Here is a 143,764-nt window from a genome sequence, read left to right as displayed (position 1 = left end):
CACTGTGCTCTCACCATTCTGAGAGTTAATCTTTTTCGTATTGTTCCATTCTTGTATTTCAGCCAAAGAATGTGTGTTAGGTTTCCTTCTATGAAAAACAAAACAAAAGGGCATATGCAAATGTAATGCCAGAACGGGACTTTTAAACCTAAAGTACAAATTTTTTAAAAAATATTTTTTGCATGTCCAGAATATGTAAATGTTTAAAGACAGTAAGGGAAGTTTGGCTCTTGGTTTCAGTTTAAGGAAATGTTTGATTAGCTCACTAATTCTTGGTGATGCTCAAGTTACTGGGTGTCCCTCATTAGTTGCATCTTGGACACTTGATGTAAACACTAGCTAAAGTTGTTGCCACCATACTTTCTCTGGGTTCTTGAAACACTGCAATAAATCAAAACTGCTGGAGCCCAGTTTTCTGTGCTTAGGAAATCGCATTGATATTTAGTGTCCTGTTTTATACACCACACTCTTCCTGTTCAGCTATAAAGGGCACTTTGACTTCCACTAGAAGCAGTATAAAACCCATTACTCTAAACTAGTTGTGTACTAGTGAATGCACCGAATTGTTCTTTATGCAGCAGAGCTTCATGTGCAGATAGTTAAAATAAAAGCATTGGAAATTTCGAATTAAAAAGGCCAACAAGGAAAAGCAATATTTAAAATGTTATTAGCTATTTATTCACTAGTTAATTTTACACCTAATAGTACATAGCACATTTTAACCTTTGGTCCATTAGTTTTCCATTAAGAGTGACATTAATTTCATAATGCTTATGATAGTCCATAGACTTTCTTAGCTATTCATAAAGTAATAAGTACTAATATATACTTTGATGATCCATGTGTTCAGTTTATATTTAGATCAAGTGTAACCGTGTACTTGATCTTCCTTAGCGTTGGTGACTTTACATTGCCTTCCCAACTTAAAGGGGGATTGAAATACCCTTTATTTAGATGGGACTGTGTTGGAAGGCAGAAGCAGTGGATCTCTGATTCCCAGGCTGGCCAGGCTCACATAGAGAGCCTGTCTCACATAAAAATTGTATAAACTTAGGGTCAGCAGAGTGTCCTTAGAGTGTTGTCAGAAAGGCTGCTGTCCTCGTTTTGGTTTTGAATCTGTACACTTGACTGTAAAATGAAGTGTTTAATCTTTATGGTCTGGCTTTAGAAGATTTCGCCAGATACAGCAGAGCATCCTGGCAGGAGGTCTGGAAGTAGGAAGACTTTGTCATTCTTTTTTGAATCTCTATCTCAGAATTCTGAGTAGTTTCTGCCAGTAAGAAAGTTTGAGTCCTAAGTAGCAGACTCTTCGTTCTTTGACCCAAATTGAAATGCTAAAATTAAAGTTAAGCCTTCAGGATAAGTTAAAGTTGGAAAATGGGTCATAATGACACGCTTACCCATAGAAGGACTTTTTATTTTAATTTAATGTCAGTGTTGATCATTCTAACTTTGAACACACATAAAAATCTATTCATAGATTCATAAGTTTGAATGTTCCATAAAGCCATCTTGTCATCTGTTATTTTGTTTTCTGAATTCTGCTTTTCCTGGAGACTATGCCCTTTTGTGTGTGTGCATACAGTCAGATGCAGGAACAACAAAGGAGACAGTTCCTTTTTCAAGGCCTCCTGGACTGACGATGTAGGGTTGTGCTCTCTGCCATCCTGTTTGTTTTCTCCAGCCCTCAGCCCTTCTCTGCCAGCCTCTGGATGAGAAAGTCTGTACAGACGCATATCCTTCATACCACGGAGGAACCCGATTCTTGCGACATGATTTGTCACAAGTTGGTTGGAGTCAAGCCATCCTTTTGAGTCTTGTTTGGACCAGCGCCTTACTAGAATTGCTCTCTAAAAATCATGGTAGATCCTAGACTAAATACTAGTACCAAGGAATGGTCCAGGTTAGACTAGAGTGCAGTGTAAATAAAGTAACAAATGAAGATGTGTCCTTTGGAACTCTGATTACATGAAATAGCTGTATACAATGTAGAAAGAAAAAGAGCATATTGGGGAACATAGCTGGAGCTTGTGCCGCCCCACTGCGCATTTTCAGCTGTTACCCTAAGCTAGTGATGCTCTTGCCAGGGCATTTCTCTACACCACTGCTCCCTCCCCTTTTTTGAAAGAAAAATTAAATTGCTCTTCCCATTCTGGGGACAGTCACTTCTTTGTGATGGCTTCCATACTGGGCTGAGATGTCAAGAACCCTGTATCAAAAGATCACCATTTTGCAAACTGAAGCATCTGACAGTCTTGTACTGACAGTCTTGTAATTTCCCAAAGCCATGGAGCTATTTTGAAGTGTAGCTAGTATTCAAACCTCGAGAGAGCTTGGTCTTCGAGCTGATGGTACCGTTTGTCGTGAACATCTCATGGCATGAAGGGGGTAAGAATACATAGAAAAACCATGGCGGAAACATACAGAAAATGGACAGGAAAAACAGTGACAGTTATGTGTTGGGAGAAGAAACCATATCCTAGCTGAGACAAAGCTTAGCTTAGTCAGGCAGACTGCTGTAACTACTCATCTACTTCATGCAGCTGCAGGTCGAGCTTGGGCGGGAGTACTTAAGGCAGGGGCTTTACCATTGGGCTGTACTCTCAGTCCAGATTTACGTCCACCAAGCAGAGGTGGGGTATGTGTAGCAGGCTGTTCACAGGCTGTTCAGTGCAGCTCTGTTGACCACTTAAGAGTTTAGAGGTTCATGCGGACCTTGGTGTACCTTAAATTTGACAGAAAATTGGATTTTATCACTGTAGTTCTCCTTTAGAGTTGACTACAAGTTTTGAGTTATAAATTCATGGTTTACCTAAGTTATAAGTAGTTTTAAATGTAGCTGTTTAAAATCACTTCAGGAGTTTCATCTCCACCGGCAGGTTTCATTGCATTTTTATATTCTCCTTGAATTGTTGGGCCAGGTTTTCATGCGTATTTCTGTCCAAATCCAAACACATTTCAGTAACAGAAGATGAATTTGATCAAAAGTTAAGTAGGATGGGAAATGATGGATTGTCTTGAATAGGATGAAACGAGGAGGAAGAGATAGTGACCAGGACTCTGCTGAGGAAGGCACTGCCGAGAAGCCCAAGAGACCGAGGACGACACAGGAGCGCTCGCAGCCTTGTGACTGGGGTAACCTCCTGCAGGACATCGTCCTCCATGTTTTTAAGTATTTGCCTCTTCTTGACCGGGCTCATGCTTCCCAAGTGTGCCGGAATTGGAATCAGGTATTTCACATGCCTGACTTGTGGCGATGTTTTGAATTTGAACTGAATCAGCCAGCGACATCTTACTTGAAAGCCACACACCCAGAGCTGATCAAACAGATTATCAAAAGGCACTCAAACCACCTACAGTATGTCAGCTTCAAGGTAACCCCTTCCATCCTTCTGTTAACGAGTAAAGCGCCTCACTGCCGTTACTGTCACAGCCAGTTGAGCTTCTGATGTCCTTAGAATAGTGAACTTTTCAGGGAAAGTGCTTAAAGTTTTAAAATTATTGCATGCCTTTAAGAGTTCTTTACAAATATTTTTTTATATTTGCTAAAGCTAAAATAGTCCTTTAATTTCTTAAAAGAGCAAAAGCAGCCACTAAGTGAGTCTAAATAAGTGACTGAAGTTTTAAATTAATGGTGAATGGTTGGCAGCAAATTTGAGGGAAGAGAAATATATCACAAACGTTAGGGCAGTGAGTTTCCACCTGCTGCGCGGGACTCCTTGGAGGGGTGGTGGTGATGGTGTCAATTACTTTATGAAGTAACAATGGAATAATTTTATGGTTGGGGGTCACCACAACATGAGGAATTATACCTTAGGAAGGTTGAGAACTACTGCATTAGGACGGTTTGGTTTTGTTTGGGGGTGTTGTTTTATTTGTTTGTTTTGGTGGTGGTGGTTTGAGATAGGGTTTTTCTGCATAGTTTTGGCTGCCCTGGAACTCCACTCTGTAGACCAGGCTGGCCTCAAACTTAATTTCCTGCCTCTGCCTCCCAAGTGCTGGGATTAAGGGAGTGAGCTGCCACCACGACCAGTGAGTGTTGCTGGCTTTGATGCATTTTTAAAAAACCAACAAAAACACTAAAGATGATGTAGAGACTAAATAGTTCGAGTGTATTTTAGAAGGAAACAAAAGAGGATTCATGGAAAAATGCAAGAGAGCTGTTTGCTTCATTTCAGTGTTACAAGGGACACGTAAGACTCACAGAGTGATGAGGTGGGTGAAGGAAGGTAGCCTCTTGAGGTTTGAATAGTGTTAATCACAGTACCTATGTGAGAACAAAGGTTCAGCACATTGTATTTTGGAGATGAAGAAAGAAAAATGGGATGCTTGCTGAATCCTTAACGTTAATTTTTTTCTAATATGATTTCTAAATGATAGTTATTGTTAAATGATTAAACTGGGCTAGGCCTGGTGAGTCACTCATGTAGCTCTATGACTTGGGAGTCTGAGGTGAGAGAGAATCAACAATTTAAGGCCTTCTCTTAAAAATGTTGAGCATAAAAACCAAAAAGCTGTTGTAAAAGGACAGGAATTGCCTCGTTTGCCTCTATTTCCTGTTTGCTGAAGGGGCCAGCATAAAACCTGTCTAAGCAGTGCTCCTCACCTAAAGCTTCGTGCCCTCCCTATGCTGTCTTCCTCTAAGATAGGAGAGCTTGGTAATAGATATGGCTGAGTGGATTGTGGTCATAAAGGTACTGGGTTATCAGGCATAGGATTGCTAATCATAGCCAAAGAGAAAAGAGTTATCAGGACACTGCCTGTTAAGAGCAGCCTGGGCTACAGAGTGAGTATTTAACAGGAAGGACGCTGTTTCAAGAGGCAAACAAAGATGCCTAGTTAATTTTGACTTCACTGATGCCGATCAGTGTAGATGTGTCCCAGACAGACTTACTGATACAAGTTATTGTTTACCTGAAACTCCAGTAGGGTGCATTATTGTTTGATAAGGGGTAGGATTCAAGCAGACAAGTGTGGAGGGACTGCTTCCCCTCCTCCAGGGAGGAAACCTGAATTGCTTTCCCTTTGCTTTCGGTCATCTTTGAGTTGCCTTAGAAAACTGTAATGGCAAATGCTATAGAAAGGAGATTGTAAAGAGCATTCCTGCATATGAATGCAGGTCATCTCGGTCCTGGGTGTTCCTTTATAAGTCTATGACACAAGTCAGGTGTATCCAACAGATGGAGCTCATAAAACCAGTTGTGCTTAAGTTTAACATTTCTTGTTACAGATTTATTTGTGTGAGGAAGTAATTTCTAGTTTAGAAAGCAGACATGTCGCAGGGATTATCCTTAATATTTAAGTGGTCACTATAGGCTGGAAAAACTTAGAATCAGATTAATTAGTCTAAAACGGTGCTTTTCACGCTGTTCAGTAGACTCACCAAGGGGAGTCTAAAGGCAAACCGTGCTCAGTCCCACTCACAAAGTTTCTTAGCCATGTGGGCTAAGCATAAGAATTCCAATGGCTTCAGTACTTGGATGGTTTTCGTGCGGTCTAGGAACTTCATTTTGAGAACGACAGTTGGTACGACAGTTTCATACACAACAGCACTTAAGAGCTCCTTCGAGAGCTCTGCTGTAAAGCACAACTTTAGAAATAAGAGTAATGGTATTAGAGGTTAACATTTTAGTCTAGAGAAATGTGGAGAAGATCCGCTGCCTCTCTCTGCTTTAGTTCAGACTTACTCTGTGCTTGTGTAGTTGGACACCCTTGCTTCACTCTGTATTTCTTTCTATTAAAGACATTAGAGAATTTCAGGTTGTGTAGCTCATCTGAAAATTCTGAACAAATAGACACTAGTTTCTTCTGGTACCCTGAAACAGTTCGTCATGAGACACTGTGTGTGCATGTATTGCTTGATTTAACCAAGTACAAAATACGATTTAAAGACAATTGATTTCATACAGTTACTTTGAAATAAGTCAAATTAGTCTTTCAGCACCAAACACATATATATATTATTATTATTATTATGAACACAATCTTGAAGATTAGACTGTTATGAGAGATGATTGAAAATCATTGTCCTTTAAGTGATAATGCATTAAATTAGTAACTACGTCTCTTGCTTTTATAAAGTTAAGATACTCAAAGAGAAATGTGGGTATATACGTGAATGAGTCGTGTTTTCTTTTAAGGTGGACAGCAGCAAAGAATCAGCTGAAGCTGCTTGTGACATACTGTCGCAGCTTGTGAATTGCTCTTTAAAAACTCTCGGACTTATCTCGACTGCCCGGCCAAGCTTTATGGATCTACCAAAGGTATCTGCTGGGTTTGTTTACTCCCTTTGCAGAGGAATCCAGTGAAGCCCTAGCATTCATTGTTAGTGCCCACAGTGAGACAGAGGGGACAGCAAAGCAGTATTGCGGTGGAGATCTGGGGCTTGTTTTACAGTCTTGAAAAATAGTATTTAGAAAAGATTTTAAGGAGTTTTTAATTTGTTTGTGTGTGTTTCTTTATAAATATGTGCACCTCATGTGTGTCTGATGCCTGCAGAGTCCAGAAAAGGGTGTCATATCCCCAGGAACTGGAGTTACCCTGTGAGAGCTGGTCAGCAAAGCTTAGGTTCTCCACAAGAGCCTCTGCAAGTCCTTTAGCTGCTGAGCCTCTCCAGCAGCAGTAAATATGCTGCCAAGCAGTTCCTTGTCCTTCCGTGGAATGCTAAGACTTGACAGAAGATTGTCTAGGGGTGCAGTGCTAAAAGAAGCAAGTGACACTGAGACTGACAGTGTCTGAAAAAGAGGCCCATGGGCGCTGCTGTCTTCTGAGCTTTCTGATCCGGTCGGGGCAGTGCCAGTGCTGAGCAAGTATAGTCTGCATGTTATGTAAACACTTTGTCCATGCACCAAGCAGGATTTTTAAGCAAAGTTAATGTCTCTGTAGTTTGGATTATCCATCATTTAATTATTCTTAGGATTTATCTACTGTTTGTGTTAGTCCTATACATAAAGAACAGGCTACCATACAGCTGCGCTTTTTAAAAACTTGGGTTTTGTTGTTGTTACATTTAGTTGGGTGTGTGTGTGTGTACATGTGTGTACGTGTGTGTGTACATGTGTGTACATGTGTGGCAGTAGGGGCAGCTTATAGGAGTCAGTTCTTTCTGCCATGTGGGTTCCAGGGTTTGAGCTTGGTTTGTAAAACTTGGTGGTAATTGCTGTTACCCCACAACTGTTCTCTTTGAAACCGAAAAATTGCCAGAATCCCTTCTGAGAAAGGTCAGAAAGCTGCTCTCTGGTTTGCTGATGCTCAGGAGGTTAGCATCCAATAGTGATGTGTGTTTATGTTACTGCGAATCACAACTGGCTTTACAAGGGTCCTAACCACTGAGCTGCATCTCCAAATTAGCCAATTGCAATTGAAAAAGGAATTTTAAAAGTATGCCACAAGGTAAAATATGTAGGTTAAAGGAAAAAGCTTTACTTTGCCTACATGTAGGTATGTGTACTGTATATGTGCCTGTTGCCCATGGAGGCCAGAAGAGCACAAACTGGAGTTGCAGACAGTTGTGAGCTGCTGTGTCTGCTGGGAACTGAACCCGAGTCCTCTGGTAGAGCAGCCAGTGGTCTTAACTGATGGGCCATTTCCCCGGCACCAATCTATTTAATGTACCTACGTCAGGCGATCTGGTTGGGCAGGTTTGGACTCTTACTCCTGTTCTAAATTTGACTGAGGCCAAGTCTTCTGTGGACAGTCCCGAGGATTCCAGAAGAGATAGTTGTTCGAGGCCTCACGCTAAGAAACTGAGTTTACACAGTGTAGGGCCATCTTCTTCAAGCCTAGTGGGAAATGAAACACTCTGATTGTTACCTTTTTTTACCTGCCATTATTTTTAAAATGTGACTGGGTGGTGGTGGCACACCTTTAATTCCAGCATTTGGAAGTCAGAGGCAGGCAGATCACTGAGTTCAAGACCAGCCTGGACTACAGAGAGAATTCTAGGGTAGCCAGAACTACATGTAGAAACCCTGTCTTAAAAAAAAAAAAAAAACCCTACAACAACAACAAATTATTTATATTCACTAGACTGTTATAAAGTATGTTGAACATAATTTGACTTTTTTATTATCTGGGCTCTCAGTTTATATATATGTAGTGCTAATTCTAATTTTAAGTCATGGTCTTACTAATAAAGAACTATGATCATGGAAAATTCAGTTGTTTGATTTGAAGATACATGATATTAATGCTTAAGCTATTTAAGCACAGTTTTAGAACTCAGTTGTTGAGACACTTAGTAAAGAAACAAGTTAAGGATTGTGACCTGGAGGTAGTATGTCCTTATACTTGGTTGTCTGTTACCATGGCTGCTTCCTCTGACACTGCTGTGGAGAATTTACAAAGGTAGCTGTAGGATGAGGATGGTGCTGTAGATGTGTGTTGAAGCTTGGTCTTTCTTTTCTTCCCTGAATTATTTGCCTATTGAGTATAGCTTATCTCAGCTCTGATTCAAAGTTGTGTGCTTTAAATATGCTGTAATTCTTGTTTCTGTAGAATTCCTTTTATTAGATCTGTGATCAGTACATTATAGGTAAAATACATTAAAATCCAGACTTAAAAATCTCTTTAAGAGATCCAATGTTTTAAATTTGGGTGTTTTTTTTTGTTTTGTTTTGTTTTGTTTTTTTTTTCAATGGATCTGGTTGTTTTAAAGACTTCGTATATGCTTCTATGGTCCAGTTAGTTACAGCCTTTCAGTTGACTGACTTCAATCTTCATGTTTGCCCAGTAGTTTCTAGGTTGGTGCTTTTTTTTTAATGTGATACAGCATACATGACATTAGCTTCCAGTTATGGTGAGGTGCGTGAGAGACTCGTAGGCCGGGCTCCCTCTGTGGCCTCTGAGGCTGCTGGGATTTAGGCATATTCTGAGGCTTGACGTGACCCTTTCTCTCTTCCACAGGTACCACAGGCTTTTTCTCAGAGATGGCGATTACTCTCCTCTTTAACTCTACTTCAGTAACGTCATGCAGGGTGCTGCCTTTTAACAGTTTTGCGATTCTTTAGGGTGCAGACAGACATGCACGGTAAGGAAACCTTGTAACATGTCATTTCTGAAGAACTGAAACTGTTTTAATCTTTTGTCTTTCAGTCTCACTTTATCTCTGCACTGACAGTTGTGTTTGTAAACTCCAAGTCCCTGTCCTCACTTAAGATAGACGACACCCCAGTCGATGACCCATCCCTTAAAGTCCTCGTGGCCAACAACAGCGACACACTCAAGCTGTTGAAAATGAGCAGCTGTCCTCACGTCTCTCCAGCAGGTAGGTCATGTTGTTACCAGACATTGTTTCTCAAATTGAGAAATTTGTTTATTTAATAGTTCTGCTAATGAACTTGTAAATGAATTCACAAAACCATTTCTTCTTCAAAGTAAACTTCAGTGTCCTAATAGCATAATATCTGCAGTATTCTAGAGCTTAGACTTCATCCTATTTTCTAGGCATTTTATGTGACAGATTGAGTGTAGCGTCTGTTGGAAAATGGATAAATCCCATGAGAAGAGAGGAATGTTTGTTTATTAGCTACAGGTGCAGGAGCAGAGTATCTGACACAAGCAGCTTGGGGTGGATAAAGCATCTCTTAGGCTCAGTGTGAGAGTACTAGTCAAGACTGTTGGGACGGTGCAGTAGAGGAGCGTGAGGTAGCGGCCTCATTGGATCTTCTGCAGTTTTGAAGGATAGGCAAAGTGGAGCCAAGCTGGAAAGCCTTGGGCCTTAGCCCAGTGACTCGTTTCTTCCAATCAGGCTTCATGAATAGTTCCACAACCTTCTAAACTAGCACTAACAGCTGTGACCAAATGGTCAAGCCTGAGTTTACGAGAGACATTTCACATTCAAACCACAAGGGGGTGCTGTAAGGTCTGCGTGAACTTGTTGAGATAAAACAGAATTCTGCTCACTTTGAGTTCTAGGTGTCTTGGGTCAGAACAGTGACATAGTTACTTCTTACATAAAGGTGTATTTAAATATGGTTGCCTTTTTGAGAGAGAATGCTCTTTAAAACTTAAATTGTAGAAATAACATTGTAAGAGGTCTTTCCAACTACTTTATATAGAATTTTCTAAGTATTAGTACGTTGTCCAGATTTGAGGTTTTTTAAATTACAAGTGACCTGTACTGAGAAGTATAACTGTTCTCATGCTCGTGCCGATGTCTCATGGCTGAGCTTCCACTGCTGAAATCCTCCATCTTCAGCCATGTTGTTCAGCAGTCTGTCAGGGCTTGTTTGTTTGATGTTCTAAGTATAGCAAAGGATTGGAATTCCCTGAAATGATGTCTTCATCATCATCATTGACTCTTAGAGCATCTTCATTATGACAGAAAGAAGCCTGCCTGTCAGGCTACCCCGTTCTAAGCGACTCCCTGGACTCCTTTGCTTGCTCTCCCAGACCACCCACACAGAGGGTCTGCTGATAGGAATAAGCAGGCGGACTGTTTGTACTGACCTCGCTGTCTCAGCCTCTTTAGATAGCCACTGAGAGGGTTACACACTAGAGGCTAAGAAGAGACTCATAAACCTTGGCAGTTATTTTCTGTTTGACCTTGATCACATTTTATTGTGTGCTGTGAGTAAGATGGCTTTCTTAGGTTCATAGTGTACAAGGCCCTTTGTCCCAACCTCCACCCACCTTGTTTGTACTTCACTCCCATGCCCTGGGAGCTGGGATTCGTAGAGAACTGGACTTGTTTTGATCTCCAGTCAGCACTGTGCCTTGTGAAATAGTCTGTAATTTTTTAAAACCTACTCATCAATACATTATCATCATAAAACTTTTATTGAAAAAGAATTTATGATCCAGGTGTGGTAGTGCATACCTTTAATCTCAGCACTTGAGAGGCAGAGGCAGGTGGATCTCTGTGAGTTTGAGGATAGCCTGGTCTACACAGGAAGTTCCAGGACAGCCAGGGTGATTATATAGATAAACCCTGTCTCCAAAAAGAAAGAAAAAAAGAAAGGCTGTGTGTACCATCTAATTCACAATTCATGTGATGATACTGACTTTTAGTGTCTACAGCATCACTATGAATCTTTCTTTTGTGACCAAAAGGAAGCTTGACTAGCATGCTACCCAGTTCTAAGCAACCACTGTTACATTTCTGTTTCTGTAATTTGTCTATACTGGATAGTTCCTACACATGGAATTGTATTATATGTGTGCGTGTATCTGTCTGGTTTCTGCTACGTAGCGTGTTTTCAAGGTTGTTGGTGTTGTATAAGCCATTAGGATTTCATTCCTTCTTGTTGCTGTGTAAAATCTTGTTGCTGTGTATGTTTATCTGGTGATCAGTTGCTGGATATTTGGGTTGTTTTCTACCTTTTGAGAATAACAGATCATGCTTATGTGGAAATGCATGTAGTTTGTGTGGACATACTAGTTCTCCTGGTGTATAGCTAGTGATAGGGTTGCCAAGTCATGCAGTGGCTGCTGACTCACACTGGCTCCAGTATAGTTAGGTTACCAGAGCAACAAGAAGTGGCAAGTCATTAAACAAAGATGTACTCTGGGAGTTCCAAAGGAAGATGTTAGGGAGGATTTTCCAGAGCAAAACTGATTAAACCCAAAATGTAGGATGAGGGTAAGAGAATTGCCCTTGCACATTCCTCCATCTTCACTAATGCTTCTTATCTTTCTCATTCTACCCATCCCAGCTGCTGTGCACTAGTATGTATCATTGTGGTTTTCATTTGTACGCACACACGGCCCAGCCCAGCCTTACTGACACCCTTGCAGGGCCTCTCTCACTCTTGGAACTCACTGTCTAACCCAGGTTAGCTGTCAACTTGTGGGGAGCCTCCCGCCTCAGCTGCCCAATTTTGTAATCTAGGATTACAGGCACGAACCATAATGTCTAGATGCATTTTCTTGATAATTTTGCTGATGTTTTGGACAGGTTTTAGTATATAGCCCTGGCTGGCCTTGAACTCTCAATGATGTACCTCCTCTGTTTCCTGAATGCTGGAATTAATGGCATGTGCTATCATGCTGTTTGACTTTTTTTTTTTTTTTTAATGTGCTTAATGGACATTTGTTATCTTTGGAGAAATACCAATTTGGATTTTTGCCTGTATTTTTCCTGCTGCTCATTTTTAAAATTGTCATTTTATTATTGGCTTATGTTTGTCACTATCCAGTTAATATATTTAATGCCTATAACTGGTGAGTTAGCTTATACTAACATCTGCTTATCAGATCTGTAGTTTTGTAAGGCAGAGTTGTAGGCAGGTCTCAGGTGGCTTCTGTGATTAGTGTCTGTCAGTCTAGACTGTCTGGAAGACCCAGGGAAACATCACTTCCACTGTCTGTCATACTGTGGGGTGAGTTTGTGTTGTGGAGGTTGTTGGCACCAACACCTCCTTTCTCACTCAGTTTTCTGTGGTGGAGGACGGCTATTAGAGTCTGCTTGCTTATTTCTTTATTTTGACTTTATGTTTGAAAAAGTAATTTATCTAAAACTTGCTTATCTTAAAGTAGCAGTTAGCATCTTAAGTCCCATTTGTGTTTTGACTCTAACTTCCTTTTCAACATGAGAAGAGTAAACTTGAGTCTAAAACAGCTTTTGTGTTTAGATTAGAACTATCCATGTAATTTATCTTCTAAGGAGAGTTGTGTCATACCATAATACAATGATAGGCATGGTGTCCCTTGCCAGATCACAGAATGTAAGATCTTTGAGGAAGAGGGCATTTTGAGAGTTATGATGGTGACAGCTTCTTTAGTAGTTTCTCTTGTTTGCAGTTGCCGAGATGTGGTTAGGTTGTTTTGTGTGGCTAGGGCATATTTCAAAGTATGTGTGTATCTAAAAGAACAGAAATGTGCAGTGGCTAAATGACACACGATCTCACTTTTGTCTGCGTCTTATTTTGTGGGTCACTTTGTCTCTTTGATTATATTGCCTGTTTTGGTCTACTCCTGTCAAGTTTTGCTTTATTGGTAGTCTTGCTTTAAATAATAGTTATATTGAACTTAGAGTCTCTTTTTATATTCTAGCTTTGCTATCTTTAGGTAGTTGTGTAACTTTAGTTTTTTCAAATTCTATTTTTAATGATGGTTCTTAAATGCTTTAACCTCCCTTGTAGCCTACCACCCACCAGGGGTAGTGGGAAAGAAATGATAATGGGGGAAGTGGAGTTGTTTAAAAAGGTTCTTTGGAGCAACTCCTGTCTGGAAATCTATATTTCAGTTTCATAGGTTAGGAGGCAGCGGCAGCTCGACCCACTTGCAAACACTTCACAGATAAACCAACAGTACCAGAGGTTCTGGGCTGTGCCTCTCTCAGGAGAGCAAAGATCAGCAAAGACATGAGACCCACAAGTGTTGCACAGCTTGCACAGCTAGCCGTACCAGCAAGCCAAGCTGTCCCCATCACTCTGTGGAGTCCCATTTACACCTCCAACATCGCTGTCCTCCACTTGCCTCAGCACGTGCATCCAGTCAGCCAGCGTCCTTGGAAGCAGCAAGAAACTGCTGCAGCACACCACCAGAAGTGTGTTGGTGCATTTCTCTATAGAGTCTGTCTTAGTCAGGGATTCTATTCCTGCACAAACATCAGGACCAAGAAGCAGTTGGGGAGGAAAGGGTTTATCCAGCTTACACTTCCACACTGCTGTTCATCACCAAGGAAGTCAGGACTGGAACTTAAGCAGGGCAGGAAGCAGGAGCTGATGCAGAGGCCATGGAGGGATGTTACTTACTGGCTTGCTTCCCCTGGCTTGCTCAGCCTGCTCTCTTATAGAACCCAGGACTACCAGGCCAGAGATGGCACCACCCACAAGGGGCCTTTCCTCCTTGATCACTAATTGAGAAAATGCCTTACAGCTGGATCTCATGGAGGCATTTCCCCAACTGTAGCTCCTTTCTCTGTAATAACTCCAGCTGTGTCAAGTTGACACAAAACCAGCCAGTACAGGGTCCCAACAAATGTAGCTCAACTATGCAGTGTAAGGGGGACCAATCCGTGCGTGTTGTTAGCAAAGAGTCCTCCGTCACGTGTCCTTTCCCGTGCTTGCTCCTCACTCCCGTGTCTGCTTCATTTCCTTTCACACCTGTGCCCATTTTAACGAAAATTTCCTTCACATGTTTGCCCCAGCAAAACACCAACCGACTTTCCAAAGAACCCTTAAGTTTCCATCCACTTCATAGTTGTCTCTACTTTGAACTAGAAATACTATTTAGTTCCTTAGATTTTGAGTATTGGTGGGTAAACATAGTCCCTAGCATAGCCTGACTGAGGGGTCTCCTGGCTAGTTTGAACACTTCTGGGGCACAGTTCTCCTAGGTTACTTTGGAGATCAAATACTGATGTTTGGTAAAGTCCTCTGTTACTAGGATAATAGAATGGGCAAGCATGTGTTGAGGATTAAGAAATTATTTTTCTTAGAGCTCAAGGCTCTTAACAGTTTTGCTAATCTAGTTCCTTTAACCCACTTAAGAGTGATAGTTTCATACATCCTACAGATTTGATAAGCTGATTGCATATCGTTACTAGGTAAACTATAACCATTTGATAGACCTTTTCTTACTTTGTAAATACTTTGTTTTATTTATATGGTTGTATCTTATCTCTTTTCTTCATATTATGATTGCATTTTGAATTTCAGACACTATCCTTTAGTCTGTGTTCTAGTTGAACACGAATTTTTTCTTCATCTGTGAGTTTAGTGTAATTTCTTTATGATATGGCGGCTGGTACTCAAAGCCTGAGCTTGTAGCCAACCCTGGGCTGCAGAGTGAGTTCCAGGGAGGAAGAAAACAGAGTGATGCTGTACATTCCTAGGATAAATCTTACTTTGTTATGGCATATTTTTAAAATGACGGTTATGATTTTCTTGAGTTATAAATGAGCAACAAGGATATAGAACTGATTTTATAAGACAAATAGACAAATAGTATGAATGAGTATAACTTCTAATTCATTATCACAACTGAATTTTTAAAATTGCATTATATAATGTGGCTATTTTCTAGGACATGCACTTGATTAAACAGTTGAACAGATAAATTTTAAAATAATTTATAAATAATTGGGCTTTGTTCCCCCCCCCCCCCCCCAGGCATTCTGTGTGTGGCTGACCAGTGTCATGGCTTACGAGAACTGGCCCTGAACTACCATTTGCTAAGTGATGAGTTGTTGCTCGCACTGTCTTCTGAAAAGCATGTTCGCTTAGAACATTTGCGCATTGATGTTGTCAGTGAGAACCCGGGACAGACACACTTCCACACTATCCAGAAGAGCAGCTGGGATGCCTTCATCAAACACTCACCGAAAGTCAACCTAGTGATGTATTTTTTTTTATACGAAGAGGAATTTGACCCATTCTTTCGTTATGAAATACCTGCTACGCATCTTTACTTTGGGAGATCAGTCAGCAAAGATGTGCTTGGCCGTGTGGGCATGACCTGCCCGAGACTAGTGGAACTGGTAGTGTGTGCCAATGGGTTGCGGCCTCTTGATGAAGAGTTAATTCGCATTGCGGAACGTTGCAAAAATTTGTCAGCTATTGGGCTGGGGGAATGTGAAGTCTCATGTAGTGCCTTTGTTGAGTTTGTGAAGATGTGTGGGGGCCGCCTGTCTCAGTTATCCATTATGGAAGAAGTGTTAATTCCTGACCAAAAGTATAGTTTGGAACAAATTCATTGGGAAGTGTCTAAGCATCTTGGCAGGGTATGGTTCCCAGACATGATGCCTACTTGGTAAGGGACTGCATGACACAGGACATAATGAGTGAGTAGTACCTTCATTCAAGAAACGTATTCTAACTAAAAGTTTATCTGCTCTAAAGCTGATACAATGCTACTGTTCTGTGGCACAGAAATTTGATATCTTTGAGCTATGAATGATGTTTGTCAGAAGACTTATAGTTTGGTTCAGATAACTCCTTTTTTGTAGCCTAATAGCAATCATATGTTTAAAAATTAAAAATGTGGTTTCATATTTGAAAGTAATATCCAATTATGAAATTGAGATAATTCAGTCTGAAGGAAGCAACCTGTATATTGTAATATCTCAGAAATGTACTAATAGGTTTTCTGAAATGTTCTCTATGCATTTTTTAAAAAAATGTAAACTTGACATTTTAGGGTCTTCAGTTATAAATACACCTGTTATAAGGTGTTTAACATAGCTCAGGAAAGTGAGCATTTTGTGAGAGAAATGTATGATAGTGCTCGTAAGACCTTGGTTGAATGTTTTCAAACGTTATGAAGCTGTTTTAAAAATAAAGATATAACTATCAAAGTACTTAGAACGTTGATGAATGTTGAAGTGGCTGTTAAGGAGGGCACACAGAGCCAGGATCCAATCTGGAGAGATCCGTGGAGTAGGAGAGGTAGCACTCAGCCTTGTGTAACTCTAGGTTTCTTGTGTGATATGCTAAACACATGCATTCTCTTTTGTTATATTACTAATGTCTGTGGTGCCTGAGGCATCGTGTGTAAAGGAATGCTTTGCTCTCTCTAAGTCTTTATTTAAACTATTAGTAATTATTTAAATTAAAATTTTACTTAAAAACCAAATTGAAATAATTAAAAGTAGAACTTTATAAATTGTTTATGAACAGTTTCATGAAAGGATATTAGTCTCCAGTGAACTTTAGTGATGGCTCATGCTTTAAGTTTGGAATTACATAGCTACAATAAATACAACTTTAAAAATCAAAGAGCATCTGTACAGTTTAGAAACACTAAATTTAAAAGAAGATATATTTCATAATGATTTGCATAAATATTACTCAGTGAACTGGAACATTTTAATAGGAAAATATCTATAGTTTTGTGATTGTCAGTTTGGTTGAAACTGGTATTTTATATTAAGTTATGTAGCTTTTCATATTACTTTAATATGAATAAAGGTAAATTCTAGTCTTTGTAGAATATAAAAATACTAAGTTTTGGTTATATTATAGTTTTGGGTTTTTGGTTTTCATTTTTTTAGATCCTGTATGAGCTTGGATTCTGGGCACTAGTGCTAACAGATGTCTCTCCTGAGAGAAGTTAGTAGTGACTTACCCCACAGGATGCTTCAGAGCCTGAAATGGCTCTTCAGTAGTAGTGGGACTTTTACAAAGTACCTTGATAATTATGGAAGCTAACAGTCTTAAAAATAGATAAACTTACTGAGACTAAAACAGAATGGCTGTCCACACAGTGCATGCTTTTCAAGAGTGGTGGTGTTCTTTCAGGCACGTAGGGATGAGAAGGAAAAGACCGACCCAGAGCTCCACACTAAAGGCAACTATTAGAATATTTCACTCTTAAACAGTAAGAAGCTTTGACTGTACAGGAAATACTTGTGCTGTTTTGTGTTTTGTTTTTCTTTTTAATTTTTTTGAACAACATTGAAAAATGGAGTTGATGGTATATAGTCAGTTTTACTAACCAAAGCTTTATTTGAAAACTTTTGTACAAATTGAATTATATGCTTGAATACTTTAAGTCACTTTATAAGCAAAATGCATAGCACTTAATTTGTTTATACTGTAAAATATATGTTAAATGGTTTTATGAATTTGAGAATAAAGATAGTTACTAATGTGGTTGTATTTTTATAACTTTAGAGAACTAATCAAACATACATTACAAAGCTATGACTTTAGTTTCAGAGCTATTATTTGGTAGTCTTTTAAACACCGGAGGATTTTTAGTCTTTTAAAAAGTAGCTATGGCCGGGCGGTGGTGGCGCACGCCTTTAATCCCAGCACTTGGGAGGCAGAGACAGGCGGATTTCTGAGTTTGAGGCCAGCCTGGTCTACAAAGTGAGTTCCAGGACAGCCAAGACTATACAGAGAAATCCTGTCTCGAAAAACCAAAAAAAAAAAAGTAGCTTGAAGATACAAAACTAGGCACATTAATTCTGTTCTGATGCTCTAATACCTGTGAAACTTACCATGAAATGTAAATTCTTTTATGATTAGAAATAAGGCATAGGTTCTTTATGTATTCAGAATGAACCCCAAGAGTTGAGGAGATGCTCAGGCTAAGCTGGTGAACACTCTTGGCAGTTTTCAGTTGCACGTCCTTCCGGGACTGCTTGTAACTGCAGTCCCAGCAGATCTGTTGCCTTTGACATCCATGGCACCTGCACTCATTTGCATACACATACCTAGACACCCACGCATAATTAAAACAGAAGGATACATATGTTTTAAAAACCATTCTTAGAGTTTCCTAAGCAAGCTTTTATTAGAAATCTTTAACCTAGCAAGCCATATTAGAAATCTGTATTAGAATAGTTTTAAAACAATAGAAATTAATTTATCTTAAATAGGTTTCAGGAAACATCCAATTTGTTGTAATAGGCCTTGCTAAACAATAAATAAGTTACTGCAAACTGTTTGCAAAACTTGTTTATATTTGATGCAATGTTAGCAAAAAGTAAGAAAAGTATGACCTTTTGCCGGCCTTAACCTCTGCTTTAAGGAAAAAAAGCATTTTCTCAGAGAGTAAAAGCTTATCCTTAGAATTAATGATCAGCTCGCCAAAATGCAAATACCTAAATAGTTCCAACAAGGAAGAAACTCTTGGAGGCACTTGGAAGACCATGAAAGGGTAAAAATGTGTTTCTTTTCAAAAGTCAGCCGGGTGTGATGGAACAGACTTTAAAGCTATTTTGAAGGCTAACTTTGCTTCACAGAGTTAAAAATGATCGTGGAATATAATGGTTCAATGGGAGAACTCTTCCCTTCCGTGTGTGTGTGAGCGAGAGAGGAGAGTGTGTGCACGCACACACACACACACACACACACACACACACACCCCTAGGCTCAGTACCACTAGACATAGCACACCTTAGGGAAACTGAAGATGTACTGTTTTTATTAAACACTTTCTATGTAATGTGTTTTGGGTTATTTTCACTCTCCCTTACTCTGCCATCCACTCTGCCAAACTCCCTTCTACTTTCATGCCCCCACCCCCTGGGATCCACTATGTTTAATTAGAGATGCTCTAATGAACTGCTGGTGGGAGGTTACTGAAAGATGGACAATCTAGGAGCGGCAGTATCAGCGGAGAAACTGACTTCTCTTCCCCCATTGTACAAGCTGCTGGTAGTTTGTGAAGGGTGTGGCCTCCTGAGCTCCATCCCCATCCAATGACTTAATATTTACAACCCCATCTAGGGCAGGTAAACGTGCTGCTGTGAGTTCCAGAGCACAGTTGGAGTGCCATGGCCTGCCCAGATGGCAGCATTTCACGGTGCCATGCCACCCCCCTAGCACTTGGGTTATTTCTGCTGTCTCTTCCATATGTTCACTGAGCCTTGGAGAGAGATGATAGATGTCGTGTTTAGGGCTGAGCACTAAACTGTTACTGTTTGCACTTGACCCAAATATTAGAGTCTTGTAATTTTTTTTCTTTTTGATTTGTCTAGGGAGCCACTATTGAATAGAGATTCTGAGTACTCGATAGTTATTTCACCTTTTAGCTGTTGGCTTCTATGTGTAACAGTAAATTACCTGTTAATGAGCCAGATTAATGGGTGAAGCCCTAATATTCAAGCTCTTAGAAGAAATATTACACATTCATAACTTGAACTGACATAGAGATAGAAACACACCGTAACTCACGGCAACAAAGCTGAGTCTGTAGGTGAAAAGCAGGAGGTAGAAACTGGCCAGGCAGCGTAGGGTAGGAGACCCGAAAAGTAAAGGTTTTCCTTGGCTTAAAACCTGAGAATGTCCTTCACCCTCTGCAGAAGGGAGAGCCACCTTCCTCCCTAATGACCATGCCTGCCTGGGATTTGTAGAGCAGCACTCACTCACTGATGGCCGAGCCAATGGGCTCCTCCATTCCCCACGCTCTGGTTTTTGCTTTAAATCCACAAAAGCCTCTAGACAAGCAGTTCGTGTTATCCCAGAATCTCCTCCGCTACACAAGAATGGCACCTCTTTTAAGCTCCCACCTATGAGTCTGTAGTGAAACCCCTGGCCCATGAATTGCATTCTTTTGATTTACCTACAAGAACCTGGCCGCGGACTTTGGAAACGGAAGCAGTACTAAAGCCTTCAGAGTCGGAGACACCCCATTCTGCCCACTCACTTTGATTTCCCAATTACTGATTGAAAGAGGTTCTGAATCACGATACAGCGTTGTCTCTTATCTTGTAAATCTATTTCACAGCTTGATGAACTCTTGGGAAATCATGTGACTCGTGGCTCTGCCAGCACTACCTGACTCTCCAGTACTTTCGTTTCATTTCCTAACATTCTCTACAAAGAAACAAAATGCTTTTTCTTTTAATTTTTTTTTTAACTCATTCACTTTACATCCTGCTCACTGTCCCCATCCCAGGCAATCCCTCTTCCAATCCTTCCTGTCCCCTTCTCTTCTGAGCGGGTGGGGGCCCCCTGAGTACCCCGCCCCCAATCTCTTCCAGGCTGGACGCTTTGTCTTCCACTGAGGCCGGACAAGGCAGCCCAGCTAGAAGACCATATTTCAGGTACAGACAACAGCTTTGGGGATAGCCCCCTGATGCTCTTTAACACAGTAGAATCTAGCATGCCCCACACCTCCCTTGCTGCAAACCAAAGTCTGTGCTTTAGAAATGACAAAAATCTCAGCTTGTCACCTCAAGGCAGCTGGGAAATTCTACTTTTTCCATAGTAATTGAATACGGTTTAGATGAGTGTTGCCTGAGTTTAGCCAGTAGATAGTAGTGGTGTGAAGGTTCTTCACACCACATCCTGAAGACATTGAGGTCAAAGAGGCAACACTGTTGGGTTGGTACGGGTACTGTTACAGATAAACCAGAGGCAGTGGAAGATGGTTCCTTCCTTCTGTGAGGACAAGCCTGCCTCTTCGGGGTTGGCGGAGCAGTGCAGTGTGCGAGCGATCGTCCAGTCATCTGGGCTTGCTTTTGCTTTGTGGGGTTTATACTTTCAAACAATAAAAAGTAAATTCCTGGACAAATAAGATCAAAGATACAAGATGCAAGCCCTGGTTTTTTTCTTGAGTTTATTTTTTTTGTTTTGTTTATGTTTTTTATTAGACTGAACAATAACACAGACTGGTAACATTTGGTGCACAGATACCGGTCTAAAGGCCACAATCTGAAGAGTGCTGGAAAGCCTCCAGTGTATCCTGAGTGAGAACCTAATTCCAGGTCACTTTATCTTGCTAAGCCCTGACATCTGGGCCAGCAGATACGTAGATGAGACTTCTTAAGACACAGTAGTGTACTGATGTCTCAAGAAGCAGCCAGCTATTAGTAAATTAGGAAATTAATAACTGGCATGTTTCTATATTAAAAGACTTTTCCATTATTATGCTAGTGTTAGATAGGAAAACAAAATGAGTTCAACTGATCAAAATACAGGAGCTTGATAGCCTGTCTAATGCCCCTAAAAGCAACATAGCAAGCTAACAAAGGCCCTTGACAAACTTCTGTCCTTTCCAGGAAAGTGTGCTCTCTCTGATGATGGTGGGAGAGAAACCAGAGGACATGCACAGGAAGTCAGAAGGACACTTCACCTAGCCATGTCTGGAGCCAGAAGCTTCCATGGCCTGTACTAAAGAAGCAATGTGTACTGTGCCAGCTCAAAGTCTCAGCAATTACCCAGGAATGGATGGCCTGTACGTACGTCAGGCAAATTCAAGGATGGCAGTTTGTGTTCTTTTAGTCCCAGTGGACACCGTATATGCACTCCGTGTGCCTTCCTGTGCCTACATAGGTGCCCCCAATCTACATACTCCTGGTAGATGAATCACTTTAGAGGTAAGGACATAAATCTAGAGATGTTAAATTGCTTCTGTCACAACAGCCAGCTAGCCAAAAATTTTTCTGTATTTGCCATGGCTAGAGGCACTATTCCAGTAACAGAGTCCAAACAAGGTTTTAAAACCTTGTGAATAGAAAATAGACCTGGAACCTAAGGCGGTAATAACTATAAAAACAGCAATTCTTTAGATGACCCCCCCCCCAAAAAAAAACCCTTAAACTACGAAACAGCACTACTGTAACAGAAAAAGTAGCCCGAGAAAAATGCTACCTTGGGATCAAAGGCTCTCCATAGCTGAGATGGAGTAATTCTCAAATAACGATTACAACCCATTCACTTTGGCCAGTACAATTACGGTTTCTGCTACTCTGCAAGAGTCTTGAAATGTCCAGATACTGCACTTCCAACAGTGAGCCCCAGGGAGGGAAGGTGAATAAAGACACCACTGTAGACACAGCCCTGGAAGAACATGGATGCTGCTGTCTGGAGAGCAGCAGAGTGGAAGTTGTCACAAGTCGGTAAATGTTGTATGTCGGGTAGGTAACGGGGTTTCTTCGTATGTTATTTTGACAAAGGGGGGTTTCATTGGTAGAAACCAATACTCAAAGTTATAAAACAAGTAGAACTGTCTGTGTATAATCACTGTATCAAAAATTTTCAAGAAATTCATCAGAAAATCTTTGGTTGACAAATACGGTCTGAAGGGGCCATAAAATTTTTTTATGGCCAAAGCAAGAGTCTTGTTTCCTTTGGGCCCAAAAATAGATGTTTCATTTCCCAGGTAAATAGGCTCTCCACTGTAAAGAAATATTTTCGTATAGTTTGTTTCTATCTTCTTGAATTCTGTTCCAAATTCAGCCAATTTCTTATATGTCCTTAAGACAAAATTCGAACAGTCGTAGGACTCGAACCACGTCTGGGCCCCTTGTCCTGGGCCGGCTCGGACCGTCCATGTCTCATAATAAATCCCAGTTTCATTGTCCTGCTTCACCCACTCGGCCACTTTGTTAAATGTGTTTCCTAGTTAAGAAGAAAAAAATACCAACAACAAAATAAACTGTTTATAAAAAGTTCCAATGCCATTAAGACCAGAATGGATGAATAAGAAATACTTTTAAAACTTCAAAGCCCACAACAGGATTGCAAGCCTGGCCACGTTTTCTTCCATTCTTAAGGCCTTTGAACTGCAAATACAAGACACAATGGGGGTAGACAGAGGACTCCTAAAATTCTATACGTATTTAAGCTAAGGTCAGCACTACACGGAGAGTGTCAGTATACGTATACCGAAGCCATTCTTCTCTGTTCACATCCTGGCTTCAGAAGCAAAGGAGAAAAGAGAAGCAAGACCCAGAAGTGGGGAAAGAGGAAAGGCAAAGACAGTGTAAGAACAAGGGAAAGGGCAGATGGATGCTTGGTGGGAACAAAGGGCTGCTGAGGGAGCTGCTGCCCTGTCACAGCTAAGCGACATGCATCCTCTCTCACACACGTGAATACCAGCTACCCGCTTCCTCCTGTATTCTGCTTGCTGGGCTGCTACTGATAACGCACTACACAAATCCCTCTAACCCGTCAACCAAACTGGCCACTGTTTGTGCTGGCTTCAGACTCCTTGGTGGCTAAGGCTTCTCCTACCACCTCGAACCAGATCAGAAGAATCTCTCCAAATACTCAAGAGAATGCTGTTTTTTCTGCCCAGTGATGCTCTTACCAGGGCTTTTAGAGATACAACAGATCGAGGCCCCTGAATCTTACTACCAGCAAACCATTCCTGGGCTCCACCAGACTGAGTTCATGAAGAACTCATGTGCTGAGTGATCCCACTGGATTCCTTTACTACAATTAGGGCCACAAAACTGCAGTGTTAGAAAATCTGCTTTAGCATTGGAGGCCTGGCTCTTTGGAAGTCACCTGGAAAAGCTGGACTCCCAAACACTGTGTCCTAACATCCAGACAAGGTCTGGGGAAAGGGTGAATCACAGGCAAGACGAAGAACGCACTTACAAGCTTCAAATTCTAGAAATTAAAGCAGTTTACAGTAAAAGAATGATCAGTGTTTGATAGAATTACCAGCTTAAAGGAGAAGAAGAAAAGAGGTTATGAACTGGGTTGGGATGTAAGATAGAAGCCACTGGCTTTACTGAGTGTTGCTGAAAGAGATGAGCTTTCATGGTTGGGATAAGTGGGTCATGTGAATTAGAAAGTAGAAGGAAGGTCAGAAAAGTGGTGGCCGTGTTAAAAGATGGCAGGCTATTGGGCTGGAGAGATGGCTCAGTGGTTAAGAGCACTGACTGCTCTTCCAAGGGTCCGGAGTTCAATTCCCAGCAACCACATGGTGGCTCACAACCATCTGTAATGGGATCTGATGCCCTCTTCTGGTTTGTCTGAAGACAGCTACAGTGTACTCATATGAATAAAATAAAATACATACTCATATATGTAAAATAAAATCTGAAAAAAAAAAAAGACTGCAGGTTCCATTGTGGCCTGTTCCATCCAGCTCTGTGACCTAAGGAAAGTCTTAGCCCCCACCCCCACCCCCACCCCTACACACACTGAATTTTGAGTTAACACGTCTTAAAGTGTTGTGTAAAAACTAAGAAATAGCCAGATCTTTTCCTCCAGCCCTGGGATCATTAGCATCACAAAGAGTGCTTCCGTTCCAGCACGGTAGACAACCAACTTGTATAAAGTGAGGTTCACACACACAGTATGAGCTGGCCCTGAATTACCCAGAAGAGGCAATGGGCCAGGAAGGTCAATGTGATCCATGGTCGCGTAATAAGCTACCGATAAGAGTTCTGATGGCAAAAGAATCTGCAACATATAATGCCAGGAAGGCAAAATTTGCTGCGTCATCAACTTCCCAATACAAAACAGCAGAAATGTCCTGAAGTTCTTAAAGAGAACTGCCCGCAAGGCTCTCCTACAAGACCAGAATCCCACTTATTGTCTGGATAGCTTTAACCTGTATCTTAGTTTCGCCATCTGCACAATGGGGAGAACTGTAATGATTCTCTCAGGAGATGCCAGTAAGTGATCGAAGTGGAGTGCTCAGAAAAAAGACAGGCCAAGAAACAGCAAATCCTTAGTATTTCTCCCCGTAAAAATAAGTTATAACCACAATTCTTTTCAGACACAGTTAAGAGGCCTCCCTAATAGGGCATTTTATGGATCCCCTAACTGCTATCTATTTGGATTCCAATTTAGCTATACACAGCATCTGTTTCACTCATGTTTATCATGGACAGAGCAGATGAGCCTCGCAATTCCTAGCAAGGCTCTACATCAGGATCCAGTCGGCTCCGTGTGGAATGGAACCGGAAGTACAGACTACAAATGATCACCAGGAGGCAGAACATGGATGGCTGCGATCTCAGTGAAGGAATGGAATCTTCCACTTGCTCACTGGTACCGTCATCAAACCCTACTTACCGGATATGGTTGCAACGACTGACAGTGTCCCGTTTTCCTTCCAGTGTTTATCATCTATTCCTTCAAAAAAGCAGGCTGCCCCTTGGTTACACCAGAAGGGAGCGCTCTTGTCAGGCCGGAGGTGGGGAAATGTACAGTTGCCCAGCTGGAAAAGTTCATACCACTCAATTGTGTAGTTCTTGCCTGTCAGTGTGCTCCTGAATCCCACGGCGTCATGCATAAGTTTCTGTGTAGGGATAACACGTGTGAAGTCGTCTGCGAGGTAACCGTAGGCCCAGGTCACCCACGGGAGAGAGTTTGCTGCCCCACAAATGCTCACCATGCACAACAACCGCTCAAAGGGGCTATACTTCTGTGTCACTATCCTGGTGGTGACACCATGGCCCCTCAAGCTGCAGGCACCCATCACTTTTGTCCTGGCAACTAGGGCTCATTTCAGCACACATGTGAGCTGTGTAAGGACACTTGAAATCCTCTCGAAGCTAAGGAATATGGCAAACATGAAAAGCCTTTGGGACTGTTCCAGAGTGTGCCTGCCTCCCAGAGTGATTCACTGAGCCGGGAAGGGGCCTACAGCAGAACTTGGAGATCAAGAAGTGATTCCTGTCTGTTGTGACCTTCTTCTCATTCCTAGAAGCTGAGTATGCAAGGAGGGTTGAGATTGTTGCAAGGTAACCCCTCCTGAGAACACATGGACTGTCCAAGCCAACAGAAAGTCTGTATTCACAGGCCAAAGGGCTAACCTGGGAAACTTGTCCAGGTGTGTAGCCATGAGCCTTACCAACCTTGGCTTTACACACACACACACACACACACACACACACACACACACACACACACGGTTCATACATTTAGACACTTTCCCAGAATTCTTTACCATGATAGACTGAGTCTTTGCTCTTGTCTCAGCCAGGGTTGGGGTCTACATGCTGAGCTTTTAGGTCAGAAGGCATCAGCTGTGCTAAGGTCTGGGCGCCCACTGCAAGACTCTTCACAGCAAAACAGATGAAGGGCAGGGCACATGCTCCTCATGGCAGCCTTTGCTCTGTGTTTGAGACAGTGGTATCCTGTACCCCAGCTTGACTCTGGAATGGTGATGCTCTTGCTAGGACCTTCCAAGTCCCAAGATTACAGTTGCACAGCTCCATGCCGATCCAGTGGTAACTAACTCTTCCTGACTCCCAACATAAAGGTGCTAGGAACTATATCACAGGCTGCAGAGATGGCTGAATGGGTAAGGGTGCTTGTTATGCAAGCATGAAGACCTGAGTTCAAATCCCCAGCACGCATGTCGTACCTAAAAGCCAGTCATTTCCACTTGTGTCTGTCATCCCAGTGTTGAGGGCAGGAGTTGTCTCACTGGCCAACCAGTTTAGACAAAAATGTATGCTTCAGGTTCAGTGAGGGACCCTGTCCTAAGGGAATGATATGATGAGTGACACCCAGCAGCCTCCAGCCACTTGATGCTTGTGAACAGGTGCACACACACACACATAACCCGCACATACAAAGTTATCAATTAATATGACCTAGTAACCATTTGACTACTCATTTAAGTCAAAGTAATAGCTGAATTACTTAAGTAAAGCTACAAGATCAAGATGCATTCTTACAAAGTGTCCCAGGAGGTCTCCATATTTAAATTCCCAAATCGGGGCTTGTAGTCGTAAGACCTCGATGACGTCATTGTCCTTCATAACTGGGATGGGCGAGCCGGTAGGACAGAAAGTATACTTAGCTTGACAGTAGGGATCTGTCTTCGGACGGAAAGAGAAGCGCCTGGTGAGAAAGAGAACCATCCTCAGAATTGCTCTTCTAACAATCTTAACACGGGGACAAAACCTGATCTAACTTACAGCTATATACCAGTTGTCAGGTGGGAATGTCAATCGGGGCTTCTTTAGAGTCAAAAGACCAGTCAGCCTCCGTCTCCTGGTATTAGATAAAATACTTTGAGATTTACAATCTCTTTCTTGTTTTATTGGGTATTTAAGGTTTTTTTTTTCTTGTGAATATTTTCATGAAAACCAACCTCAACCCTAAACTTTTTTTTCTCTCATATATATTTAGAAGAACCAATTCATGAACAGAACACATGAATATTTAAGTTTGGCAACTGCTGGTTTTCACCAGAAATGCGAGGGCTACTATCATTTCCTGTTTTCTGTCCAGGGTATGTGAGCATGAAGATTCTGAGTTAAATTCCCTAAGACCGCACAGAGGATGAGCAAATGGGACCAGATTTGGTCTGCAGCCTTCAGAACTAAGAACTCCTTAGAGGAACATGCATCATGCCATGAACCCCCCCGCCCCTCATTCTGTTATGCAAAACATATGCTTTCAAAAGCTGCATCTCTTTCCACTTCACTATGCCCACGCCAGCCACCACTCCACCCACCCCTGTCCCCCGCAACCCCGAAGACCGAGCGCTTCTTGTTTCGCAATTCCCCACAGGCTGTCAAAACTTAGCTAAGTCAAAGACTGCGATCACCTCCTCAGGTCCGGAGCCCTACCTACCCTCCAGGTTGAAGTGGACCAACAAGGTGATCCTGACTAGCCTAGGGAGGAAATTCCCCGGGTCAGTCAGCTAAATTCCCCATTTAGCTCAGTAAGGACACAGGGGAGCAAGCAGGCTCCCTGTAAATTCTCCCCAAATGTTATGCAATGGCAGCTAACGATAAGGCATGAAATAATTGCAGTGTTTAAAACATTTTAACCTGCTCTCCAAGTCAGTAGCACCTAAAAGTCACTCCGTGCAGTGATGTCACTCTCCATTCCTCCCAGGACTCTGAACTGCCCAGAACCGGTGAGGATCCCCGAGTTGCCAACTATTTAGGAACTATGCTCTTAGTGTCGCCCGCCCTGTGCCCTGCGTCCCCGGGCGCGCTAAGGTATCGGATCCGCCCTCTCCAAGTCCCCTCCCCGCCCCGCTCCGTCTCACTCACTTGTAGGGCACCGGCCAGCGTTGCCCAGACGTCGGGGACGCGCCCAGAATCGTCGCCAGCCCGAGCAGCGCCAGCGCGAGCGCCGGGCGCCAGTGCGCTCCACATGGCCCCCCGCGCAGCATCCGCGGCTCCCTGAGATCCCGGAGGCTCCGGGGCCCCGGCGTCGGCCTTGCGTGCGCGCCGCCGCGAGGAGCCAGCCAAGCACCAGCGCCGGCTTGGCCGTGTGACCTCCGGGCGCGTGACGCCTCCCCTGTCCCGGCCGGGGCGGGGCGCCTCTGTTCCAGCGCGCGTGCGCTGGACGCTAAAAAGCCCTGTCCTCCCGGAAGGGTGAGACTGGTACTGCAAAACTCACTCCAGCCTGGTGGATGTGTGCTATGCCTCTAGCGCAAAGGTGCTTTCTGCCCTCCCCGCAGCCATCACCAGCCAAACCGTAACAACAATAAAACACTTATGAACTTTCTTGACCCACATGGCCCAGGCCAGTCTCCAACACAAATCTTCTGCTTGGAGACACTGGGTGCTCAGCGGAATTAAAAAATGAGGACATTACAGGAAATGATTGCCCTCTCCTGGCCTCTCTGAGAATGTTGCAAAGATCAGCAATGACAATATGCTTTCCGTGCTGCCATCGGCATCACCAGACTTGGACTGCTCTGCTCCGGTTCTGTCCTCTGCCACACTTAGTATTATCCGTGACTCTTCAAAGCTTAAGACCGACCAATAGAGCTAGGTTTAATCCATTTATCCTCCGGTCCTCCTTTGTCCAGTAAGTGTAAGATTGCTAAGAGCATCACGCCATACGGAATCAGGCTGTTCAGGCCACTGCACTGAGTGATGGCAACCAAGATCACTCACGTACGCTGGAGATGAGACTGGAACAGGCAGTATTTTGGAGATCTCCTAGCAAACCCACTATGTGTATGCACATAGGAGCTGCATGAGGTCTGAACTACAAAGCGAACACGGGATCCTTTTTGCTTGCCAACTCTGAAGCTCAAGAAGAGATAGAAATGTCAGATCCAGAAACCCTTTATCAAAAGTTTTGGACCTATCTGGGTTGTAGTGTGAGGCTGATATTCTCAGAGATTCCTCTGCCAAAGGTTCTAGCTGTTTCGTCCTTGCTGATGTATTTTCCAAAAGGAAAAAAAAAAAAATTAAGTCTGTAAATTTTAGGAGACAAAGTTTCTCAGGGAATGAAAAAAACAGGGTGTCATCATGATACTTTAACGTGTCCTAGCAGGTGATGGCTGGCTTTCTCTTTTTGACTTCAGGATGATAACTAGCCAGGCAAACGTGTTAAGTTCAAGCTCATCTTTGCTTTCTTATTTATAACTCTGTGAACTAAATAAATCACTATTCTGAGAAGGGTTTCCAGGTTGCTAAAGGTTCTGTCAAACACGACATGCTTTTTTGCTTCGGACACACCAATTTTCTAACCACATTTTAATGAAAGAGTAATGATATTTTAACTAGGTTTGTAGGCCTTAGATATACTCACCTGCTTTATAGGTGCTTAACTGCCCTAAACAAATACATCAACTGTATTGTAGCCTCTAATTTCAGATTTTTCTTAACAGTTTTTCTTGCCTATCACAGCATAATGTCAAAGATGCTACAATAGGTCAAAGGTGAGTTTAAAGGTTCAATTTAGGGTTGAATTTAGTAAAGTTAGAAATTGTAATAGTCACTCATGAGGAGAATCGATGGGGGCATCTGTTTTATTTTTTAATTATGTATGTATGTATGTATGTATGTATGTATGTATGTATATATGTATTATTTATGTAGCTGTCTTCAGACACACGAGAAGAGGGCATCAGATCCTATTCCAGATGGTTGTGAGCCACCATGTGGTTGCTGGGAATCGAACTCAGGGCCTCTGGAAAAGCAGTCAATGCCTTTCACCACTGAGCCATCTCTCCAGCCCCCGGGGGCATCTGTTTAATGTATGACACACATGTATGATATGTAAACCCCTAATTCAAAATCAAGAAATTTATAATTTACAATCTTTGACCATTTGCATTGATTCTTTTAGAGTAGTCTTTAAGCTTGAACTGAGTTACTGAATATGAGTTTTTATTTTCATTTTGAACAGTTATGAGTCTTTCTCAAGAAAACCAGCTTCATAACAAACATTTCTCTCTTTCTTACATGATTTGATAAAACATGTTGTCTGGACATGGAGGGACATCTGAAATCCCAGCACTCAGGAGGCTGAGGCAGGAAGATCTACAGTTTGAGACAGTCTGGTCTATAGAGCAATACCTTGTCTCAGAACAAAACCTAAAAAACTGCAACAAAGAAACCAATAAAAGTCCTTTGCTCGGACTCTGACTGCGCTCCTGCACTGTGCTTCAGCAGGCCAAACTAAAATGGAATTCTTGTGCTATCTGTGTGTAAACAAAGTGATTTAAAAATTTTTATGTGTATGCGTGTTTTGCCTGCATGTATGTCTATACATCATGTGCATGTAGGTCCATGATGTACTCAGAAGCCAGAAGAAGTCATCAGATCCCCACAGGACCCCTCTGTGAGGTGAGGTCTGGGAATTGAACCTGAGTCCTCTGTAAGAGCATCCGGTGCTCTCAGCCGCTGAACCTAAACAGTCAAATTATAAAGAAACGAAGAAACCCCCTAAGTTGGAGATTTATAGCAACCAATCAAAAAGAGACTTAAAGTCTGTCGATGTACTACAACAGTCTTTGGTGGTGGTTAATCTTCAGGGCCAACTTAACTACACTAAAAATTTCCACAGAAAACACACTTCTGAGTGCATGTTTGAGAGTGTGTCCAGAAGGTTGGACTGAAGACAGAAGACCCACGCTGAGTGTGTGCAGAACCATGCTGTGGATTTCTTCCTGGACTGAATAAGGAGAAAGCAGGGTGACCACCAGCATTCATATCCCTCTGCTTGGTTACTGCAGTGGCCATATGCCTCATGCATGCATCACCACCATGCCCCCTGCCATGTTAACTATATTCTTAAACCTGACCCAAAATCAACCCTTCCTTCCTTGCGCTGATTCTGTGAGGCACGTTATCATAACAGAGCAATCGATGCATCCTCTCTATCTAAACTCTTCCAATAACCTGATGTTACTTTTTGGACTTCTGTTTTCATTCTCCTGCCTTAGTTACCTTACATAAACCTGTCTCTGTGCCACAGTAACAAATCTAATCTATTTTAGTTGGGGTGCTGGCCAGTTTATGGCTCCCCAATAAAAGCCAAATTTGTGGATATATGTACAAAGTTTGCTGGTATAATCTGATGAATTTAGCTTAAAATTGAATTCCAATACACATAATGGTTCTGAAAGTCTATCTCGGGCCTTAGAGAAGATAAGTTAGAGCCTTTACCACTGAGCCACACCTTATCTTAACTACCCATAACAAAGAAATAAAGGGCACAAACCATTGGTCAAACAAAAGTATGTTAGTGTCAAGGTTTTGACAGAGATGGGATTTGCTAAACATACCCTACAACAAAGCTATGCTGAAAGTGTTCCTTTCTGAATTCGGACCTAAGTGGTGTTGGCTTAGAGCCACTGAGCAGATTTTCAGAGTCCTATCAGGCAGTGACAGAAACAGATCTGACCTCCAGAGCTCAGGACCAGACTGGAGAATGTTGTTTCCCATACCCGCTAGTCTTTATTCTCCTTTTCCTAATGATATCCATCGACACAAATGTCGATGCTGCTGCTCTTCCTTCTACTTGCTATCGATGTCATATGTACGTCTAATCTGGGCTTCTGGCACTAACATTCAGCCATGTGAATCTCATGCCAGGTCAAAGGCTAGAGGCAGCCTTCCAGGTGAGCCACCCACCAGATGTGCAGCCTTCCAGGTGTGCATCCTACCACACATGGTTTTGAGCAGCTCAAGTTAGACTTCTGCTTGGGTGTAGGTTCAGGTTGTTACTAAACATTGTAAACATAGGGTCACAGTGAATTTCTGCTGGAAGACATGGAGCTAATAATTTAATGGTCTGATAAAAAGCATCATTCCCGGAGACTGCAGATTTTATTAATAATAAAAGAACAAATTTCTTCCATATATCTTATGTACAGAAGAAATATAGTTTGTTCTAGCCATATGAAACAAAACAAACAAAAACCAAATTAAATCCATTTGTTACCGTTTCCTGCGGTCATATGAAAAAAATGAGACTTATGTCTCTGGAATTATTTTTATTGTGAGACCCAAAATACAAATACAGAGTGCAACTGCATATTAGCCAATACTACTTTTTCAAGACATGGGACTGTTATAAGACTATAAGGCATTCTTTGCCTCCCAGTTTTGGTGAAGATGAAACAGAGGCCCTCCTGACTCTGTATTCTTAGTTAAAAATACTTCAAGTTCCAGATTTGGAAATTGAGCAATTCAAATTTGTATTGTGTAAAATTTAAAAAAAAAAAAAAAAAACAGAAACAAAAACAAAAACAAAAAAAACCCAAAGACAAAACTGAAAATTGATTGTGTATCAATACTGACATTATTCTTTGAAATAAGTTTCGTGGAAGTTACTATCTACTAGTCCTACAGAGAAGAGAATCCATTTATTACCTTTGCCATTTATTTTAAAGATTATGGTCCCTGACCCAAATCTTAAAAGCTAGTTTATGCTTCTCTGGCGCCCTCTAGCCACAGAAGAGAAAATGACAGGCCTCGTGGAGTCTGTAGTGGGGTTCACTTGGCGCTCAGGGAGCAAAGCTGGAGGCCTCACTCAAGCTAGAGTTTGCGGGCACTCTGTACTTTACCCCAGCCCCAGCTGCCGCGATGGGGCACTCGCGGGCCCAGATGCAGAGACCCCAGAAGCCTGCTGGGGTGCAGGATACTGCAGCCAGGCCTCTACCTGGCAAGCTTCACTGGCTTGCAAAAGTGACAGCCAAGAGCAAGTGCAGGTGCATCTAGGGAGGCTGGACTGTGACAAGGCCCTTGGTTTCTGAAGGTGAGGAGCAAAGCATACCTGCTGCTGCAGCCCCACCCACATCTTCTATTTTTCTCTACTTTGTTCTGTTGACTATAGCCAACACTTGGCCCACTGCCCAAACCCTTGAGAATTGAACTTCAGAGATTAAAGTGGGTAGAAAGGGGTGCAGGGTCATTAAGGGCACAACCAGAAACCATTCCCTGGCACATTTCACAGCCGACCACATACAGCCCTCTGTCTCCTCTCTGCCAACACCTTTCCTCTTTTCTTTCTCTTCCTTCTGTTTCTTTTTGGTGAACTACACATAGCATAAAGCTCACTGCTGTAACTGTTTTAGAGGTGTAAGATCCAGTAGACTACTATGCTGCCCCACCACCACCACCAGTGAGGTCCAGAGTTTTTCCATTGGCCCCAAATGAAATTGCATTCACTAAACGATGACTTTGTCTTGCTTCTTCTGGGTAATTCATAAACAGAGCCATGCTCATATTCATATGTGTGTGTGTATACACACACACCAAATATATATATATATATATATATATCAAATATATATATTTAAAAAATATACACACACACATATATATATAAATATATATATATACCAAATATATATATTAAAAAATATATATATATATTTGGTGTCTAGCTTCTTTTTTTTTATTAGGTATTTTCCTCGTTTACATTTTCAATGCTATCCCAAAGGTCCCCCATACCCACCCCCCCAATCCCCTACCCACCCACTCCCCCTTTTTGGCCCTGGCGTTCCCCTGTACTGGGGCATATAAAGTTTGCAAGTCCAATGGGCCTCTCTTTGCAGTGATGGCCGACTAGGCCATCTTTTGATACATATGCAGCTAAAGACAAGAGCTTCCGGGTACTGGTTAGTTCATATTGTTGTTCCACCTATAGGGTTGCAGTTCCCTTTAGCTCCTTGGGTACTTTCTCTAGCTCCTCCATTGGGGGCCGTGTGACCCATCCAATAGCTGACTGTGATCATCCACTTCTGTGTTTGCTAGGCCCCGGCATAGTCTCACAAGAGAGAGCTATATCTGGGTCCTTTCAGCAAAATCTTGCTAGTGTATGCAATGGTGTCAGCATTTGGAAGCTGATTATGGGATGGATCCCTGCATATGTCAATCACTAGATGGTCCATCCTTTCGTCACAGCTCCAATTTTTGTCTCTGTAACTCCTTCCATGGGTGTTTTGTTCCCATTTCTAAGAAAGGGTAAAGTGTCCACACTTTGGTCTTCGTTCTTCTTGAATTTCATGCGTTTGGCAAGTTGTATCTTATATCTTGGGTATCCTAAGTTTCTGGGCTAATATCCACTTATCAGTGAGTACATATTGTGCGAGTTCCTTTGTGATTGGGTTACTTCACTCAGGATGATACCCTCCAGGTCCATCCATTTGCCTAGGAATTTCATAAATTCATTTTTAATAGCTGAGTAGTACTCCATTGTGTAAATGTACCACATTTTCTGTATCCATTCCTCTGTTGAGGGGCATCTGGGTTCTTTCCAGCTTCTGGCTATTATAAACAAGGCTGTTATGAACATAGTGGAGCATGTATTCTTCTTACCGGTTGGGACATCTTCTGGATATATGAGAGGTATTGCGGGATCCTCCGGTAGTACTATGTCCAATTTTCTGAGGAACTGCCAGACTGATTTCCAGAGTGGTTGTACAAGCTTGTAATCCCACCAACAATGGAGGAGTGTTCCCCTTTCTCCACATCCTCGCCAGCATCTGCTGTCACCTGAGTTGTTGATCTTAGCCATTCTGACTGGAGTGAAGTGGAATCTCAGGGTTGTTTTGATTTGCATTTCCCTGATGATTAAGGATGTTGAACATTTTTTCAGGTGCTTCTCTGCCATTCGGTATTCCTCAGGTGAGAATTCTTTGTTCAGCTCTGAGCCCCATTTTTTAATGGGGTTATTTGATTTTCTGGAGTCCACCTTCTTGAGTTCTTTATATATATTGGATATTAGTCCCCTATCCGATTTGGGATAGGTAAAGATCCTTTCCCAATCTGTTGGTGGCCTTTTTGTCTTATTGACGATGTCTTTTGCTTTGCAGAAGCTTTGCAATTTTATGAGGTCCCATTTATTGATTCTTGATCTTCAGCACAAGCCATTGCTGTTCTATTCAGGAATTTTTCCCCTGTACCCATATCTTCAAGGCTTTTCCCTACTTTCTCCTCTATAAGTTTCAGGCGTCTAGCTTCTTTCTCCAAGACTATGTCTTCAAGGCACACATTTGTAAATTTCATTGTATTAATGTTTCCACAAACAAGTGTACAAACACGCAGACACGTGTGACCCTGTTTTTTATTGCTCTGTGTACATGCCTAACTCCTAATTCTATTGAAAACACTCATCCTCATATATGAGGTCCTCATCAGAGAAACATCTCCTTGCAACAGATGGCGATCATTAAGGAAAACCACAACTGATCAAAGTGACTGTGTGGAGCCCAGTCCCATCTGACACATCCACAATACAACTACTGCACCTCAGGGATCACCATGGAAGACGGGGTGGGACAATTCCTAGGAATGACATGGAAACCACACCCTGGATGTCTTCTTTCTTCCTTCCTTCCTTCCTTCCTTCCTTCCTTCCTTCCTTCCTTCCTTCCTTCCTTCCTCCCTCCCTCCCTCCCTCCCTCTTTCTTTCTTTCTTTCTTTCTTTCTTTCTTTCTTTCTTTCTTTCTTTCTTTCTTTCTTTCTTTCTTTCTTTCTTTCTCCCTCCCTGCCTCCCTCCCTCCCTCCCTCCCTCTCCCTTCCTTCCTTCCTTCCTTCCTTCCTTCCTTCCTTCCTTCCTTCCTTCCTGTCTCTCTCTCTCCTTCTTTCTTTCTTTCTTTCTTTCTTTCTTTCTTTCTTTCTTTCTTTCTTTCTTTCTTTCTTTCTTTCTTTCTTTCCTTCTTTCTCTTTCTCTCTCTCCTTTCTTTTTTCCTACTTCTCTTTCTTTCTTCCTTCCTTTCTTCCTTTCTTTCTTTCATCTTTTTCCTTCTTTCTTTTTTTCTACTTCTATCATGTTTAATGTTCCAAATAGATTTTTAAAACTGGTCGAGTGCACCCTGGATGTCTTAATGATGCCGTAACAGGACGTGAACGAGAGCAACACTGATAGTCACGTGACCGTGGGAGGAGGAGGATCTCAAAGAGCTACAGGTAACAGGAATGATAAGAGCAGGAGAGATCGGTGTTTGTTTGTTTGTTTGTTTGTTTTCCCCTCCAGGGCAGATATTGGTTTCTCCCGGGTAAAGGACACCTATTGATTATTCAATGTCAAGAAGTCAGCCCTGAATTTTGTATTCGTATTAATAACACTATAGAGCCCAGATGCCTTCATGTAAAACAACTAAGGAAAGAGAGGCTGAGTATTTGAAAGAGAGCAAATGAGGTATATGGGAAGGGTTGGATATCTTAATTTAAAAAATAAACAACTACATACAAAGCAGACCTATGTGTTTATCTATCGATCTCTCCATGTAAAATCCACCCTTTTGTGACCATCTAGTCTCCTTTCTTTCTGGAAGCTAATGCATAGCTCTAACTTTCAATTGCTCCAGAGGGCACTTCCACGTTCTACCTTGTGGCTGGATTGTGATACTTACAGCTGGTGTGGCTGTGAGACATTCAGAATTATTTAGTGTTTCTGCTCCATTTACTTGGGTGTTTTAATACATGCATATCTCTCATTTTGAGGGCGAAGGGACTTATTCTCAAAGCCAACCAGATACACCTCTTTCTTTACTCATTTGAAAGTGAGCCGTGTAGAAGAGGAGAGCCACATGTGGGAGAGCCCGTGGGGACACATGCGCAGGATTTGGCAGACTTTAACTTCCCTGCGCTTGCTGCTGCTGCTGTACACGGTGAGTTAGCCTAAAGCTGTGAAGTATTTGTTTAAATTGATGCTCATTGACTTGAAAACCATCTTCTGGAAAGTGCTACCTGCTCGCTTGCCATTTTTGGATCCTTCTCTGTCCAGCCCAGGTCTGTAGTACTCTGACTTTGCTGCACCTGAGAACCAACTGGGATGCTAAAAAATAAAAATAAAAAAATAAAAAATTTTTTTAAAAAGGTGGCTCACAACCATATGTAATGGGATCTAAAACCCTCTTCTGGTTTGTCTGAAGAGAGCAACAGTATACTCACATGAATAAAATTAAATAAAAATGTAAAAATCCTGTGATGCCTAGCCCTCCCCTGAGACCAGTTACATAAACTTTCTTGGACAGAAACCTATAATAATGCTTTCTGATGAACCCAAGGGGATGAATTTCCCAGTGCTACAGCTGACAGACTCCCGCTTTCTCTTGGCTTCCAAACCCAGCTGGAGAGGATGCATGCTATCTCCTGTAGATGCTGTCCCAAGTGCATAACAGTGGTGACGTGAAGGCCACACCGAAGCCTCCGGGCTTTGGAAATCACATGAAACACTTGTATTTTGGGGGCCCTTTCTGTGCAAGCATCACTTTTTGATCTACGATGTCACTTCCTCAAATAAAAGATAGATTTGTAAGTGTTTTAGGTACTTTTTTTTGGCTTATTTACTTATTTTCTTTATTTGATGCAGGATCTGACTAGGTAGTCCCGAATAGCCTGGAACTCACAATGTAGATGAAGCTGAAAGAAAACTTGAGACCTGTGATTCATGTAATTTATGTCAAATAGACCAAAGAGTTGTTTGTGAGCTTTGAAACCTGGGGCTGAGAACATAGCAGAACAGGCCAGGACATGCCCGGACAGGCCTGTCGTTAAGACATTCCTGAGGCTGCTTGGCCATAAAGATAAAGAGAATGACATGTCCAGACTGGCCCAGCGCCTCCCTATCTCCCGCCCTTCTGACCTAAATTAAATGTTATCTGCATGTACAGTCTACTGATGCTTAAATGGACCAATCATGTGAAACCATGCCAATTCCTCCCCCAGCCCCAGCCCCAGCCCCAGCCCCAGCCCCAGCCCCAGCCCCAGCCCCAGCCCCAGCCCCTTTTCTATAAAAAACCCCTAGCTTCCAAGCCTCGTGGTCAAATCCGCTGTCTCCTGCGTGAGATATGTTTCGACCCGGAGCTCTGCCATTAAACTACCTTGTGTTTTTACAGCAAGACAGTCTGTTTGTTTGTGATTCTTGGGTGCACGCCGAATTGGGAATTGAGTGGGGGTTTCCCCACTAGGTTCTTTCAAAGCTAGTCTTGAACTCATAGACATCTGTCTCTATAGTCTGCCTCTCCAAGTGAGAACTGGAACTCGTTATGATGTAGTCGGTCTTGTCAATTCTGAGAGATCTCTCTATGTGGGCATTTCCAGAGAGGATCAACTGAGGTCGGGAAGACATACAATGGAAAGCCTCAAGTCTGGGAAAAACTCGAGTGGACCTGCCTGCCTACCCTCTCTTTCCTGAGCGAAGGGGTCTGTTGCAGACACGGCCTTCCTTCGGTGGCGCCAGATGCCAGCTTCCAGGAACTTCAAAGGGGTGGTCTCAACACCAGTGACAATCCAAGAAGCCCAGACCTTCAGCGCCTGCTCGCCTGGGGCTGTGGATACAGGGAATTGAACCCAGATTCTTTGAAGAGTAGTGAGTGCTCTTAACTGCTGAGCCATCTCTCCAGCCCACTCCAGTTCTCATTATTTTCATTCTACATATTTATGGAGTGCAGTGTGGCAACTCAACACGTGTATCTGGTGTAGAAATCCTGTAGCCTCCCACAAGGCTGAAGCAGGCTGAGCCAGAATTTGACCTTGCTGCCACTAGGGGGATTATCTAGGGTGGAGCCTTCCTCCCTAGATCACTCTATTGTTCAAACAATGTTGCTATTCCTCTTCAATATACTGCTACCTGCTGAGAGGCCACGGATCTATTCCGGAGACCACGCCCTATCCTACACGTCATCACTTGCAACTGGTTCCAGGCTCCAAGAATGTATTGGCGGGTATGGGCTTACCCTCTCCTTTATAAAGCGTGTCCGCCGTTAAAAATTTGAACCTTGAGCAGACTAGCATGTCTTGGTTCCATTATTTCTCAACCCGCCTAGGTTCCCTCTTTTCTTTCAGCTCCAGGTTGCCTCCCAGGCTCGAACCCAGACATGTGAACCGCTGGCCGGCTTGCAACAGAATCCTATCACCTCCCCTCAGTTTTTGACTAAAAATCTGGCTAGACTCTTCTCATCAGCTGCCTTCATTAACCCTGGCTCCTCCTGTCTTCCCTGGTGGGGTTAGAGTGAATGACTTAGAAGGCCATTGGCTGGCAGAGCTGCACTATTCACAATCCTGTGGATGGTGTAACCCTTCCTGGGTGACAGAAAGCCCCTGAGCTGTGGCTGCAGCCTGACAGCTGTACACTTCCTGCTTTAGCCTTAGTAGTCTGGACTGTGATGTAGAAAAAGAGAAGCAGGGGGCTGAGTTTCCTGACAGGCAAGAAGTTTCGCCATACTTTAGCCCTCCCTTCCTTTCCACATGTAAACATAACTGCTATTCTGTCAGCATGACCCATTAACTTTTATCACAGAGCTAGAGAGCATTAGGATAGGTCTTGGGTGGGTGTGATGATGACGAAGAACTGTGTTTTAAGGTCATAAGAGCTGGTGCCCTCTTTCAAAATACGCTGGCTCTCTCTGTAAGAAAGAAAATTTTGACCTAGTAAATCTTTTGTATAAATTAAATCATGATTGCTTTAACTATTTCCCTATGATACTTGGGGATTCATTCGTCATTTACCTTCTTAGCTGGGTTTTTAAAGGAAAGCTTGCTTACAACTGGTTGTTATGTGTGCAGGGTCTGAGAGCTTCTGGTCCCAACACTGCAGTGCTGAGAGGCAGAGGAGACCTGAGACTTTAACCCTTCTCACCAGCAGGCTGTCAGATGCCCAACAACCCTTCTCTCTCCCTTAGACTGCTCTCTTCTGATAGGTCGAGGATCCTGGGCAGGATAAAATACATAAGTAAACCTCAGAGGGATATGACCGACGACATGGCGCTGAAATACGTATCCATGACAAGGGCCCATTGGCATACTGTTTTTAGTGAGAGAGGTAGGAACGGGGGTGTTTTACAAGTTTAGAAAATGATGTCTTCGAGGAAATAATTGGAAGAATCTCTTGAAGTCAAATTATCCTAGCTCTGACCAAATAAACTTCATACTCTATGGCTTCATAGGCACTTCAAGTATGATCTCTGTCACCTCTGTCACTGAAATTATTCAGTCCGTGCATTTTCTGCCTGAGCATGCCTCATTTTGAGCTGTAACTTGCCCCCCACCCCCCAAGACAGGGTTTCTCTGTGTAGCCCTCTGGCTGTCCTAGAACTCACTCTGTAGACCAGGCTGGCCTGGAACTCAGAAATCTGCCTGCCTCTGCCTCCCGAGTGCTGGGATTAAAGGCATGCGACACCAATGCCCAGCTGAGTTGTCACTTTTAAAAACATTGTCCTGCCACATTTGGGACAGATGGGCTCCTGGCTCCTTTGGACCTCCCCCTGGAGATCCAGAGGTAACTAATTGCTGCTTGCTTTGTGATATAAGCTCCACTAAAAAGCAGGGAGAATTTACGTGTGGCGGGGATGTAAACTTTTGAGTTTATGAATGGCTAGAAGGCTGAATTAATTTTTGCTATCTTATGTTCACATAAAGTCATGGCATTTTTAGAAGTTATGCATCTTACATTGCTTTTACAGGCTGAACAGTTAGAAAGAGTTGGTGCCCAGAATATCGTAGGCACTGGACTAGATGCTAGCAAAACACTCAACTGCTTGGGAAATATACCAAAGTCTTACTTTTTGTCCACTATCAGATGACATTTTCTTCCTTTCTTTAATCTGTCTGTCTGTCTGTCTGTCTGTCTGTCTGTCTGTGTGTCGGTTTGTGCATCTGTTGTGTGTGCATGTGCACCTGTGTGGACCAGAGCTTGATACTGCTGATGTCCACTGCTCTCCACTTTATTATGAGACAGGATGCTTCACTGAACCTGGAGCCCACTGGCTTGGCTACGCTGGTTGGCCTGTGAATTCCCAGGTTCTTCCTGTCTCTGCCTCCACAGCGCTGGGGTTACAGGTGCAGGCCAGCATGCCTGGCTTTTCCTGTAGATGCTGGAGATCTGAACGATGTTGATTGCCATGGGATGCGGCGAGCTCTTTACCCAACAAGCCACCCACTACCCTTTATTCTCTCATTTCACGTAGGGCTGAAGACAGAATCAACAACATCGTTTTCTAAATGATTAAAAAAAAAAAATAATCCCAAAACGTGCAGTTGTGGTGGCTTTCCATCGGTGCGGAAGGATGTGTGTGCACACGCTTGTCACATCCCCGGCAGGAATGCTGACTCCCCCTTAGTTTGACTCCCCTCTAGCCTTGCTCTGGGCTGGCCCCTGCTTGAACTCACCAGGAAGCTACATTTCCAAGGTGTCCCAGTTGTATCACAGCCCAGGAATTACGGCTTCTGATTGCATTAAGGGAAGGATCTGAACACACTCAGACGCTTACAGCCACACCAGGATGGGAAGACAGGCACAGATACAAAGGTGGCTTCTTGTCCAACCACACTAGAGTGTCGGCTCCTGGGAACTGGAGGCTAGACCTGTTTCATTACCCATACTTGGTACATCCCTTGGCAAATGTGAAGTCCTCACTAGCATGTGTTAGTTAAATGACAGGCTTGCGTTTATCCGTATTTCCTGACGAGGTTTCCCATACAAGCTACTGTCGACCTTATAATGATACATATCAATGAAGCAAGGGGACTAAAACACTGATCCCCAAGTGGAAAATGATCCAAACCACTTAAGTAACAGAAGCCCTATCCATTGTAGGGCTCTGATCGTATGAAACCTGTTGAAAAGACAAAACTATATTTTAAAAGCTCATATTGGGCTAGGTGCTGGAGGTGGGCATTGGGGCTTACGGCAAACAGATGTGAAGGAGTTTTTAGGGGTAATGGTAGTATTTCAAAACTCAATTATGGCAATGTGAGCACAAATTTACTATATGTCGTTGGATGGTATACTTCAGGTGGGTGATTAATAAAACATCAATAAAACTGCTAAGCATTTTAAAAACGAAGCATGTTCTAACAATCTTGATTCTAGCTAGCAGGAGCATTTCTTGTTTGGCTTTTGTTTTTGTTTGTTGGCACTGTGGATATACTCAAGATTCTTTCTGTTTATATGGTGATTTCCAAACATCATATTTTCTTTGTTTACCACTCCCTCTTTTTTTCCTTTCTTCCATTGGATTATCATTTTTCTAACTATATTTTCTACTCCTATGAACTGAGAACTGATATATTCTTGCTGGAGTTGTCAAATGGCTACCCACACTATTTCCCTGAGGATGCTCGCCAGGCAACATCTGGGACTTAGAACCCGTTCTTTTCTTGAGAACACTAGGGATTCAGAAGACATTCAGCGTGGTTGCTAATGTGACACGTTTACAACTTTCCCCTTTTCATGTTTATTGTGTCTTCAACTTGTCAAATATTCTCAAAATGCTTTTTTTTTTTGAGCTAACAGGCTATCTAATATAGAGAATGAAACCTTGGGTCTTATGCCACACTGCTTCACCACCCCAAGTCAAACTGTCTGATCTGCAGTAGAGAAGCTGAGCAGAAGGATTCTTGGCTACACACTTAAGGCTCTGTGTGGAAAGAAAAAAAAAAGAGGGGTTGGTTGGGCACCCTGTCTGGATAAGTCATGGGCAGACCAAGCTTGCTCCATCTGCAGCCAGCCAGCACGTTCCACTTCCTCTACATCTGTGAAGTTCCCAGAGTTAATAAATAATTCCTCAGAAAACATTACAAGCAGACAACAGGTGACTTAGACTGTACCCCTATGAAATACACATCAGATCCTGTGTTGTTTGTTTCTTTGATATCTTGAAGGTAGTAGGACTGGTTTTTATCAAATTATAGACAAGCCTCTTTCCATATACGCTTGTCTCTGTTTCTGGACTCTCTACTTTGCTGAGCTCATTGCTGGGAAGGTGGAGCAGGAAACCAAAACAATGTATTTCTTCCAGTGCAACGTCGTTTAGATATTGGTAAACCTGGGCAACGTTGTGTGATCGAATGAGGACATGCTGGATAGTTTTGAAGCTTCATCTTGGACAGAGGGTCCTTTCAGAAGTCTGGTTAGCACAGAGCAGTCTTCTAGGTCTTCTAGCTTTTCTACTACCGTTATAAGGCTTTCCACCGTGTCCCTGCATAGCATCTTTGAGGCATTGGCTCGGAACTTGTTGCGCAGATCTTCCTGGCTCAGTGGTTTCCTCCAGTGACCATAGAAGGTGTCAGAGCGCTCGGTGAAAGTGGTCCCGTCCTTTAGAGTGATGCTTATTTCACAGTATAGCGTGTCGAAGCTTGGCGGGTTGTCAGGAGGATGCTCCAGCTTCACCTTCTTGAGCAACTCTCTCACCTGAGGCCTATTGACCTGCTGGCTGTGGAAGGATGGGACAGTGATGCTACCGTCGAGCAGCGAGGCACAGGCCACATACTGGAAAGAATGACGGGCTTCATGCTCTGAGTCCGGGAAGGGCCTGTTTACGTACTGGACGTCAGGGATCCTGAGCACGATTCTCTCGATGTGGTCAGCAGGGAACAGGGCTCTTTCTGGTGTCACAAGGTGCTTTCTCACGGCTGCAGCTGCATCTGCCACCCAGTGGGTAGCCAGATGTGCCGGGAAGCTCTTAAAGGCCACATCCTGCTGGTCCAACAGCCAGATGTGAGAATCCAGGCTTGGAAGGTCTTCGGGGGAGTAGTTGGCATAGAAGGCACCGAACCCTGACCCCAGGTCCAAGATCTGTTTGTTTCCTTGGAGGCCCAGCATTGCCAGAAACGTGGCTTCCATCCCATGCTTGGCTGCATTGCCAATATGAAGGGGCTTAGTCTGAGTGGCAGCGTTCGCTATGGGTGCCCCTGCGTGGGAAACAGCAATAGCCAATGCCTCGCGGCACTTTGTCAAGCTGAGCCCCAGAAACTTGGACGCAGCAGCAGCACTTCCCAGAGTCCCCACCACAGAGGGAGGGTGGAATCTGGAAGACAAAAGCAAGAAATTCAACAGAGGGGGTGGGTGGGTTAAAAATGGGGTACGGATAGATGATGGGATATTACTCAGCTGTAAAGAAAAAAAATCATTAAATTTGCAGGTGATGCGTGGAAGTGGAGAAAACTATATTGAGTGGGGATATCCATGCCCAGAAGGACAAACACCACATTTTATCTCTTATTTTTTTTTAATTTTTAAGAATTATTTATTTATTTATATTTGGTTTTTCGAGACAGGGTTTCTCTGTGGAGCCCTGGCTGTCCTGGAACTCACTCTGTAGACCAGGCTGGTCTCAAACTCAGAAATCCGCCTGCCTCTGCCTCCCCAGTGCTGGGATTAAAGGCGTGCACCACCACGCCTGGCACATTTTATCTCTTATATGTGGATCCTAACTTTGAATCTCTTGGTTAGTATGCCTAACTTTGGGTATATGTGGACGCCAGGATACTAGGAACAGGCCACTGGGTATGGTAACCTTAGGGAAGAGAGGATAGTAAAATAGAGGTAAAATGAAAGTAGAGAAGGAGCTAGTGGGGCTGGAAAGTTTCAAATATGGGGGTCCCAGGGAATGGGGAAATAAGATGCTAGTCGAAGAGGTAATCAAAAAGATGGGCGCATGGAAAAGCTGTACAGAAACCACCAGCCTCCCAACCTGAGGAGAACAGCCAATTAAAGGGGCCAGTGGAGCCCAAGGGATACCCATGTTCAAGTGGGGAAATGTAGACTGGGGCTGCTTTAGCTAAAACTAAGGTCACAGGAGGAAACCTTATGAGCGTCCATTACTTTGTAAGCTAATTAGAAGGTATAATATTTTATAAATAAAGGGAGATGTAAAAGTACTCTGTACGGTCAAACAACCCTTCTTCCAGGAAACTTGAGTTGTTAGGTGAACATCAGGCAAGGGATACCTCCCTATGAGCGGTTGGTCAGGGAGGCCACGAAGGGACCCAAAGACAATTCACGATATCGCTAATGCTCTTAGTTACCCGCCATAACCACATTGTAAGACCCTATAGCCAAAGACATCACTCACTTTGGACGCAAGACACAGAAACATCAACCTCACACTGGCCAGGAAATTTCCCCTACCCCGCTCTGCCAGGTAGCTATTCCCACGCTGCACTGCCAGGTAGCTATTCCCACCCCGCTCTGCCAGGTAGCTATTCCCACCCCGTTCTGCCAGGTAGCGATTCCCACCCCGCTCTGCCAGGTAGCTATTCCCACCCCGCTCTGCCAGGTAGCGATTCCCACCCTGCTCTGCCAGGTAGCGATTCCCACCCCGCTCTGCCAGGTAGCGATTCCCACCCCGCTCTGCCAGGTAGCTATTCCCACCCCGCTCTGCCAGGTAGCTATTCCCACCCCGCTCTGCCAGGTAGCGATTCCCACCCCGCTCTGCCAGGTAGCTATTCCCACCCCGCTCTGCCAGGTAGCTATTCCCACCCCGCTCTGCCAGGTAGCGATTCCCACCCTGCTCTGCCAGGTAGCGATTCCCACCCCGCTCTGCCAGGTAGCTATTCCCACCCCGCTCTGCCAGGTAGCTATTCCCACTCCGCTCTGCCAGGTAGCTATTCCCAGAAGCTTCTGCATGCATTGCTGGTGGACAGAGACATCGTTGGTTTTATCCAGCACTGGACATTGCGTGCTACAACACTAAGTGACCTGCTGGCAAGGTTTGCCCATTGGTGCAATGACGGCATGAAAATCCTGGGAGTAACCAATTGCTCCCACAGGAAAAGATTTTATATCTGGAACTGTAAACCTGGTCAAAGCCCATGACTGGGGAGATCATAGGTTCGGGGAAGGTCGGTGGGTTGGAATCTACTGTCGTTTTTGCTAAATGTTCACACCATAAAAATGCACTCTAAGTATTTGTGCTTATATGTATAAATTTGTGCTGCTATCAGAGAAACTTCTTTTCAAAGGAGGCAGTGGCTAATGCGGAGAATCGCAACGGGTCAACGTGATGGTTATAAATAGCTCTGAGTGCTCAGCTATTGATGGGTGACCCATCTTCACCAACTTCCCACTGTTCAAGACTTGGAGAACTTAGAAGAAGATGGGGGGAAAGAATATAATAAGAGCTGGCAGATGGGAGGAAAGCCTGTAGACATGACATGTCTGACACACACAGCAGCTCACAGTAGCTGAGCTAGTCTCACAAGACCAAGCAGGAGGAGGGGGCAATGAGACCCTGTCCCTACTGGAGACTCATTGCAGTGGTCAGTAGTAAGGAAGATGGAATCTCTCTCCTTCAGGATGCACTTGTTGGTAGGTTGCTCATGTCCTAGTGGATGATCACACACCCATGTGCATATGGGTAGCACAAATTAGACTCAGGGTTACTAATATAAATAAATAAATAAATAAATAAATAAATAAATAAGATATTCAGCTGAGAGGAAGATGAAGTGGGAGAATTGAACAAAGGGTGTGATCAATACACAATGATTACGTGGTGAAAGTTTTAGAGAATAAACGTTCAATTTAAAAAAATTATGGGGGCTGGAGAGATGGTCCAACACTTAAGAGCATGCACTACTCTTGCAGAGGACCTGAATTTGGTTCCAAGGCTTGCAACTTTTGACTCACAACTGCCTGTAACTCCAGCTTGAGGGGGATGCAGTGATAGAATCCTCCTGCACACAAGTGAAAGACGTCTCCTTGGAGTGACCGACCTGCAAGCTACCTCACGGTCTTTAAAGCTAGATTGGCTTTACAATCCCAAGAGAAGGTCTCAGGATCGTTTCCAAATCACACCTTCCTATAGAGATGTGGGGCTTGTTATGTGGCTGAAAAATGGTGCATCTTTCAGCTGTAAGGGTAACAGTTTCAGAGCCAGCCTCTAAGCCAGACAGCTCTACACAGACAGCTACTGACAGGCAGGGGGCAGTGTGGCCCACAGCTCTACACAGACAGCTACTGACAGGCAGGGGGCAGTGTCGCTTTCCTTGATGGGCACAGGCTCTCTGTACCTCTTTGGTATGTCTTTGGCTTCCTTGGAGAAGTGCATTAATCGTCCCTGTACTTCAATACCAACGTTGAACGCCAGCAGCAGGTCGAGGCCAGAAAACTTGGGAGTCTGAGGCAGGGCTTCCGATAGAGCTGTGAGGACAGGTAGGACAGCCCCAGAAGGGTGGGTGGCAGGGTGCCATGTGTCATCAAAATCCATGGAGTGAACCTGTATGAATAGATACAAACAAACCCCCTCAGAAATATCCTTAAATGTGCTGGCTTTTGGACTGGCTTTTAATTTAGCAACGATTCTGACAATTTGGAGGAACCCCATGACCTGAAATTATACCCTAAAAATTGGCTGTGACTATTTTTAAAATTATTTTATTTAAATATTTTAAATATTTAATTATTTTAATTAATTTTATTTAAAAAATTCATAGAATATATTTTGCTCATAGTTCCCCTCCCCACCCACTTTCAGATCCTCCCCTGTCCAGTTCCCTCCCCCCTCTCTCCCCCCTCCCTCCCTCCCTCCCTCCAGCAAACAAACTGACAAAGAAACACAAAAACCAAACAAACTAGAATTTAAAAAGAAAGAAAGAAAAACAAGATATACAAACTGATATTGTTTGCAAAGGAAAAGCCACACTTAAGGGTAAGCCCCACGACCAGCATTAACTGGCTGTGGTTCTTAACCTCATGGTGGGACAACAGTTGTCCCTGCTCTCTGTCAAAGGACAGCAGGACCTTGGAGAGTAGCTAGTGATTTTCTGGAGGATTTCCTGGAGACCAGAGCTCCTGGGAAGATCTCTCTCTCACACAAGGCTGCCTTTCCTTCTTCCTTAACCTTTGAAACAGGACATACTAAAATTTTAATATCATTTATTGTATTTTGGGCCCTATTTTTTGGGTATCAGTCATGAAGTAATTTACAAGTTTTATCAAAGCCCCAAAAACAGCAAAGAGCTCTCAGACTTACATTAACTATTAAGCTGTATTTATAAATGGTTTTGTCCTTTTTCATCTAAGCCATTTATTTTTTCCATATGTGAAACAGTTAGGAATAATCAGAAAGTTATTCAAACATAGATTCTTATGCCTATCTGATGTGGCTGGTTGTGTTTCGTATTGCCTGATGAATATGCTGTGGCTTTATTTCCGTTAGTTTGAGATGGTGTCCCCACAAACAACTTAATATAACTCTTGAATCCCAATATTCTTCTCTTTCTCTCTCCCTCCCTCCCTCCCTCTCTCCTCCTCTCTCTTTCTCTTACACACACATACACATTCTCACACACACATACATACACACACTCACATACACTCACACACCGCACACACACACACACACACATGCACACACACACACACAAACACACACACACACACACACACACTGTCTTGTAGACATTCCCTGATACACAAGAAACAACATGAAAATTATCTATTGGATGAAAACTTCTAATTCCATACTCTTCATTGAGAAAATGGAAATAGCATGTGGCCACTCTTTCTTTCTGAAACAATACCTGGTAATTGATACTGTACAGATACTGGGAGCCACAACAGGGATCAAGAAGGCATTATGTTTGCATATGAAGTTATATACACATCATACTTATGTCTATTCAAGGTCCAGAATTACAATACTTTATGAGTAATTTTAATCTAGAGCCTCCATTTCTTCTCCTTTATAATTGATGGGGAAAGTACCAGTTTATTGTAGATTCAGGAAAATGAGGAGGAAGGGCAGGCCACCTCAGATTTCTGAACCTTAGTGATCTCGTTCCTGCCTCTGGAGTTATAATGATTTAATTAAAGAGAAGACCAACAAACTTTCTTACAGCAACACCATTAACAAAAGCAGCATATGTCGGTGGGAGCCTGAAGTCTGGTCGACCCCAAACAGTGCTGGAGGTGTTGGAACTGTAGATCTGCAACAGAAGAACACCAGTTAATTAATACAGCAATAGACTGAGCTGGCATTCCCAGAGTTACTCTTCATCCTGGAGGCACTGTGTCGGGCCTCACAGGACCCCTGGGAGGGGGTGTGCATGCATGTTTGTTTATTTGTTTTATCTTGAAAGCAAACTTTGCACTTCTTACTTTACTATATTGGGTGACTTTATGGAACACTTCTGTGCCTGTCCCCAGGAAGCCAACGCCCAGAGAATCCAGGATCATCCTCTTGCTCCTCCGAATGATACCATCTGTCAGGTGGTTCACTTTCAAGCCGTGAATCATACCAGCAAAGCTCTCTGTGACAGACTTCAAAGAGAAGAAGGTTAGAACCTCCTCGCACCCCCTTTGTATGCACTCGCTTCTTTTGAGACCTTCTGGTAAAGACTTTTCCTCCATGAGAAGAAACCTGCTTGATGTAATTAAGTTTCCTTTCTACAAAGCAATGCACACTAGGTACATACCTCGTTAGGCATGAGGAGTTGGAAATACACAATAATGAAGTTCTTTGCCCAGTCACACTGATAATGCAGGCTGCTTGGCAGATGATGTCAACAAAGCGTGATGGGAACACAGACAGAGGGGAAGATAGGACAACTGTCCATGAAGTGAGGACATCTGGACGGGAAGTGCGTTCAGATTACTGAGCACTGGCCTTCCTGAGTTGTGTCAGGTACGGTAATGAGTGTTTCAAGTAGATAGTGCATTGTAACTCACAGCGATGTGAAAATATGCAAGCTGGTAAGCACATGACAACAGAGGTGACGGGTAACAGTGAAGGGAAGGCTAGACCGAGGTGGGAGGAGGAAGGAAGGACATTGTGGTTTGTGGCCATCACTTGTAGAAGGTGATCAAACCAGACACAAGCCCTCACGGCAAGAGGATTAGCATCTCCTGCCACTAGCAGAGGACTTAGCGATTCCTTTAATTATCAAGCTCTTCAATCCACAGGTAATAATTTTGATTCTGTGTCCCTTCACAGGAAAATATGATTTAAAAATAGCCAACTGGAAGGGGCTTCCACCACATACCTGACTTGGAGTTCCTTAGTGAACTATTAAGTAATTTTCCTTTCCACATTTGATAATCACATTATTGCCTAACTTCCTCTCCATCTCTGACTGTAACATTGCCCATTTACAAATAATAGCTAGAAGACGTGTCAGATTGGAGAATCTGAAGGGTCTAAAGTCTCTCACGATGGACTTACTGCCAAAGTAGAGACAGAGACTAGAACCCTCATCTACAGGAAAATCTTCCACCTTCTACCCACCAGCCCTTTTTTCTCTTCTTTTCTTTTTCTTTCTGAGGCAGGGTCTTTCTGTGTGGCCCTGGCTAAACTGGACTCACTATGTAGCTCAGGCTGGCTTTGAACTTTGGACAATTCTCCTGTCTCAGCCATAGCCCTATCCTTAGAGTCTTCAGATTTATAGGTCATATAACGACTGTCATTTTCAAGAGAATGGAACATTTGTTACATTTGTAAAACTTTGACAGAAAAACCAAGAGAGCTTGCAGTAGGAGAAAGCGGGAGCCGAGCCAGCCTGGAGAGCAAACAGATATTGCTGTGGATGTTTCTGTTTAGGGCCGAGGAAGACAATGATGCTGTTTTTCCTACTGGTAAGTATTTTGACAAGCATTTTATATGCAGAAGAGGAGGGAAGGAGGGAAAAGAATGGACTCAATAATAATCAGCTGGCTTGATTTCCAAGTACCAGTTAAACATTTGATGAATAGCAGATGAGGAACAGCAGCATAGATCTCAAGGCATCGGGCTGGCACTGCTTATGTGATTTACGACAGACCACTGGGCTCCCCTGACCTGATAGTGCTGAACACGATCTGAGAGCCAAAGAACAAGCCGCCCTCCCTGACCATGGAGGGAGAGATCATAAGGGGGACAATAGCTCCACTCAGATTCCTGTGAGTCATCCTTCATCTACAAGTCAAATGTCTTGCTGGCGTGCTTGACTTTATAGGGGCACTTGTCTATCTTTTTAGTAAGCTCCTGTGACTAATGTATAGATTAAAGCGGAGTATGGAGTCATTCGTTTTATAATAAGTGTCAGGAGCCCTGGCAAGTTCCCTGTGCACTGTTCTCTAAACTGCCAAACCAGTAAATGAGGCCATCCAACTTAAAAAACCTGCCAGGGGACTACAGGGTACATGAGAGCAAATAGATAATTACAGATGTGCCCCTGTGCTCCCATCACAGATGTGCTCCTGTCCCACAGAGGACACACACAAAACCAAGAGGTGGAGGTTCAGTGAACTTACCAGGCCTAACTCTCTTGCTAGGAGGAAGCAATGGGATCATGGGCATTGTCTGTCAAATACTGATGAAAGCCAACAGATAGCTAAATCAGGCAGCTCAGAGACCATAAGCAAAGCTAAGATGTCCTTTCTGCAGCAGAGCAGATAGCTAGCAAAAGACCAACTGATTGAGAAAGGAAGAATCAAGCCAGGAAGGCAGTTTAGGCAAGCGCCATCAAGTGCTACGATACCTTGAGCATCATGTTGCTCTGGAGGGTAACTGGCTCAGGAGTGGATGGCAGGAGTAGTTGCTGGCTGGGGGCCTTTAGTGGACGTGTGCCTTTATACACAGTCACTCCCTCCAGGTCTGTCCCTTTCACTTTTGTTTCAACCATGGAATTTCCACCATTTCAACACCTCCCCAATGACCTCACTTAAACTTCCTTTGTTGTGTTGTGTAGAGCTCCCTTATAGATGTAGGGCTGATGAGAGGAGGTGTTACAGCGGCCATAATCTGATGATTCCTCACAGACATAAGAAAAACTAAGTTATAATTACAGAGGGATGGCCTGTCCCAGCTAGGGGCCATAGGTGAGAAGAGTGCACACTCTCTTTACTGGGCATCCCACTCTTGAAGACTTATCACAAGGAAATAGCAAGACTATGACAGAGGAAGAAAAGCCCCCAGATCTGGAAAGGCAAGGAGTCACTCAGAGCAGCCTTCTCACAGACAGCCCATTGTCACCAACCAACCATGAAACAGCTTCTGGGAATGATGAAAAAAACAAAAAACAAAAACCCTGACTGGTTCTTATTGGACTTAGAGCCTGCTTACCAGAAGGAAATCCATGACTGGTACTGTGAACAAAGCCACCAATCACATCATAATTTCAGAGGCGATAACCCAGAGGTAACTAACGAAGTCACTAAATGTGCCATAACCTAAAGGTTATGAATCCTAGAGGAGAGCCTACCACTGCCAGTTCCCTAAACCTAGCTGCATTCTAAATACTTACTCACGCACAGATAAGTGTAGCTCTGCCCCTCATCAACGATGCTTCTTTTTATTGTAGATGGAGACGACTACTACAACTATCTATAACGAGTAAGTGAGCATGGGTGCCCAGACCTAACTGATATACCAACAATGAAACCCCTACACCTAAGGCTCAGAGACAGTTGAGAAAGTACGTGTACATATGTGTGCACACGTGTGTGTGTGTGTGTGTGTGTGTGTGTGTGTGTGTGATAACTAAAGAAGAGGCCATGAATTTGTGAGGAATGGTGGCCAGAGTTAAAAGAAGAGAAGGAGGAGGGGTGGAAATGTTGTAAATACATAAATAAATAAATTAAAATCTCAAAAAATTAATTAAAAATATCTAAATACACACCACACAGACACATGTACACACACACACACACACACACACACACACACACACACACACATGCCAAGTACACACATTTGGCTAATCAGAGACCACCTGGTTGAGTGTAATAGAGGAGAACTCTGGAAAATCATCCTTCACAGATTATTCCTTGGAGAAGAGAGAGAGAGAGAGAGAGAGAGAGAGAGAGAGAGAGAGAGAGAGAGAGAGAGAGAGAGAGAGAAAGAAGGAGGAGGAGGAAGAGGAGGAGGAGGAGGAGGAGGAGGAGGAGGAGGAGGAGGAGGAGGAGGACTTCAGAACCAGGCACCCAGGCAGGCAGGATTCTGACTCTCTGAAGTCTTCTGGTTCTGACCTGTGTCCTGGCCCTCACATGTTCCCCTTTTTTGCAGAAGAAGAGGCCTAAAGATGAAGTCCTGCTCTCAGCTGGATCCCTGTCTGACCAGGAGCTTGGCTCCCAGACTTTCTCCTGAGAAAGAAGAATGCCTTTAAGTTTTCAGAGAGGAGACAGACTAGTTAAGAGTCTTGCCACACTGGAGGCTTCTGTCCCGGGCAGAGAATGTGCTCAGAGCAGTCTACAGGCTCTTTCTGCAGCTGCAGGTTGGGGGACTCATCTTCCTTCAGTCCACAAAGCTTCATATTTTGAATTCAGAAGGTAATTCATTCATGCAACTACTTGGACTACCCAAGATTCATTGCTTCAGAGACTTGCAGAGATTTGCAACTCAAGCCTTCAAGACCTGCCAGAGACAGGAGGTATGCTAGGCTTGTTACCCCTGTCAATGATCACTCTGCAGAATTGTTCTGCCAGGGATTGCTATTGGCTAGCACTCCAAAGCCCCTAACAGCGTTCAAACTGTAATACTTACCAACAGTTTTTGTGTGTCCCCCTGAAGCCTGGTGAGATCACAGGGCTGTAACACTTGTAACTTATGGGCTAGGCACCCTGAGGCCTGTTGAGGACATGCAACTGTAACTCCCACAATCTTTCTTAATTTGTACCCTGAAGACTGCTGAGAGCATAGAGCTGCAGCCCTGACACTGAATCTTGGTTGGCATCCTGCCACTGGCAAGGATCTCAGAGGATGTGTTTGAGTCTTGACTGTCCTCTTTGAATTGTTTCAACGTGGCAAATATGGTTTTCTAAATTTCCCTTTGCTGTCTACTGACTTCATTATTGGAAGATGTGCAAGAACCTGATACCGGAGAATTAACTATCTCAACTGTTAACTGGCTGGGAATTCAACAAAAATTCAATGGTGGGAGCCTATGGGAAGTCAACAGGAATCACTGCAATCAATAGAACAGTTTTGGAATGCCGAGGGAGAGATGGACTTTGTCATGCTTCTGTTGTTCAGAGCATCCACGCTTTATGCTTCATTGTACCTCTTTGGAGCAAAATACCAGGACTCTGTAAGCAGTTTTAAAGTGAATGGCACAGCTGCCAGTTTCCGGTGTCAGATGTCAGTCTGATCAATTCCCCTGCTAGGAATATTGATCTTGTTTCTCTTGAGTTTCCTTTCATAGATATCTGCTACCCATCATGAAGGGCTATGGTAAGGTTCTGAAGGAACTGGAGTTTTCTGGTATGAGTGACACCAGGCTGTTACTAGGAGGAGTCCTGACCAAACAGGTGTTGGGCACAGACCCTTGCATTTTATTTTCTTCTGTCTTTCTTCCAAATGGCACATGGCCAAAATCTTTTGTCTTGTGGACCTCTTGGTTGCTGGATGTCACACCTGATGCTGAAGGCACTAGGGACATGGGGACATTACAAGCTGTGCACATACAAGGGGTTTCCCATTGAAAGCTGATGAGTCTGCTGGAAGAGAGATTTCCTGGTGAGCTTGGCACAGAGTTTTACAGCAGGTTTGGGCATCACACAATGATGATGTAAACTCATCCTGTTTTCTTGAGGGAGGTAAGAGGCCTTCCTCTCAGGGGTATCCAGGTTGGTCTCATTGTATTGTTCTGTGCAACCTGAGGCCATGGAGACAATGAAGGACAGCAGCTAGGAGGATACATGGTCTTGAATGCCTTCTTCAGGAATCAGAATAATTGATTATTCACCATGAAGATGGGTTAGTCTGGAACCCTAACAAGAGTGGGCAAGCTAAACATTCCCAAGGGGTTGTAATATTTCCCATTGCTCTTCTTCAGGTTCACTTTTCAAATATCTAAAGTGTTTTTGTGATTAACTTGGGTAAAATTTGTTGACTTGAATTTGTTATCTCTCTCAGTTGGTGATATTTTCCTGGAAACATGTTTCAGATGAGTGTAAAGGCTCTCCTGTGGGATTGTTGTATAGTAGTTAAGAGATGGTAGAGCCCATGTGTGCATTGGGGTGGGATCTCAGTGGTGTTTCCTCAGGGAGGCATCAACATTGGTCAATAGGCTTTTTGATAATTCTAGGAGAGGTTCTGTATGAGGGCATTCTTTCCTGGAAAGAAAGAACACAACGAGGAGTACAGGCCTCTATGTTCCCATTGTCAACTCCTCCAATAGATTAATAGGTTTCTCTTAATCTTCCCTTCTAACTAAGAAATGGGGCTCCCTCACATACAATAGGCTACCCCATGACAAAACATAATCTTTTAACTACTTGTGAAACTGAACATTAAGAAACCAGAGCTTTTTTTGCTGTTGTCCAGGCTTTGTTTAAATGTTGCATGGAAGTTCAAACTCAAAGACTGGTGACAGTGTCCTTTTGAGTATTTAACTACCAAAGTCTGGAGACCTAAGAGGGCAGAGGGATTAACATGGCAGTCAATTCTTGGTGCTTGCTCTTCAAGAACAACTAGGAACCAGGGACCAATGGCATCCTTTTGAAAGACTCCTATTCTGATACATTTCCTGTCCTTTTCATGAGAGAGGCCATGAAGAATCCCAAGACTGGACTCTAACCAATGCACATCCTGCAGAGAGGGAAGTCAATGAAGAAGGATGTTCTCTATGTTTCCGAAGAAAGTCGCTTCTGAAGAAAGTTGTATAGAGGACCATGACTCATCCCAGCAGATGGTGTACTTGGGAAAAGAACAATGAAGTCACTCCCGGGTCCTTGAAAACAACTCTTATTAGATTTTTTAAAAATTGGTTTTGGGCCTGGCGGTCGTGGCACACGCCTTTAATTCCAGCACTTGGGAGGCAGAGGCAGGTGGATTTCTGAGTTCAAGGCCAACCTGGTCTACAAAGTGAGTTCCAGGACAGCGAGGGCTATACAGAGAAACCCTGTCTCAAACAAAACAAAACAAAACAAAACAAAACGAAACAAAACAAAACAAATCAAAACAAAACAAAAATGGTTTTAGTAGGAAAATGTTAATTCTTGACCACTATTTTTTCTCTTAAACACTTGGCATGAAAGTATAGCTAAAGAACAAAACAATTGCAAAGGAATTTGGGCCTCTGACTTGAATGTGCATTTCTACTGTGGAAGGATCTTCTAACAGTAAAATAACAAACTGCATATTAATACCTTGTTATGAAATTTTTAACTGGGTGGTTTTTTACAGACAACTGGAAATAGAGCTTTGAGGCAAAGTTCTTTGGGTCTTATCAAATGACAGATGGGGGCTCTAATTAGACACACTCTTTTTCTCTCTACTCAGAGGAGGAACGCTGGTTTTAAAGATGTTCAGAGGAACAGGCTTGAGTCCAGGTCTTGGACTCTGGCTCTACTGGGGCTGTTCATGTGTTCATTGGTGTTTTAGGTATCTAGCTTAGGCTGAGGGGGGGGGCTGTAGGATAAAGAAAGAACTTGGTGTCCAAAAGATTGATGTCTTGCCTATGAGAAGCAGTTGTGGTCACTGTTGCTTGGTCCTAGAAGCCACAACTATTGATTTGTATGACAAGGGGGTGATGAATTTATTCACTTGTTCATTATTCAGAGAGACTTACATCTGGAGATGTTGGGGAATTTTCTTTTCATTGTTCCCCATAGTTGACATAGCTCTTAATGACCCACTTTTATTGAAGATTCTTAAATTTAAAATTTAATTACACCTTTTTTGCTAACTCCTCCCACACATTTCTCACTCCTTCTTGGGTTTATGGCCTCCTTTTCCTTCAATTACTATTGTTACACACACACACACACACACACACACACACACACACAAATACATCAATACAACCTGCAGGGTTTATCTATTGTTGCTTGTATATATGTTTTTAGGGCCATCCATTTGGTATTTTATCTTAGATAAACATCTAGAAGGCTCATCTCAAGGAAGACTAAGTTTCTCTCTCTTAGTAGTCATTAGTAACCCACATTTGACTACTACTTCACAGCAGACATCAGGGCCAAGGAGTGTATCCCTATCCCTGTGTACTGGGACTGCATCATGCCCCTGAGAGCCTGCACCAGATTGCAAAACTATGGTTGCCATGCAAGGCCAGATAGATTCTTTGGCAGTGGTAACTCTCCAAAATGGAAGGAGAGTAGATCTAACTGCCGAGGAGGGGGCTGTTCCTCCTCCTAGAAGAGGGTGGGGACCCAAGAGCTGGTCTGACATAGTAAGAGCTGTGCTGTTCTAATCTTGTTGTCATTTGAAACTAATGTAAAAATCATCCTGAACAAAGACCATCTTCTTTGTTGAATGGCATAGCAAGTAAAGTAACATACAGGAATAAGGGACTTTTGTCTTAACCAATCTTTTTACAAATCTCATAGGAGAAAAGTTTGTTTCTCTGTTGTTCTGACTCAGAAGAACACACAAAGCCACAATCAGATTTCAACCTGTGTGTTGTTTCCAACATATTCCATGGGTGTGTGTGTGTGGGGGGCAATTTCAATTCCTTGTGGCTGTCAACAAATGATCTTAGATCTGCTCACTGCATCTCTCACACATACATTGTTCTGAGTTAAAGGCATGAAAGACTCACAAAGGAGAAATGGGAAATGTGGTACAATTGAGGCTGTGCATTCAGCTGAACTTGTTGGTGTTAATCGAAAACCAGAAGTACAGTCAGATTGACTACAAGGCTCGCTTACTGGTGAGCTAATTCTGAGTGGGTTGAATGACCAAGCCCACTCAATCAGTCAACAGGTTCTCCAGCAAGGGATTGAGGATTAAAAAAAAAGACAGACAACATTGTAGCATGATCCCAGTCAATTCTGAGACTGAAGGCAAATTTAATTTTCCCAATCCTATTTTTATACCATTTTAATTACATGCAAGTATCAAGGGCTAGCAGTACAATAAGGAAATAACAAGGCAGTAAGTAAAGTCTCATGATTACTCTGGTGATAACTGTTTCTAAGGATGATCAAGATAACTGAGCCTACTTCTTTGTTCTACCCTAAAACCAGATTCTTACTTCCTTGTCCTTGGCCAATATCAGGTCACTGCCTGAACTTCTTTGTCATGCTCTAACATCAGATTTCTACCCGAACTTACTCCTTGTCATGGCCAATGTCAGATTCCTGTCTGAAGACTATTTCCTTGTCCTTGGCCAATGTCAGACTCCTGCCAAGCGACACCCCAAAAGGCTCTCCACAGTTGAATTTACAGTGTGTACGGAGAATGGGCACATGGTCTCAAGGCACATGTTATTTATTACAGGCTTAGTGAATGATTTGTAAAGGCAAGAATCATGCAGCAGTTCTCAGAAAATCCATTCCTACAGAAGAGAATTGTCTGTGTGAATCAATGAGGAATAATTCAAAACTGACAGAGTGCACTTCTTCAAGCAGAACCATTGGTTCATGGTTCAAGATATGACATCGAATGTCCTGATTGCCTCCCCTCACAGGGCCTTTAGAAAATACTCTTTAGTATTGCTCTTTAGTACCCCTATTTATTAAGCTTCTAAAAAATTCATCTTTTCTTGCCTAAAATAGTACAAACTTGAAATGGCTATATAGATTCAATCCCCTATAGAAGGGATGTTTGGAAGATCCCAAACTGCTACCCCCTTAACTATGCCTTGTCCTAACAGCAGATAGGGTTACGACTTCAGAATGGGAATTATAGAAGTTGAAAGGGTCCCAGAACCCTTAGAACAAAGTGCTGTTGGCAGGAGACTGTCATTTGGCAGGCCACCTTGCAGTCCTAGCTGTTAGTAAAGTGGCTTTAGGGAATAAGCAAAAATCTGAGTTGAATAAAAACTGACAGGAATTCATCAAGCACATTAGGGGCAAGGAAACAGACTGCAGCCCACAGGACTGATGGTCAGACCATTAACAGCGAGGGCTGTGCTAACAGCCAAAGTAGCTTCTGGTAGAGCTCCTCGGAACAGCCTGGGTACAGAGGTGATGGGAGTCTCTCCATAGCCACCGGAAGTCAATAGAGATTCCCAGAGTGGGTACAGAAGTACCCATTTCTCTTCTTTTGCAATAGCAGAAAGCACTGTCTTGGTGGACTCAGTGCACCCTTTCCTTTTGCATCTTATTTGTGGGCATGCATATTCAGACACTTAGGGTCTGCCTGGCTCTACACAATGAGGAGAGGAACTGGGAAATTCATCCATTCAGAACATTCATTAGATGAGGAAGAGAAAGAAGACTTGGCAGGGAGAAAGCCTGAGGACAAAGTCTGGCTCCTAACTCGCTCTGGCCAGGGGCTTATCTCTCAGAGGCTCTTTTGAGAAGGAAAATGACCGGCAAGACTCACGGGTGACAATTTCTGCCTCAGGCAGGGCCTTAGCCAGCCTGCAGGACTCAACCTGAAGGGAGAATCCAAAACCATAGCGGTTTCCAAGTCCTAAGACTCAACACTTCAGAAACCCGTGGCTCCAGACTTTGAAACCCGCCTCTCCAGAGCCTTACATTACAGCTCCAACTTCCACGCCAGAGATGGGAGATCTCTCGCTATCATCATAGGTAACCATTCCCCTCCCAGAATTCTCTGCCAAGAGCTGCTCTTCCCTGACACTCTGAAGGAAGCCTCCGGAGAGCTTTCAATTTGTAATACTTTCTAATAATCATTTGGATGTCACCGGGAGGCTACCTTGTGGGAACATAGGGCTATCACACTTGAAGCTGCGGAAGACTGACTGCTGTGCTGTTCACCCTCTCCCAGCCACTTCCCAAAGGCTGCTCAGATCACAGCATTGTGCCAAACACACTCTTCATCTTCACCCTGACGCCTAGGCGTGCACTGAGCAAAACATGTAAGAGAAAGAAACTTGGAGGATAGTCAGAAAAGACTAGGTATTCTGGTTATCCTAAGTGGTCAATCAAGAGTCAAAGGAAAGGATTTTTGGTCATAGTTTGAGGACCTGGCCATGTTTAGATGCTGTTTGTAAGCCTGAACTGGCATTTCCAACCATGATCCAGATTGGGGAAGCTTAGAGAGAGGTTCAATATCTGTTCCAACGGTTGATGTGTATATCAAGGAATCATCTCAGATAGGATCTGTATAATATAGGAGGGCTCCAGTGGAGCCCTCAGTGGAAAGTAAGGTCCCTTTTCTCAATAAACAAACATTTGGGGTGGCTGTGGGCAGAGGTTATGTTTAGAGGTCCTTGTGTAGAGCATAGTATTCTATGGTTCTACAGTTTTCTGTTGGAGAATTTCTGTAGCTGGTGTTTAGAGCAACCTTGATGTGTTGAAAGGTAACAGACATTTAGGATTTTTACATTCATTTTGTATGTGTGGATGTGTCTGTGTGTGCCTGTGATGTGTATGAGTACATACATGCTGTGGCTCTTGTGTGGAAATTCGAGAACAACTTTTGGGAGTTGGTTCTTTCCTTCTGTCCTCCATGTGGTTCCTTGGTATCAAGCTCAAGTTGTCAGGCTCAGTAGCAAGTGCCCTTACCTGTAAGCCACCTCCCAACCCCACCTTTCACAGTAGATTAAAAACAGGCAGGGCTGAAGGGAAAAAAGGAAAAGGGGAATGATGTAATTACATCAATTTTTTTTTTAAAGCTAAGGAAAAAAACCTCTAATATTTTATTTCAGTTTAATATCCCAGATTAAGTGTCTATATTTACTCCATTTATTTACATACACTAATATTATAGATAACTTCACTTTTACAAAGAAACTCCATGAATGTTATCACCATTATTACTATTAACATTTCTTGTTGATTTTTGAGACAAGATCTTGCATTGTAGCCAAGGCTATTCTCAAACTCCCAGTCCCTCTGTCTTGGCTTTCTCTGTCCTGGAGTTAAAAGTGCTCGCTACTACATTTGGCTGGTACTCTCAAATTGAATAGGAAAGATAGGAAAAATAGGAAAGCCAAAACCCTGAGTAATAATTATTTTTGTGGCGGTTAGTCTTAACTCTCAACTTGAGACATCCTAGAGAGAGTCTCAGTCAGGACTCATTTAGATAAGGTTAGCCTATGGGCATGTCAATGGTGAGCTGATTGTGAATTGAGGTAAGAAGACCCTCCCTGAAGGTGGGTTGTACCATTTCATGGGCTGGGCCGTGGACTGGATAAGAGTACTGAAAGCTAACTGGGTCCTAAGCCAGCTCCTCAGCCATCAAGCAAGCCCAAGTGTCTTTCTTTGTTTTTCTTGGATTTGAACGTAGCACAGCTGCTTGCATTCCTATCTTAACTTACAAGAAATGAGGAATTGTAGTGTGGCATTGGAAGTGGAGTAAACCCTCTCTTCCCCTAAGCTGCTTTTTGATCAGGGTGTTTTATTGCAACAGAGATGATGGAACAAAAGCAGGGAGATTCGGAGATGGTATTTGCATGGCAAACTTTCCATGAAAATGGAGAAGTGACTACAATAGTCTTAGTTGTCTCACCACAGACAGGTTTCATAAAGGAAGTGATGGGCGTGCATTAGAGAAGGGGGGAGCCTTTTCATAAAGCAGCTCTAGCATATTTGATCCATGCAGATGTGCCTATCTCAGAGGAAGAGAGACAGTAGCCAACTGACTTACGAAAGGATGCTCAGCCTCAGTAATGGGGCAAGCACACACTGAGGATGGCCATTCTTTTTTTTCTTTTTTTTTAATTAGATATTTATTTCATTTATATTTCCAATGCTATCCCAAAAGTCCCACACACACTCCCCCACCCATTCCCCCACCCACCCACTCCCACTTCTTGGCCCTGGCGTTCCCCTGTACTGAGGTATATAAAGTTTGCACATCCATTGGGGCTCTCTTTCCACTGATGGCCAACTAGGCCATCTTCTGACACATATGCAGTTAGAGACACGATGGGGGTTACTGGGTAATTCATATTGTTGTTCCACCTATAGGGTTGCAGACCCCTTTAGCTCCTTGGATACTTTCTCTAGCTCCTCCACTGGGGGCCCTGTGATCCATCCAATAGCTGACTGTGAGCTTCCACTTCTGTGTTTGCTAAGCCCCGGCATAGTCTCACAAGAGACGGGTATATCAGGGTCCTTTCAGCAAAATCTTGCTAGTGTATGCAATGGTGTCAGCGTTTGGAGGCTGATTATGGGATGGATCCCTGGGTATGGCAGTCTCTAGATGGTCCATCCTTTTGTCTCAGAAGGTGGACTCCAGAAAATCAAATAACCCCATTAAAAATGGGGCTCAGAGCTAAACAAAGAATTCTCACTTGAGGAATACCGAGTGGCTGAGAAGCACTTGAAAAAATGTTCAGCATCCTTAATCATCAGGGAAATGCAAATCAAAACAACCCTGAGATTCCACCTCACACCAGTCAGAATGACTAAGATGAAAAATTCAGGTTACAGCAGAGGCTGGCGAGGATGTGGAGAAAGAAGAACACTCCTCCATTGTTGGTGGGATTGCAAGCTTGTACAACCACTCTGGAAATCAGTCTGGCGGTTCCTCAGAAAATTGGACATAGTTCTACCAGAGGATCCCGCAATACCTCTCCTGGGCATATATCCAAAAGATGTCCCAACCGGTAAGAAGGACACATGCTCCACTATATTCATAGCAGCCTTATTTATAATAGCCAGAAGCTGGAAAGAACCCAGATGCCCCTCAACAGAGGAATGGATACAGAAAATGTGGTACATTTACACAGTGGAGTACTACTCAGCTATTAAAAAGAATGAATTTCTGAAATTCCTAGGCAAATGGATAGACCTGGAGGGCACCATCCTAAGTGAGGTAACCCAATGACAAAAGAACTCAAATGGTATGTACTCACTGATAAGTGGATATTAGCCCAGAAACTTAGAATATCCAAGATAGATACAATTTGCAAAACACATGAAACTCAAGAAGGAAGACCAAAGTGTGGACACTTTGCCCCTTCTTAGAATTGGGAACAAAACACCCATGGAAGGAGTTACAGAGACACAGTTTGGAGGATGGCCATCCTTAAGAACACTCTGGGTAGGAGGTGTTGGGAAGGGTGTGGGACAAAGGAGAACTTGCACATGGTTTGTGGAAAGGCAAATTCATAAAGCCATCATAAAAACACGATCGAGGCAGTTTGAAAGCAGAATTACCGCATGATCTGCCAGACTCACTTGGGGGTTGATACCCAAAAGAAATAAAATCAGCCCATTAGAGCCATCGAACTCCCATGCTCACTGTATTCCTTTTCACAATGGCCAAGGGGCAGATACAACCTCTCAGTGATGAATGTGCAGAGAGAATGAAACATATACAGAGAGCATAGACTATGCCAGTCAGTCACTAAGGATTCGCTCCCTCCCAAAAGGGATCAAATGGATGTAGCTGGAGACCAGTGTGATCTGTGATATGAGAAAGACCCCGCCCGAATGACAAGTGCGGCATGCCCTTAGTATCTGTGGAGTGGTAAGAGTTGACCTCACAGGAATTGAAAGGGAAATGATTGTCAGAAGCTGGAGAGAGAGAGTAAGAGAGAGAAGCTATGGGGACAGGTTGATCAATGGGAAATAAATTAGTTAGGTAGGCGCAAAAAAAAAAAAAGTTCTGGCAGAAAAGAAAACAAACAACACCAATGAAAACCTCAAGAGAAAACCCAAGCAAACATACAAGCAAGCAAGAATGAGCAAACTGTCACAAGCACAAGCTCTGGTCTGCTGTTGAACAGTGAGGTATAGACAACAGCAATAGATTATACATTTCAAAAACCCAGAGAACGGATTTAACTGCTTTTACTGTAAGTATATGATGTTATTGGAAAGCCCTTTGTCAGTAAAATTCTTGCCATACAAGCATGAGGGCTTGGGTTTGGATCCCCAGCATCCCCATAAAAATCAGAGTATGGTGGTGCAGGCTTGTAGCCCCAGCCCTGGAGATGGAGACAGGAGGAGCCCCAGAGCTTGCTGGCCAGATCATCTAGCCAATCAGAAATGTACAGGCTCAGAGAGATCTTATCTCAAAAACTAAGGTGAAGGCCAACTGAGGTAAGACATCCAAAGTCAGTGTCTTGCCTCTATGTGCGCATGGACACCCATGCATGCCCCCCTACACACACATACACAAAAGAATCGATCAGTGCTTGAGTAGAGGGATATAGTTAATTAATTTCAACATTGTACATGTGTACTTATGCCAAAACATCACTATCCCATCACAATATGTGCCACTTAATGTTTTTATACAGTCATTATAAATCAACATGGTTAAACGTTTACAACTTTTGATAAACATCATTTCTTTGTTCTTTTAGAGTAAAATAGCAGCCAGAGCTCTTGTTTTCCAGAAAAAACACCATTACGTTGATCAGTCTCCTTGAACAAGGTAGTGTTGGTTGCAGCCCTGTGGGGACCCACAGAGTGGAACTGAAACTGCCTCCAGCCACTGCTGGTCACATCTTCAGAGATCTTCGCTGACTGGCGGCGCCATTGTAAGCCCCATGACTGACCTTGTTACAGAGCCACGTGGCTCAGAATCTCCAGGTTTTCTGATCCTTGGACGCTTTATTTCAGAGTGTGTTAGAGTCCTCCAGAGGAACAGAACTGGGCATATGTATGCATATATGCACGCGTGTGTGTGTATATGAGAGATGGGGTGGAGGGGGGGGGGGGAGAATGTGAGCGTATGTGGGGGAGTGGGAGGAAAGAATAGAGGGGGAGGGGCGTGTTATTTACTCATTACAGTGGTTGGTTCACAACACTGTGGAGGCTGACAGGCCCTGGGAGAAACAGTTGATAAATCGGAGACCCAGGGATCTCTTGGGTGCAGCCAGGAAGAATCTGAAGGCTAGAGAATACAGACTCAGTGCTGAAGCTCCAACCCAAACCCTGGCAAGACTGAGACCCAGGAAGGGCGGAGATTCTCTACCCTACCCTTACCCCCAAATCCCTTCTTGCTGCTCAAGCGCAATGTGGAGGAAGAACTACCATCTGTCCTAGAGTGCCTGCTTCTGACTGGGTAAGAGTTACTCATACTGGGGCGGGTGTTAGGCCACACTCAGTCCATCAATTGAAAAAAATCATGTGTTTAATTTTGTAGCAGTCTGAATTGCTGACCTGGGGCGGGGTGCTTGCTTTTCGGTTTCCTTTCTCTGACATCTTCTTTCCTGTGATACTATTGAGCAAAACCTGATGAGTCAACCTCTGTGTGACCCTGGTTTCAGTTCGCAGCAAGCAGCTGGTGTCTTAGAAGCTCAGCGGCAGGAACCGCCCGCACGCCTAGGTTTGTTCACTTGGGGCACAGTCTTTATGGAAGCCCTTTTGAAGATGGCGAAAGTACAGGGATTCAGGTTTCCCTAAGAGGACAGTGGTCACAGCCTGCTCCCTGGCTCTCTCTCCCTCTTCCTGTCATTGTCCTGGCTCTGTACTCCCCAGTCCTTATGGAAGAAAAGGAAACCAGATTTTAACAAAGGTGATAAAAATAAAGATGACCGAATCACTGCAGAGCTGATATTTTTATGTCAGTCACAATAGAAAGAATAAAGTGTAGTGTTCTTCATTTCCAGTGCAAATGAGTCATATGTTTGCACACGTGTGTGTGTGTGTGTGTGTGTGTGTGTGTGTGTGTGTGTGTTTGTGAGTGCATATGCAGGAAAATAAATTTAGTTAAAAGCATGAATTTACTTTGAATTAAGTTTTGCATTGTTAGAAGTCATGAGTCTGTGTTTGCTTTGCATACATATGTGTCCCTTCTGCATTCTTTACCGATTCATTAAAATTTGGGTGGAATTTTACAGGTTTGCAGAAAATAACTGAGTCTCCAGACTACAAAGTGAAGAATAGGGACCAATGAATGAATGCCTGGCTATAAAACCATCTGGGGTGCAGTCAGTTCGGCACAGTGTTTTGTGAGACCTGTTTGAGGATACTCAGACGTCTGATAATCCATCAGAATTATTATTCTACCTTCAAGAAAGGTACTGTGGGTGGCTCTCTCAGGGGCATGCAATAGTGTGGTGTTGAGTCCTAGTTAACTATGGATGGTTGAGGGATTATCTGCAGACTGAGTCCTAGTTAACTATCAATGGTTAAAGGATTATCTGCAGCTGGATACTTGATAAAAAGAGAATAAAACGGACTTTTGCTTATTTAAAAACAAATTTACCCTCTAAATAGTCTATGCAGCAATGCTTTTTGTACTGGAAGCAGGCAGAATAGAAGTAAGGCGTGTTATGATAATTTGAGCTGTATGTAAACTTACAATGGTAGTGTAGCTCATGCGGAATATTGGTAGGGATCCTCAAAGGAAGGTCAGGGTTCATCCTTTTGACATTGCCACATCACATCGTCAACTTTTTAAAAAGTCAAGTCCTTTTCCTTCACCAAAAGTTTCTTCATTGAGTTTCAAGGAAATTTCTTGTACTGTTTATAGATTTAGTTTGTCATCTATTTCTCTCTGCACACATGAGCGAGATTGTATGGCTAGGTGCTCATCCTCCTCAACTCTACAGTTGAGTCTGTTCAGTATCCTGATAGGATTGGATGGCTTCATGGTCTAATCACTTCACTGTGTCCATTCTGCTATTTAGTTCTTTAAATGAATTTCCTGCTTTGGTGATGCCAATGTTCCCTCACTGTATCAAAATACATGGTGCTCATCACCTTATGAAGAGAAAAAGGTTCTGTTGCCATCTCTAGTTGATGTCCTGATTTGCTCACCCTGTTTCTTTGGATCGGGAAGCAACATCACGTAGGGAGCGTATCATGGACCAAAAATGCCTTCACATGAGTGGCTAAGGGACGAGTCAGTGAACAAAGAGCGCCAGGGAGTTGGAGTCTCAGGGTCCCCCTCAAGGACATACCTTCAGTGATCTGAAGCTGTCCCTCTAAAGTCCTACTTTACAAAACTCTACCCCCATTTATCAATGTTGCCCTGAGGACTAAGCTTTTGGCACATGGGTCTTTTAGGAGCCCCTGGGATCTAAACTGAAATCGACAGCCATGTTAACATTTTGTTTTATGTTTTTCCAGTTTTTGATACGGCAACTTAATAATATCTTTGAGAAAATGACTTCAGAAATCGAAGTTTTCTCCTATGATCAGTCTCTTGTGCCACCTCAGCACCTCTCTCCTGATGCCGTGGGCATAACTCATGTCACATGATTTTGTTGTTCTTCCATGTGCTATATCCTATGGTACCCTGATCACTGGTGTTGAGATGGACTCTTGACTGATTGTGGTAGTACATCTCAGTCTTCCCAGCCCTCTATACTGCCATGACCATCCTTATTGAAATGTAGCTTCAATTTGAATAACAATCAGAAAGATTCTCCCCAAACACACTTTTCTGGGAATGGCAAATCATGGCAATGGGAACATAGGTGTCATTATTAACTGCATACTCAAGGAGACTGAAGCACAGTGAATGTTTTCAAGGTAAAATGGGGTATATGGTACCTGTGATATTTTGAGACTCTCCTTGGCCTTAAAGATTGGTAATTTGGGTGACATCAGTAACAGACATCTTTTTGAGAATGCTTGTGTGTGAGGCCATAGTGGCTCTTGTATAGTCTTGGTTCTGGCTGTCTTCTGTGAATTGTTGTCATCAGGCATAAATCCAGTACTGGTGTTAGATGTCTATTTACATTAGGCATCTACAAAAGAGACTCCATTTTGATTCTGACAACTTATAAAAGCTCGTGAGGCCTGTTCTGGTTAAGGAATAAGGAAAGTTCTCAAAGTCAGCTAAAGTGAGATGCGTTAGCCAGGGTACAACAGTAGCTAGGTTGCCATGACTAGCACCACTTTCATTTTATACTCATACCTCACAAAGTACATATTAACATTCCAAAGAATATTTAAAAGACCTTCAGGCCACAAGACTTCTTAGGAGTCTCCAGTTCACTCGCTGTTACCTAATTACATTTATTTTAATAACTTTAGTTATTGTAAGTGCACGTAAATTACCTTTGTCTTACTGGCCCTTTAGTTTTAGAGAAGACATGATAATAACTTGCATCACAATGCAAACATATATTCTTCAGTTTTGTGTTTTACACTTAAAAAATACAGCTTCATTTCATAAATGAGTGAGATTCATACCTGTCAAAACCTGTGACATTTTTTACATGATCAAGCCCAGTCTATGAGCGGCATAGGAATGATAGTTGTGTTGGACATGACCATCTTCTGACTCCAACAGATGCTATCTTTAAAAGTTTAGGTGTATCTGCTTGCAAAAGATCATCTTAGCTGGGTGTGGCGGTTTGAATAAGCTAAGGCACTGGGCTTGCTCACTGTTGGCCTCCCCTCATAGAACAAGGGCAAAGAAAGGGTCAATGGATCCTCACTGCACATCCAACCACTGTTCCCAACCAACTCTATGCAGCTGTACCCCAAATGAATGTGGCCTCAGTCTTGGGGAGGGGCTACTGTATGTAGGCTGGGGATGATTAGAGGAGGGGGGGCTTTATCTATTGGGGAAGCCACCATCCCTGATGGATAAAGGCTTTTACAGTACACTTGCTTTTCAGGGGTAGGGATGGGGGGGTCACTCATTGGTCCTATCAGTAGCCCTGCACCCATACTTTGTGAATAAGGCCAGGAAACTCACTGGTCTCCTGGAGGGAACTTTAGTAGAGTGGAACTTTGGTTTGTCTTTGGAATCCTATAAAGACATGGCTGAGTATTTCCTCACCTACTGCAAGGAGAAAATTCTCACAAGGAGCTGATTTGCAAAACTCCCAGTTACCACGTTCCAGGGAGAGATGTTCCTGTCTGTTGGAATGTTTGTCGTCGCCACTCACAGTGCACACACGGGCTATGTGTTTTAGTATTTCCTCATACTTCTAGAAAAACAGAAATGGCAATCTGATCTCTCATGATGGTTTAGGGCCTTGGTACTTTCCACAGATTACTCTGATCCTGCTTTGCAGAATTCCCACGTTGCTCTGTCCTCCTTCCTCTTGTGGATTTACCTGCTACTCACAAAGAATAGTCTCCTCTGTCTTTTCAAGACTCTAAAAATATGTTTATTTTTTGACAATAATACAATGATAATGTTATTATTGTCTACAATACATCTTAGTCATTTTCACGTCTCATTACCTTGCTTCCTTTTCCCCAAGAAGTTCCCCTCTTACTCAGATATCTTCTTTTGTGTGTGACCCACTGAGTTTTGTCAGAGTTTCCTATATGAGCTTGGTGGGAAGTTATCAGTGGGCAACCTATGCAGGGCTATAACACTGAAGAAAGTAGCTTCTCCTCTCTCCACCATTATCTGTCAGTCATCTACCAGGAAGGAGCAGGTGTCACGAGCTCTTCCCTCCTCCATGAAGAAATACTGACAGACAGAGCCAGTCTTGTGTAAGTCTTGTGTGGGTAACCACAACTATATGGAGTTCATGAGAGTAATGGTCATGTCTCACCCAGAAGGCACCTGCAGGACATTCCCCATCTTTCTTCCATCAAGTGTTCTCGGAGCCTTGGAGTGTGTGCTGTGATGATTCATGTGGGGCTGAGTATTTTACCAGCCCTTGTTCTAGACACCAACTGACACTCACTACAGAGGAAAGGAAGCATGTTATTCTGTTTTCCTTTTGTTTAGCAGTTAATTTAGGATAGTTTGCAAACGTTTTGAATTTTCTTACCATGAATTGAATTGGTACACTATTATTTTGTTTTAATCAACTAAAAGTATTTGCCTTGCTCTTGGGTTTGGGAAAACAGGGATGGTTGAAACCAACTGAGAACATTCTGTATGGGGGCAAAACACTGCACAAAGGATGCTGGGTATGGGTGAGAGGAAACTGGCAGCATCTGACTATAAGGAAATCTCCCAACATAGATGCCCTTGCTATAGGCACACAGAGAAAGTATGAAGCTGGCATGTGGCTCATGTCTTAGACAATCTACCAACTGAGCAAAGACGGGAAGCGATTCTAATGTACAGCCAGGTAGGACATCCTTTTGTATGCACACTGTCAAGGTAAACAACTAGCCCTCAAAGAAGAGGACTTCACAAGCACGTGCTACGCTGTCCATCTTAACCCCACAGGACTATGGAGGTGACCAAGATTTTCAGGTACTGGCTTTACTGAGAGGGAAAACAAGCTCCTTGGGGTTTATAGTCATCCATAGAAGTCAGGCTCCTGCTTTTCCAGAGAGAGAGAGAAAGAAAGAGAGAGAGGGGGGGGGAGGGATAGAGGGAGGACAGGATGGAGGGCAGGAGAGAGAGAGAGAACGTTGAAACTCTAGTTTCTAAAATGAGTGAGTTAAGGAAAAGGAGGGGAAAGGGGAGAGGAACCTTCCTGTGCTGTCAATAGGATCAATTAGTGTGACGATTTGTATATTCTTGGACCAGGGAGTGGCACCATTGGGAAGTGTGGCCTTGTTGGAATAGGTGTGACCTGGTTGGATTGGGTGTGTCACTGTGGGTGTGGGCTTAAGACCCTCACCCTAGTTGCCTGGAAGTCAGACTTCCATTAGAAGCCTTTGGATGAAGACATAGAACTCTCAGCTCTGCCTGCGCCATGCCTGCCTGGATGCTGCCATGCTCCCACCTTGATGATAATGGACTGAACCTCTGAACCTGTAAGTCAGACCTAATTAAATGTTGTTTTTTTTATAAGACTTGCCTTGGTCATAGTGTCTGTTCACAGCAGTAAGACCTAACTAAGACAGTAAGCCTCCTCATTGCCTTCTGAGACGGTATCAGAGAGGAAAGGGGTGGCTCCAAAACCCACTCACTATGCTCCCTGGGGGGATGATGAAGACCTAGAGGAAGCACTCAGGAGGCTCACCGTGCTCCCAGGATGGGATGAACACCACAAGGAAGTGCTCAGGCATTGCACAGGAAGGCTGGCTTTGTGTAGATTGATTCCTATGGGCTGGAGTTAAGAGTTAGGGGAGTAAGTCTGGCTCAGGGGACTGTGGAAACCAGCTTCTGTCCCTGGGTATCTATTTCCATAGAAACAGGTACTACTTGGCCTTAGGATTCTTGTGGGTGGGAGCTGGGGCTTCCTTTTGGCAAATGGTTGAGGTTAGGGGGAAGGGAAACCAGAAGGCAAAGGCAATCTCCCTTCCTTTCTACCTGTCTCTCCTTTCTTCCTTCTTTTCTTCTTTCTCCTCTCTTTCCTTAATGCCTATAGTTGCTTTTTAGTAGGCATTTCCTAAAAGAGACCCAAAGGTTCACAAGTTTGTACTTGCACATGTATCTTCCTTTTCTGGAAACTTCTTGGTTGAACAGACTTTACAGTGAAGTGCTATGGCACAGTAAATAGATTTCTAAATTAATCATGTTTTGGTTGACATATGAAATAGCTGGTGTTATGGTTTGAATATGCTTGGCTCAGAGAGTGGCACTATTTGGAGATGTGGTCTTGTTGGGATAGGTTTGTCACTGTGGGCGTGGGCTTTAAGACCCTCATCCTAGCTGCCTAGAGGTCAGCCTGCTAGCAGTCTTCAGATGAAGATGTAGAACTCTCAGCAACTCCTGCACCATGCCTGTCTGGGTGTTGCTATGTTTCTGCCTTGAGGATACTGGACTGAACCTCTGAACCTGTAAGCCAGGCCAATTAAGTGTTATCCTTATAAGAGTTGCCTTGGTCATGGTGTCTGTTCACAGCAGTAAAACCCTAACTAAGACAGCTGGTTTCATTGGTATATATACATGAATATGTATATGTATATGTATGTGTATGTGTATGTGTATGTGTATGTGTATGTGTATGTGTATGTGTATGTGTATGTGTATGTATATGTATATGTATATGTATATGTGTTGTGGATTTTCCTGGTGTTTGTTGTTTGTATTTTGATACTAATTCTGCTTTCCCAAGAGGGGCTGCCTATGACGAGGAGTGAATCACGTACTCAGGGGACTTCTTGTGAACCTTTTCCCCATGTTAACTTGTAAAATAAAGGCCAGGGATTGGGCAGTGAAAGTGAAGGTGGAGCTGAAAAGTTTGGGGGAGAAGGAGGAGACTGGAGAAGGGAGAACGATAGAGGAGGAGGAAGTAGAAGGAAAATGGAGCAGAAGCACGTGGCCTGGAGAAACAGCAAGTTATAAGTGGTCTTATAGCTGAGGAAATACATAGTGTAGTGGTAGATCTGCCCAATCTAGGCGTGCAGCTTGTATTCATATTAATTAAGTTGTGTTTTCTTTGCACGGGCTTATTTGGGTTGAAGATTTACTGCAACATATATCTAAATGTATATGTATGTGTATGTGCATCCCTTCTTACCCACCCTTTACCCTTGCAACATTCCTCCAAAATAGAACAATAAATCTCAAGCAGAAGCTGTAGTGTGTCACAGTGTGTCACAGAGTATATTGCAAATGCTCATCGCAATAGCTCATTGGTGTAGTTCAAGGCCTTTGGCTTCTGCTACATAACCAATACTGGGACCTCTCAGATAATCTCTTGGATAACCTTGGATAACCACTTGAATATCCTGTTGTTGCCCTGGGCCATGGAGATCCTATAGTTTTGGATCTGTAGAACTGGTTCCTTTATGCACTCCAGCAGTTCATCGTTGGGAAGATGCTGAGGTAATCTGGATCTGGGTCTGAGAGCTATCTTGATCTGGTTAGCCAACCAACTCTTTTGTACCTGTACCACTTGGTTGAAGTCTCCTGTCCTGTCCCCAATGGTCCATCTATGCAGCCAGCAAGGGACAAAGCCTACTCTCCTGCTCTCATGACCCTAGTGGGGTCAGAAAAGTGGGTCTTTCCTAACCAGTTGAAGGGCTTATAAAAAAAGATGAAGTTCCCTATAGAACAGACATTCTTCTTCCTGTCTGCCTTTGGAATAAAACGCGACACATCAACTCTTTCCTGGTCCTCTACCCTGTTGAGTTGCACTGAAGTTTTTGGACTTCCCATGATTGGGTAAAAAAAAAGCATTTGTTTCTGCACTTACATGCACACATTCAAACCAGCATGGCCTCTGATTTTCTGAAGAACCCTGACTAGGGCAAGTCTGTAGGGTAAGTGGGTTTCATATCCTCTGTCTTTGGATCTTCAGTGCCTGTTACCAGACACATTCTAGCTGCTGATTGGATAGGAGTGTGAATGAATACATGTGGACTCTGGGAGAGTACGGGAGTTGCAAGTTCCTACCTTATTCTGCTGTACTTTGGATAGTTAAAAAATCACATTTTAGTCATGGGAGTAGTATTTCTGCCTACACATCTTTCTTTCCTTTTAATTTTAAGGATTAAAAAAAAGATATAACTAAAACATTTCTTTCTATGTCATTTCCTTCTTCCAATTCTTTCCACTTTCTTAAATTTTTAAAAAATTGTTATATACATGTACACAGATATGAAAATACAATCTGCTAACTGCTCGGTATTGAACAACCATCCAGGGGGCTCCTCCTTGGGGGAAAGAATGCTCCTCTTCTCAATCTCTCAGCATTCCTTACTTTGCTGTAGTTGTTTGTGTAGGGCTGGATCTCCATCAAATTTAATCTCTTCTGCATTTGCATATATATATATTTATGTTATACTTTTTAGGTCTTGTTTACCTTGCTTGCATATCTTTTTAAAAAAAAAACCATTAAAAACATTTTTAATGGTATGAAATATAAAGGGACACCAACAGATATATTCTTCCTTATACTAGCAAATTATTTTATCTATCTATCTATCTATCTATCTATCTATCTATCTATCTATCTATCTATCTATCTATCTTTATTCACTTTACATCCCACTCACTGTCCCCATCCTGGTCACTCACTCCCACAATTCTTCTCCGACTCCCCTTCCCGTCTCCTCTGAGCAGGTGGGCATCCCCCTCATATCTCATAACTTTGACACATCAAGTCTCTGTGACACTACCACCTCATATCCTAAATTGAGCAATCAGAACCTCACCCAGGGGCTCAGGAATCTTCTGTCTCCATGGGAATTTTAAGGAGCAGTTTCATCCTAAGAACGTGTCTAGGGAGTGCAACCATTTGCCGTTGGCAATGATGAGGGGACTTCAGATAAGCAGCTGCTCCAGCAAGCATGGCCTCAAAATAGGTCTTCCTAGTCACCTGCATGGCTGTGCTGGGTCCATCTCTGAGTAAGGAGGCTCCAGGGGTGTTCTGCCACCAGAGTAAGGGCTCAGGCTGGTGAGTAGATAGAGAGGATGTCAATGTATTTTTATACTTTAGATGTTTCTTTCCAATGAAGGTCAAATGCTTTCATTGGATTGCCCCCAATGGACATGGAGCTAGGAAGCCATATGAGTAATTAGATGTTGGTTTCTAGGGATGTAACCAGAATGAAACTGTGAGAGGGTTTATTAGGCAGTTTTATTTAGACAAAGAGAATCAACAGAACATGTAGATGTCAACGACAAGATGTCTGATTCATGTTGTTATATAACAAAATATCCGAGGCTGAGTACCTGATAAAGAACATTATTTAGTTAACAGTAATAGGAAATCAAGAGCTTGCCATGATGCATTGGCTTAGTTCTGTTGAAGACTATCCATGAGTGGAAGATAGCACTACAATCGTGTGAGTCAGTATGAGGACAAGGACCCAAACAGATCAATAGAAAGCCAGAGAGCAATTACTGGGACTGCATCAGTCATTTAGAAGGGCATGCCCCTAATGTCCTGCCATGGTCCCATCTTTGAAAGATCATGTCTTCTTAGTACTGTCACACCTCTGGGGAGCTTATATCTTAGCAATAAATGTATGAGAGATTTAGTGTGGGAACGGTCTCATGTGATTACGGAGGCTAAGTAGTCTTGTGAGTAAACCAGCAAACCAGCAAACCAGGAAAGTGAGTGGTGTCAGTGTGGACCTTTGATCACTACTTTTTCTTTGTTCCCCTTTGAAATCCCCATTGTAATCATCCATCTTCAAGTTCTTGCAACCTTTGGGCACATATCAGCCAGCACATACTTATAAGGCTTCTATTTCAGCGAACATCTGATAAAAGGTTAAATTTGAGTCAGAAAATAGATGACTTGTAGTTCTTCTCCAGATGTGATGGCCCAAGCTGTGTTTCTATGTCCATGGTATACTTTTTAGAATTTTGGAGTGGTCATTGGAAACAGTTTGTGGGTGTCTTATTCTTATGCTGAATCAATATCTTATCGTTTGAATTAAGCCTAGGAATATATGGTTGATTAGATGTAAAAGAAGACTCTTAAGGTAAATAGTAAAAAGCTAGAGTTGATGTAGCAAAGAGATGATTAAAAACAAACAGATAAATAAACAAATCCTGTAATGGTTAGCTTTAACTGTCAACTTATCCCAACCTAGATTCACTAGAAAGGAAGTCTTCATGAGGGATGGTCTGGATTGGGTTGGCATGTCTGTGGAAGATTACCACAATTATATTAATTCATGGAGAAAAACCTAGCCCACTCTGGGTGGCATCATTCCCTTAGTAGTGTGATCAGAACTATATAAAAGCAGGGGTATGGAAATGAGCACAAGCAATAAAGCAAGTGAGTATGTGTGTGCTCACGTCTCTATGCAAACATATATTTGTGAGCATAAGAAATAAAGCAAATGAATATGCATGTGTTCTTTTCTCTGTGAAGATATACGCTCTTGACTATGGACAGGATATGCTTAGTTGTTTGAAGTTCTGCCTTGGTGTCCTGTGATGGTTATTCTTGGTTGTCAATTTGACTATATATGGAGTGTACTAAAACCTGAATGGCTGGGTTTACCTGTGAGAGAGTTTTTTATTAATTAAATAATTTGAAGTGGGAAGACCAGCTTTTAATTTGGATCTTTGAGGTGGTAAGATATACCTTTAATCTGGGCCACCCCTTCTGCTGGCAGCCTATCTAAAGGACATAGAAGAAGGAAACTTTCTTTGCCTGCTTGTTTTTGTTCTTGCTGGCAAGTCCATTCGTTCATTGTTATTAGAGCCTTCTTCTTTGGGATTCCAGCATAACTGAAGGTTATCTGAGACATCTAGCCTGGTGGACTGAACAAATACTGGATTCTTGAACATTCCATTAGTACTAACTCATTGTTGGACTAGTTGGACCATAGCCTGTAAGCCATTCATACACACACACACACACACACACATAACTGAGTCGGATCCATGTTGGGATGGGACTTTTGGTAATTCAGCTGTTTTTGAGTCACAGTTACTCCTGTATCTAGCCTCAATAAAATATATGAGTTCAACAAACTGGACCTGGTAGAATTGTATCTTTAGTCTGTCAGTACCCCATGATGTGTGATGAGCAGGTGTCTCTTTAAATCTTCTCCTTCTTCGTCAGGGTCCAGCCTCGACACAGGATCGGAGTTCTCAACTGGAAGCAGGGATATCTGGAAGGCACATAATAAAAATACACGGACTACCTTTTGGGTACAAACTGACAGGCAACTTTTCAAGGCTTAACCTTTCTCTCTTTTTTTCTCTTACTCTCTCTTGCTTGTTTGCTTGCAGCGTAAGCCTGAACACACTACATTCTCTGTGCACTGTTTTTTCTCCTGTGTGCTTTTCTCTTCTCAAGCTCTCACACTCATACACACCTCTGTGTATACCCCTTTCACTGTCACACACACTCTTCACACACATCACTCACACACTCTCCATACACACCTCACATTCTCCCTTCTCTCACTCTTCACACTCTCTTCCAAGGGTCTCTCACCTTTTTCTAGTCATAGTCTTTTATTGTTACTCCAAAAGTGATAGAAAAAAGACATTGTATAATCATTGCCAAATCAAATTCAAAACCATAACCACATCCCACAAAGAATCAAGAATTATAATTTTTAATAAAGTTAAATTATAATTGTTATAAAGTTTCAAACTTCCCCATTCCCAGGCCTGTAGCCAAATAATAATAATAATTGCAAACTTATTATTTAAACTTTAACTTTTGGTTTATTATACTTCAGAGCTCAGAGCTCCAAGGTCAGCTACTTGCATTTTTCTGTGAAGCTCTAATGATAAATGACATGGGCAAAGCTGCCAGGCAGTGACCAGAAAGAATCAAGTTTACCCTTAACTCAGTAGTTCCGCTAGCTTTCTGCTTCTGTACATTGCACACAATGACTCCTAAGAGTTCCAGTGTTCTGAGTTAGTTTTTGTGTATTCTATACTTGCTTATCCAGGAACCACTCTTAATTGTTGTGCAAGGCTTATTTCATAACTTCAATAGTTTTTTCCTTTCTTGGGGGTCCCAATGTTGGCTCTAATTCATTTACTAATAGTTTCTTCAAAATTTCTTTGCAAGTCAAACATTAATCTGGAACTACCATTGTGCACCTCTTACATTGTTTCAAGGTGAGAACACACAGCATACACTTGGGCCATTAGGACTGTGCTGTGCCCCATGCCTCAATTTTTAATTGTTTAAGAATCATTACATCAAGGAACATCTAGTTTCACAGAATTCACCAGAGCAGGAGAAAGAAGTAAGAAAGTCAGATATAATAGAATAATTAGGCACACCAAGGCCAACTGAAAAGCAGTCACGCATGAATGAAATCTATACAGCTGTTGTCCAAGACTAAGGTTAGAAGAAATAGAAACAACTGCTTTTTACAAAGAGGTGCCTCAGGCTACTGAGATGTCTCCACCCCAGCCTTCTGTAGGCCGTCCCTTATTTCAGATGGTGGGTTCCCCTGGAGGGATGTGTCTCCTGCTTCTCAGGGTCCCAGATGCCATCCTTGTCTACAAGGAGTTACTGCTGGCTTCTGAGATGTCTCCATCCTGGTCTACTGCTGGCAGCCCCTGCCATTGTATGCTGTCCTCAGCACTTCTCAAAGCAATACAACAGAAGAGGAAGCAGCATATTCAAGGCCTTATTTTAGGACCTTTACATACAGTAGTGTGTGGTGTGATTTTTTTTTTTTCAGGGACATATAAAACTAACATCTGATTCATTCTGATTTTGACCAGGGTAGCATCAAAAGACAAAGAATGGTTCATACAAGTTCATCTTGAAGAGCAAAGCTGGTTCATGAGGAATTATTTATAGAGCTGTGGGTGACTAGGAAGACTTATATTTTCCCCTGAAGTTGCCAACCTCTCAGTCGTCCTGCCTATTGTGTTCTTAATTTGCATGGCTTTAAATCCAGAGCAGAATTAATGAGAAACCGGAGCAAAAATGAAAACATGGCTCTCATGCTGCCTGTATGTTGTAACACACTGTCTAAACAACAACAACAACAACAACAACAACAACAACAACAGCAACAACAGCAACAACAGCAACAACAATTAAAAATAAGGACAAGGGTCTTTAGAAGAGTCTGAGAATTTTCATTTTTTTCAAAGTTCCTTGACGGTCCCCATGTGGAGATTCCAGAATAGCACTCCAAGAACACTATCTTAGGCTGTGACACAGAAGAATGGGCCCCAAACAATTCAAAAGATTCCTAATATGCACCTGTGCAGAGTAGCCTAATGCCAGGGAGAAAAGAAGACTCTCTGAAATCTCTCTCACACTTTTCCCGTTAGGTCTTTTTATTCAAGCTCGAGCTTGGGCTCCCTGCCAACCCTGATGCAGCAGGACAGGAGGGTGAAGCCCCAAGCTCAGTCTTAAGTAAGCATTTATAGAGGCAGGCAAGCAAGTGAAGAGGTTTCTAGCCTGGCACACATCTGATTGGGGGGCTGTTATGGAATTTTGTTGCCCTTGAAATAATTGGCTGGTGCTGGGAGCCAAACTATAAACTTAGCTTCTGCTTTCCTCTAGATTGGTAGTTGCTAGTAAGTGAAGTGCCAGGGGTGGGCTTTGTTAGAGAGTAACCTGGAAACTAGTGATAGTTGAAAGTTTGTTGGGGAATAACCTGGAAACTGGTGCTAGGTGCTGTCTTGTTGGTTAACTTAGCTCAACCTTAGGTCAGGTTCTCTAAGATGGAGTCTGAACCCAGGATCTGGTCTCTCACCTGAAGTTCTGGGAAGTAGAATGGTGACTATTTTCTTAGGATTTCATGGCAGTGGAGCATTGAGGCAAAGTTTTAAGAGCAGATGTCTGGAGATCTCCGCTGGATTTAGATTGGCTTTTATAACTAAAGAGGATTAAAAGCACTTAAGTACCTTAAGTTCCTAGTTTCATTCTTGTTTTTGCTGGGGAGCACTGATGGGTCTGTGGGAGATGGTATGTCAGAGGAGAATCATAGTAAATCCAACATGTTGCCTATTGAAGGGAACACAGAGATGACCCCACCACAGATGATCTCAAGAGCTTCAGACACTTTGAACTGAAGCGAAGCCTTTGTCAACCTGAACAACATGCACAGAATAGTTCTTTCAAGGACAGTAGGCTCATTTGGGAGCAATGAGCACTATGATGGGGAAGAACCTGCCACAGCAAAGGTTGGGAGTTGGGGTAGTTTGGATAGGTTTGGTCCTCATAGATTCTTGTGTTTGAATGCTTTGCCATAGGGAGTGGCACTATTAGGTGTGGCCTTGTTGGAGGAAGTGTGTCACTGTGTAGGTAGGTTCTGAGATCTCTTTTGCTCAGGCATAGGAAGATCCGATGTACTCCTATGCCCAGTACAAAGGGCCTCCTCCTGGCTATCTTTGGATCAAGATGTAAAACTCTTAGCTCCTTCTCCAGCACCATGTCTCCCCATATTCTTCCATGCTTCCTGCCATGTCGAAAATGGACTAAACATCTGAAATTATAAGCCAGCCCCAGTTAAATGTTTGCCTTTATAAGAGTTGCCTTGGTCGTGGTGTCTCCTCACAGCTGTAAGACCTTAACTAAGATAGGAGTGCTCCAGGAAGTTGAGTCCGGGGTCCAGGGGGTCAATTTAATAAAATGGAGAAATTCAAGTAAGTTGTGTGGATGTGGATACAGAGGCCATAGGCCTTGTATTGGAGACTCAAGAAAGAGGTCCGCATCAGTTCATCTTCAGCAAACATTCACAGTGACCATCTTTTCTGAACTGTTACAGTCTTAGAGAATTTTCAACTTTGCTACAGATATACATGCATAATAACCCACATATACATCAATACACACACACATACACACACACACACACACACACACACACACACACACACACACACACACACACATATACATCCACATACATACATACATACATACATACATACATACATACATACATCAATACATACACACATAAGAACAACTGAATGTATTTCTCTTTGAATCTCCATTCTGCTAAATGACAGAAGTTGAATTTCAATTGACTCTGGGGCCCCTCCATCCTTTCCCTTCCTGTACTTTGGGGAGAGGAAGCAAGCAATTGTGTTATCCCCAGGCTAGGGATATCAGATACCAAGTTTCAGGTTGTTGTTTTATATATATATATCCAAGCAGAGACATATATTCCTTCTGGTATATGGTTTCTAGCATCAGACTGTTGCCAGCATCAGCCTTTTACCATGGCCCCAAGAGTTATGTTCCTTATTTTCTAAACCATCGTCCTGGGTTCAAGACCCCTTGGCTCCTCCTATTCCTCCTGGGTTTGCAATGACACAATGATGTTTCAGGCTTATCTGCCTAACAAGTCATCTATTTCTTTTTCCTCCGTGAAGGAACGGTCCCTCCATGCCCCTTCTGAAATTTGATAGAAAATGATGCCGGAGGAAATGCTTGTCTCATGGAGGCTGTTGTCTCCCTGATAAGAGGCTTTAACAATGGTCACAGCAGAGAAACTTGAGGACCATTTTTTAAAGATATACAGAAAATGCATCTCGAGAGACAGGGCAGGCAGGCTGCGCATAAGAAACTGTGATGAGTTTCCCAGAGGAGAGAGCAGGGAAAGCGCCCAGTGAGGAGCAAGCTCAGAAGATGGGGCAATGAGAATCCATGAGCAGCAGCTCTGAGGGGCAAGGTGTCTGGGGATCACGGGCATAGCTCGTTTAAGTGACAGCTATTCTTCTATTTTCTTCCATGTCATCAAGCCTGCTTTTCATAATCACTCGTTGGCATAGGTTGGCTTCCTCTCCCTTCCCTGCCCTGTGTGTGTGTGTGTGTGTTTATGTGTGCACTCATGTGTACACCTGTGTGTGTGTGTGTGTTTATGTGTGCACTCATGTGTACACCTGTGTGTGTGTGCACCTGTGTGTGTGTGTGTACACACACAAGCATGTGTGTGCAGGCATCCATGTGAGCTGTTCTGCTTTAACTCTCTCTGCCTTGTTCTCCTGGCACGGGTCTCTCAATGAACCTGGAACTAGAATGGCTGCTAACAAATCCTACTGGTCTATCTTCCTGTCTCCACTTTCCCCAGGCCCTCATACGTATATAATATAGTCTTTCACTGTCTCCCTCACCATCATTATCTTTCCTTGCTCTTCTCTATCTCTCTGTGGAGATTCCCTCTTTCTCCTCAAAGAGCCCCCTTTCTGTTCTTACTGGACCAGTTCTCCATGGATTGTATAACAGTGTGCCATTAGAGAATGCTGCCAAAGTAGCTGAAATGTGGAAGTGTTTGCTGTTTCCCTCAAAGGATGCTCTATCATTGTTCTGACGCAGGAAGTGTTCAGTGTTACATCAAAGGATGCCCTGCAGCTTGCAGCAGGTGATATTATCAGCAAAAGGCAGGCAGGGTCATTGCTGACGTAGTGTTACTGCTGTAGCACCCAAAGTGCCCAGGAAACAGATGTGTTTGAAGGTCTTTTGTAGGTTCTATCTTTACCTGCTTGTTATCAACGCATACAGACAGCCATGTCGATGTCAAAATGGGGCATCCATGTGGAAGTTCTCTTATTCACCCTCTCGCACTGGTGGTGGGGCAGGAGTTGGGCTCCACCTAAGAGGTAACTCAGTGCTTCCACTCCTCTCCTCCTCCTCTGTCTCTTACAGCAGAATCTTTGGCTAATTTGGGATGGATCTGGACATGAAGCTGACTAATTAGGCATCCAAATATAGTGCCTATGGCATATATTTCAGACGTTAAGCTCTTCTGTATGTTTCCGAAGACTTTGATATTGAAATGCCTGAGTTTGAGTCTTGGTTAAAGCTGTCAAGTTCTGCAGTCTGAACAGGCACTGGCTCTCAGGGTTCTGGTGAAAATGTGGTTTTTGGATCTCTTTGATAATTTGTGAAAACTATAAATACTTTCTCCATATGACCCTCATTCCTACAAAACTGGGGTTGTCATTCACGAGGATTTCAATAAAAGTCTTTGTGATAGATCGTATTTTGACGGTACAGAGAAGCTTCCGAATGGTTGAAACAATCTCCATCTTACCCTTCACTTTAAGATGGGGCTTCTTGGACAGCGTATAGATACGCTGTTGTCTTCTAGAGTCTTGGATGAATTTTTACCAACCATTCTAGTCAAATTTACAGAAGAAACAAACCAAGGCAAAACTGCTGAGCTGGTGGGGTGGCACATGCCTGCTTAGTACTTGGGAGCTAGAGGCAGGAGGGTCAGCTATTCAAGGGTAGCCTCATCCACGCAATGAGTGTGAGGGTAGCCTGAGTTATAGGAGAGCCATCTCAACAAGAATATAAACAAACCAACCAAGCACACAACTGGTGATCTTTTCCAGACCAAACTGAAAAGTCTGTGACCTCGGGAAGGATACTGAGAAAATCAGAGGATAAGTGTTAAACCCAGGTCAGTTTCCTTTTCCAGTTCTCTTATTGGGTTATTAGGAAGCAGAATACAAACACTCTTGGTGTTTCAGTTGGCCACAGGCGGAACTTATTACTGTGACTTCCTTTCCATGAATACCACAATTTCTAACTCCCTCGGATGGCTGATTTCATTTCTGGGCTTGTTAGTCTGGGAATGTCCGCCTTTGTGCAAACCAGTACAGAGCTCAGACAGTTGATGGTCTGAACTGTACTGTCCAGCACCTCACTTGTATCAGAATTGTTTTTGTTTGGTTCTTTGTTTGTTTGACCCAGGCTCTCACAGTATCTGAGGCAGACAGATTCTTGTAGCACAAGGGTGACCTTGAATTTCCAATCTTCCTGAGTGGTGGGATTACAGGCATACAACATTACACCTGGTTTATACAGGGCTGGAATCTAATCTAGGACGTCGTGCAAGCTAGGCAAGCTCTTTTCTGAGTTATATTCCCTAGAGATGGCTCCTCTGATAGCCACCTTGAGTTTGAACTTGCTGTTTGAAACCCGGGAAAGAATACACATATGCACTTTAATGGCTCAGTCTATGGTGTTCTTGTATGGAAGTCTGAGGTAACTGGTAACAGTGTTAGGTTTTTTGACCTGTTGATGTTTTTAAATCCTAAAATGCAATTGTCTTCAGTAACTTGAAGGACTGTTTGCTCCTCAAAGGGATAGAAGCAGCTGTTCAGGCTGTGGCTCTGTAAGGTTAGAATTAGGGCCAGGTTGGTGGGGGGTTGGTTTCTTATTCACAACATTAAGAACTATATAGGCTTGGGGTGACACTCAGAGGGCTGACATGGTGTACAGACATGGTGGAGAAATGGGAGATAAGAACAGTTAGTGTTGTAGTATGATGAGAGAAAAAATTGGAAAAGCAAGGGTGGTGAGGACCAGTATGATGTGAGTAGCCTGAGCTGCCACCAGAGGCCATGGTGAAGTCCTGGCCTGTTCTGCTGCTGGCCTTGTCTGGGTCTGTGGTCTTGCAACAGCAAGGCTCTGTCTGGCCACCAAAGGCCATGAGGATATCCATGGTCTGGTCTGGTCTGCCTTCTGTGGCCACATTGATGTCCAAGGGCTATGCAAGCTGGCCACCTCTTTATTGACTGCCACACTTGGGAGAAGTGGGCCAGGCTTCCACCTAGGCAGTATGGGAGAGCTGGCCTTGGTGGCGTGGGTGGGTGCCGGCCCCCTACTTATGCAAAGTGGGAAGGCTGGCTCTGTGGGCACAAGAGAGCTGTTGTGCCAAGCAGCTCGGCTATCACCCAGGCCCAAATCCAGGACTTTGAGGTGGTCCACCCCAACCTCTACCCCATCTATGAACTGCTAGAGTGCAAGAAGGGGCAGTCCCTGCACAACTAAGGCTGCAGGGTCTCCATGGCACAGGATGCTTGAATGGAGTCCCGATATAGATCCAGTATTGATAGTGTAGGGGAAGCCAGGGGCTCAGACCAGACCAACTCCCGGCGGTGAATTTCTGCAAGTAAAGCTGTTTGGGCAAAAGGGCACACTGTGTGACACACTGCGACACACTGTGACACACCACAGCTTCTACGGTGAGATGTTTTGTTTGTTTGTTTGTTTTTGTTGTTTGTATTTTTGGGTTTTTGTTTGTTTGTTTGTTTCTTTGGTGGGAGGGGTAGCTTGCAGAGGCAGAGGGCAGATGTGGAGGGATTTTGGGGGGGGGTTGAGTGGGACTGAGGTGCATGGTGTGAGATTCATAAATAATCAATACAAAGTAAAAAATAAAACCCCTTAAGCCCTCCACCATACTAAAGGCCTATAGTAATGGAGAAATGAGCTGCTGAAGGCAAGTTGTCTTTCACCAAGATGCTAAAGCAGAGATGAGCGCTGCAGAGGTTGGACAAGTTCTTACATTAATCAAGATTTTGAAGTGGATGGCTGCCACCATCTTGCCACCTCTAGAGTTTTATGAGTATGTGGAATAACAAAAATAGCTTTTTATTACATTAGAGGATGTCTTAGTTAGGGTTTTACTGCTGTGAACTGACACCATGACCAAGGCAACTCTTATAAGGACAACACTTAATTGGGGGCTGGCTTACAGGTTCAGAGGTTCAGTCCATTATCATCAAGGCAGGAGCATGGCAGCATCGAGGCAGGCATGGTGCAGAAGTTGCTGAGAGTTCTCCATCTTCATCTGAAGGCTCCTGGTGGAAGCCTGGCTTTCAGGCAGCTAAGGTGAGGGACTTAAACGAACACACAGTGACACACCTACTCCAACAAGGCCATGCTTCCTAATAGGGCCACTCTCTGGGCCAAGCATACACAAACCATCACAGAGGAACACACAAATCAAACCCGAGACTCAATGGGTCAGAACCCCAACTGCTTAGTATTACAACAAACCATCTAGCCACATGGGAACTCCCCATGGGAAATTTTTGTTCTGCACATATTTTGGGTGTGTCTATTAGAAATTATATGCTAGAGTTAGATGTTGAAGATGGAGAGTTCCTGTCCCCAGGAAGCTGAAAACATCAAATAAGACAGAAACCAATAATAGTGATGATGAATAGCTATTAGAGGATGATGAATATTCATCAAAAAACAGTGTGGGCTACTAGTCTTAAAGCTTTTATATCAACTTATAACTATATTCACATAACCCAGTGAGATGTGTACATCCTGTTTATAGATGGAGGAAAAGGAGACAGAGAAAAGCATAATTAATTGTCCTGCTCCCACTTGGTAAATGGACAGACTTGGAGGCAGTGTAACTTCAGAATCCTGAGCCCAGCCCCAGCCCTCCTCGCGCCACAACGTAGGTCCCCTGCAGCCAGCACTGGACTCCTCTAACTTCCTTTCCCAGCCTCTCTCACTAGACTCCTCTAGGCACTCCATGGTTTCTGTTCCTCAGACACCACATCACCTGGCCCCTCCTGTCTCCATACTCAGTGCCTCCTTAAAGCTTCCCCAGACTCGCCTAGCCCACCCGTGTCAGTGTTTCTGTCTTCTCCTCTAGCTTTTAAGCTTGTTGACAATAGATCCCGTATGCCAATTGTCACTCTGTGTTCCCAGGACTGGAAAGACTGGATACAGTGTCTACTCTGCAGTAAGTGCCCCTTAAGTTTGTTTATCACGTGAACCAACTTAAAATGTAACTGTGTTGCAGTAGAGGGGGCTGAGGACTCACCCAGAGAAGGATCATACTTCTGCCTGGAAGGCCCCAGAGGAAGTCTCAGGAGACATGACATTGTGTAGCGATCTGGAGGGAAAAGGAACAGGAGAAACAGTTTAGGTGGAGCACAGGAGGAAAGGATGCTGCTGGCTGAGGGAACTTCCAGGGAAAGGGGACAGACTTGGTATAGTTCCACCTCAGGGGGACTTAAGGGAGTGGCCTTGGTGACTTGGGAGGAAGGGCAATACAGGACTCCCACACCAGAGCGGGCTCCTTCAGACCCACAGTTCCTGAGAACTCAGGAGAACAGTGCCACCTACTGTACAGAGGTGGCTTCTCCATCCACTGAGCACAATGCTGCGTGAGTCATTAGCTCCTCAAGACACTGGGCATTTTGAGTTAAAATTTCCCCTAGTGAGTGACAAAGGAAAAATGCTCAAGATGTAGAAATGGATGTTATGAAATCTGTGACATTTTTTCCAAAAGTGCTTATAACAGGGTCTATTCTTATAAAAAAAAAAAAAAAGCAACGTAGTGAGGAGACAACTCACAGATTTAGAGCAAATATTTGTAAACCGTAGCGTGGCAGGGGCCAGATGTCCATGATTCACAAGGGGCTCAATCTACTCCACCGTAAGAGAGCACATGTCTGTCAAAATCGGCAAGTGGCTTTGACAGATTTTTTTTTTCAAAAGAAAACATAAGATCCACTGAGATGTTACCTCAGTCGTGTTAGATGGACTTGAATCAAAAAGCTATTGCAGATATGGAGGAGACAGGGTGCCTCTGTGCTGTTGAAGTTACTCAAAATTAACGCAGATATTCCGGGAAACAGCAATTTTTTTTAAAGACCTAAAATAATATTACCGCATGAGCATGGCTTCTAACTTTTGGGTTTAGATAAAAAAGAATTGAAATAGTATGTCAAAGACGTGTATACCCTCTTACATTTATTATAGCAGTATTTACAATAGCCAGCATATAAAAACAATCTATGCCCATCAACTGATGAAAAATACGTCGGAGCTGGAGAGATGGCTCAGCAGTTATGAGAGCATGCTGCTTATCCAGAGGGCATGGCGCCCTCTTCTGTCATCTGAGGCTACTGCACTCATGCATCCAAACAGATGACACACATTCACGATGAAAAATAAATTAAATCTTATAAAAAAAAGCAAAATGTACTTACTACATATCAAACTGGATGTTAATCAGCCAGGAAGAGTAAACTACTGTTGTGCAGGCCCAGATGGGCAGACCTATTAAGATTCTATTAAGTGGAATGGACCAGGCACAGGCGGACAAACATTGTAGATCTCACTCATGTGTGGAATTCCTGGTATTGGAGTCACAGAAATGATAGGACAGCATGGCAGACACTAGTGGCTGAGGGGGCTGAGTCGGTGGAAAACGGGGAGATCTTGAGCAATGAGAACTTTCAGTGCATAGAGGAATATGTCCTGGTGTTTTGTTGCATAGCATGGGGATTGTATAAAACTAATGTATTATATATTTCAAAAATAGTGAAAATAGATACTTTGGGTGGTGAGTGCGTGCGTGTGTGTGTGTGTGTGTGTGTGTGTTGTGAGGCTAGTTATTTGCACATGGCCACAAGTGTCATGGAGAGCAGAAGAGCCGGAGGTTGTGACCTGTACAATGTGGGTGCTGGGACCCGGTCTCCGGTTTTCTGTGTGAGCTGTGTGTGTTCCCTTAAGCCGTTCCCTGACCTCCACAGTCATGCCATGCCATGCACACACAAGTGTACAACACACACACACATAAATAAAACCCCAAAGCTTTAAAAGAGGAAGGCCCGATCCTGAATTATTCCGTGGAGCACATCTGTCTAGGGGTTCCTTCCTTCTGCCCGAGGTTTTCATCCTAAAGTTATACATGGAGCTCAGGCTTAAACCCTCACTGTTTGCCCCACGTGCTGCTGAGATTTTTATTTACTTGTAATCATGATATCCGTAAGAATGTGAGCACAGATCCTCATGAAGTTAATTGGAGCCCAGCCCCTTATCATTTCTTCTCTTTCTTTTTTTTCTCTTCTCTTCTCTTCTCTTCTCTTCTCTTCTCTTCTCTCCTCTCTTCTTTTCTCTTTTCTTTTCATGGTCACGTGGTTTTGAACCATCTATTTCACTGTTTAATAACATGCTTCTGCATTTTAAAGCACCTCTCTCCCAACAGGGCTCATTAAAGACCACCAGAAGACCTTGAACTTTATCTGCATTTATTTTATGCTGAATTTATCCCCAGACCATGAGTTTTTGTTTCTTCAGTTTCTTCTGGGATATCTTTTTCTTCTGTGCAGCCTCCTCTTCTGGCTTTGGAACGATCTGTTCCTTCTCAGTGAGGATCATCTCAGTGTGGCAGGGGGAGCTCATGTATGGGTTAATCCAGCCATGAGCTCTGTAGGTTCGTCGGCGCATCTTAGGTGCCTTGTTCACCTGGATGTGTTCAATGACTAGAGAATCTACGTCTAAACCCTTAAGTTCAGCGTTACTCTCTGCATTTTTTAAGCACGTGCAGCAAAAATTCAGCACTCTTTTTTGGCCACCGACCCTGTGTCCAGCCCCACTGTTTGGCCTGAGCACACCTACCGACTCCACCATTATACCGCCGGAATGGCACACATTGCTTCTTTAAAGTGACATCCTTCAGATACTCAGTGGCTTTGCGGATATGCATACCCTCGATGGCCTGGGCAGTTTCCTGGGTGTTCTTAAAGTGAACACGAAGGTTTGACCCTCTTGATTTGCGTGATTTTGTGGGGTTTTCTGGGTCAAGAGAGTAGCGAACCATCTTGGCAGGTGGCCTCTGGCCGCTTACAGGAAGAGCCTTCTGGTTCTTTTCAAACCACAGTCTGTAATAGCTGGAGACGAGAGTGCTCAATAGCACTGCTTTCCATACTACTTTATTTAAGGTGATTTTCCTTCCTAATTTCCGAGTTCCGTTTATAAGACTTTAAAAAAGAGAATAAGAGGCAACTGGCCCAGCTCACGTCCTGCCTAGGTATTTACAGTTAGGGAACTTCTTTTTTACATTGTAATGATGTATTAGACACTTCGGTGGCCAATCTTTGTTAAATTGACTGAATCTGGCATCGCCCAAAGAGAAGCCTTATTAAAGTCACATTATTTTAAGTTAGACGACACACACACACACACACACACACACACACACACACGTATAAACTGTGAGTGATACCCTCTGGTGACAGCCCAGATGAGACAAGGTCTGAAGAAAGTGATTTGCTTTTTGCCTGCTGGCAGTGTCCGTTTGTCTGGACACCCCTAGGGGAGATCTTGGAAGCACAGCATTTGTCCCAGACTCCACTTTCCCCTTCTGGTTTGGTGTCTGATGCCTTGAAGGGAAACATAGGCTTCGGACTCTCCATTCCGGACTTGGCCCTGCCTTCTCCAGGCAGCCTTATAGGCAGTGCCCAGATGCCCCTGGCAGAGAGGCAGAATGGAGAACATACAATCCCAGCGCTGAGAGGCAGGAAAAACTGGATCCTTGCAGCTTGCTAGCCATCTAGCCTAGCCTACTTGGCAAGTTCGAGACCAGTGAGCGACTTTACCTTAAAAACCAAAACAAACAAATAAAAAGATAGATGGTAGGTAAGCAATTACACCCGGGTTATTTACACACACACACACATACTCACCTGCACACAGATGCACACACAGTGCACATACATTATGTGACTGTAGCTCTCAAACGCTGAGGTGGAGAAACGCACATGCTAACTGGCAGGGGATCGCAATGGAAGCAGGAGCCACTGAATGTGGTGAGAGGCAAAGGCAGCTCACCCTGGCTCTTAGGTTTCTGGTTAGGGGACCAGACATGGACCATAAGAGGAGGAACAGTTGTTGCAGAAAAGACAACACACTTATGCGTGCTACAGCTTAAATACTTGACAGACATGAAAGTGGAGAGTAGAGAGATGGATACAGAACAGGGATTTCTGGAGATCTTTGTTGGAGGAGGAGATCTGTGAACTGGCTTTAAATCAGGTGAAAGGTGAACCTTCCATCATTTCCCTTTACAGGGTTTGTAGGGTTAAATGGGGTCCTGACAGGTGTTGGGAAGCCTTGAGACACCACTCCTGGGGTGGGGAAGTGTAGTCTGGGGCACAGGAACAGCCGGAGCTGGCTTGGGGGTCCCCGCGCTTGTGACAAGGCTGGGACCGTCTGGTTCTAAGGCTCTTGAGCACCCAGGTGCCTCTGGATGCCGTGGAAGAGCTGAGAATGAAGTGGGGGCCCGAGGGCCGGATCTGGCCCAGGGTTGAGGGGGAAAAGAGGGAAGCTCTGGCTAGCTCCCAAGGGGAGGAGTCCTTGGCTTGTTAGGGAGTGGCTGGCTAGGCTTGGTGGTCGTGGCTGGGAGCGCTGAGTGGCCTTCTGTGGGAGATTAATGGCAGGCTCTTTAGGCGATTCCTAGACTCCCCACAGTGGATCCCGATGAAAAGAGGCAGTCAATGGTTTTAAGGCATTTATTGTCATGGTGGAAGGTGGGTGAGTCAAACCGTCCTCCACTTCTCAGGATGAGGTTAAGTAGCTTTTGCAGGGAGGAGAATCTGGGAAGGAAAGCTTAAGTGGCTAAACCCTTCAGGCCTTAAGGTACCTCATTAAAATGGAGATCTGTCTTGAGCCTACATGAAGTCCTCTACCTGAGGAGGGGTTTGGGGTGTTGCCCTTACATGACTGATGGCCACAGATCTACGGAGGGCCGTGGCCTCCTGTCAGGAGCCTAGTGTCTGGGAACCAGGCAAAAAGCCTGCTGTCCCTTGAGGGTCACTGGGGTTTCTAAACTTAGTTCAACCAGGAGCCAGATTGCATTTCACCATCCTAGTTAGCAATGCTTACTTCCTGTGCAATATTTCTCTACACACCTCACCTATGGCTAAGGACATACAACTAGGCCTGGCTAATATGATGTTGGTATCACTTTCCAGATTAAGGTGTGGCCCCTTCTTCCTCTTCCCTGCCTTCACACTGTGAAGCCATGTGACCATGAGACTCCTGGGTCACCTTGTGGGTCAGGGAGGAGGAGAACTGCTGAGATTTCATTGAATGTTTTGTAATGAGGAAGGTGACACATTCTTCTTTGTCTCTGACATAACGTACCCCATGAGAAAACTTCCCCTTCTGTGGCAGCCTGCCCGCGGTATTGCCGCTGCTCCACTCTTGTCTGTGTGGCCATGTTTAGGAGAGACTGTTTTACAGCACACTTCCCTGTATTCTGACTTGCAATCTTTCTACCTCCTCTTCTGTCATGTTCAGATGCTGGAGCTGTGATGCAGAGGGTAGACTTTGGAGCTGGGCTCCCCACGACCTGTTGGTCACTGCATTGCATACAATTGTGGTTCTCTGTGATGGGCTTCATTTGCTGTAAAGAAAAGCTTCTGTGATGAGGGGTGGTAAAAGGACAATTAGCCTCTTGGAGGGATGAACCACCCTCGAGGATGTCCAAGGTGAGTGCCAGCCTTGAAACCATGTAAAATACAGAAAGCAGATTCTACTAGTATATACTATATACATGCAAATATGTATGTAATAAACAGAATAAAAAAGAATCTATTAACAGGAGAGTGGGAGTGGCCCCAGGGAGGGGAACTAAGAGAATCTAGAAGGGAGAAAGTGAAGGGGGGAGTCATCTAGGACTGTTTCAATTAAAAACATTAAGATAAGTGATAAGGCAGCTTGATTTCAGTGTTTAGATTTCAGAATATGATGTAGTTGCTGATGTTTTTTCCTGAGTAAAATAACATGTTTCTGGGTCATTTATTGCATTCTAAGATTTTACCATCCCTTTACGTTAGTATTGATATGTAGAAGACAGTCCTCCTTGCAAGGAACTCAACCCACTCCTTCAGAAGACTTAGTGATCTTGTAAAGACATAGAGCTGGTCACACACCTGTGTTGTCATCCACCTCAGAATGTGTGGAGCCCCCCAGAGGCCAGCACAACCTCTGTCCAGATCAATAAATGACTTGCTTTAAAAAAAAAAGCCTCTTCCCTCATATATGACATCTGACAGCAGTTTTCCCTCCCTGCTCCCCTCCCAGTCCCACCTCCTGACCTCTCTCCTCTCCCCAGATCCAGTCCTTCTCCATTTCCCTTCAGAAAAGAGCAGGCCTCCCAGGGATATCAACCAAACATGGCATATCAAGTTTCAACAAAACTAGGCACCTCCCCTTATATTAAGGCTGAATAAGGCAACCCAGTTGGAGGAAAGGGTCCCAGTGGCAGGCAAAAGAGTCAGGGACGGCCCTCGCTCCCACTATTAGGTGACCTCCAAGAACACCAAGTTACACAGCCATAACATGCAGAGGACCTAGGTCAGACCCCTATAGGATCCCTGATTGGTAGTTCAGTTGGTGACTTTTTTTTTTTAATTAAGGCATTTTTTATTAGATATTTTCTTCATTTACATTTCAAATGCTATCCCCAAAGCCCCCTATACCCTCCCCCAAGCCCTGCTCCCCAACCCACCCACTCCTGTTTCCTGGCCCTGGCATTCCCCTGTACTGGGGCATATGATCTTCGCAAGACCAAGGACCTCTCCTTCCATTGATGGCTGGCTAGGCTATCTTCTGCTACATATGCAGCTAGAGACACGAGCTCCGGGGGTACTGGTTAGTTCATATTGTTGTTCCTCCTATAGGGTTGCAGACCCCTTTAGCTCCTTGGGTACTTTCTCTAGCTCCTTTATTAGGGGCCCTGTGTTCCATCCAACAGATGACTGTGAGCATCCACTTCTATATTTGCCAGGCATTGGCATAACCTCACAAGAGAGAGCTATGTCAGGGTCCTGTCAGCAAAATCTTTCTGGCATATACAATAGTGTCTGGGTTTGGTGGTTGAATATGGGATGGATCTTCCAGTGGGACACTCTCTGCATGGTCTTTCCTTCTGTCTCAGCTCTGAACTTTGTCTCTGTAACTCCCTCCATGGGTATTTTGTTCCCCATTCTAAGAAGGAGCAAAGTATCCACACTTTGGTCTTCCTTCTTCTTGAGTTTTATGTGTTTTACAAATTGTATCTTGGGTATTCTATGGATAAACCTTGAGATGGATGGAGCCTCTAATTCCATGTAATGGGCAGAAATTGCATCTCATCCTTCCTAGGTGAGCTCATCCATACTAATGCTTGCTCATATACGTTCCTTGAAATTCTGAACTCTGAACCCCCAAGCATCAGATTGTGATATGAAGGAAGCCTGAAGACATCTTCTGCTGACATCTGCTGGTGTGTAGACTTCAGGTCTTAGGGATGGCTCCTGCTGAGGTGTCATAATACATGTGTGTGGACTTGTCATGTAGGCTACACTGCTGCCCAGATCCTTTTTCATGACTCAGTGGCCCCTTGGGACCTGCTAATTCCCCAAGTCTCATCACAATCCCTTCTTTTGGGGGCTCAGGGATTCCCTGTTGAGGAATGCCTACTGCATCTCTTCTCACTTCCCACTGCTCTATTCTACCCTTAAGATAGCATCACATAGGAATGCCACAGACCTTGGCACTGCCTCTCCCCATAGACTGAAGGTGTCCAAGCAAGAGCTCTACTTCCCTTCGCCAGTCATTTCCTTCCTAAGTGCACACTGGAGAAGCAGCTTCCTGAGGGCACAGTAGGGAGGAACAGGAAAACCTGAATTAAACCAAAAGGATTCACTCTTCAGGAATCTGCCACCCCACATCCCCCAGCCCGTTGGATTTACTCCTAAACGGGTTAAAGTTTATGGCTTAGAGTTATGCTCTTCAAACTTAGGAGAGAAGCAGGCAACAGGCTTGTTAAAAGAGATGGTGGGCTTCATGCCAGAATTTCTATTTGTAAGTCTGAAACAGGGACTAGTAATTTGCATTTAGGGTTTCCAAGTTTAGCAAAGAAAAAGAAAGGCTACCCATTTAAATTTGAACTTCAGATAAATAATACTGTTCTCAATATTATTAGCCTCATATATTGTATGACATTGTCTTAGTTGGGGTTTCTATTGCTGCGATGGAAAACCATGACCAAAAAGCAAGTTGGGAAGAAAAGGGTTTATTTAGCTTACACTTCTAGATTGTAGTCCATCATTGTAGAAAGTCAGGATAGAAACTCAAACAGGACAGGAAACTGGAGGCAGGAGCTTATGCAGAGCCCATGGAAGAGTGCTGGTTACTTGTGTGCTCAGCCTGTTTTCTTATAGAACCCAGGATCTCTAGCCCAGAGATGGCCCCACCCACAATGGGCTGGCCCCTCCCTCATTAATCACTAATTAAGAAAATTCCTAACAGATTTGCCTGCAGATCTGTCTTATAAAGGCATTTTTTTTTAAATAGAGGTTCCTTCCTGTCAGATGACTTTAGCTGTGTCAAGTTGACATAGAACAAGCCAGCACAGACACTCTTGTCCTAAGGTTTGAAACCACAAGACTATTTGCTTATGTGAACGTCAGACTTAACTGAGTGCTCTACAATGTATATGCTAACTCTATTTGAATTTTCAGTAAGTTCCCTGGGGCAGGGGATGCTGCTGGTGTAAGGATGATTTGAGCACCAGGTGCAGACTTTCCTGAGTGTAGACAACCAGGGACAGAAACACTGAAGCAGCTGAGGAGGCTGAGAAGGGATGGAGCAGCAGAGCTCACAGTGGTTTCTCAGAGGCCACAGGAAGACATGGCTTCACAAACATGGATTTGTTCACAGAGATGTGTGCACAGACTTAAAGGATTGATGGCCTGAAGTTTGGCAAAGAAGAGGGTGGGATGCTGTCGTAGGACATCATGCATATGTGATCATGACTGTGGGCACTGTCATAGGATAGCATGCTTATGTGATCATGAGGGTGGGTACTGTCATAGAACAGCATATGATATTTTGAGAGGCTCTTTGCGAAGAGCTATAGAGAACACTGAATATACTAACATACCATAGCAGAAAGAAGTTGTGCAAGAAAGAATTAAGTAATAGAAAATTTGGGGTTGGAGAAATGGCTCAGCTGTTAAGAACACAAGTTATTCCTCCAGAGGTCCCAAGTTCAATTCCCAGAAACCACATGGTGACTCACAACCACCTGTAATGGGATCCGATGCCCTCTTCTGGCATACAGGTGTACATGCTGACAGTAAGTGTGTGTGTGTGTGTGTGTGTGTGTGTGTGTGTGTGTGTGTGTGTGTGTGTATGTATGTGTGTGTGTGTATGTGTGTGTGTGTGTGTTCATTGACAACTTCTGCGTGTTACCTATCTCTTTCTCTTTTTTTTTTGTAAATTAGTCTTTGAGCTCTCCTTTCATGTTTGTGTGTGTAACTTACGCTTGTCTGCACATGTGTGTGCGACTGTGCTTGCTCTGGGTTTGCATACGCACGCTATCGGTTAACATCCAAACATCTTCCTCAAGCCCTCTCCCTCCTCCAACTCCTTCCAGATTCTTCTCACCTCCCCATCTCCACACCTTATTCTTTCTCTTTAGGAAACAAACAGGCAAAGGCAAAACAAACAAAAACCCCCAAACAAAAACAAAGATAACAAAGAGAAAGCACAAGAAACACAGAAACACACAGAGACACAGACTACACAGGCACAAGCATGAACACACACACACAGGCATGAACGCACACACGCACACAAACACAGAACACAGCTCACAAAAATATAAAATTTGAAACAATAATATACAAGCAAAAGACAAGTAAATAAATCATGTCCCCCAAACAAAGCATACAAGACAAAAACGTCTACAGAAACAGCATCGAATTTATTTGGTGCGGGCCATCTACTGCTGTGGGTGGGCTCTGCCCTTAGGTGTGGTTAATATCCTCAGTGAGACTCCACTGAAGCAGTTTCTGCTCTTGAGCCCTCCGTAGCTTTTCTAAGAAAAGTTTGGAGAAAACAAAAATCACGTAAAAATTTAGACTGGCAACATCTACCTCTAACACTGTCCCCTGCTGGAAGTCCCTAGACGTGTTGACTTTGAAATGGTTGGAGTCAGAGCTGCCAGAATAGAGAGATCTGGCGACACTGCATCTTGTCTTGTCCAGGGGAGGGGCATGGAACGTCCATTTCATTAGCAGATTTGAAGAAGTGTATTTTGCCACTTTAGTAACTATCTGTTGAGATTAAGGATCTAATTTGTGTAATTTTGTGAGAGGGAAGGATGCTATGATCAATTTGCTGTGGTGTGTGTGTGTGTGTGTGTGTGAGCACATGAACGTGGTAATAAAATAGATGTGGGTAAAATTGAGTTTCTCAGTTCTGTCTATTCACACCAGGGCCTCAAGGGCAGATAACAAGACAACACAGGGTTTTTACCCCTGTGAATGGCATATTTTAAAAAAATTACCACTATCAATGTAAACAAAACTCTATAACAATGTAAACAAGCTCTATAATTAATCAGTTTCTGTTATAAAAGTTTAAAAAAATTCTCATCATTAACTTAGTGCATGCCCAACATGTACAAAATACTGTTACATGCTTGGCATCTGCCAACGGGACAAAAGAGAACCTTGGAGTAGCTGTTTACGGTGACTTCTTTTTTTTTTTTTTTTTTTTTTTTTTTTTTTTTTTTTTTTTTTTTTCCATTTTTTATTAGGTATTTCGCTCATTTACATTTGCAATGCTATACCAAAAGTCCCCCATAGCCACCCACCCCTTCTCCCCTACCCACCCACTCCCCTTTTATGGCCCTGGCGTTCCCCTGTACTGGGGCATATAAAGTTTGCGTGTCCAATGGGCCTCTCTTTCCAGTGATGGCCGACTAGGCCATCTTTTGATGCATATGCAGCTAGAGTCAAGAGCTCCGGGGTACTGGTTAGTTCATAATGTTGTTCCACCTATAGGGTTGCAGATCCCTTTAGCTTCTTTGGTACTTTCTCTAGCTCCTTCATTGGGGGCCATGTGATCCATCCAATAGCCGACTGTGAGCATCCACTTCTATGTTTGCTAGGCCCAGGCATACTCTGACAAGAGACAGCTATATCAGGGTCCTTTCAGCATAATCTTGCTAGTGTATGCAATGGTGTCCGCATTTGGAAGCTGATTATGGGATGGATCCCCGGATATGGTAGTGTCTACATGGTCCATCCTTTTATCTCAACTCCAAACTTTGTCTCTGTAACTCCTTCCAAGGGTGTTTTGCTCCCACTTCTAAGGAGGGGCATAGTGTTCACACTTCAGTCTTCATTTTTCTTGAGTTTCATGTGTTTAGGAAATTGTATCTTATATCTTGGGTATCTTAGGTTTTGGGCTAATATCCACTTATCAGTGAGTACATATTGTGTGAGTTCCTTTGTGAATGTGTTACCTCACTCAGGATGATGCCCTCCAGGTCCATCCATTTGGCCAGGAATTTCATAAATTCATTCTTTTTAATAGCTGAGTAGTACTCCATTGTGTAGATGTACCACATCTTCTGTATCCATTCCTCTGTTGAGGGGCATCTGGGTTCCTTCCAGCTTCTGGCTATTATAAATAAGGCTGCTATGAACATAGTGGAGCATGTGTCCTTCTTACCAGTTGGGGCATCTTCTGGATATATGCCCAGGAGAGGTATTGCTGGATCCTCCGGTAGTACTATATCCAGTTTTCTGAGGAACCGCCAGACTGATCTCCAGAGTGGTTGTACAAGCCTGCAATCCCACCAACAATGGAGGAGTGTTCCTCTTTCTCCACATCCTCGCCAGCATCTGCTGTCACCTGAATTTTTGATCTTAGCCATTCTGACTGGTGTGAGGTGGAATCTCAGGGTTGTTTTGATTTGCATTTCCCTGATGATTAAGGATGTTGAGCATTTTTTCAGGTGCTTCTCTGCCATTCGGTATTCCTCAGGTGAGAATTCTTTGTTCAATTCTGAGCCCCATTTTTTAATGGGGTGATTTGATTTTCTGAAGTCCACCTTCTTGAGTTCTTTATATATGTTGGATATTAGTCCCCTATCTGATTTAGGATAGGTAAAGATCCTTTCCCAATCTGTTGGTGGTCTTTTTGTCCTATTGACGGTGTCTTTTGCCTTGCAGAAACTTTGGAGTTTCATTAGGTCCCATTTGTCAATTCTCGATCTTACAGAGCAAGCCATTGCTGTTCTGTTCAGGAATCTTTCCCCTGTACCCATATCTTCAAGGCTTTTCCCCACTTTCTCCTCTATAAGTTTCAGTGTCTCTGGTTTTATGTGAAGTTCCTTGATCCACTTAGATTTGACCTTAGTACAAGGAGATAAGTATGGATCGATTCGCATTCTTCTACATGATAACAACCAGTTGTGCCAGCACCAATTGTTGAAAATGCTGTCTTTCTTCCACTGGATGGTTTTAGCTCCCTTGTCGAAGATCAAGTGACCATAGGTGTGTGGGTTCATTTCTGGGTCTTCAATTCTATTCCATTGGTCTACTTGTCTGTCTCTATACCAGTACCATGCAGTTTTTATCACAATTGCCCTGTAGTAAAGCTTTAGGTCAGGCATGGTGATTCCACCAGAGGTTCTTTTATCCTTGAGAAGAGTTTTTGCTATCCTAGGTTTTTTGTTATTCCAGATGAATTTGCAAATTGCTCCTTCTAATTCGTTGAAGAATTGAGTTGGAATTTTGATGGGGATTGCATTGAATCTGTAGATTGCTTTTGGCAAGATAGCCATTTTTACAATGTTGATCCTGCCAATCCATGAGCATGGGAGATCTTTCCATCTTCTGAGATCTTCTTTAATTTCTTTCTTCAGAGACTTGAAATTTTTATCATACAGATCTTTTACTTCCTTAGTTAGAGTCACGCCGAGATATTTTATATTATTTGTGACTATTGAGAAGGGTGTTGTTTCCCTAATTTCTTTCTCAGCCTGTTTATTCTTTGTGTAGAGAAAGGCCATTGACTTGTTTGAGTTAATTTTATATCCAGCTACTTCACCAAAGCTGTTTATCAGGTTTAGGAGTTCTCTGGTGGAATTTTTAGGGTCACTTATATATACTATCATATCATCTGCAAAAAGTGATATTTTGACTTCCTCTTTTCCAATTTGTATCCCCTTGATCTCCTTTTGTTGTCGAATTGCTCTGGCTAATACTTCAAGTACTATGTTGAAAAGGTAGGGAGAAAGTGGGCAGCCTTGTCTAGTCCCTGATTTTAGTGGGATTGCTTCCAGCTTCTCTCCATTTACTTTGATGTTGGCTACTGGTTTGCTGTAGATTGCTTTTATTATGTTTAGGTATGGGCCTTGAATTCCTGATCTTTCCAAAACTTTTATCATGAATGGGTGTTGGATCTTGTCAAATGCTTTTTCTGCATCTAACGAGATGATCATGTGGTTTTTGTCTTTGAGTTTGTTTATATAATGGATTACATTGATGGATTTTCGTATATTAAACCATCCCTGCATCCCTGGAATAAAACCTACTTGGTCAGGATGGATGATTTCTTTAATGTGTTCTTGGATTCGGTTAGCGAGAATTTTATTAAGGATTTTTGCATCGATATTCATAAGAGAAATTGGTCTGAAGTTCTCTATCTTTGTTGGATCTTTCTGTGGTTTAGGTATCAGAGTAATAGTGGCTTCATAAAATGAGTTGGGTAGAGTACCTTCTACTTCTATCTTGTGAAATAGTTTGTGCAGAACTGGAATTAGATCTTCTTTGAAGGTCTGATAGAACTCTGCACTAAACCCATCTGGTCCTGGGCTTTTTTTGGTTGGGAGACTATTAATAACTGCTTCTATTTCTTTAGGGGATATGGGACTGTTTAGAAGGTCAACTTGATCCTGATTCAACTTTGGTACCTGGTATCTGTCCAGAAATTTGTCCATTTCATCCAGGTTTTCCAGTTTTGTTGAGTATAAGCTTTTGTAGAAGGATCTGATGGTGTTTTGGATTTCTTCAGGATCTGTTGTTATGTCTCCCTTTTCATTTCTGATTTTGTTGATTAGGATTTTGTCCCTTTGCCCTCTAGTGAGTCTAGCTAAGGGTTTATCTATCTTGTTGATTTTCTCAAAGAACCAACTCCTCGTTTGGTTAATTCTTTGAATAGTTCTTCTTGTTTCCACTTGGTTAATTTCACCCCTGAGTTTGATTATTTCCTGCCGTCTACTCCTCTTGGGTGAATTTGCTTCCTTTTTTTCTAGAGCTTTTAGATGTGTTGTCAAGCTGCTAGTATGTGCTCTCTCCCGTTTCTTCTTGGAGGTACTCAGAGCTATGAGTTTCCCTCTTAGAAATGCTTTCATTGTGTCCCAAAGGTTTGGGTACGTTGTGGCTTCATTTTCATTAAACTCTAAAAAGTCTTTAATTTCTTTCTTTATTCCTTCCTTGACCAAGGTATCATTGAGAAGAGTGTTGTTCAGTTTCCACGTGAATGTTGGCTTTCCATTCTTAATGTTGTTATTGAAGATCAGTCTTAGGCCATGGTGGTCTGATAGGATACATGGGACAATTTCAATATTTTTGTATCTGTTGAGGCTTATTTTGTGACCAATTATATGGTCAATTTTGGAGCAGGTCCCGTGAGGTGCTAGAAGAAGGTATATCCTTTTGTTTTAGGATTAAATATTCTGTAGATATCTGTCAGGTCCATTTGTTTCATAACTTCTGTTAGTTTCACTGTGTCCCTGTTTAGTTTCTGTTTCCACGATCTGTCCATTGATGAAAGTGGTGTGTTGAGGTCTCCCACTATTATTGTGTGAGGTGCAATGTGTGCTTTGAGCTTTACTAAAGTGTCTTTAATGAATGTGGCTGCCCTTGCATTTGGAGCGTAGATATTCAGAATTGAGAGTTCCTCTTGGAGGATTTTACCTTTGATGAGTATGAAGTGTCCCTCCTTGTCTTTTTTGATAACTTTGGGTTGGAAGTCGATTTTATCCGATATTAGAATGGCTACTCCAGCCTGTTTCTTCAGACCATTTGCTTGGAAAATTGTTTTCCAGCCTTTCACTCTGAGGTAGTGTCTGTCTTTTTCCCTGAGATGGGTTTCCTGTAAGCAGCAGAATGTTGGGTCCTGTTTGTGTAGCCAGTCTGTTAGTCTATGTCTTTTTATTGGGGAATTGAGTCCATTGATATTAAGAGATATTAAGGAAAGGTAATTGTTGCTTCCTGTTATTTTTGTTGTTAAAGTTGGCATTCTGTTCTTGTGGTTGTCTTCTTTTAGGTTTGTTGATGGATTATCTTCTTGTTTTTTCTAGGGCGTGGTTCCCGTCCTTGTATTGTTTTTTTTCTGTTATTATCCTTTGAAGGGCTGGATTCGTGGAGAGATAATGGGTGAATTTAGTTTTGTCGTGGAATACTTTGGTTTCTCCATCTATGGTAATTGAGAGTTTGGCTGGGTATAGTAGCCTGGGCTGGCATTTATGTTCTCTTAGTGTCTGTATAACATCTGACCAGGCTCTTCTGGCTTTCATAGTCTCTGGTGAAAAATCTGGTGTAATTCTGATAGGCTTGCCTTTATATGTTACTTGACCTTTTTCCCTTACTGCTTTTAGTATTCTATCTTTATTTAGTGCATTTGGTGTTCTGATTATTATGTGTCGGGAGGAATTTCTTTTCTGGTCCAGTCTATTTGGAGTTCTGTAGGCTTCTTGTATGTTCATGGGCATCTCTTTCTTTAGATTTGGGAAGTTTTCTTCAATAATTTTGTTGAAGATGTTTGCTGGTCCTTTGAGTTGAAAATCTTCATTCTCATCCACTCCTATTATCCGTAGGTTTGGTCTTCTCATTGTGTCCTGGATTTCCTGGATGTTTTGAGTTAGGATCTTTTTGCATTTTCCATTTTCTTTGATTGTTGTGCCGATGTTCTCTATGGAGTCTTCTGCACCTGAGATTCTCTCTTCCATCTCTTGTATTCTGTTGCTGATGCTGGCATCTATGGTTCCAGATTTCTTTCCTAGGGTTTCTATCTCCAGCGTCGCCTCACTTTGGGTTTTCTTTATTGTGTCTACTTCCCTTTTTAGGTCTAGTATGGTTTTGTTCATTTCCATCACCTGTTTGGATGTGTTTTCCTGTTTTTCTATAAGGACTTCTACCTGTTTGGTTGTGTTTTCCTGTTTTTCTTTAAGGACTTGTAACTCTTTAGCAGTGTTTTCCTGTTTTTCTTTAAGGACTTGTAACTCTTTAGCAGTGTTCTCCTGTATTTCTTTAAGTGAGTTGTTGAATTCCTTCTTTATGTCCTCTACCATCATCATGAGATATGCTTTTAAATCCAGGTCTACCTTTTCAGGTGTGTTAGGGTGTCCTGGATTGGGCGAAGTGGGCGTTCTGGGTTCTGATGATGGTGAGTGGTCCTGGCTTCTGTTAGTAGGATTCTTACGTTTACCTTTCGCCATCTGGCAATCTCTGGAGTTAGTTGTTATAGTTGTCTTTGTTAAAAGATTGTTCCTCTGTTGATTTTGTTACCCTCTATCAGCAGGCGTGGGAGACAAGCTCTCTTCTCTGAGTTTCAGTGGTCAGAGCAGTCTCTGTAGGCAAGCTCTCCTCTCTCAGGGAAGGTGTACAGTTATCTGGTGTTTGGACCTCCTCCTGGCTGAAGGTGAAGGCCCAAAACAGAATCTTTCCCAGAAGCTGTGTTGCTTTGGCCAGGAAGGTGGCCAGTTGTCTGGAGTCGAAGATGTCGCAGCCTCAGAAGCTCTGTGGCTCTTGCCGGGAAGGTGGCTGGTTGTCTGGAGCTGAGGATGGTGCCGCCCCAGAATCTCTGCGACTCTCTCGCCCGTCCCAGAAACGGCTGGCACTCTGTATTCCACACGGTCACCCGTGCAGCCTGCCCTCCGCGGAGTCCCGGAGCCAAGAAGGCTCCCGCCGGCGCCTGTGCCACAAACCTCTCAGGCCAGGCAGACCCCCGTGCTCTCACCAGGAAGGTGGCCGGCTGTCTGGAGCTGAAGATGGCGCCGCCCAGAAGCTCTGCGACTCTCTCGCCCGTCCCAGAAACAGCTGGCACTCTGTATTCCACACGGTCACCCGTGCAGCCTGCCCTCCGCGGAGTCCCGGAGCCAAGAAGGCTCCCGCCGGCGCCTGTGCCACAAACCTCTCAGGCCAGGTAGACCCCCGTGCTCTCACCAGGAAGGTGGCCGGCTGTCTGGAGCTGAAGATGGCGCCGCCCAGAAGCTCTGCGACTCTCTTGCCCGTCCCAGAAACAGCTGGCACTCTGTATTCCACACGGTCACCCGTGCAGCCTGCCCTCCGCGGAGTCCCGGAGCCAAGAAGGCTCCCGCCGGCGCCTGTGCCACAAACCTCTCAGGCCAGGCAGACCCCGTGCTCTCACCAGGAAGGTGGCCGGCTGTCTCTACGGTGACTTCTGAGTTGAAGTACTTCGGTGAAATTTGGATAAACACCTTTGCTCAAGAGAGCTGGCTTCTTAGACAGATTTGCTAAGGAAGGTCTGTAAAAAGCATTTAAAGGTCATATAAAAAGCACTTTATAGTTATGCCCACCGTTCATTTTCCCAAATGCAATTCTATACTTGGGGAATACTTGAGGAATCTTATACTTGGGAATTCAAGTTCTTATCTGAATTCCTGTATATATTTCTATCTGCAAGTAGGCAATCACATAAAGTAAGTTAACTGAGTAACTGACATTATATAAGCATCTATTAGTCATTACAGACAGCAATGCTGAGATGCTAAGGATGGACTTTAAAACATGTCATTGAAATAGTTCACTTTTATCTCCCTGGCGCCTGTAGTTGACAGCTTCTACCACTAGGTGGCACTATTCCTCCATTACGAATGATTCTGGACTCAACTGACCAGAGCACAAAGCAACTCCAAGATTTTCCCGGGCCTTAGGTGTGGCAGTATTTTGTACTCGATGCCTTTTGGACTGGGCTCCACAACTCTGCATTTTGATTGGTTGTGGTATTTCTGTAGTGGTGTCAATATGTTGTAAAGAGACCATTCCTTGATAAGGGGCAGATACCACATGCATAGAATGAAAGCAACATTTGTATGGACTCAGCAGGCTATATTTAGGAATATTTATGTATATACAAATACATATGTGACTACAATAGCAATCATTGAGAAAAAGAGGCCATGAACTAGAAGGAGAGTAAGGAGGGGCACGTGGGGGGGAGGGGGGAGAAAAAGGAAAGGAGAAAGGTTGTAATTAACTTACAATCTGAAAAATAAAGAGCAACAAGAAAGAAAGCAGCCTGGGTGGTGGTGGCAGCTCTCACTTTTAACCTCAGAACTCAGAGACAGACACAGGCAGATTTCTGAGTCCAGAGGCCAGTCTGGTCTACAGAGAGAGAGTGTTCCAGAACACTATACCGAGAACACTATGGTCTCCCACCACCACCACCACCACCACCACCACCACCACCACCACCAATCAATCAACCAACCAACCAACCAAAAACAAAAGACAGTTACCATGGTCACAATCTCTCCTCCAAAGGGTGGAATGTTGTAATATCTAAATAGTATCTTATGCAAGATAGTCAAAACATAACTAAGTTATTAGCTATAACCTTCTCCAAGGATCCTATCAGTGCTATCAGATTCATTTATGAAGGATGAGTGTATGGCATCTGTTTGTTGTTTGTGACAAATGCCCAAAACAGTTTAAAAGTACCTGAGAGATGGGGCCCCGGTTTAATTTGCCTGGGGTGGGAGGTCTCTGTACCCCTCTGTTATAAATACATGGTGAACATTTTAAAGATGGAGAAAACAGAGACATCTTTCATATTTATGTCCACCGGTCCGTTTGGGGAGAAATTTATACATTATCGCCAAGCAGTCTGATTTTAAATTCAGAGACTCTAAATATTGAAACTTTAAAAATTCTCTCCCCAAAGTCTTAAAAATACGACTGAAAATAAAAGGCTTCATATCTGGTGATTTAAAAATTGTAACCAGTCAGACAAGCAAACCAGTAAACTTTTATTGGATGAGATTAAGTTTTCAGATACAAAAATGAATGGAATGACCTGTTTTATGGAAACTTAAAGTTTAAGGTAAGCAGGGCGCTATGTTTTGAATGTGGCTTGTTTACAGGGGTTCCTGTGCTAGAAGCTTAGTCCCAAACATAGTAATGTTAAGAGGTTTGAGGCTTCTAAATAGTGGGGTCTAGTTTGAAGTAGTTGGGTCATTGGGTAAGTTCCCTGGGAGGGGATTTTTATAGCTACCCTGTAGGTCCTCAGTAGAGAGAGCTGTTAAAAATCAAGGCCATTTGTAGAGCTCTCCTCTTCAACCACTATCTATTTTCTTCCTGGTTACTCTGTTACATTGTAAAGCAGTCAAGGGACCCTTAGCAGAGGCCAAAGGGATGAGACTGAGCCATCATAGACTTTGATCTCCCCCAAGGACCTCGACATCACTCGGATGAGTGTGTTTGGTCACAACAAAAAGCAACTTGGAGGAGCAGAAAGTTTGCTTTGCTTTACAACGTACAAGTCTGTCACTGAGGGAAGCTGTGGCAGAAACTCAGGGCAGGAGCTGATGCAGAGGGCGTAGAGACATGCTGCCTACTGGCTTACTCAGTCTACTTTCTGATAGCATCCAGGGTCACCAGCTCAGCCTAGGGGTGACCCCACCCATAGTGGGCTGAGGCCTCCCACATTAATCAATAATTAAGAAAAACACCAACAGCCTGATTTTATAGAGGTAATTTCTTAGTTGAGGTTCTCGCCTCTCAAATGACTTCAGCTTGTGTCAAGTTGACATAAAACTAGTCAGTAGAACCCTCTTTTCTTACACCTGGCCTAGTTTGTTTTGTCATAGTATTAGAAAATAATTCAGTGTGGCTGGTAAGGAGGAGAGCTGGTCAGACGTGTAAACAGAAAGTACAGATAGTTATGGCTCCCGGGACCACTGTTCATCTGGGTGGCATGACTGAAATGTACAGATATTTGGGTGATTTTTACACACCTTATATTTAAATGGATGAGATTATGCCACTGTCACTAGACATGTAGCTAAATCTGGCATCTCTCTGGAAATATCATCCCCATCAGCTCATCATGATAACTGCCTCATAGGACCTTGAGACATGGGGCCACTTAACTAAGTTTTGGCTAGTGAGATTAGCATGACAATAATGGGAATTTAGGACACGTGGGTGCTACATGCTTGCTTTCTGGTTGGCAGCACATGCCATTGTCATGTGTGGTGACATCTAGTTTCACTCCTCGTAATTGTGTCAAAAGGGGTAGAACCAACACATGGCTTTTGTTTTACTCCTGTTGAGTCCAGTTTCCCAGTTACGGTCTTTTCTGACATCAAGAGTAAAACCCCTGCTTTTAATTAGAACTTCGGGAGTAAGAAATTTATCTTTAGTCAGACAGAAATAGGTAGAAATACTATAATGGTCAAGTCTAGCAATTGGACCCCTTTCACACAAACAGGAGTACACACCACCAACAAAAGTTACTTTCGAAGGTCGAAAGAGAATTTAGGAGAAAGGAGTATTGATTAATCCAGAGAAGTCGAAAAGGCTTTGCTCTCCTGGCAGACTCTGAGCTGCGGGATGCAGACAGGTATTGTTGATAAAGGAGGCTACCGGGGCACTGAAGGAGACAGAACAGACCAGGGGTGGGAAAGGATCCTTCCATTATCCCCTCTTTGCTAGAAACCCCACTGAATGCACTGCCGGCTCCTGAACTCCTCCTTTGAGAAGAGAAGAATATCAAGGAGGAATCCGATGTCCGCACAGACTATTTTGAGCAAGCTACACGCTGCCCTCCTCTCCTTCACAGCTGGAATGTATTCCATCATTTTAATTATTCCTTGCCTACTCTTGGTGCTTTCCCTCAGGGGAACTCAACTCTTAGTTTCCTCTGAGTTTCTGAAAATGGAGCTGGAGGAACAAAAGCGAGTGTCTTTTGATGCTCCGGCAAGGGAGGTGTTTTTATCACCTTACCTGTGACACAGAGGGGAGAGGGAGCTGTGTTTTCTACTCTGGGCATCTGAAGCTTTGACTGGAACATTGAAAGTGCATGTTAGTGAATGTCAGTGCATGCCAGTATATATTTAGACTTCTGTAAGTGCTCTGATGAAGAACTCAAGCATAATTATTTGATTATTTATAATTGCTGTCTAACTAGAGCCTAAAATATTACTGTTAGCTAAAAGATAGGCAGGGTTTATTTGAAACCTGTATCAATCAATAAGCAACAATATAAATATTTTAAACATATGCAGATTAGGCAGGTTTAATATGCATTCATCATCAACACAAGCCGAGTTCTATGTGATGTAAAGGAAAAACGGAATAAAGATGGGCTTGTTTTCCTAAACAGACAAGTATATTTCTTCAATCAGTATTTGTTGGTTGAAAAGTACAGTAGAATAAATAAAGGGTGGTCTCCTGTGAAAAGCGTCTAGTGTCTGCCTGAGATACATACTGGCCCCCTGCACCCAACAGAGGACCTGCACTCGACCAGAGTCACTAATTCAGAAGCAATCAGACAGTGCCTACCATGCAAGAGGCGCTCAACACGTGGATTATCGGAGTATCACTGAATTCTTAGAACAGCTTCTCAAGGGTCCCTGAAGAGTAGGGAGGACGATGGTGACCTTCAAGGACAGAGGGCAACAAACGCACCCTACCCTTGTCCACAGATCAGCTACCCCACTGCCCTGGAGTGTTCCATGGGCATCTGGTCTTAGATGAAACGAGGTGAGATTAACTTCTAGATTATGTCATTGCACTGGCTGTGACAAGTTCTGCAACAGACAGAAGTTTCTTACTTCTGTAGTACATCTCCACCTCTGTGATAAAATATTTACGAACACATACGAATGCACAGTGCTAATTTCCATGACCCTCGGGCCAATGGATGAAAAATCTGGCTACTTTAACTTTTTTTTAAAAATTAATGTTTATTTCTTAAAGTATGTTTAGGTCCTCAGAAAACTAACCAGAAAGTGAGGGGTTGTCATTTACCATTTCCTTCCTTTGCCTGGCAAAATGACTTTAATGTTGTTTAACATAAATGTGAGGCAAGAAATGTCACTTATCAGTCATTATGTTTCTGTAATTATATGATCTATTAAAACTGAGATGTTGGACTTAAATAATTCCCAAGGTTTAAAAGCAACTGTAGAGGTGGGGATATGGCTTAGCTGACAAAGTGCTTGTGATGCAAGCTTGCTGACTTGCATTGAGATGCCAGACACCCACGTGAAAAGCTGGCATGTTGACAGTGCCAGTCTGCAGTCCCAGTGCCGGGGACACAGAGCTGGAAGAATCCCTGGGGCTTTCTGAGCAGCTAGGCCAGACAGTGAGTGAGTTCCAGGTTCAGTGAGCAATGAACTAACGAGTTGAGGTGTGATAGAGGAAGACATTGACATATATACACATGTGTATGCACTCCTGCACACACATGAACATATGCATATACACAAAACACATACATGAACATGCACATCTACATCTACCACACTGGTTTTATATATATATATATACACACACACATACACACACATATATACATACATACATACATACATATATATATATATGCTGTTAATAATGTAAGCTGTTAATAACATATGCTATTATTGCATATGCTGTTAATTGCATATGCTGTTAATAACAGCATATAGTACATTGTAAACACTATGTGTATCACTGCATAGGCACTACATTTTATTGGTTTAATGAACTTACCAAGCCTTGGCTCATATATGTCCCTGACTTCAAGGAGGTAACTTTCTTCCTTATGATTGTGTGTGTGTGTGTGTGTGTGTGTGTGTGTGTGTGTGTGTGTGTGTATGTGCACGTGTGCGTTTCAGAGCACATGGACCAAGGCATGCATGTTGGCAGAGGTCAACTTTCAGGAGTTAGTTCTTTCCTTCTGACACATGGTTTCTGGGGATCAAACTAAGATTGTCAGGGTAGGTGGCAAGTATCTTTACCCACTGAACCATCAGTCCTGCCTAATATTCTTATGGGCCAAGGACTCATGGTGGCCTATCTATGACTTCCAGCAGACTGGGCTCATTGCATGTGCTCCATAAATATTCAGATGGTTTGTTGGCCACATGTGAGGACGGCTAATGCTCTCCTGAACTGCTGGCTCCCATCCAGTAACATCTGCTGCAGCCATCAGAAATTAGTTTCCTTTGCAGCAAGCGCGTGCATTCTTTCTCTGTTGCAGCCGGTATGTGATGTGGAAAACCCACAGTTGTTTGGGAGTGTACTTTTGCTACCTGGGAGGTCAATCCTTCACCATCTCCTGGCCAAGGCACGCAGCTTAGGCAGAAAGAAAGCCATTGTCTTTGGTTTGTCAAAACTTCTGAAATAGTTTTCATCAGTCAGACATTGTGGAATTAGACACTGTGTTATCTCATGAGTCTGTTAAGATGAACATTTTTGCTCAAAGTTAATATGCAACATAATTGAGATCATTTGATCACATTTTCATTGATAGTTTAGACCTTAAATAAGGTCAGGAGAAGAATATAGGATCACTGAATTGCAAAGTAAATACTTTTCTTATCTATATTTGATGGAAAAAAAACCCGTCCACATATTTCCTTAGAATAAGTCAGACTGAATAATAGAAGTTGAAAGTTTAGCATCCTTTAAGGCCATTTCTTTCGTTGTAAAACATTATGGCACATTTCTGTAGTTAACTGGAGAGCAACTTGGGGAAAGGATTTTTCCACCCATAATTGTACCAAACAGATGATTGTACAATTACATAAAATGTTAACCATTATAGTCTAGCCAGTGGCTTGGCTTCTCATCCAAACCTCACAATGAAATATGCAGACTTTCTGGAACCACATATTAAAATCTCAGCAGCCGAATCAGCTCTTCATCTTTCTTTTTTGAGTAACTTAAACTCTGTCTTACTCAGCATGTCAGAGAACTCCAGGGAGGAGGTCTTTAAAACCCAGCGTCAAAAGGTGACTACCACACACTCATCACCTTGGCTTCAGACTCACAGAATCACCTTTGTTCTCACTTATTTTTGGGCATACAGACTTGTCTTGCAGTGAGGTGCCCTGTTTTAGAGTCTTGTAAAAAGAGATCGACCCCACACCACACTGCATTGAGTATAAAGCGACAGCACAACGTCTGTGTGTAAAATGCCTTTGAAGGAATGTTCTAACCAGATGTAATTCCAGCTTCTCTCAGATAAGTGTGTGGGCTCCAGGGCGACTGTTTAGAGCATCATTCAGTTGTGCGATTTGACACGGCTGTTGAGAGTACCAAGTGCTAAAGACAAGAGTCTGGCAATGGGAGATAATCAATTTAAATGAAGTGAAGCCAGACTCAGACAAACATCACACGTTGGCTCTCAGTTGCGACTTCTAGATGTTTTTCAGTACATAAAATTATTAATAGGTATGTAGAAAAGAAGTACAGGCAGGCAAGGAGGAGAACACAGGGGAGGGAGACGTGTGAATGAAAGGGAAGATTCAGGAGGCGAACACAGTCAAAACACACACTATACCTGAAGGAATTTTCCATGTAAAATCCAACAGATACAGTGAATATAAATCAAGACACAACACCCACCACCACCACCCAACACCAACACCTAACACCACCACCAACATCAACACCTACCACCACCACCACCACCACCATCACCACCACCACCAACAACAACAGCATCAACAATAAAAAGTCAGGAGGTATCGCTCAGTGCTTGTCTCAGCTCTCAGAGATGCACTTTATATTCTGATACTACCTGAAGGGTGCTTTAAGTCACCTAAGCCTTTGAAGATGAATTTTCCTTATTTATAACACAGGGTGGATGGTTCTCTCAATATGTAAATCTGACCACACAAAAAGGCATTGCAAACACGAAAGGACTTGGTCTGAAAATCCCAGAATCGTGTGTGTGCGTGTAAGAGGGGAGGGGGAGTTCAGCTCATCTGGTGCCAAGTTCGATATTTAAAGCCACAAGTCAAATCATTTTTTTTTGTTTCAGTTTTATGAGCCCCAGAAGACCAGTGGATGCTGCTTGTATTTGAAGACCAGAACTTGGATCTCAGCAGTTTCACAGACCCACTTTATCCTTGTCTGGAGTTAATGAGATCAGAATAAAATCAAGTAAACACTCCCAGAGTTCAGTGCTTTGCAGGCTATGGTGATACAGGAGTGCACCAGAAAGAAATCACATTGTCATACAAGACAGAGCTGGGACGATGGTGTCTCTTCTCTACCTGTGGGTCTAGATAATCTTAGCAGAGGTGGACTGTTTCATGGGTAGAGGAGTGAAAGCCAAGGACCTAACTCCTAATCCTATCCACAGGGGCTACACTGGAAACCAAACTGTAGAGCACCAACACCCAGGTTTTCGAACACCCCACGGCCTCCGGCAAAGCTCTGGAGTTGCACTAAGATTGTTCCAAGTTGCCTATGCCTGCCCCTTTGCCTTGAGTTTCTCATCTGCAAAATAATAGAAATGACAGCTTAGTACAAATAAAGCAAGCAGAGTCTAAAGCCAGACGCCCAGGTTCAAATCTCAGTGTAATTACTTATGTGTTGTGTGATCCAGGAAAAAGCCTCTTTCTGTTTTAACTGTTTATTATCCCCCAGTTGGGTTCTCACGGTGCTAAAATAGAATAGAGCTACTGTAGCAATTCAATGAGCCCATGTCTGCATTGCTACATAGGTCTGATATGTGTGTGTGGTAAGGGCTAGTGAGATACTATTGTATCAATGTTTTCTGGGAAAGTCTTAAATATCGCTTGTAAAGACACAAATGAAAAATTAAAATCAATTACCTGACAGTTCGATTCTCTTTTTGGTTCTATTAAACATAAAATATTAAATATAAAAACTCCAACCCACAGTGATTCTGTTATAGTGTTGGGATACTTTTTGTTTTCTTGTAATTCCTCAATGCCTTTCTCATAATCTTGTCTCTTTGAAGATTAGAAATTGGTGCATTTTAAACCAAATCTTAATTAAGATCGATGTTTACTTAAACCTGATGGTATTTAATTAATCCCTACACACAATTCTTCTCTCCCTCTAAATGTAAAAGCCAATGATTTTCACAGAATAGGAAAGATTTACACATATTGGGAGGATGATAAATGCGCCAAACATTTGTTCAGGACAATTTCTGGTCCTGTCTCTCTGCTCTTTCCTCATAGCATCCATTTTAATGTCTCCACCATTCATTTATGCATTCAGTATTTATTGAGCAGACTTGTCGGGCACCATGATAAGTGGTGGGAAATAATGACTCTGACACTTGAATGGTGTTTTACAGCTTCCAGATCATTTTCACATATATTAAATCCACTCACTCCTCTGAGGGACTCACTTCATTCAGCTCCTGTTAGTCCTTCCCCTTGAGCTGTGAGTTGTCTCTAAAGTTCCTTTCCTCAACTCACTGAGGAGTATTCTCCAAAGGCTTCTGTAGGGCGAGGTGGGGGTGGGGAATGCTGGTTGGAAAAGCAGGTTACGGTAGGTTGGGATAAGATTAGAACTGTCTCTTGTGAGGCTATGCCGGGGCCTAGCAAACACAGAAGTGGATGCTCACAGTCAGCTATTGGATGGATCACAGGGCCCCCAATGGAGGAGCTAGAGAAAGTATCCAAGGAACTAAAGGGAACTGCAACCCTATAGGTGGAACAACAATATGAACTAACCAGTACCCTCCGGAGCTCCTGTCTCTAGCTGCATATGTATCAAAAGATGGCCTAGTTGGCCATCACTGGAAAGAGAGGCCCATTGGTCTTACAAACTTTATATGCACCAGTAAAGGGGAACGTCAGGGCCAAAAAGGGGGAGTGGGTGGGTAGAGGAGTCGGGGGGAGGGTATGGGGGACTTTTGGATAGCATTGGAAATGTAAATGAAGAAAATACCTAATAAAAAAAGATTAGAAGTCGGGCCGGGTGGTGGTGGCGCACGCCTTTAATCCCAGCACTGGAGAGGCAGAGACAGGCAGATTTCTGTGTTCGAGGCCAGCCTGGTCTACAGAGTGAGTTCCAGGACAGCCAAGGCTACACAGAGAAACCCTGTCTTGAAAAAACAACAACAACAACAAAAAACCAAAAAAACAAAAAAAGATTAGAACTCGGTCTACAGGTGCTTGCAGTATCTTTTACTTTAATTTCAAAGGCCCAAGTTCTGGCAAGGTATGTTCTCTCTTAGGAAAGTGCAGAGTCACATGAAAAAGAATAGAGGCCATCAGTGTATCCTTTGCTGAAGAACAGGTTGAGTCTAAACATGTGGATGATGCTTTTCTAAGGTCTTTCTGGGTCTCCATCCAACTGGGCATATTTAACATCCTGGATGATGAAAAGAGCTATGACCCTGGAACACACCCAGGCATCAAGCTTACTAGATTTTGTGATTCTAACTAATAGGCAAGAATCAAAAGACACAAAATCAACCAGACACCTATTCTCAAGTAGCTTGGGGTGGACAAATGTGTCATCTCAAGAGGTAGAGAAGGATGGCTGCATGCTGCCTGCCATAGGCACACCTCACTTTCAGACTGCAGTCAGTGATGACATCAAGGGCATTTTGGTGTTTACAGGACACAAGGAGATGACACTGCATAAACTTGCACTGTGAGACGAGCTAATTCCTGACCCAGACCCTTGGACTTGTCTGATGTCTGTCTAGAATGCTAAATGCTACTGTTCTTGAATGTGCTGGGGCTCTTCCAGCATCATTTTCAGAGACACCTTCCTCAGATACTCTACAGCAGGAGTGATGTTCACATTGTCCCTTTATTTCATTTCATGAATTATTTTTGGTACGTGTGATGTTTATTATTATCCAAACAGTGTGTGTGTGTGTGTGTGTGTGTGTGTGTGTGTGTGTGTGTGTGTGTATGTGTGTGTAGTATAAGCTCTAAGAGGGCAGTGATTATTCTGAACACACTTCCTGGAACATGGTGGTAGACCTTGAATGACTACAGAGGGAATAAGTGAATGATCAAAGTATTTATCAAAAGATTATAGAGCCCCGGCTGTGTTCTGGATATTAAGGATATAGTAATGAACAGAGCTGAGAAATATCCCTGACCTCTTTGGGTCTTACATTCTGACACAGGGAAAGAGACTTTCAACAAAGAAGGCAGGGAAGAGAAAGCTGTGGAATAGAGCTGCACTTCATTGAACAGGGTAATGGGCAAAGGGGACCTGGGGAAGGGAAGAAGGAAGGGGTGGGACACAGTGTGGGGGATGACGAGTCATTTAAGGAAAGAGAGAGGGGAAGGGCCAATGGCATGAGAACCCAGCACATTCATTGCAAAGTGTTATGGCATGGGTCAAAGAAGCATGTGTGGGTCAGAAACAAGCAAGCATCTGTCACATCATTAGAAGGACTTTGGTTTTGCTCATGTGTGACGTGGGAAGAAACACACAACACAGGGTCTGACTGGATCCTTCTCTTTGGTCTAGTGATGGAAGACTGATGGGTGCTAGAGTAGAGGCAGTTTGGAGGTCCAGGCAGTGATCTGAGGTGATAATGAGGTGATGTTGGCTTGGTCAACATGAGGTAATGTTGGCTTGGTCTTGAGGGGTGGTGGAGAGGTAGTGACCCTAAGACGGGAAGGATCTTGAAGGGAGACATGGCAGCATAGAACAATGACCCAGTTGTGCCAAGGTGACACTGAAGTCTTTTCTTGGGCTTACAGAAAAGTGGCAGTTTTGTCAGGCCTGAGATGCTGATATATCACATTCAGTGTCGGGACTCGGAACTTTCCTGTCATCTATCATTTATCCCAAGGAACAGTTGAAGAATGGTGAAATATATTCAGTATCAGAAATCTGTGCCTGCAATTAAGCAGGCTGGTCTGGGGCCTGATCTTATTTCAGCTCTGTGACACGAGTGCAGTAATTGTTTGGCAGACATAAACATTTCAGAAATGAAAATGACATTCATCCGTGAGAAGACTATCAAGCTCATTGGACAGTCGCACAAAGGGTAGACATCATTATTAAGACAAAGATCTTTCTGGGCTTATTGTGATTGACAGCCTGTCCTTCAAAGTGATCTGATAACTGTTCAGATGGCCAACCCTTTGCCTCTTGGCTGCTCTAAAGGAGATGTAGGTAGTCAGCCTTGAATTCTCCACAGCCTGATGCCCAGCAACGTATAAGAGCATTTATTAAAATTGTGGTTTTTCAGAGTCTCCTCTATCTTGGGCTTCTTGAAGCCCTTATCTATTTATTCACCAAAAACCAACGATCAGATAACAGACCACAAATTTGAGATTTCAGAACGTGCCAAGTGCAAAGATGGGAATTTGAAGAGCAACCTGTCTCATTCCCCTGGGAGACCATGGAAGGTTTCCCGGCAGTGGCAGAATTCTGTGGGCTGAAATTTGTGCATGACTCCAAACGCTGAACAAGTAGGAGTCCATAGAGAGCATGGCTAAATCTGAAGGGCCTTCAGACCTACACAGCCTTTCTTCTCTGGTGGACGGTCTTGTAAAGTACAGAAGAGAACGATGGAGGGAGGAGGAGAACACGGGTTACTGGACCTTTAGAACAGTTATGCATGGGCTAAAAGTAAATTATTTTCTATACGTGCATTAACATTTCAAGGAACAAATAAAACATCAGCGGAATTTTAGTAAAATAATGAAATACTAGTAAAATCATTAAATACTAATAATACGAATAAAAGAAAATATTAGATTGGAATTTTCTGGTGCGATTTACAGATGGCTGAAAGCAACCGGAGGCCTCACGTCCCACTATTGGAGGCGCTTATTAGCTTTTCTTGCCCACGCAGTGTAAGCCCCTCCCCCCCCCTTTGTGTCCACCCAACTTCCTCTCCTAGTCATTTCTGCTCACTGCAGTACTGTGTTGTGGTTTCCTAACCAAAGACTTTATGCTCTCGCAAAATAATCTAACAGAGCATTTTCGCGAAGCATTCGCTTGTGGTTTCTAGGGATTTTTCGAGGCTATACGCTAGTCACATAGTCACGTGAAAAACCTTTGGGTGGTCTGGACTTGAAGGGACCGGTGCATCCTTTCCAAGTTAGTGTCTCTTCAGAACTTCCAGAGACCCGGGGATGGATCTCCAACAGCAGCGCTCTGCACTGTTAGAAGCGGGTAGGTCTAGAGGGCGCTAGCCGCAGGCAATCAAGCTTTTCCACTCTGCCAGAAAGTTTCCAACCCCTTCTGGAGTCCCCGGGTGCCGGCTGCGGTCAGCCGAGAAGGGCGGCGGGAGGGGAGGTGGGAACACAAGAGGATCGCTTTAGTGATCAGCCTCCTGGAGAAGCGCCTGGAGGCTCTGACCCACTGCGGAAGAGGAAGAGGAGCTGGGCCCGGAGCGGGTGGGCGGACGGGCGGTGACAGTCCGGTCGTCCCCCGGAGCGCGCGGGTCAGGGTGGAGCCTGCAGCCCCGAGCCGCGTCAGCGTTTAGCATGCAAATGCATTCCCCGCTCCTCCCCCACCCCCACCCCGCCCCAGCCCTCCCCGCCCCGGGAGCGAGCTCAGCGGCTCCGCAGCCGCCCACCGCCTCCTGCGCGCCGCGCCGCCCAAGCGGGCGGCTCTACTTAAGCGGCGCGCGGGCCGCGACCCGCCACTCGCCTGGAGCGCGCGGGCGAGGCAGGCGCAGCGCACCGGGGCTCTCGTGGGCGCACTGCTGCGCGCTCGCACCGCGCGGCTCTCAGTGGCCGGCCGCCGCCTGAGCGCAGGGCTCCCCGATAAGAGCCGCTGGGGCTTCCGATCGCGACCCCGCTCCCTGCCACTTGGCCCATCCGGGCCACCTCTTTTTGGCCATGGCTCTGGCGGACAGCACCCGAGGATTACCCAACGGGGGCGGAGGCGGAGGTGGCAGCGGCTCGTCGTCGTCCTCGGCGGAGCCGCCGCTCTTCCCGGACATCGTAGAGCTGAACGTGGGAGGGCAGGTGTATGTGACCCGGCGCTGCACCGTGGTGTCCGTGCCCGACTCGCTGCTCTGGCGTATGTTCACGCAGCAGCAGCCGCAGGAGCTGGCCCGGGACAGCAAAGGCCGCTTCTTTCTGGACCGGGACGGCTTCCTCTTCCGCTACATCCTGGATTACCTGCGGGACTTGCAGCTCGTGCTGCCCGACTACTTCCCGGAGCGCAGCCGGCTGCAGCGCGAGGCCGAGTACTTCGAGCTGCCGGAGCTCGTGCGTCGCCTCGGGGCGCCCCAGCAACCCGGTCCGGGGCCACCGCCGCCGCACTCGCGCCGCGGGGTGCACAAGGAGGGCTCTCTGGGCGATGAGCTGCTGCCGCTGGGCTACGCAGAGCCCGAGCCGCAGGAGGGCGCCTCGGCCGGGGCGCCTTCGCCCACGCTGGAGCTGGCTAGCCGCAGCCCGTCCGGGGGCGCGGCGGGGCCCCTGCTCACGCCGTCCCAGTCTTTGGACGGCAGCCGGCGCTCCGGCTACATCACCATCGGCTACCGCGGCTCCTACACCATCGGGCGCGACGCTCAGGCGGACGCCAAGTTCCGGCGGGTGGCGCGCATCACCGTGTGCGGCAAGACGTCGCTGGCCAAGGAGGTGTTTGGGGACACCCTGAATGAGAGCCGGGACCCCGACCGGCCCCCGGAGCGCTACACCTCCCGCTATTACCTCAAGTTCAACTTCCTAGAGCAGGCCTTCGATAAGCTGTCCGAGTCGGGCTTCCACATGGTGGCGTGCAGCTCCACGGGCACCTGCGCTTTTGCTAGCAGCACCGACCAGAGCGAGGACAAGATCTGGACCAGCTACACCGAGTACGTCTTCTGCAGGGAGTGAGCTCCCCACGCCCGCCCCTCGCCACTCCGGTGCCCACTTCCCTTCCTCCCCTCGGGGGACAGGATTATAGATGCCCTCGCTTCCTCCCTGTTTCCCGATTCCTTCTGCCCCCACCCCCAGATCTCCTAGTAGGTCACCCAGACCCGTCTGCACCCCACTTGCGAATCTGCAGCCACAAATCCTCTGGGCGTCTTCATCATCTTTGGACCCCACTAGCCGAGAGAGTGTTCTGATGTAGCCCTTCACTCATGCTTCCTCTACTCCTGGCCTCCAACCACCCTTCCCCCAGATTGTCGTGATCTAGTGGGACAGTCACCAAGTACCTGGGAATGACTGAATTGATCAGAATCGGATTGCACGGTGTCCGGCGTGCAGTTCGGACGAGTCCTTGACATCTTAAACCCTTTGACTCCATAGCGGTTTCAGAGATCAGAACTGAGAGTGCTGTGTGGAGAGAGTGCTTTAAAAGGTTGTTAGAGATTTGACCCTCATTAGAAAGAGAGTTTTAGACAATTGAATGGTAGACCGTATGCTGGAAGACCCCAAGGACGCAGTTCAGAGACTGTAAATAAAGAGATTTTTTTGTTTGTTTTTAAAGTTACAGGTAGAAGTAAATTCTAGTACTGGCAACAGGGGAGAGTTCTATTTACCCCCAACACATTAGATCTCCTGTGGCTTAAAATTGTAGAAAGCAATCCTCCTGCCTGCGGAGGCGCCCTTTCTCTTCAGCTGTTTGCCGAGCTTTAGGTTTTGTTGGTTAAGGCTTCTAGGCTAGGAGCAGGCAGGGAGCGGGAGGCAGCGCTTCTAGAAGTCACCTGGCAGTGACCCAGTAACGCAGGAGTGGTTAGTAGGGACAGTCAGCCCTTACTTAGGTCTAGGACTGTGGGAGGGTTGGGGAGGGAGGAAAGATGGGAGGAAGGGCGGGAGGGAGGAGGGGGACATGCTCATTTATTATTTGAAAGTTGGAAGTTTGTATAATCCATTTGAGTATGTGCGCATTTAAAAAAATATGAAACAGTACGTGTAAACTTAGATTTTATCAAGATTAGTAGAAGACCCATCTTCAGCTGGAAGTCTATCGAGCTATTTTGAGTCCTAAACTTAGTTGCTAATACTTGTATAACCTAACCAAAGAGTTACCTAGTAGAGTTTTTAGTGATTTGAACATTTATTTTTCTTGTTGATTCTATTTCCTCACTTATAGCCTATTTACTTAAGCAAAATAAGTTTGATTTTTAATTACTTAGACTTCAGATCTCTTTATTATTATTATTATTATTGTTAGCAGTAGTGTTTTTAAATTGATGTTTTCTGCAAGGCCAGCAAGTGTGGGCTGCTGGGCTGTTCTGAAAACCGGAACAATGCTCTTTCTTTCCTGCGTTTGTTTGACGTTGCAGTGACAGATTCGAAAGATCAACGGAAGCACGGGGGGGGGGGGCTGCCCATCTGTAGATAGCTGTCAAGTGGAATGTTTCTAAATGAAGGCAAATAAGTACTTCAGTGTGAGCCGAGCAATAACGCGGTATTTAGGTGAATGCAACAGAAACAGGGGACCTTTGCCTTATTGCCTTTCCTCTCACGTGGAATGAATTCCCAGTGTGTATCCTGTGTACACCACAGCAGAGAGGAGGTATGCCCGTATGCTTCCACACCACAGCAGAGAGGAGGTATGCCCGTATGCTTCCCTCTGAGAGACGTCCTTTGGATAATCTGTGATTACAGAGAAGCCTTTGTGTATGTGTGTGTGTTTGTTTTATCATCTTACTCTGAAATATGTTTTTAAGGATTTTTGTAAGAGCCATTTGAAGTGTTTAAATTAGAGCTATTTTTTCCTTGTTTTTAAAAAACGAACCTTGTACCGTGTATCTCATCATATCCGAGGCAGATGTTATGAATTGGGACAGTTTTATTCTCAGACTCCTGTGATCAAATCTGTACATACCATATACAAACATTTTACACGAATCATTTAGTTTTTTAATTCATCTACTGATGCTATAAAATTTCCTATATTTACCCCTGGTAACTTGCATTTGATGGTGTATATACAAAAGCAACGCATTTTGGTGAGCTTCTCATATCCTTGCCTGTGAACTTGGGTCAGGAAAACAGTCACAACTACAAGGCTGGGTTTGCTCCATACTTTTTTGCTGGGATGTTAGTTGTATAGTAATCATGTGTCAGCTACCTGTATTCAAGCTATCCATATTTTTAATCCAATGATGTCTTCATTTTAATTGGGAGATTTTTTTTTCCTTTAGAGAAGAGTTAGCTTCATGTACAAAGTGTGTGATTTTAAAGAAAGGGCAGCAGGGGTCCAGGAAGCTGTGCTTACTCCAGCTTTGGGCTTGTTTTTAGGCGGTGGATCAGGTAATGGCTCAGAACCTTTGTTTCAAGCCTGAAATGACTTAGGACTGTCAATCACTGGCCAAGTGTGAGTCTCAGACTTCTCCCATGCCACGGAACAGTGCTAGATTGCTTAAGAAAGAAATGTATGAATAAAAACCATCTTTAGGACAGCTCAAAATACACTGAGAGATGACAAAACGGAAGTTCTAGCTTCCTTGTCAAGTCTGCATAACACTAGAAGCCATGGGAAACTGCTGAAGTTTTGTCTGCATTGTTTATGAATTGAAGCTTGGAAAATTATTCAGTTTGTCTCACTAACACACAGACATTTCTGTACCTTCCACCATACTGGCTGGCCTGTTAAAGATTGGGCCATTAGTATAAGGGACAGTACATGGACCTCTTCCTGGGAGTGACTGTGCCCTCTGCTGTTAGGGGCAATGCATAAAAACTTAGTGCTTTTCAGCCCAAGTTAAGTCTGAGCAGTCATCTCATTATATGATAGGTAAGTATGACTGAGCCAGGCTGATGTCGTTGGGTCCTTTCCTCTCCATGCACTTTGGGTTGTAGAAGAAACCCTTAGGGCTTATAAAATGTTCTGAAATCTCGGTCAGCACCTGTGAATTTGATGACTGTACCAAACAGTGGAGCCTCTCTCATCAGTATCTTTGAAATGACCCAGAAGAATATTATAAACTACTCAGATATTCACGGCTGCATTAATCTATCTCAGAGAGGCAATCATTTGCATATGTTGATCAAATTACCATTTGATGCTCATAAATAATGGAATGACATTAGGTTTAATAAGTAATTTTTTTAAAAAGTGTTGACAGTCTCTGTGGTTGTAAAAAAACAAAACAAAACAGGTCCCAGGTTCCATGCTTGTCTATCAGATGTTTGATATGTCTGTTTTTATTTTAATACGTGTGGATTACAAACCACATTCGTTCTAGATTTTCAAACATGTAATGGAAAATATACCTTGCAGGTGTGAGAAATTTCCCCTTTAATACTGTTTTTATTCTAGTGTGTCTTATTTGTTTTTGTTCAGTTGCTAGCAAAATGATAATTTTAGCCCCAATTGTCTTCTTTTTCAAAGCAGAATCATATGTGTGTATACCTGCTGCTTCTCCGGGGAGATGTATGATGTGCCAATACCCAGAGACAACTGGCAGTGCTTACAACGTGGTCTAATTTCTATGGCCGTTTCCATGGAATGCAGTTATTACGTTAAAGCCATGTATTACGAAGCTTTGATAAATTTTTAACTCTTCATATTATGATAAATTCCAATCTAGCATTCAAATAATTTTTGTACTCCTATATGTAAAATGAGCTATACAAATATTTAGAAAAATATTGAGTGAAGGAAGTGAATTCCTTAAGAATTTCTTTTACAGTCTAAAATTACAAGTACCATAAAACTGACATGTTTTAAAAATAGTAAATTTGGTATTTTTATTGTAAAACTCTTAGTTACGTCTTTGCTTAAAATTTTATTGTGTTTCCTCTCACTACAAATCTTTTAAAATCTGAATATTTTGGATAATGTAAGTCTCTCTCTCTCTCTCTCTCTCTCTCTCTCTCTCTCTCTCTCTCTCTCAAGTAGTGAATAAAACACAGTGTTCTCTGTGTCCACAGTACTTGGAAGAAGTTTTCACATACCTGGAAGTAGGTTATGTTATAGCTAACTTTTCTTGGTGACAGTTTTGGATAGTACACATCTCAAAATATTAATACTGGAGGATTTAGATTCTTTACAAGGCCCATTAAACAAAGATGGAAGAATCCTATTAGAAGACCTCCACTGGAGTCAGCTGTTGGATGGTAGGAGGGTTGACCAGTTGACCAAGAATGCTTGCCACTTTATTTTATAATATTTTTCCAAGCCAGTTTTGTTTGTTTAAAATGTGTTTCAAGGTGTGCAGACATCAATTTTAATGTAAACTGCTATACAACTGTCTTTGTGACTTGATAGCCATGTAAACTTTGCTATAACTATTGAATACAAACGATATATACTCATTCATTACCACTGATCATATCCGTTGGATGATGAAGGATTGAAACATTCATCATGGTTATACACTTTGAACATGTAAATTAAATTTTCTGGGTATTTGAAAAAAATGCTGTTTGTAATACTTATTTGGGTTCTGACATGTTGAAATTGTTATTTGCTAAGCGATACCTTTGAGCTGTTTCTTTAAAATCTAAGGGGACATGGAAAATATAATAATATCACACTTTTCTAATGAAACATAAATCCAAGAATAAAAGCTCTTCTATATCCAAAGGGAAACAAAAACACATGGATGAAATCTTTTCAGAGGTGCTCAAACTTTGAAATTGTCTTCATCCATCTAAATACTCTCCTTCATTTCTTCTATTCACAACCAGTTGTATAATGGAAACACCCAATACTGTTTTCCCTGCTGTGTGCGAAGTAATGAATCATTGATTATGTGACTTGTTATGTATTCTATTAAACACTAAAGAATAAAACATTCACTCCTTTAATTACTCCCCCTGGTTCCTGGGTATGGATTGGCTGGAATATTCTTCTAATTTCATTTAAGGAGTTTTGGAAATACTATGATTGCTTCCCACATTGCTGTGGGACTGATGGACAGTAGAACAATGCCCATAGACCATTAGATATCACCAAGTAAATTTCCATCTGGGCCAGGCCTTTCTCTTTTTATTGCCAAGAATACACAGCAGGCAATCTGATAGTTGTTTCAGAAGACAAATCTTTCACAGTATTTTCTTTAATTTCAGTCGTTGCTGCCACTGTTGTATAAGGGCAGTATGACGTAAATGACCCCTTTAAGTGTGAAGGAACACAGTAGTAGATGCAAGATTTGCCCAAAGTAAAAGTGTTTCGTGAAGGCCTTAAGGTTCTGGCGAGCATTGGACAGGAACAACTGTCTGACTGACTATATGCACTGCTGTCACCAGTCTTTGAAGTTCCTTATTTCCAAAGAAGGCCTAGTGCCACTCTGACTGGGAAATTACAGAAACAAGCTGCTTGCTGGGTTATAGCACAGGAAGCCGGGAGTCAGGTGGATAGAGCGAGCCAGGTTTCGCCCTTCCTCTTTTGCCTGTGCTTCCTCTGGGTAGCTTTTGTTTTGTATATATAAACACACATGATTTATTTTTGAAAATGTCATAGATATGACAAAATCCTTAGGCACAACAATAATGCGGATAATAAAGAAGAGACCTCTCCTTTTCTAACCCCTAGCTTTTCCCAGAGACAACATCCAGGATTTCGTCTATCCATTAAATAATACTTATTTGCATGCCCTCTCTTTCCTGCAGTGGCTGTGCCTCTTCCATCCTCTCCCTCTGGTTTGAGCACTTATCTGAGGGCGCTTGTGACACATGGGCATGTGGCAATGATCTATCTCTGTTTCCAATAATTCCATGATATTCTGCATTGATGTACCATGGTCCAGATGGGCTGCAATTTTTATTTTAAATTTGTCCTTTACTAACATGTATTTAAGTCTCTAGGGATTTTTTTTTCTCTACTCCAAAGAATGTATTTTTACATGCATGGAGATAGTTTTTTTTTTTTCCTCCCTCAGGAACTAAAAAATTCAGGTCTTTGATGTATAGGCATTTAACTTAAGTTTTTTTTTAAAACTTTTTGATACTACAAAAGGGTTCAATATACACATATTTACTAAAGTTTCCCCAGACCAGTGCTATGTGCTGTACTACTGTCTGTGATGGTGAACAGCAGCAATGAGCCAGAGATCTCAGTCAACTGCCGGATGATAATAATGACAGTGATCGATTCTCTACAGTGCATTGTGTTGCTAAGCCGGAGTGTTCTTTAGTTAGAGGTATTAAATAAGTGCCTCAAAAAAACCCTTATATTTTAACCTAGGACGGGCTTATTGGCATGAAAACACATAAATCAAAGGATGTTTAACTCTATATTCTTTCTTAAAGGATTTATTTATTTATTTATTTGCATGGGTGTTTTGCCTGTGTGTAGGTAGGTGAACCATGTGCATGAAGTTCTTGTAGAGGACAAAAGAGAATGTTGGATTCCCTGGAACTGGAATCGCATGTGGTTGTGAGCCATTGTGTTAGTTCAGGGAACTGAGCCTGGGCTCTCTGTAAGAGCAGCTAGTGCTTTGAATGGGTGAGCCACCTCTCCAATCCCTCTTGATAGCTCTTTTTCAATAGAGTGTTTGTAATCCTAGCTAGAGCAATAAAGCAGGTTATAATAAAAGCAAAACTAGGACAGGAAGAAGTGAACTTACCAGATAGTGGTGGATATATTATTCTTAGAAGACCCTGAGGATTCCACTGGAAAACTTGATCTGACAAACACTTTCAGCACAAAAGCTTGATACAGAATTAAGATATTCAGATATGTAGCTTTCATATATCCAAGAATTTCTTGCTAAGGAAGAAAGAAAAAAATCCTAACCCTAGTATCTTATACACACACACACACACACACACACACACACACACACACACACCCAATCTAAGAATAGACTTAATCAAGGAGGTACAAGTTTCTACAGTGAGAATCTTAAAACACTGAAGAAAAATGTGAAGAGGTCGCTAAAAGATAGAAAACAATATCTGGCGAAGCTTCTCCCACTACACACTTTAGTAAAGGCGCCTTTGCAAGAACCCACTGCACACTTTGCACACTTACGTGAAGGTACCTTTGGAGGCCAAAGAGGCCATCAGATCACCTGGAAGTAGATTTATAGGCAGCTATGAGCTCCTGATGTAGGAACTGATGCTTGAGAAAAGTCATCTCTCCAGCCCCAAACACTTGGATTTTAGAAATGTATCCATGCACAGTGTTAAGTAATTCCAAAGCAAATGTCCCTTTGGGTCAAAATGCACCTTGTCATCTTGGTGCTCAGGGTGTAGAGACATGGGCTGCCAGGGGCAACCTGGTTAGCCTGACTAACCAAATGTGTGAGTTCTGGGTTCAAGAAGAGACCTTTCCCCAGTAAATAAAGTACAGAACAAAGAGGAATGTACTAGATAATAAATCCCTGATCTCCATATGCACATGAACAAACCTGCCCCCAGACACCTTTGAAATGTAACACACACACACACACACACACACACACACACACACACACACACACACACACAAATCAGAGTAAAACAAAGACCTTCACTAAAACAACCCACAAACCACACAACCCCCAGTTCCCAAATTAACCACTACCAATGAAAACTGTGGGGGAGGAGGAGCCAGTGAGAGCCAGCGAGAGCCAGCGAGAGCCAGTGAGAGCCAGTGAGAGCCAGTGAGAGCCAGCCTCTTGTACCCTATTAGTAGGATCTGCACTCTGGTTCTTGGGATTTACTGAAGAGTTTTAAGCAAGGGATGTGGTAATCCATGTAAAATTACTGATACACAATTTCACGTGTGGTGCTGAGTGCAAACGGAGCCAGAGGACACTTAGGAGGTGATCACGGGAGTTCACATAAGGGGTCACACTAGTCTACAGGCAGAGCACCTGGCCAAAATGTGGTGCGAGGTCTTGTTCTGTCTTGGTCTTTCTTCTCTGGAAAACAGAATAAAAAGCACGTAGTTTTGAATGAAAAGTAATCAGAGTCGGATCTCATTGGCGCCTGGCATTTCTTGCTTCTGTGTTTTGTGGGTGCCTTGCTATTCTCTTCCTCTTGGCATCTCTTTGCCCACTTACAGGATGGGGCAAGGCACCTCTTTCTTTATTTTGCCCCAGGGCTCAACAGTGTACAGACTTCACAGAGCACCACTAAATATTTGTGGCTAAATAAATGTTTATACTAATTAATTCATTTTTAAAATGTATCATGGAGAAAAATTTTTTAGCTGAAAATGTACCTACTTCTACATAGGAAATTACAGTAGCAGAAATAAAAAAATATCCCTCTTCCTACTTATATATGTGCATAAACACTTGAGAAATTATCCTTGCAAATTCATCAGTAAATATCCATAGATGACAGCTCTTTCCTTTGACACAGACGCCTGTGTCAGACCTAGCTGATGTTCTTCCCTGCACAGCCATTGGCAGGTGTTTCAAGGCCCCACGTGAACTTCTGGCTAGTGGAGAAAATGTAGGGTCGTGTTCTCATTTTGTGAGGAAGACAGGCTCACTGGCAGCCTATTATAGGTTGTCCTGGGGCTGTGATTTGGTACAGGTTTGAAAATCTCGACTGCAAAGTTTCAAGAGGCATAGGGAAGAAATATGACCTTCTGGCACTGCTGGAGCACACTCTTCCAAATGTTCTGCTGGGGAAAGTTGTGGGTTTTTGAAAACCACAGTTGCCAGGACTTTAGAAGGTAAATGGTTTGTGTTCTTGGATTCTGACCTCACAGTAAGAAATGCGTTTTCTTTCGTCTCAGGCCTATGTGTGTTTAATGTATTTTTTTTTCTGTGACCTAATATCATAGGCAGAGGTATTAAAGTTTTGCTCACTAGTATTAAGAATGCAACTTCTAAACAGTGAGTAGCTTGCCTGGACATACATGCTTCTTATGCCAGCATCTGAAAGGCAGAAACCTGGAGGCAGAGTTAGAGGCCAGCTTTGGATTCAGAGTGAGACCCTGCCTAAAATCAAAACCAACCAACCAACCAACCAACCAACCAACCAACCAACCAACCAACCAACCAACCAACCAGTCAACCAACCAACCAACAACAACAACAAACCCCACCAACAGTTGGACTTCATTGCATCTAATTTTTAAATTCCTCTGTCATGTAGACTCTCCTTCCTTCTCTGTCTTTTAGAAGAATACTCAAGGGTTGTGTGTTATTATCCTCACATAGTTGATTCTCAGTTTGAGTCAACTTGGGGGTGAATAAGGCTTGGAACCTTGGATATTTGTGTTTTCATACTTTTGAGGTCCTGAGTTCATGGAAGGATCTATTAGTGACTTCTCCTTTAAGAAGGTATCGGCAACAAAAGACTGGAGTCCCACATCTCTGAAGTGACTGTATCTGAAGTGCCCTTCTGCAAGTCAAGTCATGACTGTTAAGTGGGGTCACACCCACACTCTGATCAGGCAGGTTTAGGATTCTTTCAAGAGGAGTTAGAGAGACCAGAGCTGCCCTTGAGCCAGGGAAGAGGAGGTCATATGTACCCATAGAGATGGTGGCCATCTATCAGATGGAGCCTCCGAATGGAACCCGCCTTTCCCGCCCCCACAGCCTGCAGGTTGAGCAGACATTTCTGTTGTGCAAACAAACCCGGGATTCAGCCTTTCAGAGACTTGTTATGGCAGCCCAAGAAGGATGATAAATTAGTATTCACTTAACTACAGGGAGTTAAGTGTAAGTGATCTTTAGCTAAGAAAGACAAAGTCTCTCTCTTTCTTTCTTTCTTTCTTTCTTTCTTTCTTTCTTTCTTTCTTTCTTTCTTTCTTTCTTTCTTTCTTTCTTTTCTTCCTTCCTTCCTTCCTCCCTCCCTCCCTCCCTCCCTCCCTCCCTCTCTCTCTCTCTCTCTCTCTCTCTCTTAAAGATGGAAGCTAAAATTATGAGAAACTGCAGATAAAACACCCCTTTAATTCAACGTGGCATTACCTTACAGAGAGGTCTGCTTTATTTATTTTTTAAGTATTTTAAAAAAAATTTTCTACTGGGACTTGAACTCATGACCTTAGGTAGTCTACCTCTGAGCTAAGTCTCCATCCTTCCTTATAGGGCAGTTTTAATGGCTCAGGCTCTATGGGGTTACTTGTTGTCTGAGGGCTTGAGAAGGAGGCTGACTTTAGAGCCAAGTTTACTGATTGTCACCATTATCATCTATTTTCTTTCAGGAAATAAGAACATTTGAGGTTCTACTTTGTTTAAAAAAATGTCGAAATATTTTTTTCCTAATTCCAAAGTTTGGCATTTTTTTATAACTTGTGTTTCTTTATTTTGAAATTCAAAGGTCTTTTTCTTTTGTTCAGTTAATATAAATGTTCTAAGGCAGTGCCTATGTTCTTAGGAGCGGTAGGCAGTTAAACATTATTAATCAAGTTATGATGACAGGGAAGCTAAGGTAAACAGTATCAATAAAGTGTTGGAAAAACCCTGTCTTCTTTAGTAAGTACCATCTTGTGTTTGCTAAATAAAAAAAATTGGTTTAGTCTAAAAGCAGAAAGCTTCTGGAAAAAAAAAAAAACTCGACCCAAACCAAACTAAAGAACCTGCTTTGTCATTATATACTCTGTTCAATGAGCAGAACATTTTTTAAAGCAGAATGAAATATATGTATTAAAATGTTTAAATTATATAGGTAGAAAAGCATCTTAGCTTCACAACAGCCTTGTCGCCTTATGCTTTTCAAGATTGCCAGAAGTTCCTGGACACATGTTCCCTGGGGCTGAGCAAGGCAGGCAGAGGAAAAATGGCGTTAGTCAAGCACTGAGTAGTGGAAATGTATAAAATATAACTGGGAAAAATGATGATGCCCGTGTAGTCCAAGAGAGCTTACATGTACACAAACCCTGTTCTTAAAACCATTTTTGAGAGTTTGTATTTACTTTAACAAAAAAATTATAGGAAATCAACTTAATATTCATCAGATGTGATATGTAAAAATGTTAATGCTGGGTGTTCAACTATGATAGAAATTAATCATTTGGGAGAGTTATAAATCACAAACTAAGTTCTGATATACTTTTGGTGACCTTGTAGTTCCTAAAGAAATATAAAAATAATACGTCAGTATGTGTTTAAATCTACAGTACTTAAATTTCCTATTTTTTGGTGTTTGTTCCTTTCCACTAGCTCAAATAATTAAGACTTGACATTCAAATTAAAGTCAAATAAAATTCTACTTAATCTAAAATTTCAAAAGGCTTTGCAAATACATTATAACTCACATTTCACAAGTCAGGTAAAGAATTGAACAATTGTTCACTGGGGTGAAAATTATAGTTGGATCCATGGAACCAAGTTAGCATTTTAAGGATAAGGAATTCCTGGGTCATGGTTTTCTATTAATACTCTTATGTTTTATAAATTAATTTAATGTTTTCATTATTTATAACATAAGGCCAGTGTTTATGAATTAAATGTGTATAATGGAGAAGCCACAGTTGGAATATATTTTTTAAAATATATATATTTTAGTTTTACCTCACACAATATTTATATAGTAGTGTGACATTTTGGTGCATGCATATAATGTATTATAACAAGATCTGGAACATTAGTATATTGTTTTAAACATCTATCCATTTTCCATATTTAGATTATTCACATCTTTCCTGCTATTTTGAAATATACGGTAAATTCTTGACAACCTGTATTCTCCTAGTGTGCCATAGAGCACTGGAAGTTCTCCCTCCTGTCTGACGTCACCTTAGCCTCTATTGCCTACTTCTCTCCATCCCTGACACCCACAGTTGTAACTGTAAGATTTCAGAATACAACATTTCAGTCCAGATTGAAAATATCCACTGAGTTAGAGTCCACAGACTTTATGGCGGTTTGAATGAGAATGGCCCCCGTAGACTCATGTATTTCAGTGCTTAGTAATCAGGGAGGAGAAATGCTTGGAAAGGATTAGAAGAATCAGGAGTATGAGCTTGCGTGGCTTTGTTAGAGGAAGAATGTTTTCCGTCTTTCCAGGTCTCTCCTCGGAAACCCCCTATCCCATCCTCCCTTCCCTGACTCTATAAGGATGCTCCCCCGTCTACCCACCCACTCCCATCTTCCCTCCCTGGCATTCCCCTACACTGGGGCATTGAATACTCTCAGACCCAAGGGCCGCTCCTCCTACTGATGTCCAACAAGGCCATCCTCTGCCACATATGCGGCTGGAGCCATGAGTTCCACCATGTGTACTCTTTGACTGGTGGTCCAGTCCCCAGGAATTCTGGGCAGGGATGGAGTCTGTCCAGTTTACAGTGTTGCTCTCCACATGGGGCTGCAAAGCCCCTCAGCTCCTTTAGTCCCTTCTCCAACTCCACCATCGGGGACCCCACGCTCAGTTCAATGGTTGGCTGCAAGCATTCGACTCTGTATTTGTCAGGCTGCCAGAGCCTCTCAGGAGACAGCTATATCAGGCTCCTGTCAGCAAGCAATTCCCACATCCACAATAGCGTCCGGGTTTGATGACTGTATATGGGATGGGGCAGGACTGTATATATCCAGGTGGGGCAGGCTCTGGATGGCCTTTCCTTCAGTCTCTGCCTCATATTTTGTCTTCATATTTCCTCCTGTATCTTGTTCCCTCTTCTAAGAACCACTGAAGCATCCACACTTTGGTCTTCCTTCTTCTTGGGCTTCATATGGTCTGTGAATTGAATTTTGTGTATTCCAAACTTTTGGTCACTTATCAGTGAGTGCATACAGTGTGTGACTTAGTTACTTCACTCAGGATGGTATTTTCAAGTTCCATCCATTTGCCTGTGAATTTTATGAAGTTGTTGATTTTAATAGCTGAGTAGAATTCCATTGTGTAAATGAAGCACAGTTTCTGTATCCATTCCTCTGTTCGGGACATCTGGGATGTTTCCAGCTTCTGGCTATTAAATATGGGTGCTATGTTTTATGGCTTTGATGGTCTTTCTCTCTCTCTCTGTCTCTGTCTCTTTATCTCTGTCTCTGTCTCTGTCTGTCTGTCTGTCTCTCTCTTTCTTCTTGATTCTGATCGAAACCAGCCTTATTGAAGTACTTTGAGGATATTTGACATAAAGCTGGAACCATCAGAGGAGTATGTGGTCATTTCTTTCTTATTATGATGGAATATTTGGCAGTATCTGTAGATATGTTTGATTGTCACAACTTAGGGTACAGGTGCCAGTGTGACCTAATGAGTAGAGACTAGTAATTCTGCTAAATACTCTGAATAGGCCATAGACTAATTTGGCTCTCAATGCTGACAGTTATATAGCTCTGAATTTCTGTGATAAAGAGAATGCAGGGATAGTCATGATAAGACATTTGGCCCAAATAGCCGAGATATTTACTGGATATAATAGAGTCACAAAATGAAAAGGCTATCTGACCCACAGATCTGAGATGGGTTAATTGAAGGGAGAAATGACAAATGGGTGAGAACACTCTCAGGAAGGCTCATTATTGTGCTAATAGGTGCTAGAGTTTGAAGTTCACCCATAGTCATGTGTGTTAAAGGCCAGCTCACCAGATAGTCCAGCTATTGCTAAGGTTGGAGCCTTTGGGAGGTGGGGCTTACAGGAAGGGAGTTAGATCATTGGGGGAATCATTGTGTGATTGAAAGGGATCTTAGGGCTGGGCCTTTTCCCCTTTCTCTTTGCTCTTAGTCAGCAGGAAGGGATCAGGTTTTCTCCTTATAAACCACCAGGATGACCTTTCCCACATGTCCGTGTGATTATTTACAGAAAACATTAGCTTAAAGAAATCTCGCATTCTCATAAGTCCTATGTCTCAGATGTTTTGCCATGTTGGAAAATATAGTTAATGAATCTTTGGGACTGGCCAGTGGAGCCAGGAGTTGAATGGCAAATTTGGCTAGGCAGCGTGTTAAGTCTAGAGACCAGCAATCCAGTTCTACAGCTTCCAGCAGCAGAATATCAGCGAAGACACAACATATAGATGACATAGGCTGGGCTTGGGAAGGTAAAAGGCTGGGAAGTTTCATAAGGAAAAGAAGTATTACAAGCTAGGATGTGGAACAAAGGTTCTTACCCGACTCACACATGATAGTCACTTAGAGGACAGGAAGAAATATGGCTGCCCTAGCCTCATCGTGAATCAATTGTATTCATTTGTGCAGGTGGGGTGGAGACTTCTAACATGTGCATAAACATTTCCAAGTGTTTCTCATGAACAGCTGCATTTAAGAACTGGAATTGTGGGTCAACAAAGTCTAGGATGAAGAGACAGATGATATAAGTAGGCTTTCTACCTTAGAGGCTTTCTGTGTTCTGGAAATGTGGTGGATTTTGTTAGGTGTTATGCAGCCAAGAGGCTGAGGCTGGACTTCAAGGGAGATTTCTCAGCTTAACTTCTGAAGATGTGGCCAGAAGAACCAAGGAGGTTACTTTTCTACTGCGATGAATGCTTTGGAGTGAAATTTTCAGAGTCTCCAAATTAAACTACCGAGTACTACTTTAAAACTAAGATACATTGATCAGATAATTAAAATATTACCTCTTATTTAAAATACATACTTGTGTCCATGTGTATGTGATTGTATGTGGATGCATGTGTAATCTTGTGTGTGTGTGTGTGTGTTTATAGAGTCCAGATACCAATGTTGGATATTGTTCTTTAGGAGTGGTTCTTTTTTTTTTTTTGGAGAAAAGGTCTTTCATTAACCTGGAGCCCCAGACATCTGCCTGTGTCTGTATCCTCATGACCGGGCATAGACATCCCTGCCACCATTCTTGGATTTTTACGAGGGTACTGAGTGAGAGCTCAGATCCTCATGGTTGCACGGCAAACGCTCTACTGACTGATCTGTTGCTCCAGAGCCAGATATATATTTAAAGGGAACAACATGATAAGAAAACAGAAATGGAAAGCCAGCAAACTAAGGGTGTCGTCCACAGGCCAGCACACCAGCACACCCACTCACCACCTTGCTTCGTTTAGAGGTACTGGGTTAAGGGAGCCTGCTTTTCTACCTGGGCTTTTGGTAGACAATGGGCTTGCTTCTCTCCCAGCCGTCTGCTTTCGTGGCCATCTCTTATCTGCAGTCTCCAGATCTGAGCGAGCATTCTTTCGTAACAGAAAGGCACCACCAGTGAAAGCAAGCTTTGTCTATAGATTCCTGGGACACTTTCAAAGGGAGCAGGAGAGTGACTGGCGCTGAGAATCTGTCCTGATTTCATTTGTCTCCAACAGGCCTCATGACAATTTAATATTCTTTATTATTATTTTACATGCAACTTCCTTCCCAGCTTATGATTCCTGTCAGGACTGTGTATTATTACCCATTAGTCATTTTTCTTTGCTTGGCCCATAATGCTTCAAAGGAGGGCTGGTGTATTTCGGTAATTTTGCTTACAATTTGATTTGTGTTCTCTACATTCCCAATTTAGTTCCATCAGCACATTTCTCCACACAGCAGCTGGGCCCTGGATGGGAACATTTGCATACCTTAGCAGCTGAGAGCTAAGCCCTAGGAACCCAGAAGCTGGCCAGATATTTCCCAGAGCATCACTTGACTTTTTGAAATAAATTCTATCTTCCAATTTGTAACTATCTGTCTCAGTGACACTACTCTTATGCACACTTTAAAAAAATGCTCTCCAGATAATTTGGGAGCTAACAAGCTTTTATAAAAATCCTTGTTGTACAATCAGAGAACATGAGTGTCCTATTTGAGTGTCAGGTAAAAATATTGCCCCTTCTCATTGCAAATATCTTTATTATTAGAGAAACAGCAAGGGGATCAGATGCCTAATTAGTCAGTGATTGCCGTGAAGGCAGGTAATCCATTAATCTGCAAGCATCATTGTGAATGAGTCCTTGAGCAGACTCTCCAAACATCTGCCAATGCCCAGCCATGACACAAGGGCTTGCCTGTGTAAGGCTCCTGGATAACTCTAGTTCCTTTTCATTTTCTTTGCTTATAACTAAAGTCTTGAACCTGGTCTTGGTCTATGTGGTATGCTGATGGAAAAGTCCTTCCCCTGGAAGATCCTTATCCTAATTCTTGGATCCTAGGATTGTGAAGAAAAATATCTTTGTGGATGATGACCAATTTAAGGGTTTTACAATAAGATTTTTTGGTTGTCCAGGTTGTCAGTTTTTCTGGTGCTGTGATTAAAATACTTGGACACAAGGAACACAACAACAACAACAACAACAACAACAACAACAATAAGGATTTAATTTACTTCATCATGGCAGGGAAGTCAAGGAGTTAGGTTTTTGAAGAATTAAGTCACATGACATGCACAACCAGAAAACAGAGGAGTAAATGGATGCTTGCTAGTGTGCAGCTTGCTGTCTCCATTTTATATAATCCAGGATCTCCTGCCCAAGCATTGTCCCACCCACAACTAAGATGAGTCATCTCATATCGATTAAGGTCATCTAGATGATATCCCACCGCATTCTCCAAAGGCAGACCTGATCTAGAGTCTCTCCCACAGGTGTGCCCAGAGGCCTGGCTCATATGGGATTCTAGATTCCCCCAAGTTGATAATTAACACAAACCAGCACATCAGAATGGGCTTTAAGCACCATTACTAATGTACTTTCAGCGGAGGTAGAAGGAGCCTTGAAAACAGAACAAGAAGGTCACATTTTATCATGTTGGACACAGGATTTTCAGAACACGTGTCCCTTGTCCAAAACTGCAGAGACCAGAAGTGTTTAAGATTTGGAATGTTAGCATATTTACATAATGAGAAATTTTGGCAGTAGGGCAAGCATGAAATATGTTTATATTCCATATAAACCTTCCACACATCATCTAAGAACAATTTTATTCAATATTTTATCTATACCTACATTTGAACAGTAACCTGTCTCTTGAGGTCATGTGTGGAATTTTCTATCTGTGGTAGCATGTTGTCACTAAAATAGTTTTGGGTTTTGGGTTAGAGATGCTCATCTACACAGATATAATTTTATATTTGTAAAATAAACCCTTGGTGGTGAGTTTCAAGTTTCTTTGAACTGACAACCTGAGAACTGAATGGAGAGATATGAATCCACATGAATCATGAACTTTGTTTTCCTTTGTTCTCCACCCCTTGAGAATTCTATATTGTACATACCGAGAGTGAAACTTCTCTGTCCCTAATTTACTTGCTTTCTTATCCAGAAAAAAAACACTTAGTTTTCTTGTCTAACTGGCTCAGTGCACGTGGCCTATGACTAAATAATATGCTGAAGTTCAGGACGTACAAGTGTGACTTATGTAACCATATTTTAAAACACATGTCAACAGAATCTTGCTAATTGAAACCATGATGGCTGGAGACAGATTTTTTTCTCTGCCAAATGTTCTTATCCATGTGTGGAGTATTTTTTTCTTTAGCTGGTAAAACATCCATTGACTTATTTTGTAAAACAAGAAGATCTAGGTAGATAGGTAAACAAAAGTTTAAATACACTAAAAATAGTTGTGGTGTTGTGGAAGTGAAGTGGTGAAAGGAGACAAGAAGTAGTTTTTAGAGCTAAAGTTGGGACTTAGTGGTAAAGTGTTCATCTAGCATTTATAAGGTCTTGGATGTCCGTTGCCAGTCACACACACTCACAGGCACACACACACACACACACACACACACACACACACACACACACACACTCTTCATTGAAACTGGAATAAAATACTTCATGGTCAGTGAGACAGAAATGGGTACCTACTATGTATTTAGAGGATAAGGAACTGGTAAAGGAAAGATTTGGTTGTGAGGAAGATGAAATGTCTTATGGTGTGTGTGTGTGTGTTTAAACAACCTTGAACAGCTCATGGTCTTGCAGCCCTGCAGTGGCCCTGTCTTGGTCCATGCCATGAGTCTGCAGGTCAGTTCTGACTTTGCCATTTATTTCTCCATATTGTCCTGCCCAGGCCTCATAGTTTGTCAGAATCTCAGCGATCTCAGCATCAGGCTGTTGGAGCCATGATGCTCACGTGATTGATAGTCAGAGATGGAATATGACACAGGATGAAAATGTAGGATTTTGATGCAGGATCCTGAGTTTTGAATCCCGACACCAAAGCTTATTAAATCTGTGACCTTGGCAAGTCATGTATCTTCTTTGTGTTTCTCACTATAAAATAAGTACTATAAAAGAAGTACTTCAAGGTTCTGTTTTGAGCACTCCATAAGATATCATATAAAGCTATACCTACAAGTGATTTTTCAATGGTGAATGTCTGATCCAGTTTTCACTCTCTTTCAATAGCTTGTTGTTTAGGCAGTCATCAAGTCACCTTCTCCTGGGGATAATATATATTCTAAGGGCTTCCTGGTGACTTTAATTAAAAAATTAAAGTGATAACAAATGAATAGAAGAATGAAAGGCTTTGAACACATTCTTGTGTGTGTGTGTGTGTGTGTGTGTGTGTGTGTGTGTGTGTGTGCATTTCTGTGCCTGTGTGTGTATAGGTGTGTGCACTTGTGTGAGCACATGTGTGTCTGCATGTTTGTGCATTTGTGTGTGTGCATGTATACACATGCATTTGGAATCTTTTCTTTCCCTTCTTTCTTTCCCCACATTTTCTCAGGAGGGATAAGACACAAACTGAACAGAAATGGAGCAAGTTGGCTTCCAGACTGTACCAACCTGATCAGAGACTGTTGAAATTAGTACAGATGTGGCTGTTGGCAAAGCATTGTCAACAGAGATCTAGACACATTTGAGCTTTATTTTGGCAGTGACTTTTGGTAGCCTACATTTAGGAGTCCTCTAGACTCTTTTACGTTTCTGCATCTAGAGGATCCGTTCATCATGCTGTGTGTAGCTGTCAACCAGGTCGTGGATCGTAATGTCCATTGCATTTATTGAGTCTCAGAACTTTAGTAAGGAGTGGGTTATCCCATTTGGCAGGGTGAGGAGTGGCAGAAAGGCTGTGATCACTTTCTTCTTAGTGCTGTGTAGAGTCCTTTCCCTGATTTGCCTTGGGAGTGGAGGCTTTGTAAACCACTCACATAATTAATTTGACTTGCATAGGATTAACAGAAGAATTAGTGGCACACATGTCAAACTCAGTCATCCTCTTGACCCAAATCTAAAATCAGGTTTCTTCTGAAAACGTTTGGCAGCATCCCAGAAGGGTAAAGATTGTTCAGTGACAAGATGACTGGCAGTGGAAGGGCAAATCATCATGGCTTTGGAACCTTTGGACTGTGGAAGAGCAAGTGATGTCTATGGTGGCTCACTTCTGCTTTGCTAATTGCTCTTGTGGGGACTCAGGTTTGTCACACCCTTAGAATTGCTCCCCCCTCTTCAGGAAACATTTTACCTCTTCCTGTATTGGCATCTGCCCACACAGGTGCGTTCATCTAACAAAGCCTGGTAGAAAACAAGAACTGGTCCTTAGAGTTAGGACTCACCACAGCAAGCTGATCAGCCTCAGAACCACAAGCTGCCATTTCTGAAGTGGCAGTTGTGATTTTTGTGTCTTTTGTGAAGTGAATAATCGTATTCTGGAAAGCAAAACTGTTATTGGGGCACTTCAATTGAAGCTGTCTTTTTGTTTTTTATTGTTAACTAAATCCTATACTTTATTCTTTTTTTTAATACGTATTTTCCTCAATTACATTTCCAATGCTATCCCAGAGTCCCCCATACCCCCCACCCCCACTCCCCTACAAACTCATTCCCACTTTTTGGCCCTGGCATTCCCCTGTACTGGGGCATATAAAGTTTGCCTCTCCAATGGGCCTCTCTTTCCAGTGATGGCCGACTAGGCCATCTTTTGATACCTATGCAGCTAGAGTCAAGAGCTCCAGGGTACTGGTTAGTTCATAATTTTGTTGCACCTACAGGGTTGCAGATCTCTTTAGCTCCTTGGATACTTTCTCTAGCTCCTCCATTGGGGGCCCTGTGATCCATCCAATAGCTGACTGCGAGCATCCACTTCTGTGTTTGCTAGGCCCCCGGCCTAGTCTCACAAGAGACAGCTATATCAAGGTCCTTTCAGCAAATGCTTGTTAGTGTATGCAATGGTGTCATCATTTGGAGGCTAATTATGGGATGGATCCCTGGATATGGCAGTCTCTAGATGGTCCATCCTTTTGTCTCAGCCCCAAACTTTGTCTCTGTAACTCCTTCCATGGGTGATTGTTTCCAATTTTAAGAAGGGGCAAAGTGTCCACACTTTGGTTTTCGTTCTTCTTCAGTTTCATGTCGAAGCTGTCTTTCTTTCTTTCTTTCTTTCTTTCTTTCTTTCTTTCTTTCTTTCTTTTTGTCGAAGCTGTCTTATGCAATTGTTTAAAAAAATAGAGATGATAAAGATTAGAATTAAAGTTGTGGATAAAAGATAAAGCTGACAAAAGAAAGTAGATGTAGCTAGATTAATTTATTTAAAAATAGGTTTAGGGCTAAAGGACTTCTTGAGAGAAAACACCTTTGATGACCAGTGAGACAATTCTAAATTTGGATACCCCTAATAATACAGCTTCAAAATATAAAGCAAAATTATAAAATTGTGAAGAGAAATAAATAAATAAATAAATAAATCACAGTGAAAAATTTTAACCTACTTGTCTTCATAATAATAAAATTAATAAAGAGAAAGTCTGAGCAATATGTCCAGAGATTTGATCTAATGATCACATATAGAATACACAGTAACTGTAGGGGACTTTTGTTTTAGAATGTATCCTGGTGTATGCTTGCAATTCTAACACTAAACTGAGAACTGAGGCAGGAAAATGGAGAATTACAGGACAATCTTGACCTTGCCTCAAGAAAAAACAGGAAGAAAGAAAGAGGAAAGAAAGGAAGAAAGGAAGGAAGGAAGGAAGGAAGAAAGAAAGGAAGGAAGAAAGAAAGGGAGAAAGAAAGAGAGAAAGAAAGAAAATGGGTGGGTGTTTCAAACAAGCAAAAAAACCTGCTAAGACAACAAATGCTAAAAAAAAAAAAAAAAAAAAAAAAAAAAAAAAACCCAAAAAACCAAAACAAAAAACCAAACACACACAAAATGAAACAAGATTTCACAACAACCAAACAAAGATGGAAATAATTTTGTGATGGCCTGGACATGGAGGCTGCTCTGGAATGTGGTTGATATACATCCAGTGACATCCATTGAAGAAAACTGCCTTTCCCTTTGGCAGTTAGTATTAATTTCAAATAGCTTTTTGTTGGTGGTGTGACTCAACTTTCCTTCTCAGTGTGGGGACTTTGTCTCCCTCAAACCCATGTGGGTATGGTACATGTTGCCACAGTCTCTGTAAGTTCATGTGTTTGTCAGCCCTGTTGTGTATGGAAGAGACTGCTTCTGTGGAGCCATTCATCACGTCTGGCTCTTACAATCTTTCCTTTCTGCTTTGGTGTATACTAAATTTTTTTTTTATGTGAGAGAGGGAGGGAGAGATGTGGTGGGAGAGATGATAAAGTTGATGGGTAGGGAGGTGGGAAAGTAGTTCTGGGAGGAGTTGGGAGAGGGGAAAACATGATCATGATACGTATATTGTATAAAATAGATGTATCCTGAATCATAATGGAAGTCCTGCAATTTTAAAGGGTATTGAAACAGTATAGAGATCATCACATATGCAGTTAAGATATAAATCATAAATAATGATAATCAGAAAATCTAAATAATGTAAAACTAAGAAAGAAAACTTTATTTTTATTTATTTATTTATTTATTTATTTATTTATTTTGTGGTTTTTCGAGACAGGGTTTCTCTTTATAGCTCTGGCTGTCCTGGAGCTCACTCTGTAGACCAGGCTGGCCTCGAACTCAGAAATCCGCCTGCCTCTGCCTCCCGAGTGCTGGGATTAAAGGTGTGCGCCACCATGCCCGGCTGAAAGAAAACTTTAAATAACCCATTACTTAAAGAAGAAATAGCAGAAATAAGAGAATATCTATACCCATATGTAACAAAAGATACTGCAGATTAATGTGTGGGACAGAAACAAAGCCATACACAGATGAAATCTGCAACTTTACCTCATGTATTTAATAAAATGTTGTGTTAACACATTTACGAAACCCTTAGAAGGATACTACTCTCTAAAACTCACTCAAGATGAGGTAAGCCTATTACAAAGAACATTATGGATCTAAGTAACTTCACTAGATGCTTTATTCAATACCATATACATGCAGAGGATAGAAAAAGAGGGATGATGGCTAACACAGGTCAGTAAGTCACAAGAAAAAGAAAACACAGAAAAAGAGGCAAAGATTGGGCATCTTTACAAAAGATAGCACCCCTAAAACCACAGACATGGAAATATCCTCAAACTCAACTCCCCTGCTCTCCCCCCACCCCATGAGCACGTATAGAGTACGAGTGATGGTTTGAATGAGAGATGCTGCCTATACTCAGGAATTTGAATACTTGGTCCCCAATTGGCCGCCATGTTTATGGAGGTTTAGAAGGTCAGTGACTGCTGAAGTACATTAGTGGAGGTGGCTCTGACCTCTGCAGCCTCCGCCCACTGCCTGCTCATTCTGTGTGCTCTTCAGGCTCATCTCCCAGCTCTGGCCTCTGTACTCGCCACTTGCTGCCATGCCTCCTTGTTCTGATGGATTAGTATCGCTCTGGAATCGTAAGTCAAAAACGTTCCTTCTTCTAAAGATTGCTTATGTTTATTGTGTTCTATCATAGCAACAGAAAGGGCACTAATATCTTGTATATAAATTCTTCTTATTGTTTTGTTTAATGACTACAGTTGTCTTCCCTTATCAGTATGCATAAGCGCAGAAGCCAAAAGAGAACCTGTCTCCTAGTGGGTCCTTCATGCATATTTATGTATGCCTATACATATATACATACAAAGTTCAACAGTTAAGAAGAGAAGCTAATCAATGGTTACGTTCTAGACAGAGCTCTAATACACAAGATGTGACAAAGTTCAGGAGAGTGTCCCAGAGCAGGTGGGTGTGGCAGGGAAGCCAGAAAGAAAGCACTTGCCAATATCATTTTAGACATCTCTCTGATTGCTAGAACCTCAGCTTTTCACCAGGAGTGGCTTAAACCTTAGGAGAACTCACAAGGAAGTTGGGGTAGATGCTGCCAGAGTGGGGTTTTTCAGCATTTCCTTCTTGGACAGGCTCTGCCTCACCTTTTGGAAACTCCCTTATCCTTATCACAAAATGTCTGTCACAGTGCTAAACATCAAAAACTGAACTCCAAGGCAGGAGTTAAGTAGTGGAAGGAGCTTATCCTAGGCTCTCACTGGCCAGTATCTGACTGATTGTACTGGAATCTGAAGCTAATTACTGGGAAGTGTAGTGAGACTGGCTTCATTTGGATTGACCTACACCTGAGCATATTGCTGCTGTTTATCAAGGGGTCAGGTGCTGTGCATGTATGCATAGGGTAATGTCTGTGGCAGACCCAACTCATAGTGTATCTGCACCCAGTGTGTCCCAGGATTCAAGAGAAGAGATAGATGCTCAAAGAGTCAGTTGTAGTTCAATGATTATTCATAAGGCACAAGGATCAAATGAGACCAGAGATTTGAGAGCAGAGAGAATATTGATGTCAGTTGTAAGGATGGTTTTCTGTGGAGTGTGGGGAGGAGATTAGGGACAGCAGAGTTGCGTGTGGTGAGTATTATGGTCTGATGTTGTGTCTGGCCAGTAGATCACAACATGGGTTCTAGCCTGGAAAGGCATTTTGGAAACCTGGAAGAGAAGAGGGGCTGGGCTGCTCGAGATAAGGAAGGAATCAAGACAAAGCTCTCTGCTCAAGGTGGCTGAGGTGAGGCACCTCCTGGGCCTCATAACCCAATTCAGACTATAGTCTGAAAGTAAAATGTCCTCCAGAGACTCATATATTTGAACACTTGGTCCTTAGATAATGACTATTTTGGGAGGCTATGAAACCTTTTTCTTTTTTAAAATAATTATTTGCTTATTTATTTACATCCCAAATGTTACCCACCCCCTGGTTCTGTCTTGCAGAGTTCCTCCCCCATTCTCCCTCCTCTTTGCCTCTGAGAGGGTAGTACCCCCCATACCCCAACCTTGGGGCATCAAGTCTCTGTAGGCACATCCTCACTCACTGAGGCCAGATGTGGCAGCCCTCTGCTACATATATGTGAGGGGCCTCTGACCAGCCAGTATATGCTCGTTCGTTGATGGTTCAGTCTCTGGGAGCTCCCATGAGTCCAGGATAGTTGATACTGTTGGTCTTCCTATGGAATTGCAATCTTCTTCATGGCCTTAAAACCTCCCCCTAACTCTTCCATAGGAGTCCCTGACCTCTGTCCAATGTGTGCCTGTTGGTATCTGCATCTGTCTCAGTCAGGTGCTGGGTAAAGCCTCTCAGAGGGCTGCTATGCTAGGCTCCTTACTGTAAGCACAATAGCATCATTAGTAGTGTGAGAGATTGATGCCTGCCCATGGGATGGGTCTTAAAATGGGCTGGTCAGCCATTCCTTCAGTCTCTGCTCCATTTTTAAAGGAAGGCCCAAGAGACGATGCTTGAATTCCTCTTAGAAAGGTAAACAAAATAGTCATGGGAGGCAGAGAGGGGGGAGGGACCTAGATGGTTGAGGGGGGAGCTCGGAGATAAGGTGGTGGTCAAGATCAGGTATGGGGAGAGACAGTAGAGAGTGTCAGAGGGCCAGGAGAATAAAGGGATATGCAGCTGCCAGGGGTCAGCGATGGGGCAATTCTCTAGGAAGTCCCACAGACCTGGGATGAGGGAGGCTCTTAGAAGTCAATGCATGTGACCTTAACAGAAAGTCCCAACAGTTGGGATATAGAACCTGAAGAGCCCACCTCCAGTAGCCAGACAGGACCCGCAGTGGAGCAATGGGGACACCAACCCACCTACAAGAGTTTTGACCAAAAATTGGTCCTGTCTAAAATTCAGGGGCAAAGATGGAACTATGAAACCTTTTAATAGGTGAAGGCAGCAGAAAGGGTTGGGGGACATGAAGAGGGGTTTTGAAAGGCATAGCCCAGCCTCATCTCTAGTCTAGTTTTTGCATCAGTGAAATGTGGAGATTTGTTACACAATCCCACTGCACAGAGTCTCCACCATGATGGACAAAGTCCCCTGAAACCATGAGCCAAAACAAGGTCTTCTCGCCTTAAGTTGCTGTTGTCAGGTTTGTCAGAAGAAGAAAAAGTAAAGGTGAGGGGATGCAGGCAGACAAAAAAGTGGCATCTTTGGAAGGATTTGGCAGGGGAAGATGAGACATGGTAAAGTTGAGCTTCACCCCTTTCCTGTTCTACTGGGAAATCTACCCTTCCTCATCCCCCAGACAGGACAGCGCCAGCTTCAGCATCCTCTGCTCGTGTGTTTGAACATTAAATCATGATTCCAATAATCATCTTATCTGATATTAAACTTATTATGAGTTTCTCAAATTATCTTTTAGTTATTGTTCTTTGACACATCTTAGCTTCAACACTTTCTACATGAGAAGTGGCAATGATAACTGTACACAGTGTTTTATTTGGTGGGTATACTACTGCAAGCCAATAATGTTGCTGAATTAAAAATGACTCTTTTCTCATTGCAAAATAATACTTATGTACCTAAAACACATACACACAAACATTTAGAAGGAAAAGTAGAAATGATATACTGTCTTGATCCACAGATATTGCTAGAGATAACATATTGATGTTATTTCTTTTAGCTTGTTCCCCATTCACAGATTTATTCTGTATAATGAGATACAGCTACATAAATAGGCCATTCAACATTCTTGAACTGCTAAACTTGATATCATTTCTAATCTTTTGCTGTAATTGCTCTTGCCTGGGCTTACTAACTTGAGCTAGGTTTGTTGTGGTGGGGTGGATAGAGCAAAGACAATACAGAATGTTTTTGGTTGAGCTGGGCTTTGGTTAAACATGGGTGTTCTGGTTATGTGTGGGTTCCAGCTTGGGTCTTCCAGGCTTAACTCTATGACTTTCAGTAAATAACTGACTGACCAAGTTTTAGTATTTTAATCTGTAAAATGTGTATCAGATTATCTACCTCATAGGGCTCTAAAAAGATTAAATAAATCACTCTGTCTTATTGAGGTTATTATTGCTGTAGTGAATCATCATAAACAAAAGCAAGTTGGAGAGAAAAGGGTTTATCTGGTTTGCGTATCCCTAGTCACCAAGTCACAGTCCTTAGCAAAAAGCCAAGGAAGAAACTCAAACAGGGCAGTAATATGGAGGTAGGAGCTGATGCAAAAGTCACAGAGGGCTACTATGGACTGGCTTGCTTCTTATGGCTTGATAGGCCTGTTTTCTTATAGTGCCTAGAACCACCAGCTCAGAGTGGCAAAAACCACAGTGGACCAGGTCTTCTAGCATTTACCACTGATAAAGAAAATGCCCTACAGGCATGTCTACAACCCAATTTTATGTTACCATTTCTCGATTGAGGCTTCCTCTTGGATTACTATAGCTTGGGTCAAGTTGGCATAAAACTAGCCAACACATTCATGTCTCTCAGCATAGTGTCTAATTTAATAAATGTGGATAACTTCCAAGAATGATGTATCAATTTATAAAAGCAAGTTTTATTTTATTTTAAATCTCTTATCAGTAAGATTTAGTAAAATCATTCACACTTTTAGAATTTTAATTAGTTTTTGGATAACAAAGATTTTGCTTAAGCTGACCAGTACAAATTACTTATATGTATCATATACAACATGATGTTTGAAATGCCTGTGGTGGGATGGCTGTATCAACCAAATTACTGAACGTGTTATCTGAGATACTTATTT

The 143,764-nt window shown here is 43.0% G+C and overlaps 4 protein-coding genes, 4 long non-coding RNA genes, 1 other non-coding gene and 1 pseudogene across 16 annotated transcripts in view; 6 read left to right on the top strand and 4 right to left on the bottom strand.

Moving 5' to 3' along the window:
- The window catches only part of Fbxl3 (F-box and leucine-rich repeat protein 3), a 19,328-nt gene extending 1,000 nt beyond the window's left edge, over positions 1–18,328 (top strand). For 3 of the 7 annotated variants that reach the window (NM_001360342.1, NM_015822.3, NM_001360341.1), the window contains exons 2-5: positions 3,026–3,374; positions 6,141–6,263; positions 9,094–9,265; positions 15,057–18,328. In NM_001360342.1, coding sequence (NP_001347271.1) covers positions 3,027–3,374; positions 6,141–6,263; positions 9,094–9,265; positions 15,057–15,700 — 1,287 coding nt within the window. In that variant the 5' untranslated portion in view covers position 3,026 and the 3' untranslated portion in view covers positions 15,701–18,328. The remainder of the gene's footprint in view (positions 1–3,025; positions 3,375–6,140; positions 6,264–9,093; positions 9,266–15,056) is intronic. The other 4 variants (NM_001347600.1, NM_001347601.1, XM_006519240.4 and 1 more) reach the window with 3 other exon arrangements.
- A 2,608-nt stretch (positions 18,329–20,936) lies between these two features.
- Positions 20,937–28,351, bottom strand: Cln5 (ceroid-lipofuscinosis, neuronal 5). The gene is made up of 4 exons (NM_001033242.1): positions 28,100–28,351; positions 26,768–26,933; positions 25,155–25,380; positions 20,937–22,739 (listed from the first exon to the last, which is right to left on the bottom strand). Exons 1-4 carry the CDS (start codon positions 28,219–28,221, stop codon positions 22,228–22,230), a joined length of 1,026 nt encoding a protein of 341 aa, NP_001028414.1. The 5' UTR covers positions 28,222–28,351; the 3' UTR covers positions 20,937–22,227.
- A 7,729-nt stretch (positions 28,352–36,080) lies between these two features.
- Gm41236 lies at positions 36,081–38,613 on the top strand. 2 transcript variants are annotated; one of them, XR_874912.1, is made up of 3 exons: positions 36,081–36,211; positions 36,809–36,915; positions 38,351–38,613. It is a non-coding gene; the product is annotated as a predicted gene, 41236 (long non-coding RNA). The 2 variants fall into 2 exon arrangements; XR_874913.1 differs by lacking the exon at positions 38,351–38,613 and adding an exon at positions 37,620–37,686.
- A 3,380-nt stretch (positions 38,614–41,993) lies between these two features.
- On the bottom strand, positions 41,994–51,555 carry Acod1 (aconitate decarboxylase 1). Its single transcript, NM_008392.1, has 5 exons — positions 51,488–51,555; positions 49,131–49,292; positions 48,869–48,958; positions 47,042–47,247; positions 41,994–44,055 (listed from the first exon to the last, which is right to left on the bottom strand). Exons 1-5 carry the CDS (start codon positions 51,497–51,499, stop codon positions 43,059–43,061), a joined length of 1,467 nt encoding a protein of 488 aa, NP_032418.1. The 5' UTR covers positions 51,500–51,555; the 3' UTR covers positions 41,994–43,058.
- On the top strand, positions 49,827–56,092 carry Gm41235 (predicted gene, 41235). Its single transcript, NR_168885.1, has 4 exons — positions 49,827–49,934; positions 50,481–50,603; positions 52,310–52,341; positions 53,014–56,092. It is a non-coding gene; the product is annotated as a predicted gene, 41235 (long non-coding RNA).
- An 8,671-nt stretch (positions 56,093–64,763) lies between these two features.
- Positions 64,764–111,155, top strand: 4933432I03Rik (RIKEN cDNA 4933432I03 gene). Its single transcript, NR_045657.1, has 3 exons — positions 64,764–64,842; positions 65,621–65,800; positions 110,354–111,155. It is a non-coding gene; the product is annotated as an RIKEN cDNA 4933432I03 gene (long non-coding RNA).
- Gm34643 (predicted gene, 34643) lies at positions 74,113–85,692 on the bottom strand. Its single transcript, NR_166851.1, has 3 exons — positions 85,533–85,692; positions 84,442–84,585; positions 74,113–76,127 (listed from the first exon to the last, which is right to left on the bottom strand). It is a non-coding gene; the product is annotated as a predicted gene, 34643 (long non-coding RNA).
- On the bottom strand, positions 87,628–88,357 carry Rpl17-ps7 (ribosomal protein L17, pseudogene 7; annotated as a pseudogene).
- A 4,774-nt stretch (positions 111,156–115,929) lies between the features above and the next one.
- Kctd12 (potassium channel tetramerisation domain containing 12) lies at positions 115,930–121,986 on the top strand. Its single transcript, NM_177715.4, has one exon. The coding sequence runs from the start codon at positions 116,127–116,129 to the stop codon at positions 117,108–117,110; it is 984 nt and encodes a 327-aa protein (NP_808383.3). The 5' UTR covers positions 115,930–116,126; the 3' UTR covers positions 117,111–121,986.
- Positions 115,935–116,018, top strand: Mir5130 (microRNA 5130). The gene has a single exon (NR_039592.1). It is a non-coding gene; the product is annotated as a microRNA 5130 (primary transcript).
- Positions 121,987–143,764: the final 21,778 nt, after the last annotated feature.

This window comes from Mus musculus, chromosome 14, assembly GCF_000001635.26.
Source record: "Mus musculus strain C57BL/6J chromosome 14, GRCm38.p6 C57BL/6J".
NCBI classification, from domain to species: domain Eukaryota; kingdom Metazoa; phylum Chordata; class Mammalia; order Rodentia; family Muridae; genus Mus; species Mus musculus.
The sequence above is the reverse complement of the archived record's forward strand: the minus strand, read 5'-3'. Positions and strand labels throughout refer to the sequence as shown.

Excerpts from the sequence above, each read along its gene's own strand:
- Cln5 (NM_001033242.1), bottom strand. The coding sequence starts at position 28,221 with ATGCTGCGCGGGGGGCCATGTGGAGCGCACTGGCGCCCGGCGCTCGCG. Across the intron at positions 25,381-26,767 it reads GAGACCTCCTGGGACACTTT|AAACTTATGCATGACGCCGT; the intron begins GTAAGAATGCAT and ends ATCCCTACACAG. Across the intron at positions 22,740-25,154 it reads AGTCGTTGCAACCATATCCG|GAAACACATTTAACAAAGTG; the intron begins GTAAGTAGGGTT and ends CTTCTTAACTAG.
- Acod1 (NM_008392.1), bottom strand. Across the intron at positions 48,959-49,130 it reads AAGTCACCCAATATAGTAAA|ATCTACAGTTCCAACACCTC; the intron begins GTAAGAAGTGCA and ends CTTCTGTTGCAG. Across the intron at positions 44,056-47,041 it reads GCCAAAGACATACCAAAGAG|ATTCCACCCTCCCTCTGTGG; the intron begins GTACAGAGAGCC and ends TTTGTCTTCCAG.
- Kctd12 (NM_177715.4), top strand. The coding sequence starts at position 116,127 with ATGGCTCTGGCGGACAGCACCCGAGGATTACCCAACGGGGGCGGAGGC.